Source organism: Serinus canaria, chromosome 2, assembly GCF_022539315.1.
Source record: "Serinus canaria isolate serCan28SL12 chromosome 2, serCan2020, whole genome shotgun sequence".
In the NCBI taxonomy this organism is placed as follows: domain Eukaryota; kingdom Metazoa; phylum Chordata; class Aves; order Passeriformes; family Fringillidae; genus Serinus; species Serinus canaria.
Window position 1 is genome coordinate 126,646,043 of NC_066315.1, and position 144,179 is coordinate 126,790,221.

Here is a 144,179-nt window from a genome sequence, read left to right on the forward strand (position 1 = left end):
GTGGAAAAGCAAATGGCAAGTGCAGAGCTCTTCCTCCCCCAGCCACCACCTGTGCCAGGCAAAGCAGAGCAAGGCAAAAAGGAAGCCTTTCAGGCAGGCAAACCATCTGCCATGTGCTGCTGCAGCATAAGACATCAAAAGGGCAGCAATAAATGTCCCACTTTTGACGAGATCTAGCCATTACTTCTGGTTTGCACCTCTCTAGCTCAAATTAAAAAAGCAGGTCCTGGGGGCAGAGGTGTGTGTCCAGGAGCTCTCCAGAATCTGAGAAACACTCTTTGAGTGTTTACTCCAGCTTCTTCTGAGGCATTATCCCCCATAACTGTAAAAGACACCTGAAACAGTCATAAAAAGTCAAGTTTAAAGCTTCATACTGTTGCCATTTCAGTGTTATTTACTTCCAGTAGTACCACCCCCACCCCTCTCCACCCCCAAAAGTCCAACCAAAATCAACCCTCTATCATCTGGGTACTTCATAATCTATTCAAGCAAATTCCTACTCCCTCACAAAAATCAGAGAATTCATTAGTCTATTCCCCTCACCACCTACCATTTCTCACATTAAATGCAGAATATTTGTGATCTTAAGCAATCAAGTTTCTAAAGCACAGGGAAAATTTGTTATTAGAACAGTTCATCACCGCAGGCCTTTCCGTCCTTCCTCCCACCCACCCACAGACTTTAAGGGGAACAGTTGCAGCTTACAGGGAACAGAGGGAAACACCTCACATTCAGCAAAGGAAGCTCACACACACGCAGGAACAGCACTCAGTACACAGATTTGTATCCCAGGTGATCTTACCCTGTTATTAGGACAAACTAAACCTTTCTAATTTACAGAAAAGTCAGCAGAAGATTATTTCAGAAGTTAAGAGGTCTAAAAGTCAAAGCATGCTAGAATTCTTTAGAAAAGAAAATGCTGACCTGCCCCTAGGCAAGGCTACCCAGCTGCCCTGTCCTGGTAAGATGCAGAAGTTGCCAAAGGATGTGGCAATTACAAAATCAAGGCACTTAGGTGTATTCAAAGATCTGACATTATGGTTAATTTAACTCTTCAAACTGTGTCCACTGTGCCCAGATAATTATTTCCTCCCCTTCAGCTTGAACAACTTGCGACTCTCTAAATTTCTCCTCCTGCAAAGGAGGGATGGGAAGCAATGCACTACACTCACCAATGCCAAACTGTGCTGGGCTGAAGATTGTATCATGTAAAAGGACTTGTCACACTGACTGAATATCCAAGTTTTACAGTCCTTAATGACCTCGACTGACATAAGCTTATGTGGGCTACATCTTGGAACCACTGTCTTCCAAAAAGGATGGCACCTAATATTCAAGTCTTAGGACCAGGCAGAACAAACCCTTCTGCTACCTAGCTAATGACTTTTGTTCTAAAGCAAAGCAGAACCCCCAGTACATTAAGCCTGTTCTGTTAATTTCTTTAGCAATGCATCTGAAGCTCTAAATAATTAGAAGGAAAGTTAGAGGACTTTTCACCCTCACAACAGCAAATCTGGCCCAGCTAATTTCCCAAATGAATTGAGAATCCAGAGCCAACCAACTACATATTAGTCACTTGGCTAGCAAGGAGGACTTAACTTACACTAATGAACTTAGGACTTCATTAAAATGTAATTTTAAGTTTAGCAGTACACCAGGATAATATATTGTAGTAGGAAAGGGACAGGATTGACACCGCAGACTCGGCTTCTTGCTACTTATCACTAATAAATTAATATAAATTAAAAATCAATACAGCAGGGTAGTGCAAGACAAATGCTAATGTCCATGAAGAAAGAATTTGTTAGACTTATTGCCCCTGTGCTGCCAGGAACATCACTAATTCTCCAGGACTGGAGAGGACAGAGACAAGCTGCTTTGCACAGCACAGCCAAAATTTGCATCAGCTCCCCTTCCACAATCAATTCGTGTCCCCTCATGCCCAAACCATCATCTCACACAGACAGGACTGGTGTCAGCTTTGAATTATTGTGAGAAAGTCTGTCACAGAGCTGCCCAAGCTCTTTACTTCTGCCATTAAAAACGACCACAGTGTGAACGGGAACACTTTTATATTTCAGCTTAAGCATTGTATCCTAGATTATTTGCAAGACAACTGATGACTCCAGTTATCTCAGTCAGTCAAAATTCAAATTGAATTTTGACTGAGGTGGAAAGCTGAAAATTAACTCAAAGGATCTGGTATGGGACAAAAGCCACACACAATCTAAGAGCAGTTTCCATTCTTCAAACTTGGCCTCAGCAAGCAACACTTGCCCAAGTCATTGTGCAAAAATTAGTATGAAAATAATATATAAAGCTCTGGGACTAAAAAAAAGGATTTTCTCACAGATTCTTAGTCTAAAGTTAAATTCTGACAAATTTTCTGCAGAATTGCACTTACCACAAGGCAGAAGAAAAACTGGTGCCATGCAGCTGAGAGTCCTTTTTTCTGACCTGCCCTTTAGGTATCTTTCATATACAAAAAGCAGAAATGTCCCCATCATGACAACGCAGAAAATATTCTTGAAGGACTTGCCACGTACTGTTTAAACTAAATTCACAGCTTTGTGAGTATTAACTAGACTAGGTAGGGAGCCTATCTTAAAAAAATAATAATTACATCACTTTTGCTACTGTTATGTTCAGAAATACCAATCCTCTTGCAGTTTTGTAGTATGTTTCTCCTAAGTACATGTATGCTTATTCTATCAAAAAGGCAGCTGCAAATACCAAACCTTTAAAGCACCTAATATAATTAAGCATATATTTATTTAAATGAAAGTAAAAATTGAGTCTATTTCCCTTGTCACTAACTCCCCACCCAAGGAATTCAACCTTAAAGTTTCTCCTTTGATGCAGACAATTATCTTTGTATGGCTGCATAAAGATGAGACTCCACTGCACCTTCTTTCCAACAATGTCATAGCAACTTAAACAGTTAAAACATATTCCTTTAAAGAAATTTGAGTGAATTTATTGTATAAAATTATGATTGGCATGGTACAGAAAAGTTCCTTTTAATGCACATTTCCCATTAACTTGTACACAAATATTACAAGTATCAAGCAAAATGCAAAAGTCTTAAGAACTAATTCCATACTACAAAAGTGTTCACATAGTGAAGTTACTCTGGTTACAAAATGTCATGGAAATAAAAGCACTTCAAAATACATATTTGGGAAATGTTTCAAATAATCAATGCAGCCTTAAGTTAGTTAAAAAATGCAAAGAAAGAGCTACCCTCTTCAAAACACTATTGTTCATTTGGCAAGATAGAGCAAAGTTCAGATCAGTTCACTGAAGGACTGTTCTTTACAAGAAAAAACCAAAAAAAAAAAACCCTTTAGTTAAGAAAGGACTCAATTATACTATGATGACAAATAACGCCATCAAAAAGTTATCTGGCTCTCTTGTTTTCACACAGGAGCTGTCAGAGGCAGAGATGTGTAAATGAACACTTCCAGGTAGATACAGATTGCCTTTTCAAAAACCAACCAACCAATCAAAACTAAACCCGAAACCAAGTGAAACCAAAGCAAAGATCAAAAAAAAAAAACCCCAAAAACCTAAAACAACCCCCCAGAACAAAAAAACAAAACAAAACAAAACCCAACCAAAAGAGAAACCAAAACCAAGCCCCTAAACAACAGAAAGGAGACAATCTGAACTTTGTTGCTTTCATTGAACTAGTTGAGTTCTTTAGGTCGCAGGACCCAAGAACAGCAATCTGCGAAGGATACGGATTTGAGGAACAAAATGGAACTCCCACTAGGAAGGAACGCGCAGATGTTGAGTTATGCGAGTGCTGCACGTCCTCTCAGTAAGGCTGTTAGAGGCTCTCACATCTCTGCTTCCCAATGGCCTTGAAGACCCATTGTTCTCAAGACAAAAATGTTGGGACCCTACAACCAACCTTACAAAAAGGAGGCACAGTTGTACTGTTAGAAAATAACCCAAAATTTTGAAGACTGAAAGCATCCTTAAAAACTCACACAAAACAACTACAAAAGAAGCCATACTTTACATTATTTTTGTATCAGATGACTTGTGTGTGTTTGAGCCACTGAACATTGGCATGTATATCTACATGAAACTCACACATACAGAACATTGTGTTCAGGCATTATTGTTGTTTTTCTTTTAGACACACATACAAGTTACCGCCAAGTTATCCAGTCTATTTAATGCAGTGAAAAACAGTCCACGGCAGGCGTAAAAGGAGCAGTATCCAATATAGTGTTGTCCTGCAAAAATGGAGTCAGAATTCCTGAGTCTCAGAGACATTGCTGTCCTCTCCATTACTGGATTATTTCTTTTTCCAAGGAGAACCTCTAGTTTTCGTTTCTTCACACTAATGAAATTTGTAATAGATTGCATCGTTTAAAAAATGTAAAACTAGTACAAAAGATGTGCCAACCAAAGTGAATTTTTAAAGCTTTTTAAAGGGAGAGGGGATTCACTTACAAAATAAAGGCCACCTTCTTGTAAAATTAGTACTGCTAATATCCCATCCTTCTGTTTAGAGCAGAGATTAAGATCCCTGTTCTAGAAGCCTTACAACATGCAGTCATGTGAGCTGAAAAACTTCATCCTTTTAACAATTAAAAATATCATATATAGGACTAATGTGGAACAGCCCTTTGTTACAATCACCAAGGTGGCAAAACCAATTAAGTGTCATTCAAATAGTCATTGCAATCTAACTTCTGCATTTTCCCTTGTACTTTGCATATTACACAGTGTAACTTAAAATGTAATTTAAGAGCACTTCAGTCCCACAATGTAGGATTTAAGCTTGTGTGAATACATTTGCATGGCTCTGCAACATTTGTAATGACTTAGAAAAATACATTCAACCAAAACTTTATATAGGGTTCTATTTTTTTAAACAAAAAAATGAAGAAAAAGCCAAATGGTCCCATCATTAGCTAAATAATACACTCCAAGTTCTGGAAGCAATTCCTAAGCAAAAGCACATTCAAGAATAACATACATTGAATTGTATACTTTCTCATTCACTTTTATCAGTAATAAAATTCTACTGTATATAATTATTTAGCCTTATAAATAATGCTAAGCAGAAAAATATTTACCTCTGTGCTACTTTTTTTGTTTATAGAAGCATTTCTCAGTTTATAGGAGCAAAGGAAAAAAAACCTACTTAAAGTGCAGATTACAGGCCATGACAGGCATAATAAATGACCAAAGGTGCAGCCAAATTTGCATTTACATCTTAAGTTACTTTGCCATCTTCCTTGTCTTGCTAGAAGTCACCCTATGTGCAATTAAAGAGCTGGTCCGTTGGTTTGTGCCACAGTACAACCTGTAATCACTTGTAATTTTTTTTAAAATCCATTTCAATTGTCCATAGATATTTCTAGGCAAGGTTCAATATATTTCTAGCTCAGGTTCACAAAACCTTACTTAGTCATTAATACTTGAAATCACACAATATTGACACCCCCTCCAGAGAATGCTACCGTCCTCTTGTTGCAGTATGTGGTTGAGCCATTGATGCTTGGCTGAGTGTCTTTAACCAGCGATGTCTTCATTTCCATTTCGCACGCTACGATCGCTGCATTGAGCTCCACTTGAGCCCGGTGAACGACATAAAACGAGAGTCCTATGCTTATGACAATCTGCAAATAAAACAAGAGTGTTATAGGCTCCACAGGCTGTGGGAATGAATACAAAGCAACTGATCTGAATGAAACAAAAAGCTTTCAATGTAAAGATTCATGAAAGCATCTGTTGACTCAAAGCTTCACAGGCAAGACACTGGAAGGGAGATGCACTTAGCCCCTGAGTAGCTCCAAATCTACATATGCTAACAAGGTAACCAGCATATCAGAACATGGGTATCACACAGAACTTAAAATATTTATATACATTGAAAATATTAGTTTCTTTCTTTCTGTTGAACTCCGTATACTTGTTATAAAGCAATCCTTTCACCTTCTCTCTTCAATAAAACACCAGTGAAGTTTTTAGCTGAGATCCTCCTTAGGAAAAAAAAAAAAAAAAAAAAAAAAGATAAAAATCTTCAAAATAAAAATAAAGGTGTCTAATAGTGAGAGTCCCTTTGAAAGAAGCGAGTTCCTCTGCCTTTTTAAAAGAATGTTAAATAGCTGGAATCGGCAGCTTCTATTCAAAAAGGCAAAGAAGTTATATTACTTACAACAGAATCTAGAGTTCTGAGTCTAAAACCTGAACTTCATTACTAACTGTAAGGCTACTTTTTTTAACATTCAGAACTATTGCTTAAAACACCTGTCAGCATGGCAGACAGTGCTGGAATATCATTAAGACAACTGACAAGTATGACAACTGCAGCTGGAAGGCACCCTGGCAGTCTCAAGCCCAAACAGCTGCTGCAGGGCTGGCTGTAAGATCTGAACAGAACTTTTGTCCAGTCAGGTCTTGAAAACTGTAAAACGGTAAGAGATTTCACCACTTCTTTGGACACTCTGCTCCAGTGCTTGACTACCCTTGGGCTGAAAATGACATTCCTCATCAATTTATGTTACACATTTCAAAAGCTGGCTAATGTAAGATTCACAATGATATTAGAGACACTAATTTTTTAATAGATAAGAAAATTTCTATTCTAGAAGCTTACCCAGATATTAAAATTTGCTTTGGTTTAGAAATATAGCTACCAGTAACCTAGTTCCCTAGATAAATAATGAAAAAAAATATACATAGACAATCATGAAATGTTAAGTATTTTCAAAGCTATTTACTAAATCCAAGTCCCATCAAGGTTCATCCAGGCAAAGCACTCAGCAGATGCCTGAGAGACAGCGGGAAAATGCAAATAATTTCTCCACTAAAGGCCTCCCCTTCAGTTATTCAGTCACATCCCAAGGACTTGTCTCAAGGAGATTAGTACTCCTTTTAAAACATTCAGGCTATGCAGCTACCACTTTCCGGAGCAACAGTTATGTTACAACATCTAATCTGCAAAGGAGAGTCACTGTCAATTAAAAAAATAATAAATATATAAATGGGAGAAAAAAAGGAAAAGACCACTAAAAACTACTACCCTGGAAATAACATTTCATGACTAAAATAACAGTTGATCAAGAAACCATTTATTTTCTCTTTGCTCTATCAAGACTATCTATGCCACACTTACAAAGGCATTTTAACCACGTTTCATGAAAGCTATAAATTATATAGCTTCTATTTCTATTCAGTAGAAATAGCTCTATTTGAGAATGCACAAATTTCAGGGCAAAGGAGGAAAGTACGTTTAAAATGGTCCTAGACTTAGTCTTCTATGTTAGCATTGTTAAACATCAGCTTTATGACTGTAAAAACTGAGAAACAAAAATTACTGCAGTACCTACTGAAAGTCTGCAAACCATGGTAATTGTTAGTCAAACACAGCTTAAAGTAATGTCACCGTCAGAGGAGGTTTTAATATATAATATAATTCAGAAATACCCATAACCTCTATGCTCATAATGGTGTCACACCTAAGGCTTACACCCAAAATTTACTGATAAATTATTTCAAGAGCTAAGGTCATGTAAAGGTACTTGATGTACTTCTCATTAATTTACTCACTTGTAAAATTAAGATATTCTGATTTAGGCACTAGTGAAATAGCATTTTTAATGCTATTTCTCTACAGCATTTTTAATATCCTGAATATCTATGCAAAGTGGGTGTGCTGAGTGCTAACAGTGAAAAGTGCACAGGTCCTGGGTCTACACACACACAATCTTTTGTGTCAGGATGGTTTGACAAGTCTAAAATTCAGCAGATTACCCAAGAAGGCAAGTGTTTTTCTGGATTTTCAGTCCAGAGCAGGGCCAATCAGTTCCAAGAAAAAGAAAAGCCATAATCTGCGGAACTTCTCTGCCTCAGCTAGCTAAAAAAAAACTACCTAAAAGCAAAGGAGAGCTCTTTCCCGCTGTCCGTGCTGCAGACAACACAATCCATTGGAGACAATTGCGGGGAGCAAGTGCAGTTCCTAAAAACAAACTGCGCACTTCTTTCCCCTCCTCTGCTCTCAGAATCAGTCTTAAATGTGCAGAACTTAATATCCAGCATCAATGGAACAGATGACTGGGGATACAAGCATCACAAAGTCACCCTAGGACAACAAATGAAGAAAACTTACCGAAAACCATATCAGAAAAAGAGAACTCTGATTTGTGTTATGGTGAGGTGTGACAGAATTACATTTTTCTCAGAGCATAAAATAAAATCTAAAGAAATCAGTACACTGGGAATCCATTTTTCTGGGTATCTAGCAACCAACAGAAATCACAGAGAGACAGACAGCACCATTACCAAGGGGTATGAAAGCAGTTATTTAAACTGACCTGTAAACCGAATACAAAATAGCCACTAACACTTTGTTCTGCAATCACGTCCTCCATCGTGCGCAAGGTAGTGCCCAAGTACGAGTTCAGGAGCTGAGTAGGAAGCAGCCCAAGTGAAGAAGCCATCAGGTAGTTGGGTAGTGATAAATCTGTAATCTGAGTAAAAAGAAAGAGTAAGAAATCAAAAGCAGCTCCAACACAATCTATGTGTACAAGCAACCAGACCACCACTTCCCATAACCATCCCTGCAAAATCATGAAAGAATATCCTATATTCCTCCACTGAAACTTTGATTCATGCACAGGGGAAGATAATAGAATGATACAACATTTATCTAGTTTTCATCTGGCCTTTTTAAAGTTACTAGGTTTGATTTCTTTTCACCTTACATTATGCAACACCTCTGTGCAACAGTCAGTAACTAGGGGTGCAATTACCCTCTTCACTGAAGATATTTATTTTTAACTGGTGAACAGAGTCCTTGGATTTATGAGAAGAAATTATTTTATCAAATGTGAAAGTCTAACACAAAAATCTGTTTTGCATTTTATGTATGTGGCAAATAATACAAGAGGTAAAATTGTTCAAAATGTCACTGTTTTAAACAGGATCCACGTAAACAGAATGGCAGATACAATTTCTTTAGACAGGGCAAGGTATGAGCTTATTAAGATACACATGTCTTTCAGTGATTCCCTAGGAGCAATATCCATCTAAATCCATACTGATCTATATGAGTATCATTATATATGAGTATCATTAAAATATATATATATGAGTATTTTGCATCTCCCTTCAATTAGTAAACAAAATAGTGCACATAGTTATAGGTTTTATTAATTTCTCTGGAGAAAACACTAAGAATACTTTGGTATTTTCTTCTCTTTGCTGTGAAGTTTCTGTTCTGGGTCAAGAGGTGGACCTACAAGCTTACATGGGAATAAAGTACACAGTACCAGCTAAATTAGTATCAGAAGCCATTAGGAAATATTAAAGGCAAGTGTCATGAGATATTTACACAAGAAAAAAGAAAACAAGAAGAAACTAAATTAAAAATGAGTATGAAAACTATGACTTTGAAAACAAGTAGTCCAACACAGTTTCCAGATAATTCAGTTGATAATAACAGAGATCTAATTAAGAACAGCTCTAACACTGAGAGCCTACATGGAAATTATTGACCTTGCCAGTTTTGTACAATGTTGAAGACCAAAGAATAGCAGCAACGTTACTCATTTCATCATGCTTTTCTTAAAATAAACTTTAGTTACTGTGAAAGTCACAGTGCTGAATTCTCAGAGCTCTAACCACCATCAGTGGAAAGTTTTTGGGAGGAAGGGCAATGGAGGAGCAGAATGCAATGAAGCATAAAGATTAAAAATAATTCACTGGAACAAGATCCAATAAGCCATTTCTAAACTTCACGCTGCATATTATACTTCCCACAGACTGAAATATATACCAGCACCACAAATATTATATTTCCTTCTCTAGACGAGATTAATTTAGATTTATAATGAAAAAAGATTACATAATTATGCCAGAACTTGACATTTGACCAATACTTTCAAAAGACTTTTTTAAGTATTGTTGTAATCTGGGCCATGTAATAAGAATGCATAGTCCAAAGCTCCCATATTGCCAAGGGAATGAAGGAGCTGCTATTAAAAGTTTCTGAAATACTAAGGCAGAGGCAAGATTTGCTAAGTGGGACACTAGCATTACATCTAATGGAACTGGGAAACTTCCCAAAGATTGCTGTAACACTCCTGGCACCTCTCTCATTTCTGTAGATGTATTAAGGACATTTCAGTTGCAAAACAACATGTCTGCACACCTGGATGAGCCCTGAAACAACTGGACCTCCTAAGTCATGAGAGAGATTGTTTTCAAATGAAGGGGAGACTGCCCCAGTGGATACACTTAATTGCAGCTTGTGCTTCCCACTGTAATGAAAGCTAAAGAGAGGGTGAAAAAATTTTTGAGATGGCCTTTTAACTGTAGGTTTAGAGCTACAGTGGCATCCTTTTCCCCAGAATGCACAGGAAGTGGGCAGTATCCCTTCCTAAGAAACTTGAGAAATCATCAATAAAACTTACAGCTTTCCATACTTTTCTTTCTAGGAACTTTATCTGTTCTATGAACCTGCCTAACTGCTATCTGCATGGCCAGGCTGCCTAACAGAGCCTACCATGGCTCTTCTTCTGGTGAAGCTCAAGCCAGCAAAAATTACCCCTGAAATCCCAAACGAAGGATGGAATTTTATGGACGATGACAGAAACGCATTTAAATTGTATTCTAATACAATTAAGAACTACCTAATTGAACTGATAACAATTGCCAGAACCCCCCCACACACCCCCACTAAGCCTTGGGTGGGCTTTGTCCCATGGAAGTCTTGTGCATTCTTTGCAGCTGACACCTTTGGTTCAGCACTGTCAAGGAATAAATGCTTCTGTCAAGACTTAGCTGGGGGCTCCCACACCTTTAGGGATTGCAGGGAATTTCTCCTCCCTCAGTTTAAAAATTCCTTTGTTTCAGATCAAGTAGGCTTAGTGACCAAGGGCAAAGGATAACTCTGGTACTTTTTCCTCAAAAAAAAAAAGCCCAAAACAAAAATCCCCAGAAACACCTCTTCCTGCCCCGCCCCGCCCCCCCCCCCAAAAAATAGCCAACACCACCCCCTAAAAAAAATCCCAGTAATACAAAAAACCGAACCAGCTGCCAACTTCCTAACAAGTAGAGGAAGCAGTGTGCATGTTCTTGCAAAGCAGGTATCATTCCTTCAACTCTGACTTCATTGTATGCATTTCTGAACCCAGAGGTGCACAGTTGAACACTCAGATTTTTTTAATCAGATTATTTCTTTCATGTAATATTCCCCTTTAAGAGGGGAGGGGAAGTATGAAATCTCATCTAACCTACATCTGGCACTACAAACAACCAGGATGCACAAATCTCACTCTGAGAACATACTCGTGGGAAGGAGATGATAACCTGCATACCAGACCTCCTTACAGACCTGCCTTCAAAACACTCCAGAGCTGGCAAGGTGAGAGCTGTGCATGGGCAAACACATCAATAAGAGCTATCAACCCACCCCAGCAGCCCAGGCCACTCTGGCATCAGGAGTGACAATTACCCAAAACTTAAAAAGAGAAATACAAACATACTTTCAGCTAGCAAGTGCTATATTCCAGAAAGGCAAGCAAATGCATTACCTCACCCCTCTACTACCAGCAGAACGACCTTTCAAGAAGCAAGATCTTCACGTCTGGCTGGTGAGACGCTAAGGAATTTGTGTTAATTTTCTTCTTGTGCTGTTTCAATTGATATGATTCCCTCACTAATCAAAACCTAAGAAGCTCTTCCATCTTTCTCTACACCCCCTACAAGTCAACCTCCTGAAAGCCCTCAGCAGATGGTACATGCTACCGAACAAGTGCTTGTAGAAATCATTTAATCCCAGCCCTGCAGATGACCCTGCTCACATCAAGGTTATGCCTTTCCCTGAGCCTGATGTGTCACTTCCTTCCTTCTCTCTCATTTAAGTATTCTCAGTATCTCCAGTTTGCTTTAAAATATCCACATAGAAAACACACATAGACCAGACCACTGGAAGTTAAAGATGTGTACTTTTTCTTAAGTTCACTGTTGTTTAAAAATTAATCCTTTTAAAATTCATTGCTGAAGTTGCTAGCATGGGGAAATGCATTTTAAACTTAAAACAAGTGTTAAGTTTTCAAATAAGTGAGATTTCAAGGAAATGACAGATTGGTCTGTGTAGGCAGAAAACAGTATTTTTTATGTAACTTAAATTTGACTCAAGATGAGGAAATCTCTTGAATTCCTAGATTTGAATGCATCACTTTTTTGGTGATCCAGTAGCTCATATTAAGTGTTCTCGGTGAAAAATTGAGTATACACTGTGCCATTATTTGACTATGCTATAAAGTAGTAAATCAGGAGTAATAAACATAAGCAAACTAAAACTAGCAAAAAAATCCAAGTTACTTGGCATAACTCAAGCATCTGGTTTCATCTCATTTCCTATCTATTATTTTAACACTGAAACCATCCACTTGGAAAGAAAATTATTTAGCCTGCAGAATATGGAGAATACAAACCACAATGATTTACAGCATAATTTTAATATTGAACTGGCCCAAATACTCTGCTGAATTGTGTTTCCAACAGAAAGGTTATGCCAGGAAGGAAAAAATTTTAACTTGGTAATTCTCTGGTCTGTTGTTCAGATCCAATACTACTCTATATCATCTGCTGACTACTGCAGGTGGCTTTCCAAAGCTGTGAACAACCAGAGCACAACAGCTCTCCCCACTTTAGGAGGGTCACAGCACAGCAGAAGCTTCATCTGCAACACTGGACCTTGGGCTCCAGGAGGGCCTCAGCTCTTCCAGCTGGACAGGTCTAAACCTCTTCAGTAATATAGGTAATACAAGCCTGCAGTAATATAGGTTAACAAATATAACAGCAACGGTTCAGCTGTTCAGTTTCTCATTCTTAACAAAAAAATGGTTAAAGGATTTCTTAAAAAGAAATTACAAGTTGCTACAGTTCTTATGGATGGAGATTACAGCTCTGGAAATGAATGCTCCAGTACACACAGTTTTATATATAGCAATTTAAAATATTCGGTGGGGATGTTACACTCCAAAACTGCATGGATTAAATTTTACTTAAAAAACAAATTTGGCATTCGGTGGCCTACTAATTGCAGCCAGATGATTCTGTCAAAATTAAGCAAATGCTTCAGAAGGGTACAGGATCAGGACTGCAGGCAGGGTGGGCTACAAGAAAGTGGCAGGCCAAAACATGTGTTTAGATATAGTCACTTGTGTTAAAGAATATACAAGTTACTGAAAACATTTAATGTATTTCACAATCCAGTTTGTTTTGACTTCACCAAGTTAGTAGCTACAACTGAGGCACAACACAGCCAAAACCAAATCCTTCAGACAAAGTACTCAGGAAGAAAGGAGGGTCTGAAATTGCCATCAGCAACACAATACTAAAACAAACTCCATATTCTTTACTTTTTTCCTTTACGATGATCAGAGACCAAATGAATATACCAATCTTCACCTGAAAGTCGAAAGAAAAGCAAGACTGACCCTTTTCCAGACTCAAGTTTAAACTAACTTTCAGTGCCACTCCAGAGTACAATCCCTTTTCAGGTCTGAGGCTACATGCTGCACTGCCCAAAACCTGCAACCTGTCTTGCATGCATGGACTTCACATCCTGTATAGATTTGCCAGATGCATGGTACAAACACCGTCCACACTGAAAACAGAACTTTAATCTACTTCTTTTTTTCCAATATGATTACGTAAGATAAGTAGTTTAGGAAGACCTGGCAAGAGTTTTCTTCAACTCTTGCCATGTTTTAAAGTGGATCACTTTAAAAGCAGAGACACATCATAACTGTTGGGTTATCCACAGATTTTGCTATGCGGCACCTCGGTGATTCTAACACTAGAATATAGTTTTGAAGGACAAGAGAGCAACTCTAACACAACGCCAGTGAGCAAGGCATCTCAAAAATCTGCCCGTGTCCCTCTGCATGCACAAAGAGCAGGCAGAGAGGGCTGTTTTTACTGTTGTTAAAAGAGAGAGAAACCACGGCTTGTTCCCAGGAAAGGAAGCAACCTCTACCAAAAACAGCAGCCACTATGCCGAAAGACATCCTTCCAACACTTGTCTTCCTTGGCCGCATAGCCCAGGCAGGGACTCACCGCGAAGACGGCGTTCTGCAGCCCGAAGGGGATCAGCGTCAGCCGCGACAGAAACACCACCTTGAGGCCGCTGCCCCCCTCCACGACACGGACGATGGCACTGAGCGTCCCGCTGCCCTGGATCCTGGCCCGTGCCCAGCGGGCCAACAGCCGCTTGCAGGCCACGTGGGCGACAAAGGTGCCGACGAGGACGCCGAACACCATCAGCCCCATGCCCAGCACGAAGCCGTAGAGGTAGCCGGCGGCCACGTTGAGCAGGATGTAGCCCCAGCCGCACGGGAAGGACACGACGATGAAGCCCACGGTGAAGAGCAGCACGCCGGCCAGGCTGTCCAGGCTCTCGGCCCAGAGCAGCAGGTCCCGCAGGTACTGGCGTACCAGGGCCAGCGAGGCGAAGCAGACAGCGGCCAGGACGCACAGGCTGAGGCAGCTCTTGCACCAGCAAGTGCCCAGCAGGCAGCAAGAGCAGCGCAAGCCCCGGGCCTCGGCCAGCCCATGCCCGCCGCCGCCCGGCTCGGGCAGCTGGCAGAGCAGCAGCTCCGCGGGCGGCAGCCCGTCCTGGTCCGCGCAGGGTCCCAGCAGCAGCCCGCCGGCCCCCGCCGCCTCCGCCGGGACGAAGCCGATGGTGTCTCCGCTGCCGCCGCCTCCCGCCGCCGTCCCGGCGGCTCGGGACAGCCAGCGGCCCAGGTCTTGCCGGGCGCTCTGCGCCGCCGCCTGCTTCACGGCCCGGGAGAGGAGCTGCAGCGCCGCGGCCCCTGCGCCCAGCATCCCCCCGCCCCGCAGCCCGGCTCCAGCGCCGCCGAGCCGCGCAGCCCCTTCGCTCCCCGCCTCCCCACGCAGCCTGCGGGCAGGGGCGGCCGTTCCCTCATCGCCCCGCCATGGCCCGGCTGCCGAGCCCGGCCAAGGGCCGGGCGGGGGCGGGGAAGCGGCGGCGGGGAGGGCGGGGAGGAGGGGGCCGCGCTTCGCCGCCGCCCGGCAGGCAGAGGGGCCGGGGCGGCCTCCGCGCCGCCTCCCGCCTCGGCCGCGCCGCCGGGGCTGCGGCGTTAGACGGCGGCGGGGCCGCTCTCTCCGTCCTGGCAGTGGCAGCAGCGGCCCTGGCGGAGCGCGAGTCCCGGAGGGCGGCGGCGGCGGCGGCAGCACCGGGGCTCCATCTCCCCGCGCTGGGCTCCCTCCCGCTCCGCGAAGCGCCCTCTCGGAACGGCGGTGCCGATGTGGCAAGCCCGCGAGGGAGGAGGCCAGGCAAAGCTCCGGCGGCAGCAGCGCCCGGCCCCGCTGCGGGGCTCGGCGGCGGCGCCAAGGCTCCGCCTCCCGCCCCGCCCCGGGTGTGCCCCAGCGGGGCCCCGACGCGCGCCTCGCCCGAGCCGCCCCGGGCCGCACGCCCCCATCGGCCCCGGTGCCAGCAGCCCGCATTCCCGGCAGAGCCGTGACCCGCAGGGCTTGGAGGGAGCCGTGCTGGAAAGTGGGTTTTTTTCCGTCAGGGAAGCGCGGGGTTCAAGCATCGCTCACTGTACTGGAACTCTTGTGCTCCTTTGACTCGTCTCCCTCTCTTCGGTGAGGGCATTGTACCGTAAACACCCCGGCTTGCCCGTGTCTATCACTGAAACGAGCCTTCCCCTGCCAGCGACCGGGCTTTGAGCCGAGGGGCGACAGCCGATGCGCCCGGGCTCCGCAGCACCTCCCCGCCAGGTCAGCGTGGCTCACATGCCTGAAGGCTCGGACACACTTCGGGACGGTTTGAGGCTGAGTTTTGAGGCATTGCCAGAAAGAAACAGCCTGGACATGGAGTGAGGGCTGCGTTTAGAGGAGTGTTTTCTCCGGAGCCTCGCTGAGGCTCGATAGCTTCGTAGGTCGCTTTTGCTCTGGTGTTACTAATGGCAAAGTGCAGAAAGGGTTTGATTTCTTTACAACGCTTGTGCATACAACGTGCTTCAGTGGAATTATACTCCCCTGCTGGGAAATTTGCAAGCATGTATTAAACGAGAATACGTGTAGATTGTAGAGGTTAAAGGGTGATTGGAAACAAACAAACAGATATCAAAATTAAGAACATATCTTCAAGTACTGCAGTTATGCACTTGCAAAATACAATGGTAGAAACAGTGTAATCTGGGCAATCCAGCAAATCAGTTTAAGAAAATTACAGATATCTTTGAGAGCCAACAGCAGAATAAAAACTCTGCACAGCAGGGAAATTGCAGATAAACGTCTCCAGCATAACCTGCTTTCTTGCTGTTACCTGTATCTGAGTGAGAGCATTTGATTTTGTCATCACTCTTTGCTTGCAAACACAGACAGGGCGTACATCCAAAATTGTAATAATAATAGTAATAATAATAATAATATAATAATAATGTCAACAAAACTCTGCAGTGGAGCTTGTAAAGGATGATGGGCATGCTTGTACATTCAGTAAGGCATTTCAGCAAATGGGACAGCTGGAAGCTCAATAGAACAAGAAGACAAAATATTAATTTCTGGTTTTGTAATAAGAGTTCATATGTCTTTAATGTGGATTCAGCTTGTGCATATTTTTGTTCAATGCAGTTACTTTCATAAAACAGGAAAAAGTCTGGCTGAAAATGTCTAACAGAGTTGAAGCTTTACACTGCTCCTCCGTTGCTGTATTTAAAGTGCACAACCTTGTACTCTGAGCTGGAATGAATTTCTGGCTGTCACTCTAAAAGCCACAGGGTACTGTATTTATAATCACAGAAAATGTACTTGAAAAATGACCACAAGAGAGTATGAAGAACATAAAGGTTACCTAAGTGAGGGTTTTGATAGTACACTCTAACCCATAAAAAAAAAAAAAAAAAAAAAAAAAAAAAAAAAAAAATTGGTTAGTGGACATGCTTTTCCAGTCCCTAGGAATACAGAGGCTGAATCTCCTTGACCTTATTCATCACCTGGACTCCCCAAAATAGCTAATCCTGGCATTCTTCTGTCCCCTGGAGCAATAGCTCAGGAAGGAAAGGCAACAAATAGTCAGATTTTGAGTGACACAGACCATGGTCATGGAGCATCTTGGATAAACATCCAAGTGAGGCCACAGGAATTCAGCAAGACTTGGGCAGAGCTGGTAGCTGCTCCCTCATGCACAGCAGATACAGCTACAGAGATGAGAGGCAGTGTCAGCTGGCTCCTCCGAGCCTTCCCAGCATGCTCTTACCATCTGAAGGGAAAAGAAACAACCTCACACACCCTTGAAGATGTGCCAAATTGGCACATTGCTAGACAAAATGCCGGACAAAATGGTCTGCCTTGCAGTCAGTGAATCATAGGATATTCCTGTACCATGGATGATGCAGTTGCAGTGATAAAAGTAAAGCAAAATCTGTAGGGAAAAGCAGTTATCTTTCCAATCACTACACTTAAAAAAGTAGGCAAGCTCTTGAGCACACAGTTCCTGGACAAACACTTTGTTCTCCAAAAAAGATAGTGCTTTTTGTTTGTTTTTCCTTTTTCCCCAGGTAGATAGTTGATTTAGTAAATAATTTGCAGCAAATGCTGTCTAACCTGTTCTTTTAAAAAGCAGAGCTGTTACTTTTGTTACTTTTGGAAATTATTTGAAGTAATGGGAATAAGAATTGTAGGTTTAGTTCATATGGGTTTAAATGATTGCATTACGTCACTTAATACTGCTCCTATACTTCCTTAGATGGATCTAATTACTTAGATTTTCATTATCTCCTCTATCACTTGAGCTGTTTTCTTACCTATCTTAATATTTAATTTTGGTCTTTCTCAATGAATACATGTAAAACCTGAGAGGCACAGGGTAACAGCTGGAGTAGTGTTCTGCTTTAAGAAAAGGTGTTTCTGTAGAAAGATGCTCTCACAATTATATAGATGGTAGTGGATATTGAAGAATTTCTGCCAGAGAGGTATTTTTTTCCAGGCCTGCAATGTAGGCTGAGGGTATTTCCTTATGCTGGCACAAGCAAATGAGAAATGCTATTTTGTGTTTTGCAAGTATGATTCTTCTCTCTAATTTTTTATTTGAAGGGCTATTATCATGCAAACACACCCAACTAAACATGTGAGTCATCTTATTGAAATGAAAGGCATGACTCATTTAGGTCCACGCAACTGGTCCAGGGAATAGGGACCCTGAAGATGGGAAGTAGGATACATTAAGCCACAAATCAGGACCTAAAGTAATTTTGAAGCTCCTGAAAACTTGCCATAGTTTTTCCTGAATTGCTCTTTGGGAGGGAGAAGCAGTACTTTTTTGAGAAAATGATATTAAGAACCGTAACACCAGGGTACTTCTAAATGTCTGTTAGTTCTGCAGCATTACTGTGAAGATCCTTGGGTGGGAAGTGCAGCCTTGACTAATCTATGTGAAGAGCATTGATTCTTAGGCCACAGCAGGCTCTCTGAAAGTGCCTCCATCTGGCCTGCAGTCCTCCTTGCTATAGATTCATTTACATCCATTTGAAGGAAGAGGGATGTAAACTCATGCAAAGAATACACGTTTTACTGTTAAACAAAGTATGAGTTGCAAAGATGTGGGGGACAGTATTAGCAAGGAGCAAGTCATGACCAGAGAAATTATTCTGGTAGACCAAGTTAGGTCTGCCATAGCTTGGGCCCCACTGATTTGGGTTGTTGTATTTCAAACACATGTGCATTCACAGTTTTGTCAAAGTGAATGACAGTTGTGCTGAAGGAAAACAAGGTATCACGTAGCATTTTATGACATTGCTTGAATTCCCCATGAAAGGTGATAGCTCTGAAGTTACTGCATCAGGAACAGGAGGTGTAAGAGGAGAAAGAGCACTATTTGCAACTTTGGATCATCTAATATTTTTATTTTTTGGAGCAATTTCTCTCAAGGTGTAACAAATTTTCTGTTGCTTTCATCAGGAGCTACTTAGTTCAGAAACAATCTTTATATAAAATATACAAACATAAAAAGTTAAATACGCATAAACCTTATTTAATGTATCCCTGAAGGAGATTTTAGGTCCTGGGGTGAGAATCCAGATTGTGTTATTTTGCATCTTGATTTATTAGGTGTCTACAGAAACTTTACTACTTGATATATAAACCCAATTTCCCAGATAAGTTTCATATAATCATGTTAAAAACACTGAAGAATTTGTTATACTATCATAAACTCATATAATTCAGAAAATTAATCTGTTTATTTTCATACATGCTTCTACTTAAGAAATATGGTTTATACAACGATTTTACAAGAAACATTTCTAACCAATTTGATTACAACTCTATGTAAGGCATGAATAAAAATTAAATACAGTAAGCAATGTGCTGAAATATTTACATTGAAGAGAAAATTCTGAGACTTCACTCTAGTATCACTTACTATGTAAATAGTGACACATCAAAAACAAGTCCATTTCAGTAGAAGTGAGGATTTTTGGTATTCATTAGAGTGTTATAGACCAGAAAGAGGAAATGAGAAACGTTTCCATTTACGTAAGGCAAAAATACAGCCGCATGCTTGATTTATCTATAGCTGCCTTCACCTGTTGCAGCAGTGGAAAACTTAAGCTAATTAATCTGAAAGACTCACAAGGAATTCTTCCTTGGAAAAGGATATCCTTTGGTTGGCAGAAAAAACTTCTGCCAGTTTTTTGTTCCCTGAAATGACTTCTTTGTTGCCCAAAAAATGCTTTAGTCAGGGGCTATTGGTGTAATGCAGAATAGCCTGAAGTTTGGAAGTTGCAAAATTCCTCTTGAGGACTAGACTAACATTGGTTGCCCTAGGAAATGGCAAGCTATGGGAAAAGTCCAAGTATTAAATTAATTGTCTCCTCCTTAATTGCATAGTGCAATCATTAGATGCACCTCAAAATGTTAGCCAAGTAATTACTTACTTCTACCAGGACCACAAACTAGGAATCTACATTTTCATGCAAGAGAATGCTTGAGGCAATTCTTGGGAGCACAAAGATCTAGAAAGTGTATTTTCAAAAGGAATTTTTGGTATCATGAAACAAAATACAGTGAGAAAAGCATATCTGAGGAACAGGAAATTCTTTTGGTGAAGTCGTTTATTGAGGCTGTTTATACCCAGATTCTCCTCCACTTTGAAGTGACTGAAAGAGGAACTGTGGCTAAATATATCCCATGCTCAGGGTACTTTTAATGGGAGGGGTGTCAGTAAATGGAAATGCTAGCATATCCTTAATGTCATGTTTTCATCAGTTCCCACACATCTGTGTCTTTTAGCAATATACTTTGATATAGACAAGTTATCACATTCCCTTTGATACATCTGCAATCCCATGTGTAAAAGGTATATCTCTCTCTTTCATATATTTGCTTTTAAAGTATATTTCATTAAATTATGAAGCAGAAAAAAGAAGCCTGCATTTTCACTTTTACCACAGCAAGGGTTATGGATTGGAGGTCAGTTTCACCTAATATTTTTGGTTCTGCGATTTTGTAAAAGTATATAGCATGAAAGGATAACCCAAGATCCAGAGACTGTTTTAATAGCACAGTAACATTGGACTGAGTTTTACTATTAAGCTTTATTAGGCAGCTTTAAGGTTAGCTTCAAGTCAGCTCTGAAGCAGACAATCAAGTTTGTGGCTTGGATAAACAAACATTATTTGAGTTTGAGGGTATAAATCAGGCCATCAGTTACAGCAGTCTTAGATCAGAAAAGAAAACAGCTTATGGATTAATTTCTTTGTGTTTTCTTGGTTTATAATTGGTTTTTACTGATCAAAGTTTCAGCAGTCCTTCTTCCTCTTTGTTGTTATTTCTTTATTTAAGAAACCACAATATGGTAACTGCTGGCAAGCATTGAAATAGCAGGGGTTTATGCCTCTGTAGAAGCATGAGTATTAAAAAAAAATCTCTGTTTCCAAAATCAAAGGCAGAGCTCATCTGAGTGTTTCCCTGTATCAGGCGCTGTTTATATCAGTTTGCATGTTTATAATCCTTGTTGTAACATAGCTACTAAATTATTTATTATTCATAGTTTCAAACTAGACTAACTGATGATTTACAAGCATCCACTGAGACATCATTCACATTTTTTATTAAACACTGGTGAAAACATGATTTTAAGCCTAATTTGCCTCCCATTCTGACTCTTATGACCCTAGCCCCAGGCAAAAGAACATTTTAACTAGAAGCCCCAAAAATCAGAGTTCAGTAGACAGCCTGGCTCTTCTTTACTGTGTAGTTTAAAGGAGATGTAGATTATGACTGGGCTTGGAAAAGTCTCTTCTTAATGGTCTCACCTCTGATGTGCCAAGACTGGGAAGTGGAAACTCGACTTCTTGTCTGTTTTTTCTAGGCTCTGGTGTCTGCACCCCTATTCCTATTGTGTTCCTATTGGGGACACAATGTAGTTGCAATAACAGCCATGCATTAAATTTGCAACAAAGATTTTGCCAAAGGCTTGGAGTGTCCTGTCTTTCTTTTGAAGCATTCAGTAGTCCTCAGCAGGCTTGGTGGGCACTCAGGAACTTGTAAGAGGTGCTCAGCATCCAGCATCTTGGGAGAGAGACGTAGAATACAAATAAATGAATGATCAGATGAGATGGAGAGGGCTGACAGGACTTTAAGAACATTAGTGTTGATAGGGAATCACATGAAGAAGGGCTGTGTGTTCTTTTTGATCCTGTTCCTCTCTCCTCCAGAGATGATGTAAATATAAAAATGCCTTATAGTTCTACTTTAGTGGAATTATACAGAAGGAATGAGAAACAGGGTAGAGGGACTAGGTCTGTGCATGGAGCCTGCTCCCTCTGACCCCAAACCCATTCCATTCATGGCAACCTCCGTGCACCCTTTCCTGCACTTGAGGGCAGCTTTTCCATAACAGGAAGAAGGAACCTGTGATGCTGGAAGAGTCAACCTTGCACACAGTAATTAAGATTAGGGTGTTTGCTAAATACAAAGCCTGTGTAGAGAGCAGATCTCTGTAATAGGGCACACAGCTTAGGCAAGTAGGAGTCCAGGTGCATGCTGTTTTGGACTTCTGAAAGCAAAGATTTCCCAATGGTACCTCTTAGCACGTTCAACAGAGACAAAATAGCTGTGTTGAAAAATATTTAGACATGTTGAAACTATTTATTGACTTTGAGACTGACTTAAAATGCTCGTATATTGATACCCAAAAGCATGTGTTTAAACTGAAGTTATTTAGTAAACCTGGTTCAAATTATATCATTAGATAACATCAGAAAGAGGTTTCCAAACTTGATCTTTCAAAGACTTAGCAGCACACAGGTGTTACTCATATAAGTAGACATATTGGTCTGCCCTATTTGACTGTACTGTGGTCAAAATTGTTACTCTACAGCCAATAAACCCCAAAAGAATGTTGGAAATAGTTCCATACAACATTATTAAACACACAGAAAAGGTAGACATGTCACTGATAGACATTTTCAGGCAAAGACATTCACAAAACCTGAAGGCATACAGAAATTTCCATAGATATGCTCTATAGCTCATCCCTTCTTCAGTTCTTTACCTGGATTTAGAGTTTGTTTCTGAATGTGTTTGTTTGGAGGTTTGAGCCATCTATAGCTTCTTAATCTTTATTGTAACAATTTCAATTTTACCAGTTTTCACTGGGCACAATTTTTTTTTCAACTATCTGTCTCTTGTGTACTTTCCATTCTCAAAACACTGTATAAGCATTTTGTGTTGGATATATCGCCTCCAGCTGTCCCTTGAAGCACTTAAAATTGCCTTCATAAAATATGTGTACTGTAAATCAAGCATATAGTTCCTTTGAATGAATATTCTCCAAGTCATCAGGCAAAACAGGCAGTTTGCAAATCCAGGTGTTGCTTTAGAAAATAAACACATCAGCAGCATATCAAAGCCCAGGAAGAAGTTCTCAGCCTCAAAATGCAGTCTTTTCCCCATTATTGCTCCCACAATAACAGAAATGATGATGTGAACCATTGTGTTGTGCTGCTCATTCCCTGATGTGCAGTGCCAATTCAGACACCAAGTTGAGGTATTTCAATTTTTTATTCTGGTTTGCACAAAGTAGGGACATAACCCACAAAAGGCTGGCTCCCTATCATCAAGACTATGCATTTTAACAAACAAAGGCATCAGCGCTCACTGGTTACAGATTATATATTTATTTTATTAATTAGTACTCAAATTCCTATAAGTTTATCTCTTGCTCCTCATGCTAATTAGTCTGCATGAGCAGTTCTTCCCTTCAGTTGAGTCTGGGGTCTGCTTTAAGTAGGTGGTCAATGAGTCAATGGTCACAATCTGTCACTGCCAGAATTGCCTTTCCCCCAGTTACCACTGAGTTCTGCTGACTTCACTCCTGGTGGCTCTCATCCAGACAGCCCATTCATCTTGGGATTGTCTTCTTTTTTTCTTAAAACAAAAGATTAGCCAAGCATACAACATTCACAATGCAATTGCTTAATCATAACTGTCCAGCTAGAGCTACTGGGAAACAACTAAAAAACAAATTGCAAAGTTTGATTCAAATCTTAGGCCACTCACATCCTGGAGGGCTTGATATCATTTGTAGAAGTCCTTACTTGACCAGAGAATTTCTTCTTCATTGAAAGAGCTCCTTAAAAGCTTTCTAGAGCATTGAACTAGCTATCTTTGTAAAGCCTCTGAACAATGTTTGCTTTCTTCACACTTCTTGTGATCACAAATAAAACAAAAGGGTTAAATAGTAAATATAGGGAGCTAGTATCAAAACTGGAATAAAAACTGGATTTTTTCCCTATTATACATACTTCTATTTTTGTGGGTACTTTTTTTTTTAATCTTAAAAGATATAAAAAGGATTTTTTAAGGTAAGTTTGTGCAGCAGAAAGAGTTCCCAAAATTTTCTTCCTATTTTTCACAATTTTATTAGCATATTCTGAAGTCACTCTTTCAGTGTTGTGTTCCTTCATGAAACATTTTTAAATACCTAAATGCCTTATACTGCTCCATGTTTAGAAAACTTAGCTTTGTCATTCTGCATGGTTCCAATGGTAACACTTATGATCCTTTATTCTGTTTCCAGTCACTAACAGTGGGAAGTTCATCCCATTTCCCTTCCTCCTCTGCCTTCTTCCTGGCATTCTGCCTGCAGCCATGAAGTAGCAGGTGTGTATTATCAAGCAGTTACACCAGTTGCTTCAGGCATGCAGATCTCTTCAAATTACCTTCTTCATGCCCCTCATCAGCTGTTGCTGCTTTATCAATTTACTGTCAGATGGGCAGCAGGCACTAATTCTAATCCAGGACCAGCTGAGATGCCATTCTGTTCTTACAGCAGCACCACCATAATATTCCTTACCGGAAACTGGATAACCGAATAAGATTAAAAAAAAAATAGTTTAATTCTTTATGTGTGTTGTTGATATCTGTCAAATAATACAGGAATCATTTAAGAGCAAAGGAAATATTGAAGAGCTATTATGCACAATTTTTAATGTGTTTTGAATGAAACTCCACATCACTCCAGCAAAAATTTGCCTTAATATGAAGTATTAAGTATTCCTAATTTTCTTCTTTAGGCATCAAGATCTTCCAGATTAGTCTCACATCTAGCAAGACATACAAAAATATTGAAAAGTTTTGCTATAAAATGCATTTTCAAAATTTTTTTTTTCAAAAAAAAAATTTTTTTGCATTTTCAAGTGTAAATTCTACCTCACCCCCTATACAATGCAGAAAAATTTCCACAAAATAATTATTTGATAAGAAAAAAAAAGACAAAATTTATCATTTGGAGTTGACTGTGTGTGATACTTTATAACTTGAGCAAATAGTTACAGTGTCTGATGCTAATGTTACCCTCCAGTACAAAGACCAACAAAGTGCACCCAATATATGTACTTTGATGATAGTCTCTGACACACTATATACTCTGTAGGAATTAATATGGCTGGAGTAAGACTCTGGCATGACCATGGTACCTCTGTATGAGCCTTTCCATTCCACAGTGACTAATTGCAATTGTAAAAAAAGGATATGGTGCCTTTTTCCTTGACCTGTGAAGCTACAGACTTTTTCTGTATCACATACCTTGACCTAAGGTGTCAAAAGAGAGCTGCTGGATTCCTAGAGAAGCCTTTATGTCGCCACAAAATCAGATGTTAGGAATTTTCTTCTAGATCTCCTTGAAGGATAGACATGCACACCAGTAATGACAGAGACATAAATTACCTCTAGTCTGAATCCATGGACAAACTTCACCTGCTGTCACTAAGGACCTGTACTGCACTGAGGAGCACTGGCATCCAGTGTGCAGAGATCCCAGACTGTGAGGACTTGGTTCAATATAGGTAACTGTCCTGGTTTTAGCTGGGATAGAATTAATTTATTTTCAGAAGCTGTTACAGTGCTGTGTTTTGGATTTGATATGAGAGTGGTGTTGATAACACACTGATGTTTTGGTTCTTGCTAAATTGTGTTTATCTAAGTCAAGGACTTTGATTTTGTTAATGGGCTTTTGGTTTGGGGTTTGGTGGGTTTTTTTGCTTGTTTGTTTGGTGAGTGTTTTTTGGGGGGAAGCAGTTAGGGTTGGTTTGTGGGTTTTGGTTTTTTTTTTTTTTGGTTGGTTGGGTTGGGATTTTTGGGTTTTTGGGGTTTTTTGTCTAATGCCCTGCCAGAGAGGAGGTATGCAAAAGAAAATGGGAAGGAGCATAGCCAGGTGATCTGAACTGGCCAAAGGGATATTCCACACCACAGAGCATCATGTCCGGTATAGGAACTGGGGGGGTTACACAGAAGGGGGGACCAGTCAGGGTTCAGCAAGGGGGATCTGGCAAGGGAGCAATTGTATTGTGCATCATTTGTACATCCCTTTTTACTGTCATTATTACTGTAATTTACCATTATTACTGTGTTTTACTTTGGTTTTGATTATTAAACTGTTCTTATTGCAACCTGCAAGTTTTACTTTGATTCTCCTCCCCATTCTACTGGGCTGGGAGGAGAGAAAGGGCTTACTATGAGCACTGTAATTTAATTGGCTAATTCCATGGAAAATTGTGTTACAAATACAAGCTACTTTTCTCACTAATGCATGGTTATTATGCTAACAGAGGTTGACAAGTGTAAAAATGGATGACATCTTTCTTATTTGAATGCATAGCATTAAAAAGTTTTTTTGGGTTTTCATGTTTTTGTGGTTGATTTGTTTTGCAGTAGCTAATGTTCTTTCTTTCTTTCTGAAATATTTCATGAACTGTCTAATGAAGCAGTTCTTTAAAGAAATCAGAAAACTGGCAAGAAAACTGCATGTGAGGTGTTAAGTTTATGTTGAGAGCAAAAATTTTGTGTATCTTGGGTGACTGTAACACCTTTAGTCTTTATGATTTCACCCTATTGTTTCCTAGTTGCCCCTCTCTTTAAAAGTTGTCATGCTCTTTAAACTTTCAGCCCTTCAGATGCCTCATGTTACTTCACTGGTAACACTACTTCACTACTTCTCCACTCCATTTGCTGGGCAGAAGGCAGATTACATTTCTTAGGCAATACCTCTGAAGATTGCTTCAGAATTAAGACAACTGATGATAAACTTAGTTTGTAGTGATAAAGTCAGTCCCAGTAGGGACTGATCTTAACCCAGGACACTTCCCAAGAGATATAAGGAAGCTTTTTGCAAACTTACCCTTTAGAGACACACCAAATTGAGGAACAACTCATTGCACTGACATTTGGAATCCACAAAGCATTTATTTTTTATTGTCTTGATTTTTTAATACCATTTTACTTATTTAAGTTTAAGCAGCCCTTTCCCATCTTTGTTGTTATTCCTTTATTTCAGAAATTACAAATTGAGTCTATTCAAGATAATGGAGTTTCTCAGGCAGGATTTTCCTTTGGGAAGTCCATGGTGACTACTCCCATATATGTTCATGTTCTCAGAAGACTTTATTTGTGATGTGTATCTTTCAGATAACATAAAGAAAATATTTATTCAGAATATATTTTTACTTTGAATAAATTTCTTCCTCATTTCTCTGCTACACATTTCTCACAATATATTTTCTGGTTCAGTACATATACCATGATCACAGAATGTCACTAGTGGACAGCAAACACAAACAGGGCTGGATCCAACCCTTATCTAGATCTGGGGACTGTGTTGTGTGTGGGGCTTCACACCCTGTGTCTGTACCCATGTGCATGCTGGAAGAGGCTAAAGAAGGATGGACCAGGAGAAGGTTAAGGGTCATGTTGCCTTTCTCCCCTCCCTGCCTCTTCCTTCAGGGTATTGTCTCATCATTAGGAGTTATTTCTCTAAACAGATAACTAATTGGAGGAGGGAAATTAATAAAATTCTATACAACAAGTAGTTACATAGCTGAAAAATTGATCTGATTCAATAGGGCATTACAGTAGCTATAGGAGAAATTCTCCTCCTTGGTATCAGATTTTGCATGTGCAGAATAGGAGACACAGAAGCAGTCAGGCTTACTTAGCCTTCAGTGTAACAGAAGGCTGCTTCAACAACAGGGCTGATAAAGTAGTTGTAACTCTGCTGCATCCAATTACAAGGTTTCTAATTATCCAGAATTATTTAGGATTTCCCCAAGGAGTTAATTTTAGAGAGTACCAGAGATTGTCTTTAAAGACCTCTTCTAACCTGTCGCACTTAAAAGCATTCCAGCTTCTCAGATGTGCTGCTCAAGGGAGCTCTTTCTACTTTATTGGTATCCACTAGAGAAAAATAAGCAACAGCCAAGTCATAAAAAGGTTGGGGTTTATTACTTAACATTACAGCAATTTGCTGTTTCTAACCTCGTTGGGAAATTGCAGGGAGGTGAAGATGAGTGGATGAGCTGATTCACTGGGGAGTATGATTGATTGATGGTGGGAAATACTGACAAGTACCAAAGAAGCACACAGGAGAAACTTCAGCAAAAGAGAGAGCTTTTATTTTTCCTTTTTTTTTTTTTTTTTTTTTTAACAAAAGCACCCAATATCTTTATGCTATCCTTTGATGTGCACAATTTTGATGAGGTTATTTTCAGAGCACAGGAAGCTCTCCTTTCTTTGGGAATGTGAAAAGGCTGTGCTTGCCACCCCTGGAAGCAGCTGTGGGATTCACAATTCACCCAGAACTGCTAAGAAAGTAGATTCACATATGTAGCCTTTATTTCTTTCTGTTAACATAAACCCAGCTGTTTTGAAGTAGTTTGTTAAGACGACTTAGACTAGGTCACCTGTGGCTGGTGGTGGATGTATAGCACACCTGAGTGGATGCCAGCATTTAGTTCAGAGCACAGTACACAAATAAAGCCCCAGAATATTTCCCCATGTTTCCTGCCCTCCCACAGACTGTAACTGTCTCTGTGGTTTGGAAGCAGAGTTGAAGAGGGAAGCTGTGATTTCAAAGCAACACAACAGGAGGGAAATGATCAGAGTGGTGACAGGGTCTGCCGTGCCTGCTGTCCTAGGGGAGAGTGATGGAATTGCTCTGCCCTTGGCAAATACTTGCAAATGCAGCACATGGATCTGCAACAGATCTCCACTGTGTCTGCCACAGCAACTCTGCTTTACCATGAGGGTAAGAGAAGGAAAAATTGGTCAACTAGAGGGACAAACTACGGAGACAAGAGACTTTTTCTTTCTCAGAGCTCAAGCAAGAGGAAACCATAGCAAGGGAGTAAGAGGGAGAGGAGAACCTCACTGAGGGAAGTCAAGCAGCCTGCCTCTAACAGACCTTTGCTTTTAGGGGAACTCAGGACATGGGTAAATTTTTTGGCTCTTCCTCATTGTTGACATATATGGGCAGTTAAAATCTCCTTTAACATACAGATTATCACATAAACATGATCCTCCTTTTTCATATTGTTTGGAATTAAATTTAAACATACACTGTACTAGCACAGCTAATGTTGCTACCACAGTGGTTATTTTTTATTTCCTTTATTTCTGCAGCAACACAATTTGAAATTAAAAGAATTAACATGACTTTAAGACAGAAGAACCTTCTGTAAAGGAAATAATCTCATCAGGCTTCTGAACTGAACTAAACAGTCCTGTTTAAGTGCAGAGGAGACCAAAATTAGTATGTGCAAGAGAGCCTGCACTGCTAATCCAGCTTCAGGAAAGGGGAGCATTTATTCCTGGTGTTTACTTCAGACATCACTTTTCAGCCTAGGTAACCAAAAAAATTATTAAAAAAAAAAGAAAATAAGGACTGTATCATCATTAAGATTTTAATTAAAGAATGAGAAGGGTTAAAAATAAAACAGAAAATTCTTCTTCTTTTTTTACTTCCTGAGCATTTATTAGGCAGCCAACACAGGCCAGCTTCTGGAAAAACACTTGTTTAACAACTGGATAAAAATCAAAAGATATATTTGAAGGACATTTCTTTGGAAGTTCTCTTCAGCATGCAGTAAGGCTCCTGTAAAAATGTTACAAGCCAGTCAATCTAAAGATGCCACGTGTCTTTTAGGAGAGACTCAAAGTGAAACTAATCTGCTTAGGGCCATCATGACCCCACAATAATGTATATTGTCTGTCCTCATCTCATGTTCAGAATACCACAGTCAGATTTTCCTAGAGAGCATGTTATTAATCTTTGCCCTTTATAATAAACTGTTGGTTTTATCTGTAGTGTATACAATATGAGCCCAGGATCCTGTCAAATACTCATCTTTTATGGAATTCCCACAGCCCAGCAACATGGAGTGGGAGTTTCTTCTGAGACTGAAAAGATGTCCATTGTGATTTCCCTTTGCTCAGGAGAAGGAAAATGCAAATAACTCCAGAGAAAGAAGTTCAAATTGCACAGACCACAGTACTCTGCATGTGACCAGCTGTGTGCTGGTTTCAGGCAGGCAGTTGGATGGATGCACACACTGCAGCAGGTGAGACTCCCTCCCACGTGGCTCTGCAGGTGGAGCTCTGTCAGTTCCTGAATTAGGCCAGGTTTCCTCTTGGGAAACCTCAGGAATTAGCAGCTCTAATTGCATTACTCAGAGAAATTTTGGCCATGGTGAGCAGACATAGCCACAAATGAGACCTTGATGAAAACCTATCTGTCTTTTGCCCATCTCCAGATACTTCTTAGCAAGTTTACCCCCTCTAAGGAGATATAATTTAGCAAAATTATAGCTTTTTATAGCCTGTATAGCTTTATACAGCCAGCTTGAGGACCAGGCACTCAAGGAAAAGGCAATAGGAATACTTAGAACTGGAGAGCCTAAGAGAAAGAGCAGTGCAAATACCGCCAAAAGAAGGGCTTGTGTTTTATCTAGATTCTCTTGCCATTTATACTTAAAATAATCTGATTAGTTCAGGTTATTCAGCACCTGGAATGTTTCCTTTGCTGCTCTCCAAAAATAAATTATTAAGCTTTATTCTTTCTGCTAGAGGGCATTGGAAAGGGAAGCTGTGGAGAAAAAGAGAAGAGAGTAGGCTTTTCTCTATTGAGCAATACTCAGAATACTCAACATGTATTTATAATGTGTTTATAATTTCTAAGTACACCTACAAGCCTACAAGAGATCAGAATTTTGGGCCCACAAACATGAGAGAATTCAGGAGCTGTTCAGTCAGAAATGATGGGAAGAACATGTCTCACAAGAGTGCCAAAAGGTGAGGATTGCTGCACCCTGGTCATATCCTTAGCAAAGGAGAAAATGAATATTTCTATCATTTTGCCCCTGATTAAGTATTAAGTCTTAAGGGAAACAGAGTGCCTTAATGCTGTTTTCCTGCTCACAGAAGATATTTCTATGCATAGTTCTGTTCATATTCACTGCTATGCCAACAAAAGTGCATAAAATTCCTTTCCACTGATGTTTTTTTTTCAGAACCTCTGCCAAACCATGGGGTTTTCTTTTCAGTGTCAATGTACAGTTTGAGAGACTATAAACTGTAGTTCCTGCAAGATACACACAAAAGCAAAGTGAAGAGAGGAATAAAAATCTCTTGGCAGCTTTGATGGCAAAATTGTCTGTACAACAAGGAAGTATAAATTCTTTTGTTCTTTTCTTTTAAGTTTCTACAGCTGCCAAACTCATCCTCTGCTAAATTTCAGTATTTCAAAAATGCAGTGACTTAACTCCAAGGGGTTTTGCTGATGAACTGAAATTCCATCCCTCTAGTTTTGAAGCTGACTTTTCCAAACCAGCTTATGCAGCCATTTTTGTACCTGGCTGCAGAGGTTCTCCCAGTTCCAGCCTCAGACACTGTCTTCTGTATGCAGTCTTTCTTCATATTCACTTCCTTATCCAATCAAGAGCCACTTTCATCCTTCAAACTAAAGATGGAGGTGTTAATTAGTACTAGTTAGGTTAATCCTTTTCTAGTATCTTCTAGGTAGACAAAGGACTTGTCAGTGGAACCTGGGAAAAGGAAGGGGGAAGGAAGAAGAGGAAAAGAGAAGAAAGAGTTATTTGGGGAAGCCACTTCATAAGTACCAAGGGTACCTCTGATTCCTATTTCTGAAGTACCAAAGCACAAACTTGCATTTACACCTATAAGTCTGATTGAAACCAGTACAGCTGCCAAATCATTTGGCTGGCTTGGGGAAATTTCATAGGCAGTACTCTCCATTATACTCTTGTTTCCTCATGTGATTTACATTCTCAGTAAAGTGAGCAGAAGGAAAGGATCACTGAGTTAAAGAAAGAGAAAATCTCCAATAAGAAGGAGAACTCAGTTCCCACTAATAGTGTTAATTGATATATAGTGAAAATGAATTAACAGTTACCATCTTGATAATTAAAAGGTAATTGTCTAAACCTGTGGCTGTAGTGTAACTGGAGATGTGCTAACACAACTGAAATTTGTGCAAATCTCATCAGCAACTAATCACACCCTTCTTCTCTATAGGTTTGCTTGAATTTGCTTATTTTGGAAACAAAGCAAAGCTTTAACCTCATTTGTTAAAACTGTATAGGCAGCAGAACTAGCCAGTGTTTTACTCTGTCCCATGACCTACTGGTAAAGTTTCCAGAATCAGCAGATTTCCAGGTGCAGAAGTTTTGACTGGTGGCAATATACATGATGGAAGTGACTCATAGGTTGTAAGATTAATAATGAACTACCTAGCTCTGATGTGTGTCCCAGTAATGTATTCCAGTGGTACATATTTAGCATTTTACACCAGCACATCTCAGTGAGGTGGCCGGAAGGTCACCAGCATTAAACATGTGGCAACACAGTCAGGTTCAGTCAGCATTTACAATAATCTAGATCTAGACTGACATCAGTATTAAGACATCAGCAAGAGTGAGAGGGAGATCAAGAGCACTTGGCTTTTCTTCTGGAAAGACGCAGAACAAAAAACATGGCACTACCTTTCCCACAAAATTTTACGTGTGCAGAAGTGATGGAAGCATGTAGGTACTAATTCATAATCCTTAGAATTAATTTCTAAATTTTCATATTGTATCCACTGAGACTCTCAAATTATTTTTGTTATAACATCACTCCAATTATAATATGTAGGGAAGTTCTGACTCCTTGAAAATTGTGCTCATTCTGAATGAGAACAAAATCAACTTTTTATAGATTCTTGAAAGACAGTTTCGAGAGGAGATGCTGCTTCAGGAAATTTGAAATACATTACCCTAAGATAATTAACTAGTAAAAAGGTTTGAGTTTCAATCATGAAACAATTTATTCTGAAAAGAATCCAAATTAATCTCACTGATATTATTAAAATGCGTTTCAATTCTTTTATCATAGAATTTCATGAAAAGCAGTGCATTTTTCAGATAGTTTAGTTTTTAATGAAGCTTCATTTCCCAAAGGAGAAATTAAAATAAATTTCTTACCTTTTTAACTTTATCCTTTGTTTTCTTTCTTTTCATCTGACACAATTACAAAAATGCTGGACAGACTCTTGCACCACTACCACCTCCACTACCACTACCACAGTTTCTAGGCATGAGTCTCTTACTCCACCTGTCAGTACAAAAGTGTATTACAAGACAGACATTACAGCTCTATGTATTTTACAGATGGAAGGTTGTCTAAGGTTAAATATTGATACCAAACTATAGTGGTAACTGCTATAAACCTACAGCACAGCCCAGCTTTAATCTAGTTTTTCATATTGGAAATGAGTGCTGGCTAAATGAGGCCCTTCTGCTTTTAAAGAGGTGATCAGAGTGAAATGGGTAGATTAGGAAAAGAAGCTTATCTAAAAAAATTAGGAGGGAGGAGTAAGGCCTGAAGTTGAAAAACACATAGACAGTATCTCAATTAACAAGAAAAAGCTTTCCAAAGAATGGATGTACTTGAAGCATGGTAAAAAAAAATTAATTGGTTCTCTTGAGGTTAATAGGGAATTAGAGGGAGGATGGAGTCGCACTGCAGACCTGTTGTGTAATTTCTCTGCCTGCTTTTACAATTGAAGTGGTTGGAGATTTGCTTTAGCTGGAAGCCCATTTTCACAAACACAAAGAAAAGAACTAAGAAATAATGCTCAGCTTGCAAGACAGGCAGGACACAGCAGGGCCAAAGGGAGTTGAAGCAAAAGATCTGTGGGTGGGAAACTGTCAGAGGTAACTAGTGACAAATATTTGTCAGGCTGGTTTTGGTTGATTCTAAAAGCAACAAAGGATCTGAAGGACAGGGGAAAAATGTAAAACAAATACCAATATGAGAATCAAGGCTTATTTGCCAGAGATTAGCAGACTTTTATTACTGAGCACACATATGAAAATCTGACCTTTGGCAAGGAGATGTAGTTAGACAGTGCCTGCACACTGCAGGCAGCGTGGCTTTCCCCCAGAGGACAGCACGAGAAGCAGCAGGGGCTGAGGTGCTCTGGGGTTATAATGAGGAGACCAGAACATTCTGGGCAGATGTCACCTGTGTAGCAAATATTCCCTTTTGGGAGGAGAAGAAGGTGCACACACTCTGTGCAGCTCAGGAACCTCACCAGGTCAGTGAGACAAGTAAGATCTGGCTCCAGCCTCTCTAAGTCCACGGTCTTCTGCATATGTACCTTTGCCCCTACTCCAGATAGCCCAGAGTTGGCAGAGGAGTTATTCCCAGGCTGCATGGGGCTGTGGTAATGTTCCTTTACTAAGGGCTGCTTTAGTGTCTTTGGCATGTCTTACACATAACTTGCTTCCTTTTCAAGTGGGATCCACCTGATAAATACTTCTGAATACTGTTTAACTGCCTTGTGTTCCTCATTGTTGGCAACACAAAACAAGTAAGGCTGGTAAATCTTAGCTATTAATTAAGGCTATGCTGAGAGTCAAGGACTGTCATAAATACCCACTTTATTGCCACGTGCAAAAAGCTAGGAGAGTAGTGCAGACTATTTGAGGTACAAATCATGAAGGGAGAATTTATATAACTCATCCACCAGCTATCCTTAAATTCAGCATTGATTTTCCTCTAGTGCATGCCACCTCCCAGGCAGACTCCTGTTTGCTGAGCAGGTAGGCAGGATAGCCAGGGCCAGGATGGACCATCCTGTGCTTTGCTAAGTGCAAAGCAAGAAGGTTTTTAGGAAGGAGGCTGGCATGGGAATAACAGGACTGCAGAGGCAACTGAAGGGAAAGACGACTCTGGACCAAGACCCTGGGGCTACGAGGATCTCATCTCTTAGAGATAAAAGAGATCTCAGCTGGGTTCCTGTGAATATTTACAGAAGTAATAATAGAAGGGGAAAATTACATCTGCTACACATCTCCATAAACGTTCTTCTCTCTGCAAAGGTTTCAGACTTTAAATCGTTGCTCAGTCAAGAAACTGGAATTGCCTAAGAATAATCATATTGACAAATCAAAGACAAATGGGGAAATTATTAAATCTGTCATATTTTTAATTTTTATGCATTATAGCCACCACAGGATTTCATATTATATTCATCAAAATTAAACCTCCCTCCTTGTAATCTCTTCTGAAAATAAATCCCTTTCTACCTTAAGAGACAGAATCAGGAGCTAACAGCTTTGAGTTATTAAAGATGCTGCAGTTAAACACAGAGTGCTCTTCAGCAGACAGGAGTGTTCAACAGACCGTGCCAGCTTCTGCAAACACTGCCCATCTCTCTCTCTCTCTGTAAGCACTTTCCCTGCTTTAATTTGTGGCTTGCAGGAATTGATAGCCCATTAGTAGGTATCTTTGGTCATCATCCTGTTAATAGCTTCCATGGTTTAATCAAATGCACGACAAATGCTACTAACCCTTGTTAATTCCAAATTCTTATCCATGAGAAAGGCTTAGTGTGGGCAATGCTGTTTGTGCAGATGGAGTCTGTACATGTATGCATTTTATTTCTGCTGCTCTCATTTAACCTGTTCACACCCTCTGAATTTTAGGAATTGAAATACAAAATGGAGGGAAAGAAGACAAGATGGGGACCAGATGTGACTGGTAAACCTCTTTCCATGCACTGCAGCTTTCTTAAGATTAAACAAAATTGCTGAATCTCGTGCAGAGGGAAATAGGAGACTAGCTTTGCACAGCTCTTGTTTTAATGACTTGTTAGGCAGGATTCAGAATTTCTGAAGTGTTCCATGTCAGAAATTCACTGGCAACAAAGATGCAAATAAAACAAAGAATGTTATTCAAACCACCTTCATGCTGTTTCATCATATGACAAATTGATTTTTATCTAAATGTGCTAAGTTCAAAATGAGTTTAAATTAATACAGGCATCGTGTTTATTCTCCAAAATATAAATAATATAAACTGTTTTCTAAAAAAAGTAACATATATTTTGTGTCCATTTTACATGTTAAGGTGGAATATTTGTCAATGTCATTTTTATGTTTTAAAACTTCTGTCAAATCATTTTTCACAAACACCTTTGATGTTTATTATTTTAGTTCTGAGCAAATACTTTAATGTGGAAAGTTGGAAAGATTATTCAAATATTATTATTCTATTCAACTAATTCTGGTTTAGAGAGATCAGAAGGCATGTTTGCTGAAAATATACTGCTCTAACACTTCAATTCGGACAGACTGAAGAAAATTACCTAAAGCTTTTGGTTACACAGTATAAGGCTGTAGTGTAAAAAATAAAATGTAAAATGAAGGGGGAGTGTTTGTCTCCTGGCAGATTTGTGTTCAAAGGGGAAAACAGAGCGTGCCTGCAGCCTGGGTCATTTTGCTAAAAGGTGAAAACCTTTAGGATTTTGTATGCTTTTTACAGCAAAATTGCACCAGATGAAAAGAGAAAAATAGCAGATCCATGAAAGTTAAGACAAGATCAGGTACTGAAAATAAAAATCTTAGAGCCACATGCTGTTCTGACTCCATAGAAGGGCCCACGGTGTGCAGAGCACTTGCCCCTGTGGCCAGAGGACAGCCAGGGGCTGTGCCCAAGCCACCCAGCTGGGCAGGGGAGAGCCCTAGTTCTGAACCCTTTGCATGAGCTATTCCTGTCCTGATTTCTCCAGAGAAGCAGCATTTCTGAAGGCTGTAGCTTGTGCTGCACCTGATCTGTAGATTAATGGAGTTCAGCAATCTCAGCTGTTAATCTCCCGCTTTTCAGGAACATAATATGTATACTTATTTACACTTGCATTGCTACTCATGAATGTATAAGCAACTGTGAAGGGAACAAAAATAAAAATAAAAAATGAGACTCATGGGAACTCTGATTTCTGATTAGAAACACTGCACATCTCTTATAATTTTGGCTCACAGAAGTTAATAGAAAATGACATCAAAGGCAGCTTGTGTTTACCAATGGTAGATCACGCCAGACCAAGCTTCTTTGATGTGCTGAGAGATCTGAATAGGAAATGCAGATCTCATCTATCTGAACTCCAGGAAAACGTTTAATGTGTTGTCACTTGGGACCATATCTGCCAGATAAATGATAAAGGAACTCACAAGAAAAATGGAGAAATGCATGAAGTTTGGAACAAGACAGATGACAAACTGATTCTGTTGAAAAGAAAATTCCTATGCCGGAAGGAGATTAGTAGTAGAGATTCTTGGAGGTTTGGGGTGTGTTAGCCATTTTCTGTAACAGCACTTACACTGTTACTCCCCCCTCAACTTGATATGTTCCCGAGGGATTTCCCTACCAGGTGCTCCAGGGCTGCTCAGCCTGTGAATGCAGTGCTGCTCTGGACCCTGAGCTTTGTTACTCAGCCAGTGTTACAAGGCAGTTCCCTTCCTTCCTCCAGGGCAAATCCTCTGCTGGGCTGCAAGTGGATATGCTCCAGGGAGGGCTTCAGTACCCAGAGGCCTCCCACTTCCCTTCAGCATGGACACTTTCAGGAGAGTTTTCAGGGCTGCACAAACACCACAAAATCTTCTAGACTCAAGTCCAGTTGACAGCACTGCCTGGTCACCTGCAAGCTCATTAAGAAAGTAAGTTCCTGTGCTGAGCAGAAAGAACCAATAAACACAGAAAGAGAGTTTTCATCCCTACTTTGTTACTTTTAATTGATATTGGCATGAGGTGACCAAGCAGAAGGCTGCAATATCATTCAGGAGGATCTAGGGAACTTTAGGGCATGGAGTCAAAATAGTGCGATGATCTTTCATCACATATGTTGTAAGATCCTGCCCCTCGGACCTGCAATTAAATTTGTGTTGCAGACTGCAAGTGAACCATTTGAGGAGATGATGAACAGGGATTTATTTTCAAAGAAACAAAAGTATTGTCTCAGCTCCTGGAGCATGTCCAGCAGAGGATGAAGATGATGAGGGGATGGAGCACCTCACTTACGAGGAAAGGCTGAGAGAGTTGGGCTTGTTCAGCCTTGAGAAGAGACAACTGAGAGGGGACCTCATCAATGTCTATCAGCATGTGAAGGGAGGGTGTCAAGAGGATGGAGCCAGGCTCTGCTCAGTGGTGCCAAGCAAGGGCACAAGAAGCAACAGGCAGAAAATGTTGCACACGAAGTTCCTGTGTATGAAGAAGAAATTCTATACTGTGCAGGTGACCTTTCTGGAACAGATTGCCCAGAGAGGTGATGGAGTCTCCCTCACTGGAGATACCCAAGAACCATCTGGACACAATCCTGTGCCATGTGCTCTGGGATGGCCCTGCTTGAGCAGGGAGGTTGGACCAGGTGACCCACTGTGGTCCCATCCAAACTGACCCATTCTGTGATTCTGCACTTATTTTGGCAAAGAGGTCAGGACAGATTGATGACATTTTCCAGGTGAGCCCTTTCTGGAAGGTGGCATAAAACCCTTGTCCCTTACTTTGAAAAAGAGAAGCAAATGAGTACCAGTGCACAGAAGCAGACATGATGCAGGAGCTCACAGCTTCTTTAAATGAGAGAACCATTAAAAAGTTTAACTTAATTAGCTCAGCAGAATCAAAGCTGGCAGAAGAAACAATTATTCTCTGTAAAGCTATCAAGACCAAACCTCAGGGAAGGAAAAGGGCTTTTAGCTGACACAGCAAGACATGGAAATAACCTGGCCATGAATGTGTTTAGTCTGGAAAATAGCAGGGAGGATAACTACCAGGAAGCAGGGTTGTCTCTCAGTAAAGGGAAAAAGAAGCATATGCAATTTTAGGACAGCAGTTATTAAAAATATGGAAGGGCCACCTGGAGCACTACCATCCTGCAGCAAGAAAAAAAAACATGAGTAGTCAAAAGGCAGTTCTTGTTTGCAGCTGGACATACAGAAGCCAAAGGGATACCAAATTGCATGGCAGTTAAGTATGAAGTGCATGGCACTTCACTTCCAAATGGGAGAGACTGCTCTCAAAGCAGTATGCTAGTGCTGGGATTAAAAGGCCAGTCCTACAACAGAGCAAGCAATTCCTTGCTTATGACCCCTCCTCAGGCTTATAAGTGAAACTGGAATAATACCTATCTGGCCCTTTTTGGACCCACCTCCTCCTGCTCCTAAAAGCAAAGAATGAAAAGACTGGCAAGAAGAGCAGCAAGCCCACAATAAGGAACTTCAGCCAACATTCAAATCCAAAGCTGAAGCTGAATTGCAATGACAGAGGGTTGGTTATAAATCCTCTGTGTTGGAAAAAAAATGCAGGATCCTATAGAAAATCTTACATACTTTTGCTATGAGTTATTGAAACTCTAGGTGGGAAATGAACGCAATTTGAAGATTAAAAGACCTCTGGACATTACCACAAGGACATCCTGACATGCCTTGCCCTCTGTTCCTGCCAACCAGTAGCCTGCAGACCTGAAACATTGTTTTGGGCATGTGTTTGTCTGTGAAGCATCCTCTCCTTAGAGGAGAAGAGCAATTGGGCCACTGCTTAAGGGGGTGTCATTTGAGCCATCCCCCCTTGGCTGTGACTGAAGACAAGCTGTTGCACTTCTGATTAATTCCCAAAGTGAAACTCATTACAAGCTTTATGCAGACCACAAGATGGCACAGATGCAGTAGCTACATAGAACTGCATGAGGCAGCCCAGCATGAACAGTTTAGATATAAAAATTAAGATAGAGTATAATATCAATTTGGAGTTGGAGTGGAGCAAAAAAATGTCCTATTTTGATTAAAAAACTCTAATTTATACATGAAGGACAGTGTTCTCTGAGCCTTTAAACAACAACAGTGCTGAAATCTTTTATTTACCGTAAACAACTGCCTAGATATTTAGAATTAAATAACTGAAAGCAGAAATTACTTTTGAACAGGGTAATCAGTTTTGTTTGAGATCTAACAGGATCTTGAGATTTTAGATTCTTTTCAGTCAAATGGTACAATCATTATAGAATGGCTTTTGATTATCTATTTTCTTAAGCTTAATTTTCTTAAAATTCTTTAACACCAACAAAGCCTGTCTATCCTACAGACAATTCAATTTACAACCATTTTCAATTTTTGAATATCAAAAGAGTTTGAGAACAATCCCTAATTAGATGTCACATACTGATGACCTTTTGAAAATAGCCTTTTGACACAACCACAAGGCAATGAATGCACTCCATGATACAATAAAGTTAGTGATATGGATTTATAGGTTTCACATTCACTGCTCTGAAAGCATGTCCCAAGGGACTGGACAGTATAGGAGTACTGTCTCCAGGATATTTGCTTTTTTTATCCTTTAACTACTGAGGACATTGTTTGAGGTGAAGAGAAGCAGACTTATATCAAAAACTACTCAGGAAGGAGGAATTTCATTACAACTCTGTTACTGATCTTTTAAGCAAAAAAAAATTGTGGTTGATGTTATTCACCAGTGAATTTTGTCATTTGTCTTGCAGCTGTTAAGCATCCAGCATAACAGACTGATATTCCATGATTAAGATTTCTAGGAACATCTGCAATAAAAATATTTACTTTCTATCTATGTGCTGCCATGTTTGTCAATAATTTTCACAAATTTCAGAGGTTTTAGGAGGTCCCTTTATGGCAGAATAATTGAAAAGTAAACATAAAGTCATCTAAATACTGGTATGTACCTAGATATAGATATAGCATATATATATATGCACCAGAAATATCTAGATCTAGTAATCTAATCTATATCCAAAGAGAAGAAAAGTAATAACTTTATTATTTAGTTCTGTAGTAAATCAGAATTCCTGATTAGCATTCAAATGCAAAACTGGCATTTCAAATTTGCTACATTAAACTGTTCTCTGACTTGGACAGTGAGGAGACTCACAGAAGCCTGTGGGGGTTTTTTTAGTATGATCTGACACTTTAATTAAGTTTTGGTATTTGGGTTGACAGCCTTCCTCATGTAAGTAACTGGGAAATGCCTATGACTGTTTTTGCTGTGCCTGGGGTAATACTTATAAGGAATATCCTAGTGAGTGATTTGTACAATCAGTCTCTGAAAGTTTAAAAGTGAAACACATACAATATCCCTGTCATTTATTGTACCCTTTGATGATTGTGTTTTGGCTTTTGTAGAGAATACACATCCTAAAATCTTGTTTTCAGTTCCCTGTTTGTGTTGCAGGGAGTGACCATGTTCTGAAATCATACACATATCTGCAGAGTTTTGTTTTCCTGCCCCTGTCTTTATAGGTAAATGCACTGAGGAGCCTTGTCTTCTCCAGGCTGAACAGTCACAGCTCTTTTTGTCTCCCCAGGCCAGCTGGAGGCCAGTCACTAAGGTGGGGCAGCACAGGGACCAGTACTGGGACCAGTACCACAGAACATCTTCATTAATGGCAAGGATGATGGGACAGGGTGCACTCTCTGTTTGCAGATAATTTGTGGATCCAGGGGCTCCTAGGTGTACCAGTGCTACTAAATTCTTTGTCTAGGACCCTACAGAATATGGCCAGGAATTAACCTAATTGTCTTTGGGTTGGGATAACACTGGGGCATTGAGCCAGGCTCACAAGTCTGGCACCAGAATAATGGGATTAGTGGGATATGTCTGTCCAAATCACTTACTGTTACACTCCATCTCAAATCCCATCTGTAAGGAGAAATCCTCTGGGAGTATTTTAGGTAGAATTTCTCCAAATAAGCACAATGTTGAGAAGCAAGCCAAAACTTCAACATTCGTACCCAGAAATTATTTCAGTTTCTCATACAGTGTTGCATTTGGATAGAAATTTCTCCAAAGCTATGCTCTGTTTGGATTAAGGCTTTTGATTCTGTAAAACAGCAGAAGTGATTCTTCATTTCAAGAAGACATCTATTAATTCTGATATTAAATATTTAACTATTAATTGTATTAATTATTGTTAAAATCAAGAACAGATAAAATCACATCTCTCCCTCCTGTTTTTACATTTATTTGCATTATTCTCCTTAGCCTAGGACTGGCCACGACAACAGCTGGAGAGCAAACAGTACTTGGCACTGAATTCTCTGGCAATATAAAATTGCTAGAGACTTTTTTTTAATAGATGGTGATGTGTTTGCTTTTTCTGCAAGAATTCAGTTCCCCCCAAAGATACACTGAAAGCAAAACAGAGTCTCATCTACAGTTGCAGCAATATGATCAAAACATAGTCAAAAAGGCCTTGAAGAAAACTTTGCTGTCCTTGAGGTAAGAAGCAGCAAGAGATGTTCCACTAGGCTGTGAGTGCTGCCTGGCTGGGGAGAGGGGTTTGCCTGCTTATTCTGAGCTGTCAGCAAGACTGCAAGAGATGAAATCACTGAGTTGGGGTAAGCCAGGAGGTCATTTCAGACAGCAGAATTTCAACAACTGACAGGGATTTTCAAACTGAAAAGCAAAGAAAAGAGCTGGAATCATCACATGAGGTGCTGTTTCATGGGAGATATCTATCTGAGGATCAGCCTGGGAAAGGTAAGGAGAAAATTCTTTGGTTCAAAAAACCATTGGAAGAATACAGTTTTTCTTTAAAAAAACTCTCAAACCTAGCTACAGCAATGAGTTTGGGATAATCTTATCAGATCCATGATCTTTTTATTGGATTCATGTAATTAAATCCTGGTTGAACAGGAAGGACAGTGGCCTACACATGGTAAAATATTTGGGCACCTAAAGCAGAGCTCAGGCACGGAGGTTTTGCCAAAGTCAAAACCATGACTCGGTGTCACAGGTCTCAGACACTCTCCCAGATTGCTGTACTGTCTATTATAAGTGTATATGTGCTCATTTCTAGCCTGGGGGTGAGGCACAAGGCCTTTGGCATTTTTCTCAGTGACAGCCACAGTAACAAAATATGTTACACAGAGGTTGCCATTTGGCAGGAGGGCACGTACACAGGGTAGAAACTGTAGTTATTTACATACTCCAAGTAGCCTCAAGAGCTCAGACTCCTAAAAGTATTCCGTAGTCAATTGCTCCTTCTGAGCTCTCAAAGTCAAGGACCATTAAGACTGGAATTAGCTCTTTGTGGGAACCTCATTCCCCATCTTCAGCTGTGTGGGAAACTGTTCTTCCAGGCTTGATAAACAATGAGTGACTAAAGTTTTGCAATACAAATAACCTTATGATTCCCCCACTTAGGGGGAACAGAGCAGGAATGGATGGACTGCTCAGGACCATTGCTTATACCTGAGCCTTACAGGTACTGTGAACTGAGCTTCCTTGGGTTTGGTTTAATATCTGTCATGGTTTAGAAACAGTACTTCCAATTCACTGTCCCCTCCAAGACTTTCCAAAGCCACACACCCACTCCCCTTTGCCCTTCCTCCCTTCCCCTTCCCAATTTACTGGGATGGCATTGAGAATTGGAGGCACTAAAGGCAAAGATCATGGGCTAAGGTAAGAGCAATTTACTGGAAAAATAAATGAGATAAGAAAATGAGCAGTAACAGCGACAATACTGATGACAGAGGTTATAAGAAAAGAAACAACTCACATAGGGTAAAAAACCCAGTAATAGAAAACACTATGTTTTCTCAATATGAAGGAATCCCTTCTCCCTGAAAAGGTGTCACTGTCCCCTGCCCCCAGCAATGACATGAGGTGGTTCAGAATAACCTCAGTGCCTTAGCCATGTCTCCTCCCAGCTACTGCAAAAATTTAACCCTGTCCTGGACAGAACAAGGACATTATGAAATCATTTTATCTGCAGACTAACAATAGCAGTTTTCTTCTACCTTTTTTTTTTTTTTTTTTTGTGGGAATGTTGCAAATGCAAAGAATAAAAGTACAATTTTTTTACTGAGCTTTCACATTGTTTTGCTTCTGACCCTTATGCTTTGATCCTCTCTTTAATTCTTTTTCTTAGATCTGATGAGTAAATATCTGCCTTATCCATCCAGTCTCACAGCAGGCTTTTTCCCAACATGAGCCATAGCTGCAGCTGGGTTCCCCTTTACCCTCCCTCCTCCCCCTTGGCCAGGGGTGCAAACCCTGCCTCAGTAAGGCACCCTGCTGCCTCCACAAATAGCCAATTGTTTTGAGGCATTAACCTCTAATATATCAGTTTTTCACAGTGGCTTTGCATTGTATTTAGGCTCCTGGTGGTTTAGGAAAGAGCTCCAGTCCATGCAGACTGCATTCAGGCTCACCTGCTGGTGTTCATCCCTGTTGTCTGCACTGGCTTGATACTGAACTGCCCTGTGGCTTCAGTACTGCCTTTGTCTGGCTTTCCTTTGCACCACCAGGTGGACATGGGACCAGAGGGAAAGGAGGAAAGCCATGGGAGCAGACCCAGGCCTTGTCCTGGGAGGGATCCCGATGAGGGTCGAGTGAACTGCCAGAGCCGGGAACCTGGAGGTGATTTTCATCTGATTAACTATTCCTAGCCACACACTCCTGCATAGGTGCCTGACCTGTACATCCACCCTTGCTGTCACTGGCACAGTTACCATATATTATTGAGGAGGACTTACTTTTCCATCATGAGAGTCCAATTCCTAGGAACACCGAGCTGCAAAGATACTGGGTCCTGCCCTGGGCCAGATTAGTCCCTGTGTGAGACACAAAGGGAAGGAAAAGAAAGGTGGCCTCTTGCTTCCTCTGTTTCTGCCCCGTGGCAACAAACATACTAAATCTGAATTTTCTCTGTTTTTACTTTATGACCAAAAAAAGTTATGAGGGAGCAACTAGAGGGGCAGCATTTGAGTACCCAAACCAGAGGCTGGTTGGGAGTTGGCCTTCAGAGTACCAGACCAGATGGTCAAACCATGACAAAACAACAGGTTCTGAAAGCTGAAGGGGGACTCTGTATAACACTGACTCAGCCCTTTGGATACATACCAGTCAGCTCCTGCAGGGAAGAAAAAAGACCATAAAGCAGATCCATTCCCTTAGCCAAGTGCAAATAGTACTGTTCTTCTGCTGGAAAGGTTATATTTTGGCATAAACATTACACAGTGTTTTTCCTGTCAGTTTGAGGCCACACACATAGAGTATGGAATAATGGAGTGGTTTAGTAACTTGATTAGACACTTGGGCAGCTTGCATTTCCTCAGTAAAAAGGAAGTTTTGCTGTTTATCTATCTCAGCACCGATGCCTGTTGCACATCACAGTCCACTGCACAGTAAGTGGAAGGTAGCTCTTGCTGCCACCTTGAATTTGTTTGTTTTTCCCAGATTAAAGGGCAAAATCATTACACACTGGCTGACCAATTCATTTCACATGAGCAAAGATGCTAGTAAGGTACCTGGTTTCTAAATAAAAGTTTAATGATTTGACACACAGCAAGAAAAAAAAAATACAGGCTCTTTTAGGTTTTATCCTCAGACACACACGGAGCAATTTTTATTTTTTGTAAGAGGAGGTGAGCAGCATAGGTCTGTGGCTGCAGAGGGGAGCATGTCACTGAGTGCTGACCTTTGCTAACCTCACCTGGGCAGGTCACAAAGCCATCATCCTCCCAGTGAGGCAGTGCCTGTACTCCCACATCACAGGGCACCAACAGCAGCATCCCCCTCTCCTCACGTCTTCTTGCTCAGGGGGAAATCATTGAATGGATATGAAACTGAGTAAAATTCAGAGCTCTGCTTCTGCTCGTGGCATTAAAATTGAGATATTGCTTCAGGTAATTTTAAAGCAATAAAAAAATTATCATCAGTAAGTTTCATATATACTCTACTCACAACTTTCTTATGTAATGAAAGTCCTATGAGACATTTTTGATTCTTATGTTTTAATTTTTACCATAAAAATATCAAGATGGAACAATATTTTTTCTTACAATCTTGAAGGAAGATTTCTCTAGACAAACAAAATATTCTTGGTGAATGTTAAGGCTAGTCAAAAAGGAAAGATACTGGGTCTTCATCAGAGGTCTTTTCATACCAAGACAGAAATTAGTCAAAAAGGTAAATATGTAAATTATTAATGTTGTTGCTATAAAAGTTAACAAAACCAAGCCTCTCTACAGTCTAAAGAAACTTGTTCTTATTTCTATTTACCCCCCTGACTCTTGAGACTACCTTTGGAATTTCTTCTTTCCTTTCTCTGGAAAAAAATATATTCCCATATTTCCATCATAAAAATCAGATTAAATAAAAGCCTTTCAGTATTATTAAAACGCAAAAATAGCCTGAGATGATCTTTCCATCTCTTTTTTAAAGCCATCTTTATGAATTGAGATAAAATTTGCTCACCCTGTGAAATGCCTTGTCTTTCTTTGCCTCTATTCCATCTCTCAGGTTTTCCTCTGAAATGTGGAAAGGGAGGTGGGAGAAGCAGAAACTTTCAAGTCACACCACGGCCGAGGCTCTTCATCCATGAAGGTGTTTTAAAACAAAAGTTTCCCTCTAGTATTTGTTAAGAAGCATAGTATTGATACAGTAATCACTAACTGCAGAGGGATATAGTCTATCCCACTCTTGTAACACACGCGGTAAAATTGCAATGCCGTCTGCTCGTGCTCTGTGGTGGGATCACAGAGTCACACCCCCGTTACACGATGGCCATGCGAGAACTTCTTGGCTCGGGAGTGGAATGGCTCGGAGGGAGCTCCCTTCAGAGCTGCTTTCCTCTGACCCCGCCGAGCCCGCTCCTGCCCCATCCCACTGCTCCCCGCTTGCTTCCTCGCAGGAGCACCAGCGCCCCGCGTCCCTGCAGCCCCTGGTTTTCGGCCGGGCCACTTTGAGGGGTATATTCTATTCAAGCATCATCTAATTATCAAGCCCCAGCGCTTTTGCGGAGCGCAGCTGTTGGCGGTGCCCGCAGCGCGGTGTGGAACGCAGAGCCGCCCGTCCTCCCCTGCACTGCCGGGACTTCATCTTCGGAATGGGCTCTCCTGGCTTTCCTGGGAAAGATCTCCCTGAAGCGACTGTGCTGAAGGGGGAGGCAGCCAAAACGACCGTGCAGACGGGGACTGACAGACCGCAAGAGCCAAGTTTCCTTCATGGAGCCAACGCAAGTGTGGCCAGAGCCCTCCCTAGGGATGCAACAGGGCGTGTGCCCCGCACGGCTCCGGCCCTCGCTGGGCCGGGTTCCCGGGGCCGGGCGGGTTCCCGGGGCCGGGCGGGTTCCCGGGGCCGGGCGGGGCGGGTGGGCGGCTCGGCCCCGCGGGGACCCGGGCCCGGCCCCGGGCGGGCTCTGCGGGGGCTGCGGCGGATGAGGCGGGAGGATGGCGGCGGAGCGGGGAGCGGGGCTGCGCATCTTCCGCGATGTGAGTACGGGCATGGGAGGCATCCTTCGCTCGGGGCACCTGCGAGTGTTTGGGGAGGGGACACCTGGTTTGCTATGTTTTGCCTTTTTCTCTTGACTTTTTTTTTTTTTTCTCTTTTTTTTTCTCCCCACCTGCCCCCTTGTATTTATTTTATTTTATTTTTATTTTTTTTTCTTGTTCTGTTACCTCCTCCCTCGGTGGAAGCAGGTGAAGCTCAGTGAGACTGTGAATCTTCCCCCTCTACCTTCCCTTTCCCTTTCCCTTTCCCCTTCCCATTCCCTTTCCCATTCCCCTTCCCCTTTTGCATCTAATGGCTGCATGTGTGAGGAGAGCAGGTTAGTGTTTGGGGGTGGCTAGAAGAGGTTCTGTCACCATTCTAAATAAGTTAAAATAGTCTAAACAGTCACCTTTCTAAATTAGTTGCTTCATATTTTATTGTTTTTATTGGGATGGGGGGGGGGAAGGGGGCGCCTTTCACTAGTTTCTCACCCTATAAAAGTCTCTGGGTTTTTTTTCACTAACCATGCAGGTTGTTCCCATCCCTTTAGACTCTGATGAATTTGAGGTGCCCAAGGTCAATGTGCAGAGAATCCTGAGCCCCTCAGCCCTTTGAGGGTGAGCCCAGAGAGATGCCCTGATGACATCTGTCCACGCCACTCCTGAGAGGTGCTTTGCTAGGCTGCCACCAAAGGCTCAGCATCTCTCAAGGTGCAGCTGTGAAGTTTTTTTTGTCTAAATTTGTGCAGCACAGAGCATTTCTTTGTTCCAAGGCAAACCCTGGTAAAAGGCAAACTCCCACCCAGAGATCTTCAAAGTATCCCCAGACCCTGGTGAGACCTGCAAATCTTGAGACCAACTCTACCACCAAGTCTGATCTGCTTCAGACCAGCTCTTGTATTGGTGTTATTCCACAATATCAACTGAAAATGGCATAGCCTGTATTAAAGGACTCTTTATCCAGATGTTTTCACTCAAATGCCCACTTCAACTTCCCCAGCCTTTCCCCAAATTATCTCTAGCAAACCTCATCTGCTCATGTCCTGATTTCTCTAGCCTCCACAGAAAATTGTTTAAATAAGACTTCTTATTGACTTTTCAATTCAATTCAATTTTCATTTCAATGCAAGTGTATATTGAAAATGCAGAGGGGTTTCTTTTGTTGTTTTGGTTTTGGGTTTTTTTGTTTGTTTTTTTTTTTTTTTTTTTGTCTCAGAGACACCACTTGTAAAAGAAATGGGAGAATTACAGTCATACATCATAAATACAGAAGAGAAATCTAAGTTGCCAGGAAATAGTTAAAAAACATTAAATGCAGACAACTCCCCAATTTAACTCAGCACACTGGGTTAGGAAATTGCACATGGTCAGTTTATCTGAAAAACTGAAAATTTTTGGTTTCACTAAAGTAGAAAAGATAATTCAAAATAAAATTATTTGTTTCATTTTCAGCGTTTTCTTAAACCAGTGTCAGGTTCATATTTATAGGCAAGCAGATACCTTTCACAACCCACAAATAGGAGGAGGCTGTTTCTGTGATTTTCTTCTTATATCTGGAGGAAAACCTTAAATTCAATCCATGCCTGCTTCAAAACAGGGACTGGACCCTGGGGGCCCTTCCTGCTGTGGGAGTACATTCATGTCACAGATATTTTAGATATTGGGGGTGTGTAGGTGTGTGATTACTCCTCAGTGAAGTACCCCACCTATATAACACATTTAAATTAGACCAGGCAGCAAGAGGTTTGCTGTCAGGCTGCACAGAAAGGGCAGGCACTGAGGTCCTGATCCCCCTGGGGAATAGAATTATAGAATCATAAAATGGGTTAGAAAGGATCTTAAAAATCATCCCTTTCTAAACCCCTGCCATGGCAGGGACACCTTCCACTAGACCAGGTTGCTCAGAGCTTCATCCAGCCTGGCCTTGAACTCTGCCATCCACAACCTCCCTGGGCCACCTGTACCAGTGTCTCAGCACTCATACAGTAATGATTTTTTTCCTAACATCTAATCTAAACCTATTCTTTTTCAGTTTGAAATCATTCCACATTGTTCTGTCACTAAATGTTCTTATAAATAATCTCTCTCCAGAGAGAGACCTCATGACAGTGATATATGATTGCTAAAACAACCTCTTCTGTGGTCTTCTGTAAAACTCTCTCTCAAGTGTCTAAAGGATTTTAATACTTCCTTAAGGTTGGGGGCAGGGGGGTTAATAATTACAACAAATTAATAGAAACTTTTGATAATAAAATAATAAATACATAAAATAATTGATTTAAAATCAATTTTTAAAATTACTTATGCAGAAACTTTTGCCAGTCTTGACCCATGGTTATAGGACATTTCTACCTTTCTATTTGATTGAAACTCTACTGCTACATCCTTTCAAAAGTCCAATCCTTATACTGAAAATTGAGTGTATCATTTATTTAGATAAATAGGGAGGGAAAATGTCATCTTACTAAGTATATTTCATATTTTACGTGCTGTAAATTTGATTTAGTGCAAAGTTCACCATCTGTGAAGTCCTGGATGTGGGTCACAACTCTGTTGGTTTCCCTGCCAACCCCACCCCACACAAAACAGTCATGAAGGTGCTCCAAGGGAGCTTGGATCCATCTTGTCTGGTTTCACTTCTAGGCACAGAGCAGTCGTGGCATGTGCTGGAGAAACTGTTTAGATGCTACTAACATTTTAATACACCAAAGTATGTTTCCATTGCTGTCAGCTCTCAAAAATATATGTGCCCATTTTGAAACACTTCCCTGATATTTGCTGCAGCAATGGAAACTACATTTGGAAGATTTGCTTTCTTGCCTTGCCTTCACTTGTGGCAGCATTTCCTGGATGATTCCCCATTGCAGTGACACCAGGTCTGATCCCTTTGTGCCACCCAGCTCCTCTCCTGACTTACCCCTTTGCTTCCTCCCATAAACCCACACAAACCATGAGTCTTTCTCACCATCTCAGATGCTCAGCACATCCTCCCAGCCATCATTCTTGCTCTGCTTCTTTAAGCCACTTCTCTCAAACCTGAATCCAGTATCATGGTAGCCATATGGTACCAGGCTTTGTGCCTGAACATCATCCTTGTAATCCATAAACAAACTAGAAAGTAAAGCTGGTTCTTGTTATGGTCTTGGTTTTCAGTGCAAGGGAGCAAGGGAGGAGTTACAAAAAGCAGTACTCTCAGGGAAGGATGAAGACACATTAAGAACTTTAAGATTTTATGCAGCTTTGTGAAAATGTGATGTAGACTATAAATATGTAAGAAGATACATTGTTATTAACCTAAGAGCCTAACAATGTTGTAAGAAGAACATTGTTATTAAGCCATACAAAAGAAAAAATTGACTCTGTTCTTTCTGTCTCTCTTTTTGTTTAGATATTAAGAAGAGCAGACAAGAATGGTAAGATTTCTTGCATGTTTTGCCTCTTTCTTTTGGAAAAAAGAATCCATCATTAATTCAGCATTTTAAGTCATGTTTTAAACATCCTAACAGAAAAAGCAGACATCTGTCATGTCATTTTATGTTTCCTGCAGATTCAGTGACATGTATTATGTTGTGATCTGATCTTCCCTTCTTTAAGGACGTATCTTATACTTTCACAATTTGACATTTGTGTTTGATTTGCACTTTGGGTACATGCGGGTGTTTTCTAGTGACACTGACTCTAGAAGGTTTGAAATACTTGCTAGAAGCTCCATCTTATCTTTTAAAAACCACCATAGGCTACATCCAGAAATCAACTTGATTTTGTATTTGTTCAGTGTGGCAGTAGGAAGAATAAACACTTGAATACAAATCACATATTTATAGCACAGAAGTCATAAGATTTTTATTAAGAAGAGAAGCAATGAAAAGTGTCAAGCCCACAGATCAGACAGGTTTAACCCTGACAAGTAATTCCCAGTCCAGTCAGTCCCCAGAAAACAGATACTGGGTGCATTCAATAAGGAGAAGGCAAATGGATACCATTGATAAAATCAGTGATAACTTACAAGGAAGAACTCTTGGACAGCAAGTGACTACTCTACAGTGTGGTGGTATAACTGAGAATATTGAATAACTATTTACTCTTGCTGAGACAGAAATCTCACCTCCACAGCCCACTTCTGTTTGCTATTCCTGCCCCAGCTCATGTGCAGCAACTGGCACTTCCCACAAGACCCTGGTAGGCTCCTTCAGAGAGCTCAGGAGCCACAGATTCTATCTCTGTGAGAGTTTTTTGGTAGTGTTTTCTTTGTTATCTCCATCAGTCAGCCTGCCAGTGGTTTGCATGGGCAGTGATGGTGCAAGGTGAATTCCAAGGTGAGGGCTGGCATGGGGAAGAGGAGGACTCTGTGACCTGCAGTGGTGCATTTCTAGCTTCATTACCTGCCCACCACAGCAAAGCTCTGCTGGCATCCTCCTCAGACCTGCTCGTGGTGTTTGGAATAATGAGTGTGCATCTGCCCTTGATGAGGGTCAGAGCACATGGTACAGAGCAGAACTCATCAACCCCCTGGAGTCTAAAAGAGACCCTAGAGCTTTGTGTCCCTGCCCTGGACTTTGGGCTCGTGCTTTGGGTCCCAGCCCTGGTGGATCCTCAGAACTTTGGTGGCTAGGAGCACTTCAGTCCTCATTTGGGTTTCCCCACAGCTCATTACCATACATTGCTTTAAAAACAGGGGAACAGCTACCAATATTGGGGACAAACCTCCTTGTTCTAGAACAATGCAAAACCACATCAGCCCCAGAGATTTTGGTCACTTCCTACCTGTATAGGTTTCTTTACAACATGTTATTGGCAAAAAAAGTGGCTAAGTTCAGTCATTTCATTTCTATTAATTTAACTCCATGAACTTGAAATTATTTCAGCTTTTAGGCCTTAATTGTGTTTGCTCATTGCCCATGGGACATCCAGTTTGCTAATCTAGCAATGCACAGGCTTGTTCCACACTGATAGGGAGATTTGTTTCATTATTAGTTTTGGTTAATGACCAGTCTACTTACACTTTCAGTGTCACCTTTCTGTGCTACAGGAAATCAGCTATTGGCTTTCAGTAACAAATACTACATTACTGTCCATGACACAGCCCTGTTAAATTCTCCCATATACTTTTAATAGAACCTTCTCTGCTGTATTTGTTCTCTTTGTGAGATTAAAATACCTTCAGAGAAAATATAATCAAAATCTTTACTAGATTCTTGCTAGACAGCAAGGAAAAATTATATTAAAATACATTCTAAAATATATTAAAAAAATGGATGGCGCTGATAAATAAGAGTATTGTATAAGCATTTTTACTATGAATTTTTGGACTGTGGGACTTCAGGTAAGCCTTCCACAGCAAGGAAAGACAAATATTCTAGCAAAGGCAGTATAAAATGAGAGATCAAAAGAGCCAAGAAATTCCACTGAACTGCCAGTACTCAAAAATGCTACAATAATTTAAGGCATCTGTGTTCAGTTAAGAAAGTCCTTTAGCAAACAGCCATGTGAATGAAGTCATACACATGGCTTCTTTCTTTGCCAGCCCAGGTACATATATCATTCTGTTACTGTCCTATTTCTGGCAATATCAGCTATGCAGATATTCCATGAGAGGATCAGCTTCATAAACTCTATCTGTAGTTCTTGTTTCATGGCTGTGCAGCTCTGCTTTTTGTGGAGCCAATCCATACATCTCCCATAAATGAAAAGGTCATATGATTTTTTTAAAGGGAGAACAAGGCACAGGGAAGGATTTTAAAAGAACTATATGGTTCATAATATTGACAGAAGCAATAGAAAATCCTGAGGGGGAGAAAAAGCAATTTCATAAAGGTGAGATGCTGCGCATTGACCTTTTTGGAAAGGAGACGTTTCAGGTCTGTATGTCAAAATGAAATTTTGGTCAGGTTTCCTTTAGAGAACTCCATGTGCTCAAAGGAAAGCGTGTGGATTTCACACAGAACTAATTTGGAAAAATATCCCAGTGTTTGTTTAATTTCTTTTGCTATTTAAAACAAAATCAAATTCATTACATTCCTCCCGAAAAGTAAAATCTTGTCCCTAGCCTGGGAGGGAATCAAGAAAAAACAGGAAACTGGAGCTAACAAATGCAATCTTTTCTAACCCAAAAAAACCTTTGCTCCCTTCATCTCACAGGAGACAGTGGTTGTGTCACACACGTGTGAATGCAGCACCTGCATGTGCTTGTCTGCATGAGGTGTCTCTTTCATCCCCTGATGTGCCAGGAGGGATGTGGGACACCCCATTAGCCTTGCAGTGACCTGCAGTCAAGTGAAATGCTGCCAGTTGTTGGTGAATGTCACCCAGGGGCCTCTTCTGGCCATGCAGCTGTGACATGTGCCCAACTAGAATTGCCTCCTGCCAGAATTCCCTCCTCTTAGTATGGGAATGGAATTTCAAATACAGACTACATTGCAGAAGTCCAATCACAAACAGTCTGACTGTCAAAATAGATGAGGAAAAAAAAATTATTATTACTGAGAATGCAACCCTTGATCTTGCAAGAGTAACAAGGGGAAGGTGCCTTGACACTGATGGTTCAACACAGACCAAAGGCAAGGAGCACCACAAAATAACTAGAAAAAAGTGCCCTGCCTTTGCTGGCATTGTGGTGGGGGTCATTTCTCTTCCCACCCTCCAGGGAAGAGGACCACTGCCTTTGCCTTTTACCAGAGTTTATCTGTCATCTCCAGCTCTGGATCTCCTCTGCTGCTCTGGAAACATGGCATGCTCTGGTGCTTGAGACTCCCCTTAGCACTTTTCAGTGTCCATCCTGTCAAACCTGGAGGGAATGATTCCTCGCCCTGTCCCCCAGGAGGAGTAACTCTCAGCTGTCTCTCTCCTCAACAAAATTCAAATTGGTATTTGGTATGGCCTCAACAAAGACCATAACTTAACAGCTCCTTCCCCTAAGCTCTTGGATGCCTCTAAGGATGGCAACTCTAATATGACAAGTTTGGAAAAGATGATTTGTATATAGATGCTTTCATTGATTTGCAGATACAAGACAGCTGTTAAGAAAAAGCACTGAGTAAAACTGTACCTCAAACATTCTTAAAGTTCCTAAGAGGAAGATATTTGAAAACATCATTGGTAATACCTGCTACAGAAGCAGATATTTTCCTAAAAACACAAAAAGCCTGAACCATAAGGAACACGGTAAACAGAATGCTTTAGGCAGTCAGAAATGACTGCAAACAAATGAGGGGAAAATTTAAAAACTGACTAAACAAAGGAGGACTAAAGCTCCATAGATTGACAAACCTGAATATCAATCAACCAGCAGACTTGCAACAGAATCTTATTAATGTCAGAATCAATGCATTTATGTCTGGTTTAATTTTTTTTTTCTGACATATCAAAACAAGCACTCACTGAAAGCTTCCCCCCCCACAAAAAATATATATTTTAAATGTATTTGAACTAGGATCTATAAAATGAAAAATAGAGGAGACTATTTTTTGAATTCTGTCATATTCAGTAACCGTTATTTTCATGATACAGAGGAGGCACACAAGGCTTTTAAATGTAGAATTGTAAAACTGTATAAAATACTGTGATTATATATGCAGCATATTGATTACACTAATCTGAGGATTTCAGCCCAGCTCTAAAACCTTGCCAACGTAGGCTTAACAAAAACTGTGAGTCATAAATAAAGGATTCCTTAAAATAAGGCAAGTGCAGCAGTAGCCCCCTGTCCCTTTCACTGAAGTCAGTGACCAAAGGGATTGAGTCACAGATCATAGGCTTTTGAATGACCAACAAGATTTCCAGAAAATGACCAAATTTCCAATTACAAGATTTCCAGAAAATGACCAAAACGCCTCTGAAGTGCACCTGTATGATCATCAGGAGGAAATCTTCAATGCCCACTCCAGAATCAGTTTTGCAGAGATCAGGATAGGTGTTTTCTTATTCATTATTTATTGACAGTGCCACTTCAGAATAAACACTCACTTTGCAGGTGAGTCTTCTACCGTCTGTGTCAGCTCATGTGTCTGTAGGTGAAAGCTCATGTGTCTGGCAAGGGGAAAGCTGCCTCACTGCAGCAGTTCTCAGACTGTGACTTCTCAGTGGCTCTAGCTTGTTTACCAGAGTGCTAGTTTATTCCGTGCCTGAGGATTAAGGGAATATGCCTCTGAGGGGCAGAGAAAACACCTTGGGAAAGGGATCTCTGGAATCTTCCTTACAGTGAACTGTCAGAATTGTCCTGCAGGCTCTCAAGATTGCCACTTAGTGGGTTAAAATTTTTTCCAAGAAAAGTTTTGGAGTTATACCAAAGCGAAGAATGCCAAGTCCTTGATTTCAGCATTTTTTATCCAGGCCAGTATCTCCTAACCTGTGGCTATAACATTCTCTCATCTCATGAGGTCTTCAGCTAGCCCAGAGACTGCCCCAGAAGCTCTGCTCGTGGCAGCTGCATCAGTGCACAGGCTCCATATGGTCTGGCCAGAGAGGTCACAGCATGACAGGGTGACCCATCTCTTGTGTGACCTCCCTGGAGAGAAACAGCAATGTGCAGGAGTGCCTTGGGGAAGCTCGATGCACCATGATACCCAGAAGAGCCAGGTCTGAGTGGTCCAAAGAGGCCATGTTTGAGCTACAGATTTACTGAATGACTTTGCAGAGCACATTTTCCAAACAGAAGCCAGAGGACAGAAATTCTCTGAACTGTAGCATCCCTGATTTAAGCTCCCAAGTTACTCAGTGAATGGATTACTAAGGCAAAACCCTTGCAGTACATCCCATGAACTCTCACCACGTTGCTGTTTGCTTCCTGACCATCTGGATCCACTACAGACATCACCCTGCATCCTATTCCAGAGCCCAGGCTCAGCTTGGGGTGGGATTCCCCTCCACCGCCCTGGGTCCTTCAAGTGCTGCATGACTGGACTCTGGGATCCCAAAAAACATTTCTGTAGAAATAACCTAAACCCTCGCCCTGTTAGCCTTGGAATCACTTGGTTACTTGTGTGTAGCTTTTCCAGCATAACAGATGGAATAATGGCTCGAAATCCTTATTTCTCATTTTATCAACATACAATACAGATCAGAGTCAATAAAAACTCAGTGCATTTGCCCAGACTCTTTAAATCTTCATCTATGTCTGTGCTTTTTCTGATCCAGCCCCTTATGACTGGGACCTAGTGGATATTATTAGAATGTATTATTAGAATGATGCTCGCCTTGGCACACTGAAATTTGTTATTTGGCAGATCTTTCTTGGTCTGATTCCAGCCTGTGTGCTGTATGCCAATAAACCACGTGGGTTTCATCTTTTTGCATCTGGTTCAGTCCCTCTATGTCTGTTCTGGTGTGCCACCTCACACTGCCTTGTTTTCTCTGTGCATAGGGCAATATCTTACAGCACTCAAGTAATCTGTTCCAAACCTTTTACAGCAAGTGTGGACTGGCAGTGCTTCCAAAGGACAGGTCCCCAGGAGCAGGTGAGCTGGGAGGAGGACCCTTGTTCGCACTGCCTTCCCAGTGTGTTTGCTTCAGCCACGCAGGCGGCTGTGGCTCACGTGAAACACTTGAAGGCTTTAGGTTCTAAAAAGGCAGATGGATTCAAAAATCCATAAAGGACTGTCACAACACCCACAAGAGAAACTGAGCTCCCATTGAGAATTGTGAGGGCCTGCATGGGTCTGTGTTTTGGCCCTTGGCTTTCCCATGGCAGAAGTGACTTCGCGCACTTTGAGTAATTTCTTAGTGCCTGTTGTACCTTCTTGGTGAATAAATACTTTCTGCCACAGGGAGTTTTTCCATTTATTAATATCATTTGTTGTTATCTCTTCTTCCTTTGTACTTGTTGGCCTTCAGGGGCAGAGATCTATTCTTATTGATCTGTGCTTACAAACAACCTCACTGTCCTGGTAGTGGGCATGCTGCCAGCCTGGAAGCAGGTTTGGTGTGGCTCTCTTCACAGAGAGCAGCAGGCACAATTTCCTTCTGCTCTCTTCACAGAGAGCAGCAGGCACAATTTCTTCTGCTCTCTTCACAGAGAGCAGCAGGCACAATTTCCCAAGGATTTTTCCTGGGAAGGCAGTGAGAAGCACAGAGAGAAGAAGAGGAAACAATTCTTATGTTTACTCACTGCTCCTGTTGTTTTGCACATGTGGAATGTGTTATGGAAATTGTTTACCCAAAGTGATTTGGTTATTGGACACAGGTGAAGGTTGTTTTGATTCCTTGGCCAATTGGATCAAAGCTGTGTCCTGGCTGTCTCAGACAGTCATGAGGTTTTTTTTATAGTATAGTATAGTATAGTATAGTATAGTATAGTATAGTATAGTATAGTATAGTATAGTATAGTATAGTATAGTATCCCTTTAATATAGTTTTAATATAGTATTAGTGTAATATAGTATAGTTTTAATAAAGCAATTGTTCAGCATTCTGAATTATGGAGTCAGAGCACATTATTCCCAGCGTCAGGGGCTCCCTAACAATAGGTTTGGCATTGTCTGATTGGGCCAAGACAGCTCTGAGGGCTCAGCTATCCAAATCACATCCTCCTAACGTGAACCCCAGGATGAGCTTTAGCCAAGAGTGGTTTTTACCTCTGATTGCCAGTGTGGCTCTTCCAAGTGTCATAAACCCTAGGGCTGCTGTTCAGCCATATGAGCTCCATCTGATGTGGATCCTGCTACGAAAAGACTGATTTTTAAACTGCTTAGGAAGGCTCACAATCCTAACAGGATGCCCAGTATAGGGGACAGTGGAAGTGTTTTAGTTGTCCCCTAGCATTTGCTGGCATCTCTGTGAGACATCCTACTTCTCTACATCACTGAACTTCCTTCACCCACTGTAGTCTCACCATCTTTGTGCACACGGGCTCCAAATAAGTCTGTGCCCTTGTCCATTACTCTTTCAATACCTTTTAGCTCACTGAAATCACCTTTCAGCTCAAAGACTGTGTGTGATTTTCCTCTGTCAGATATGCTGTTCTCTTCTGAAGGCATCAGCTTTCTAAAGAATATCCTGAATATAATATTAGCATTTCTTCAGCAAACTGGCTGGAGGATATCCCTTGAGCATATTTTACACAGAAAAACATCTACTCAATAGACAGGTGAATTTTACTGAATTCAATGTGAGAATGCAATTGTAACCTGGAGGAAGGCTCCTGTAAACCAATTTGTGAATCTGTTTCTAAATTTGCAAGTGCAACGTGGGGAAATTCATTTTATTGTTTATATTTTCATTTTATTTACTTGTCTGCCATTTGGGAAACGAAGGAGAGCAGGTGACTGTGCCTGTTTATGAACAAGCCCTTGTTTTGAAAGATGTTAGAGAAGACAGACAAAAGCAAGCAGATCTTGCAAAACAGCTTCTTAAATAACATTGCCAAGGCAAATACAGCTGAAGGTTGATTTCCCTGATGGATGCAGAGCTTCAGAGAAGTTTATTTCATTACTCATCCTTCCCTGTCACTTTGCCAGTGGCAAGGATTGAAGAATCTCTAATAGAGGTTTCTACTCTCAACACTTAAACCAGATAGCATTAATCTGGGCACTCCAAGGGCACTGAGGTGTGCCCAGGGCAGTGGTGCTGAGGACACATGACACAGCCTTTAAAATAAAAGCTGTTCTTGACACTTGGAGGGGAAAAAAAACCCCAAACTGTCTAGGCAAATGCACCTTCAGTTTAACAGCACAGGGAGCACTTGTTCAGCATTGGGTCTGAGCTTCACCTGAGCACTGAGGAAGCACAAGGATGCCCACTGGCAGTGAAGCCTCCCCAGCTGCTCTGGCAAAACAGTTACACAAAATCAGAGAAATGCCCTGGATAATCAGAGATTTTTTCAGTAAAAGTAACTCTATGAAGTCTGTAAGTACCAAACAGGTTTACAAGTCCTTGTGTTTTGCCAGAAACAATTTCAGTGATTTGTCACTCAATGTCAATAACATTCAGAATGTTATTAAGAATAGACAGCAATGAACCAAAAGGCAATGCCTGCTCTTGGATGACAAAAAAATTAAAGAAAATAGCTAAAGTACCCATTCTGTTGGTGGATCAGTGATTTTCTGGATTGAGATAAAGCCAATGATCCCGAAGGACTGAAACAGACTTGTTTAGTATCTTGTGTCAAACCCCAGGCTGTTCTGTGGGTAAACTCATATGTTTATCTCAGTAAAGTTGCCAGAAGTCACTGGGTATTCTCAGTCACAAGTATTCTTGAGTATGTGTATAACTTACATGCAAATCAGCCTTCCCAGCAAAGGATAAAGCTGCAGAGGTAGTTTGATTAGGCAATTGATTGTATCTGTAAGTGCCAAAGGAAGCATATCTGTGAGAACACTCAGCTCAACACACTCAATATTTGATATTCCTTCTCTGTAACCAGAGCCAAATGGCAAATGTATTTAGATTCTCAGCTAGGTAATCATTGCAGTTTTGTGCCATCTTGGTTTCTGGCTCTTGAAGCTCTTGACATTTTATTTTGATTATCTAATGATGTTCATCTCCAGCTACACTCTGTCTTTTCATACTAAACATTTCAAAATAGTTTTGTTGAAGCAGACATTTAATTTGTACAATTTTGAAACCTCTTCACAATATCTGAAGCCCTATATTCCAGACAAATTATGAAATATTAGGAAGTAAAAGAAGAAAGAAACTTCTCAGCTCTACTATACAAATCTGCCTGCTGTAGTACAGCATTAGTCACAGGAATTAGATACCGTCTTTATAATAGATTCTTCACCACTATTTAATTAAATCACAATGCACTGTAGATTATTCTGATGCTTAGAACATCTTAGTCTTATCTTCTACAGTTCGTTTGGTTTTGGATTTTTTTTGTGCCCTATGAGGGATTCAGTATGTTACTGAGGGAGAAAGAAACATGTGAACTTACATTTTGTGCTACCCAAAAAAAGTTGTGAAGTGTTAGGCTATAAAACATTCTTTATGCTTCATGCAAAGGCTCAATCAATTTAGATAAATTATTACTTAAGTACAATTTAATCTTTCAGGTTTCTTCCAAATAACAGGAAAAGGTGAATCTTTTTTTGACTTTGTTTGCTGATTATCACCCTTGCATTTAAATTGTAAAGTTTCTACATTTAAGCTAAAGGCCTAGAGGCTTTTAATACTTTCCTCTTCTACTGCATGAAGTAAACAAGAAAAAACATGAATAAAATTAAGTCAATTTCCTTTTCTTCATTGTTTCAGATGATGGAAAACTGTCCTTTGATGAATTCAAAGCTTATTTTGCTGATGGAGTTCTGAGTGGAGAAGAGCTGCATGAGCTTTTTCGCACCATTGACACACACAATACTGAGTAAGTGCCCCCTTCTTACAATTCCAGTGCCACTTTCTGTACCTGCAAATAAAAAACAGACCTCAGGCTGATTTTAGGAAACAAGTTCATGTAGAAAGCTGCTTGAGGGAAGCCAGGCTGTGTCATATGGCTATAAGTGAAGAGTTTTGAAAACTTGTTGAAATATTTGCATATTTCAATAGATGTGATTTGGGTACTGAGAACACAGGGTGGAAACTGGATGCTTTCTGCATTCCCCGACCATGGAAAGAAAAGGAGATGGGGCCTCCTTCAGGCTTAGTTGTGAATTTCTCAATTCTCAATTCCAGTGAGTCATACTGAGATGAATACCTGGAGCAGATGTTGAGAAGGAAATAAAATAAATGAAGCAATTATATATAGTAAAGAGTTGAAAAAGCCATCTTGTCTGGTGGCATGGTACTTGTGCTGGTGTGGTCCCTTGGGATATTCCCATTATGGTTGGGTTTAACAAGGCTCCAGGGAAATAAGATGACAGGAACTTCATGAAGTTCAGCAAAGAGAAGTGCAAAGTCCAAAAAAGTGCAAAGAAGCAAGCCCCAACTTTTGTGGGAAATGGAATCAAATTGAATGTAGTAGAATTCACAGGATTTAAGAGTTTGTGCAAAAATAATGTCTTGAAGTAAGCAGAAGAAATGGTACTTGATCTGTTGGACTTGGGGGGATAAAATATACTGCAGGACTTATAAGGTGATTAAGGGATGGGGTGATGGACACAGGGAGGGGGAGTCACCACCCTGGAGGAATTTGGGGGATTTGGCAGTGCTGGGTTAACAGTTGGACTCGATGGTTTTAGAGGTCTGTTCTAACCCAAACAACTCCATGATTCCATGGTTCTATGCACCAATGTATGCTGGGGCCCACTCAGCTGCAAAACAGCTTGGCAGAAAAGGATGTTGGGTGGACACCAAGTTGAACATGAGCTAACAGTGGGCCCTTATGGTCAAGAAGGTCAATGAATGGCATGAATGACCCAGAGTCAAAAACTCATTTCAGAGCCAGACTCATTCACACAGCTTTGAATTTCCTCATATGTACCACATCCCTGTGTAAGTGGTTTTATTTTACCATAATTCCATTTGTCTGCAAGCATTCTGATAAGGGCAGAAATTCTTGATACCAAGCGAGATTTCTAAGAAAAAATACAGATGTTCTACATCTATTTTCCCTTCCTTTTTCTTTGTAAATCTTTTTTAATTAATGAATTATTATTATTATTATTACTACTATTATTATTATTATTGCTACTACTATTATTATTACTATTATTATACTATTTTATCCTTTACAGAAAATAGATAAATCTGAAAAATATGTATAAAAGTGAGGAAAAAATTATGTTTTTCCTCCTGGTAGATAGGAAACCTGAAGAATTGGTGCAATTGTTGAATGCTGCTGCTATTAACTGAAAATAGGTAATTAAACTGTCATAGCAACCATCTGAGAAAGAGATCATTCTCACTGTCCAGAAAAAGCCTGGCAAAAATCTGGGCACAAAATTTTCAGAGTACATGCTGTGAAGAGTTCTGTTTTCATGTATTTCAGGGAATGGAGCAGGTGGAATATCAAGACAAGCTACTAAATTACCTTTCTGAACCAGAAAAAGGGTGCTCTGTATTGATGGATTAGCATTGTTACAGGATGAGGAGGAGAACCTAGATATGTGCAAGAAAATGTACTTGAAACTTTGATTTAAAACAGCAACAAGAAGATTATGAATGTTTTTTTTCATGGAGTCTTTAACTGATAAAAGGCTTTAGGGTGATTTTGCAGCTGAAAAGTATTATATCAGGCTTGATATATAACAGGGGCAAATATATTTTAAAAGCTCTCCCCAGCCCCTTTGTAAGGTTTTGAGAAACCTGTCAGCAAGATGTCACAGGCCAAATATCAGATGGAGACAGCAAAGAGAGACAGCTTGGCCAGTATAATATAATTTCCATGTTAACATAGCTTTCAAAAAAAAAAATCACATAGAGCAGATATAATGAAGCAAAAACTTTACTCACTGGCATTTCCTGAAAAGGGCAAGTTATGGTAAAATGTCTCAAATTAACGAGCTGGCTAAGAAAAGTAGCAAAATGTTCATTGAACCTTGGGAAGTGTTTTAATGTAAGCATTAGGAGAATCATGTACATATCAAACAATCCCCAAACCACCCATTTTAAGATATTTTCACTTCCAAACTATCCAAGGGAATGAAATTAAAGTTATGCAACTCAGAAGTATTTTATGGCTGGTTTTCAGGAGGGGAGGGCAAAGAGTTCTGCTCAATTTTGTAGCTAGTGGGAGGAGATTTGCACAGATTATTTTGTCTCTCTTACCCAGTTAAAATGAAGACACTGTCAGACTCTGGGCAAATCTTTTATCTTCTCTGTGGTTCACTTCAGTATTTACAGATTGCAGACTGTAGCTCCCTATCCCAGGAATATTTCCTAAGTGTGGTGATTTTGCAGTGATATACACTACACGTAAATGCCTAGGACAGATGTCTGGGGCAGCATGTCATCATCCCTTTGTTCATTTCTTGGAGTATCTCAAGATTTTGTAACCATCTTGTCACAAGAGCAGACTTTGGGTTGTTTCCAGCTACGTTAAATCCTTTAGCTCCACCAGCATTCAAAACCTCACTGTCTGTGTGCACAAGTCTTTGTACTTTAAAGCCTGAAGATGAAATAGGAGATGTGGCCTTGGGGTGGTAGCTTTGGACCACAAACTCAGGTAATTTGAATTCCCTTCTCAGCTCTGCTGCAGCAATTTGCCAATGAAAGATTCAAAGCATGAATGACTTACACTGGCTGAACACTTCTAAGGGAACTAAATTAAGCAGGTATTAAACCCCACTATTACACAGGCCCTAATGTTGGTCTGGTTGAAGTGAGATTTAGATTATTAACTTTTAAAAAGATCAATCCAAGCTGACACAACACGCTTGTCACAGAGCAGATAGGCTGTGGAAGACTGCTGAAATGAGTAATTACCATTTCCAATGTGATAGCAGGGAAAATAACAGAGAATTTAACTTCCCAGTAATTCAGGTTGTGTCTGCCTGACTGACTAGGATCTCTGCACCTTGGTATTTGAAGCAGTCAGGTGCTCTCTTTTTACAGAGTAAAAGAAGAGTCAATTAGTGCCTAATCAGCAGGAAAAAAACAGAGATGAGCAAGAATTAGTTACTGCCACACCAAGTTTCCAAGACATGGGCTGAATAGCAATTTATTATGACAGGATCAATTTAAATGTACCTTTTTTTTTCTAGACCCTAAAGTACAGGTTATTCATTCAGGGCAGATCATTGCTTTTACTGAAAATTTGCATTAGCTGAGGGTATTTCCTCAGAACCTAATTTGGACAAATATTCTGCAGTTTATGAAGGTATTTCCATGGATGCTAATTTTCTTTCTATTTAAAAATATCTACCTGGCCTTTTTATAACATTTGAAATATTAAATAAATACCATTAAAGACACAGTGAACAAATTGATTGCCTAAATTTTTTAGCTTCTTTTTTCCTTTGGACACAGCCAGAAACAAATGCATAAGACAAGCAAATTAGCTGAAGTAGCCTATCCATGCAAAAACGAAAATTTTTTTCCATCTTTTAGTACTGTTATGATATTTTACCTTTCAGGAAGGTAATTGGTAATTAGTGATTTACTTTTCTTGAAGATGATTAGGCCACACAATGAGCATTCCTGACATGTAATTACAAGGTGACTGTTTTAGGGGCGTAGCAGTTAAGCATTCTTCTGTAAGTGCAATTTCCAGTATTGTCATTACTTCAGAGTGAAGCTGAAAGCCAATTAGACATTTGACTGCCACTGAGAGTCACTTCTATTTGTGCTCTCCAGGATCTCAGGAAACCTTTGGGCAATCACCTACCATTAAATGGTATAAGTCAGCACCTGTGGAGGGTCCACACTCAGATGCCCTCAGAGTGCCAGTGGAAGGAAAGGCTTTGCATTGATGCAGAAGGGAGCAGGCTGGGGCTGTTACAGCCACATCTCCAGGTTCTTGTTTCCTAGAATGCATTTCCTTCTGCTGCAGTGTCTTGTATTTAAAAACCCATAAAAAAACCCCAACCAATCAAATACAGACAGGAAATCAAGAGCTCTGGCTTAAGCTTCAGCCTGGAGTTTGTACAGTGATTCTCCTCCCCTTTCTCATAATTGTTTTGCAGGTAGCCCCAATACAAACACACTCTAAGCATCTGGGCAGCATCTTAGGCTCTTAAGTTATCAGGAAGCCAAGGTAGATCCCCACAGTTTCTTGAGTAGGAGCCAGGCCCTCAGGGTAGAGTGCATATCTGTGAGCAGGGAAGGGACAAGAGGAAGAGTTTATCTTTCTGTCCTGATTTGACATATATTTGACCTGTTACACATCTCTGATGTCAGTTTGGACCTTGGTCGGTGCTTGTCCTAACACTCCAAATAATCTCAATGCACTCTATTTGAAATCTGAGTTAACCTTTCTGGAGGTTTGTGAGGGTGAAGGAAACCCAGTGTGCTTCCTCACCCCTCTCTCCTCCCCCAGTCTGAGCCCCAAGCTCCACAGAGCTCAGTGAGGCTCTGCAGGGCTGATGGGGGCAGTGGGAAGGCTGTTGGAGCAAATGTGAGTGCTGCAAAGGCACCAGAAGAGTTTCTTTGTGCTGACAAGGAGGGTCATGGAGGACATGGTCTGCAGGTTGTAGTAATTTTGGAGCTGAAGTAATTTTAGAGCTGAAGACCCACATACTCTGCTGTCTCAGAGCATAACCGAACGCAGAACATCCTTTATGTAAAACAGTGTTGAAGCACAGTCGAGGAAGCTCTGCAGAAATACAGCTGGTTTGTTTATATGTGGTATTGCATGAATAATTGTACTGAAAGTAAAGTGTCAGAAGCACAGGTCTTTTTATACATGGAGAGAGAAACATATAGGAAAAGTTTGAAATTAGAGGTTTAAGGAGTGAAGGCTGTTACAACTCATTTCTTTGGTAAATCATCTTCTAATTAATTTTAATGTCAACCCTGACAAGCTTGTGTTTCAGCAGAGCAAGAATCCTTGACATGGTTAATAGTTTGGAGAATAAGTCTTTGCAAAAATCATTGCAAATGTAACCTTCCTTTTACCCTAATCCTTTACTCTCCCCCCACTCATGACTTCCATGGAAATTGTTTTAGCATAAGGGCATCCTCTGGGAAAAGGTGTCAGAAGATAATGAGAATATTTGGCACAGTTACAGACTAGGAGATATACAGAAGGTCTCAAGGGGATTTAGTCTGCAGCACTGCCAGAGAGATAGTGCAATAAATGCTTCACTGATTACTGACTCACAGGAGTCTGTGGGGAATCAGACTTATTTTTCTCCCTTTACTCATTGGTAAAATGGAGTCCTTAGTCAGCACCCTAGTTACAAGGTAGGAGGGATGCTAGAGCTACCGAGGGCCTGGGGCACAGGCAGCCTCCCAAAGGTAGGGAGGCACCATTAAACCTTTGTGTGTGGTGTAAGTTAAACTGTGCACAAGCCACAGATGAGTTTGGTGAGGATCTGAGAGCCTTGGCCACCTGCAGCACTGAGCTTATGCTGGGCATCTGGGGAGTGTGTCATGCTGCATGCACAGCAGATAGAGGGATGGGACAGGGCACTATGGAGGCATCTGCACTTGCATGCCTGTGTGTTAGCAGGGTGTCTGAGGCTCTCTCATGCTCAGGGAAGTCACTGGCACCTAAGATGTGGTACTGCTCACATGGGCTTCTGTCACCGACATGTTTTATGAAAAATCCTTTCCTTAGGATTTCTCCCCTCCTGAGAAACTGAGAGGCCTCAGGAACAAACTGTAAACAATTCTTATCTGCTACTGTGGAATGCAACGGGGGGAATCTGTGATTGGCCTCATCAGGCTGTTTGCAATTAAGAGCCAATCACAGTTCACCTGTCCAGCCAGTCTCGCTCTGGGAGAAGACCTTTGTTTTCACATTCCTTTTTCTATTCTTAGCTTAGCCTTGTAGTGAAATCCTTTCCTCTATTCTTTTAGTATAGTTTTAATATATTATCTATCATATAATAATAAATCAAGCCTTCTGATACATGGAGTCAACTTTCTAGTCTCTTCCCTCATCCTGGGACCCCTGTGAACGAGACAACAGGCTTCAGCTCAGTTGCCCAGGCATTAGGCATTTGAGATGTTCACCCTTGAAAATCAGCCCAAGGTGGAAAGTGTAACACAGCAAAAGTAGTTGGGACTTGATGGTGGGAGAAATGCTAGAGCATTTGAAGCAACACTAGATGCCTGTGTTATATCAAATTGCTTCTGAGTCTCCTCCTAGCTGGTCTGTTAAACCCACTCACTCCACTGAATTCACTGGGGCTCCTTTGCCTGGCAGGGCAAGTTGGACAGCCAGCACCCATACGGACATCTACATCTGGGACTCATCCCCAGAGTGAATAAACCCTCCTCCCACCTGCCCAGGTCTCCATTAACAGAGCTCTGGTTCCTCCCTTGGGTCAAAAGAGAAGTGCTGAGATCATCTGCCCCAGCAGCAAACTCCACAAGGTGACAGCTGGATGTTGAGAGACTGGCTAGCAATCCTTGCAGCCATGGGAACCCGTGAGCCTGGAGCCCAGGACTGTGCACTGGAACTGAAATAAAGGACATGTCTATATGGACCAGAATGCTTCCTTCAAGGTTCTGCTTGTAAAGTCAATAATGGCAAGTCCTCAGCAGTGTAAGGGTACTCTAAGTGTACTAATTATCTCTGCCTTGGATGGTTTCCTTTTGTTTTAGTTGGAAGGCATATTTCAGTCTCGTGCTGTTGCTGATCTTTCACAGTTCAATACAGGAAAAAAATAATTACCTTCTAAGTAAAACAAGGAAAATAAAAAAAATTATTAAGAACAATGTGACATACAGACAGGATCTTTAATTAAGGGAATTGCAGGTGAATAATTTTTTTAAAGGAATTTTTCAATGCAAATTTGCAAGAGGAAAATAATACATTACGGTTTGACCATATTTTAAAAACTGGTTCTTTTAGATTTAATTAGAATTTCAGGCACATGGTGCAGCATTGGCATCAGAAAGGTGTGTTTGTTAATATTTAAGACATGTAGTTGCAGCAATTGGCTTTAACACAGATTTCTCATGACCATAGCTATAGAAATCAGTTTGGAAGTGAAGCACATAGACAAAGGCAAGATACTGGTCAGAGTGAGCTGATTATATGTTTTAGTATTTCACAACTGACCAAACAAGTTCACCAAGAATGATTTAGAAAATCCTGATGCTAACAGATATTCTGGTTGGACAGACAAGCTGCAAATAGAATTTTGCTTGGAAATTTTCCATGTGAGTGGTTATTTTTAATGGGAAATTCAGCTTTCTGCAGAAACAACTGGCAATCCCTCTCAGTGAAAAAACCAAACAGTAATGACTATTTTCAGTTGCCTTTCACTAAATGGAGCTGACTCAAAGTGCTTCATTTCAGTGCTGGAGGAGATAACATTGGCTTCCCTGCAGTAAGCTGGCTACTTAATGGTAGGTGTAGTTTGGAAGCCTGGTCCCTTCCATAATCTGGGCTTCCCAGAGAACCACAAGATTTTTAATACCACTCAAAAATCACCAAGAGAGGTTTTGCAATGACATCAGATAGCTCTGAGGATTCTTATATGAGTCCCACCAGGCCCCAATGATTTGTAGGGATCCAGCTGAAGCAGCAGATCCCACACAATTTCAGGGTCTACTGGGAGTAAACATTTTCACAGGCATGGTCCTCCAGCTTAGGGCACTGAGACCCCCCCTTTGTCCTTCACCTGTGTTGAAGACAGAGACAAAGAATGCATTAAACACCTCTGCCTTGTCCATGTCCCTGTTTGTGAGGTGCCCATCCACATCCTTTAACAGCCTGATGTTATTTCTATGCTGCCTTTTGCCAGTAGGTCATCGTTTGAGCTTGGAGCAATGCCAGTGCCTCCATGAGAATACTTCTTTCTTTGGTATCTACTGTAGGATGTGATCAGAGATAGAGCAGAGCAGGCTCTAACTTGAGGTTGAAAGGGAAAAAAAACTTCATTACTCTAAAACTACAAAGAAAAACACACAGAACACATAGAACACAAGATGAAAACCTTCTAAATTTCTTCCTCCTCCCCCCACCAAATTTCCAATTCTATTACCACCCTTTAGATAATTAATTCTCAGTTCTTTGAGAAGAGAGGAGTCCCTCTTGCACCACAGACTTCCCCAGGAACCAGTCGAAACTTCTCGTGTTTCCGTGTCACGTGTGGCACCGCCTCGGAGAACATTTGCATTTGCCATCGTGACATCTTCCTTCCGTGTCCAGTGCTCTCACCACTGCACATGGACCAGAGCTGCTTCTAGGGTTTTTCCCTTTAAGGATACTTTGTCCACTTCTAAAAAGAGCACAGTCCCTCTCCTGTTGGGACACCTGTACCCCCCAAATTTCACCCCCTGGGGCTGAGGGGTCTCATGAACAGAGATTGTCTGAGGGGTCTCTTGAACAGAGATTATCTTCTTCTTCTTCTTCTTCTTCAAAGACGGAGGGCACCACCCCCACCCTCCTCACGCGTCGTCTCTGTTCACACACTCTCACATCACCGCACTCTCCTGGCTCTGAGCCATCGCCTCCCCCTAGAATGCAGTCTCTGTGTCACAGGAACACAAGGGGTTCTGCTGTGGCTATACAAGAAAAGTCCAGCCAAAGGCCACTCCATCATCTCCTCCCACCTAAGATTCTTCTCAACATCTTTTCAATCTCATCAACTTCAGGAGGAATCAGCATTTGCAAGGTTTCCATCCTCCCCAGAAGGGTTAAAAGTCCCAGGCTCTGCCGGTTTGCTTCATGAACTCCCACGCCTGGCTGCCCTGCTGGGCACCCCCCTTCTCCTTCACGCTGGGCCACTATCACAGGCACCGGCTCTGTCTCTCTCCCTCTCTCCAGGGAGGGGAATGGAGGATGGCTGCCCGAAGCCCTTGCAATGTTCTCCTCCACCCTTGGGCCCAGGCCTGGCCTACCTCCCTCCGGCCGCATGGCTCCCCTCCCCCCCTGCCCAGCTCGGAGCCCGGCAGAAAAAGTCTGCTCAGTCCCAAACCAGAACTCAAAAGAGAAATTCCCCTGGGAGATCACAGCTTTTAACCCCCTGTGTTCTCAGAGGCGTATCCATGCTCTCAGTGGACAAACCAAGTGCCAATATTAAAATCTGAACACCGATTGGCTTGACCACACCATCACAAAAACTTCATTTCCTCTCAAACCACGACAGTAATATACTCAAAATAACTTTTTATTTTCTCACACATTTCTGGGCAGCTTCGACTCCAGTTTAGCTCTGGCTGTGTGAATTTTCTCCCTGCACTGGCAAGCTGTGTCTCTGTATTCTTCCCATGTCACCTGACCTTGCTTCCCCTGGGCACACACCTTCCTTTTCCAAAAGAGGATGCCTGTTCAGCAAAGCTGACCTTCTGCCTTACTTGCTTGATTTCTGACATTTTGGAATTGCCTGCTCCTGTGCATTTCCAAGGAGTGTAAGAAACCAAAGTAAACATTTTATTTTGTCTAAGAATAAATAACTTAGTTTCAGGTTTTTGGGGGGTTTTTTGTCTTTTTTTTTTTTTTTTTTTTGGTTTTTTGGGTTTTTTTTTTAGAATCATTTTGTGACAAAAGCAGAAATTGAAACATTGTCCTCTCCTATAGGGTGAAAACTCTGATATTTGCTCTCTGTGGCAAAAGAGCCACTGTGATGCTGCATCTCATTTCCTCATTTAGGTTTGTGTCATTCAGACTCTGCAAAAAAAATCATAGCTCTGCAGCCCTTGCACAGTCTTCTACAAATTTTAGCATACACCACAAGTTTTAATATCTTTATTAAGCCTCTTTTAGCAACACAAAGGCTGTTATAGCTGGGATGATTAAGGTGACTTGTCAGCTATGTAGTCATCTCATCCCTGTGAGTCACTGCTGAATGCAAAGGACTAGAGGGGGTTTTTTTCAGATGAGTTCTTAGTCAGGGGAAAAAAAAAAAACCTTTATTCTGTCCTTCGGTCCTGCCACAGGCAGAGCAGTAAGTGATGATTCTGAAGTTATCCCTTAGCCTGGAGCTAAGCAAACCAGGCAGTAATTTAGTGAAGCAAAATGTGGGATAGTAAAAGAGCTGACCCCACTGCCCATGTCAGAGCCCAGAGAGCCAAGCTGGCTGCTGCCTTTGGGAGCCCAGAGGCTGCACAGTCCAGGTGGATCTGGGAAGCAGGAAGTTTGTCTCCCCAGGGACAGAAGCTTCAGAAGCTTTGTCCCACTTCTGCCCCCTCTTCCCCCTCCCTTTTCTGGGACTGGAGGCCCACGCCTGAGCTGCTTACAGCACTGCATCCTACTGGAAGCAGTTCTGCCTCCACTGGTAAGAAACCTTGAACAAACCTGAGCTAAAGGTGTTGTTTGCTGTTGCAACGGAGCTGTGAGGCAGAAAATCCTTAAAATGGAAGACTCCTTTGCAAAACACCCTCAGTAGTGTTGGAGCAGTTAACCTCATTTGCTGACTTAAAGTGAGATGGTACACAGGCTTTCTTGTTGCAAAGAACTGACAGCTTTTTGGCTGAGGTTGTCCATGGATTCCTGTCCAGTTACCCTTGCAGTTAATTCCTTTCACTCACAAATTATATGCTTCTACTCAACAATAGTCAATACTAGCTTCAAACTTTCAACCCTAAAACCAAATTTAGCAAAAAGACATGCAAATGGGACTGAAAAGATAGTTCAAGCTTTTGAGACAAATCCTTCTTGTATCTGAGAATGAAGAGAGATCTGAAGAAGAAAGTGTTATCCTTCTCCAGCTGCAATTCATGGCAATGATTTTCCTAAATTAAGTTAGTTCATAAAGTCTTTCATATAGTATTGGATTCTTCAACAAAATTACTTCTTTATATTTCAGACTCTATGCTCTGTAAGATATTGCCTTTTCTTGTGGTGCAGGGAAAATACCTAGATCTTCTGCTGGTTCCCCTGCCTAGAGGTGCCTTTTGTCCCATAGAACAGTGTGTGTCAGGTCAGTGGATCCATGGACCCACAGCAGTGGATGAGTGGAATAGCTTTAACCTCCTCTCCCCGCTGGCTGCCCCCAGTCCATGGCTAACTGTAGTGGGCAGAACAAAAGCACAGCTGCTTTGCAATTCTGCTTTTTGGACCACTTCCAGAGGTACCACAAATAAGCCCTTTTGCCATGGTTCATTCAAGTGAATTTGCTTACTTTTCCTGTCACTGACCAAAAGCTATGATCAACTTTTCAGTGATCAGGACTGCTCAGTGTATTAGTCCTTTAGAAGTAGCTCATATTTTTTAGGTAGAGAACATTTTAGACACGGACAGGTAGAAGGACTGCATCTAATAGTCAGAAAGAAAATTGAGAATTATCATTCTGATGTGATGTGAATACATTTGCCTCACTCTATGCTTTGGTTGCTTATCATGAGTGGAGGGCTGGTGCCTGGATGTGAGTCATCCAGAAAATATTGTTAATAGCATGTTCAGCATGGCCAGATTGTGGGTCTAAGCAGAAGCATCCTTGCCATCTGTACCCACTGAAATGAGGAACATGTGCTGCTGCAAACCCGAGTACTGAGTTACAGAAACAGCCCTCTGGTGTGCACCTCACTCCTCAACTGTTAAATACTTGCCAAACTTCTTTAATTATTTCTGTAACATCTTGCAGGGAGCTTAAAATTGTTTGTCTGCAGCAAAACAATTCCGAGATTCATTCACAATTTGGTTTTGAAGCGTCATGTCATTATTTCAGAGAGAATGAAATAATCACTGACACAAAATTATAGCTTCCCTGCCTAGAACAGCATTCCCTTCAAACAGGATGCTGAGAACAATGAAGTCTCCAAGGGTGTTTATAACAGAAGGAAATTCTGAGTATGCTAGACAGAAATCTATGTTGTTTATGTCTTTTCTGTGCTTTTTCACAGGCTTGCTGCACAAAATGCTTCAGATAATATTTTCTGGTTATTCTTATGCCCAGTTCTAACTGAAAATGAATTCAGCACCTGAACACTTTTCCATTTTCACTGGTAGTCCATTTGCAGCTGTGCCACTCCTGTCAACAGGACAAACAGCATGTTGGAAACAGGGATGCTGAAAGCCTTTGAGCCACTCCCTATGTCACTAACAGGGGGCTGAGGATGTTGCAAGAGAACAGGCACCAGAAGGGATTTAAATATAAAATTTGAAAAGAGAGCATGAGTTTGACTGGTTAGAAATGTGAAAGGCTGTTTTAAACACAGCTGTCAAGCTGTGCATTAAGAAATGCAGAAGTGTCTTTTGCATTAAGTCGTTAGGCAGATGATGTGAAGGAGCAGAAAATGCAGGGACAATGAAAAAAGAGTAGGCATTATAACAGCAAACTCCTGTCCTTTGACCTCATCATATCCTGTCAAGGCTCTTTGACTCAGGCAATTTTCCAGCTTTTAGGGTTTGAGTTTGCATTTAAGAGGTGAACATCTGGACTATTCCAAAATCAACTGCTGAACTGCAGAAGTGATGGCCAGACACATTTGATCATACATACTGTAGTGATCTGTGCTAAACAGCCTTAAGGAGTTGCAGACACCTTTCCCCATCACATGGTTTGTTTACCTGAGGGTTGAGCTTCACAGCTTCAGCACCAGTTCTGACAGACTGAATTCCTTTATACCTGCCACCAAGGTCATTGGAGAAATCAGGTGCAAGTCTCATTTGCAGCCATCTCACTTGGCCTGTTTGAATGCAGATAAGAATCACCTTCAATTAATAAATGCTGTGTGCAAATCTCATTTACATTATCAATTAAAAGCGTTCAGAAGCTTTTATAGCCCTGAGTATGCAAGTCTGTGATAATCCAGGATCCTGCAATTTCTATCAGCTTCTCTCCCTTGTGAAATAAAAGCCAGATGTATGGAAGTTAGCAGTGGAGAAAGTGATTTTAAGATAGTACTGTGTCATCATTTTATTAAAAGGTCAATTAAAAATTCCATTAAAAAGATAAGTGAAAAAATACTAAGTGCAATCAGCCGTTCAGTATTCACCCCTCAGCAAGATTCAAAGAGGACATTCATGCTTTTAAGTTTTTTTAATAATCTGTTTATTTTCCTCCTTGGAAGAAAAGCAATATGCTAACTTTCAGTAATGAGCTGTAGGTCAAATGTGTTTTTCTTTTAACTATTAAGGCCTTGCTTATGAGAGAAAATATCACTTCAAAGTTGATCAAGATGAAATCTGCTTCAAGCAAACAGCTTTGAATTTAATAGAACACTTCCCTGCCTTTATGTATTTATATAATAATGACATGGGAGTATGGCAGTACATCTATATTCTTCACAATATTAATTTTGCCAAAGCTAGTAGTGGTGAAATGGTCTGGCATGGCCAGAAAGTCTTAGGAATTATGTGTGCTCATGGGCTATGTCTGGTTTTATCCTTCTCCTGCAAGGCTCTCCCATAGAACATTATTGTGCAGCAAGGATTGCAAGCTGGAGGAAGTTTTTGGGTTTTTTCTTCTTTAGCACAGAAGGCCAAGGTCTCTGAGCTTTGCTGTCCAGCCACAGAAGGGTAGTACAGGCAGAAAGGTGGAGAAAAAAACCCCAAGCCAAAAATGTCTGGTGTTTAGAAGGATTTCTGCCAGAACTGGGGCCAAATGTGTAAGGGCTGAGGAGCAGCCACTGCACTGTGATGCACAAAGGCTGAACTTGAGAGTGAGTTTGCAGTGAGTAGGAAGGTGCCAGTGGGAATGGGATCAGGAATGGAGGCTGAACCTGCAGCCAGCTTCAGAAAGGCTGCAGCCTTCTGCCCTAGCAAAAAAAAAAAAAAAAAAAACATTACTAGCCTCACTAACCTTCTATACTCTTATCTTTCCAGCAATCTTGACAAGAAGAGCTCTGTGGTAAGTTCTTGTTTGGGAAAGAACATAATCTATGCCTGCAGCAGCCCTGTGCAAATAAACATGCCATGTGATTATTTTTTTTCTGTTTAATCTTTGTAGCTCAAACAGAAAATAATTTCCACTCAGAGAACTCCTGGGAAAATGCAGATGGCTTATAATCTTTTCAGACTCTGTCATCCCCTACGTACAGAATTTACTTTGAAAATATTTTTCCTAATCAGTATTTCATGCTCTCTGAGACTTGGGATCTTTATGTCTTTCAGACATAAAGACAGATAGATAGATAAATAGATAGATAGACAGATGATAGACAGATAGATAGATAGATAGATAGATAGATAGATAGATAGATAGATAGATAGATAGATAGATAGATAGACAGATAGATAGATAGATAGATAGATAGATAGATGGATAGATAGATGACTTGTATTTTATTTCCCCTCAGTGTGAGATATCTTTTCGAGTTAGTTTCTCACTTTAACACTTGTCATATACCCCCACTAAAAGAAAATTCATTACTTTCCTCCTACTTGAGCCAGGGAGAATAGCAAGCTTGACAAGTTCTATCATCCTTTGTCACAATAAAACTCCTGCAAGGCCTAGATTTTGGCCCAATTACCCATTTCTGTACCTCATTCTGAGCTGTGAGTCATTTTCCCAGCACCCTGTTTGCTCTCCAGCTTATCTAACGGCACCTGATTTAGGAGTGCTTCTTGCAGCAGAAAACTATTTACAAATGTTTTTGCAGGTTTCCCACAAAATGTCAGAAAAAAAAAAAAATCGTACTTGTCAACCAGACAATTTCTGAGGGAGTCATGGCAGCCTGATAAGTTTTCCAATGGTCAGCAATGCTGAAGACCTTTAAAAGATGAACATATTGTCAAGTTGAATACCAGTTTGTTTACTCACCTACAGGGTGACATGGCCAAGAACCCCCTAAAAACCACCTCACCCTGTGGCTTATAAATACATGACGAGAGGCTTCTCTGAAGTGAACTGGGCTGTGACAGCTTCTGCTGGTTGAGCATCTGGCCAAAATTGTATAAACCTGGCTGAGGAAGAGAGGTGGTTTTGTTCCACATGGATTTAGGGCAGCTGATGTTGCACAGGCTTGCTGGCCTGGGGGTGTCAGTCCAGCACTGACTCTGTTTATTGTCTGCTTTGATTAAATACAGGCTGCTTCAAATGCCTTCTAAATCCTTCCAATGTTGCCACTAGGGTGTTTCTCATCTGTGAATCTGGTACTGAATTTACTCAGTCCATATTTAAGCTTGTGATTATAAAGCTCTTTCTGAGCTATATGAGTTCATCTCAGAAATGAAGCTAAAAACCATCCAGGGTACTGATTAATAATGCATTTTAATTCTAAATAATTTCATTCAAACTCTCAGCAATACCAGGCACATTACAGTGCTCCTGGTAACTTATGTTTTCATGATTCCCCTGAGAAGCTCATGCTGACCTCTTAAAATCCCTGAAGGGCTGCTATTTATTATTTCAAAAAGCTCCTATCTAATCTTGTTCTTCCTGTCTGCCACTTAGATGTTGATATTTGTGCCCTTCCTGGTGATCTGATGTCTAAATGCCTTGTCTAACACAGTCTCTAAGCTCTAACATAATTTTGTTTTTTTATTTTTCACGCTACTTCTTTCCTGTGCTTCCCTCTATTGTATTTCACCACATCAACCAAATGGGAACTCGGGTCATCATTTCCCAGGTTTGCTTCCTCCTCTTGCTGTTATCCCTCTGATTTTACACCAGCTCTTTCTGTTAAGAAGTCCTTTGCTTTGAGAAGATACACAGGGGCATCCTGCAACTTGTTATTTCCACGATTTTCATTAAAATTATTTTGCATACATCATATTTGTTTGAAAATATCACAGCACCTGGGACTAGAAGCTGATCTGGCCAACTCATGGTCTCTTCATTTCTCAGAGAAACAGCTGCTCTCAACCAGCCCTGCCTCACAACAGCCCCCACTTGATATTATCTCCTCTAAGGGCTCTACCAGAATTACTCATTTTCCTATCAATGTAATCAAATTCACCACATATATATGAAAACTTCACTTGCTGCTAGTAATTGTAGACTATTAGACTGAAATTTCAATTTAGAAAGAAGATGTAGGTATTTTGAAAATAAGTTTGTTTCATCTGTCAAAATGATATTTACCTCTTTTTTTTTTTTTTAATTTGACTGCTCATTTATTGAAAGAAAATTATTTAGAAAGTATGGATTTTGGTATTTTAAGTATGCCAGGAATGATTTTACAGAGAAATAATACAAAATTTAAAAAGAAAATTATCCTTTTCATTGTATCTCCTTTTCATTTTGCATTTAGGTATTTCATAATGCTGTAACTTAATTCAGACTTGATAAAGCTAATATTTAATGAGACACTGATTTTTGAGGACATTTGTAGGTGATGTGGGGTTTTTTCTTCTTTTAGATTATTTTTCAAAGCACTTAGGAGAGTATGAAAATGTCGTATGTGTCCTGGAAGACTTGAACATAACCATTCTGAAGGCAATGGACAAAACAAAGAAAGTAAGTAAAATTTGTGAAATTTTCCTTACATTGTCTATTTTGCTTATTTGGAGTATTTCCGGTAGTTTTCTTATTTGAATTTACTAATTCATATTTAAGTTCTTCCAAATATACATGTTTGTAGCAAAATCCAGTAGGAAAAGTCTTGTCAAAATGGTTGTATACAAAATCTTTCAAGTCCTGTCTGCAAACTATTACAGTCTGGATACAGCCAAAATCTTTGTGAATGGTCTGAAGAATGTTCTTTGCATTTTTGTATGAAGAGAGTTCTGTGTCTCCTGCCAAATGTGAGTAAGTATCAACAACAACATTTGGAAATAGACCAAATTTGAAAAAAAATAGCTTGGTGGGTTGAGGGAAACCTCCTGGCCAAGAACAAGGTTTCATTTCCATTTGAGGCCTTTTAAACAGAAGCAGAGGTCACAGAGCCTGCCAAGAGGAGGTGTTAGGGCTGCTGCCCACCAGCACAGCGAGGGCACCTTTACCCTGGTGGGAGGAGGTGTTTCTCAGGGGAGGAAGGTTGGTTTATCCACCTGCACATCTGACCAGGGATGTGGCAGGGCTGCAGGACATGCCAGGCAGCCAACCCACCTGGCAATTCACTGTGGTTGCACCTGCTCCTGTGTTCAAACCACATCCCAGCTGAGCAAAAGTGCCTCAATACATGGGGTGATTCCCTCCTCTTCCCTGGCTGAGCAGTTCAATGTCCTGTGCAAGGTGGAACAGCTTCAAAAGATGAGGGAAGCGAACCCAGATCCTCCAAACCCAGATCCACACCAGGCTAGTCATCAAAACCAGAAATTTCAGCTAAAATTATTCAGTGAGATCCCCTGGAGTCAAAAAACCCCGTTTGGTTTTTTTCCCAGTTAATCAGTGGAGAGATCAATGTGGAGAAAGCTGTGCACTTTTAGTGAAGCTGTTATCTTTGGTATTTGGGTGTTTGCAGGAGTGGAGTACTCATACATTTTACATAACCTGCCAAAATAAAAACCCAAAAGTGTAGCTTATTTAGAGCTGGAGCCAGGAAGCTGAATGTCTGTTCATTCATGCTGTGCATCTTCCACTCATAATGAACGGGCACTGACTCACTGAGTTGTTGAGTTGGATATTAAAAAGCAAAGGATCGGTTCATTTTAGCTATGCATAATTTTTAAAAAATAGCCATGTGTATAAAATACTGCTGCTGAAGGGCAGGATGTCATCTCATAGCAACTGGAAGTAAATAAAAGACAGCATTTAAGAGTTACTTCAGAAGTTAATTACAAGGAGAAGTCCCAGCAGAGTAATGAGATTATAAAATACATGTACTGGCCTGACTAGAAATATGGATAAGAAAATCTGGAATAATAATAAGCATTTCATTTGTCTACTTGAAGAACCCATCTAAAATATAACCAAACCACAATTTCTTTGAATTTTATTTTCTTAACTGAGGATTCAAGTCTAATGGGTTTTCTGTCTTTCGGGATACTTCAGCTGACTCTTTGTTAGAGGTGGCAGAAATAGAGCAAGGGTAAAACTGGAAAGCACTTTTAATTCCATTTAGTAGAAACTCTGTATGAACACAGTCAAACCAAAAAGGTGTCCTCAAATACTCTAAAATAGAACTTTCTGCTAAGGATATGCTCAGGCACTACATCTTTGTATGGAAATTAAATTTTCAATTGAAAGTTTGAATTTTCAGTTCAAAGTTTGGAACTCAGTTCTCAGGAAACAGATAGGTTATGTGACCTCATTACCTGATAAATCATTGGAGTGCAAATATTAAAATTTCTGTCTATTGAACTTTTTAGTTCAAGTTTTACTTAAGTTTGTGGTCTAAATCTGGACTTTGGACATCTAAAAACAGAGCTGGATGTGCAGCAAAAGTTAGTTAGCTCATTGAGATAGAGAATAAATGATGTTCATCACCAGTGACACACAAGATGTGAGGCAGCTCATAGCTCGAGCTACACTCTGCTCAAACAAACAGGTGTTCAGAAATGGTTGGTGTGGATTTAAATGGCCATTGACATGCATCCCAGGCACGACTTGGGATTCCTCTCACAGTGCAGCATAAAACTTTGTCACCAGTCTGCCACTGCAGCCACTGAGTCCCTTGAACAGTCACTGAGTAGTAGCAGCATTTATTACCATCTTCTGAGTGATGTGCTAGTTGGAAAATTCATATATAGAAAAGAATTCTGAGATTGGATACCTGCACTGTGGGACCCACCAGCACACAGTGTATCTGCAGTGGCTGAGTCAGTTTCCAGTGACCCAGACCAGCATGATTCCTGTGTACTTTATTGCCCTCTGTGGTCTGAAAGAGCTGTCAGCACAGCTTTTTTGAACTGAGTTTTCTCCAGCCTTCCAGTCCTCTGCTCTCTGAAAGTGAAACATCATCATCTGTGGCAGAAAACACTCCAGGGTGTCAGCAGGTTCAAGAAGCTTTGACTTCCTTTCACTGTTCTGGGGCCAGATTCCTCCTGCCAAACCAACCTAAACTGCACCTTGGAAGCTCTCAGGAGTGTAGGGACCGTTCGTGCCTGATGGGAGGTGCCAAGGTAAAAATGCAGGGAGTGAGATTTCTCCAGGAACACCTTTCAGCAGGGAAAAGACTGAACTGCATTTGGAAGCAAGAGACTTCAATCCCATCTAAACAGAAGATGACTTTCTGTTCACTACTGTTTGCTTGTGCTATATCCTTACAGCAGGAAGGGAAGTGATGACCTCTGGGTGCACACTACTCCTGTAAATACTGAGGTACAGCTCTTCTCTTGGAGACAAAAGCACAGCAGGCTGGCATGGGAAGGAATGGCAGACAACACAGGAAAGAAGGGATGAAACATTGCAAATTTTCCCTGTTTCAGACTCTGCAAAAGTCTGATTCTTTACTTTGGAGGACTTTCTTCTATCCTTTGCAGCTCTTTTATGAAAGACACCTAACAATCTGTGATAGCAAGGCACCAGACTAGGTGAACTAGCAAAATGCATTTGAGCAGTAGTGATCAAAACTGATTTATTTAAGGCTGGTTTTAATGCAGTATTTACATACACAAAACATAAACAATAATTTTAGGATGAAAACAAGACAGTTCTTTAGTGGAGCTACAAAGTTCTTGAATAGCCTTCCAAGTTTTTTGGGGGAAAACACCCTAACTGCTTTTTGCATGTTGCTTGTAAAAACATAGTGGGGGGGGGTGTGTGGTGTGCAACAGCAAGGATTCAATGACAAACACAGCATGTCTAATTATCTGCTTCTATGAAATCATTAATTTTTCTGCTTTGCTCAAAAAAACCCAAAGCTAAGCAAAGTCAGTGCAGCCTTATCATTATTTGAAAATTTCTTGATTAGTCTAAAAATAGGAGCCAGTAAAGTAAAAGAGAAGATTATAGGAGCTGAGAGAGTAACACAGGGCTTGAAATTTAGTTACTGATAGTGCATTTATGGCAATTATGTAAATCACTGCAATCTTGAGGGTTGATACCATTATAAACCAGAATGCCTAGATTTTTTTACTTGCATGTTTGACTAATAGTAACAGTAGCATTTATGTAAATTTTATCTCAAAACAAATTATCTGGGAAGAAAGATAAGCCTTTGTTGACAATGGTGTTCCACAACTAACATTATATTTCAGCAAAAATAAAGCTTTAAATTGCTTTTTTGTTTTCACAGAAACTGTGTTAAATTGTCTGGCACCTATTTTTCCATGAGGTTAGAATTTATTAACATTTTTCACAGGATATAGTCTTGTTCTCTTTGAAATTACACTTTTTACAAATGCACCTTTCATAAAATTAGTGCAATGAATAGCTGCTGCACAAGAAAAACAGGTATTGCTCTGTTTATCCTGAGTATTAACTTTCATGCACTAACTTGGAAAACAGTTCATTTGTTCCTTTAGATTTATTGCTAATTTTTTATGTCAATCAAAAATCATGGCATCATTAAGGTTTAGAATCATTCAAGTTGGAAAAAATCCTTAAATTCATCAAGTCAAACCATTAACCTCTTGACACTGCCAAATCCACCACTCAACCATGTCCCCAAGTGCCACATCTACACATCTTCTAAATACCTCCAAGGATGATGACTCCACCACTTCCTGAGAAGCCTGTTCCAGCCAGTAAGTGAACTGTCTGTCTCTCAACTGAAGAGAGGAATGCTGGTGATAATGCTAAATATGTCACCAGTTCCACCCTGCTACCAGGCAGAGAGGGCCCTACAGATAAATGCTATTTTTGTCTGGGATCATTATTAAATTAAGGTTTGGACTTTTTATTTTGTTTATTTTTAAGATTGTGACTATTAGTGCAAGTCGAATCAAACCAAGATAAATGCAAAATGCAAGCAATTAATTCTGAGGAGTCATGCAAGGATAGTCAAGACATTCATGCCTTTCCTTTTCTCTTCTAGCTCCTTGAAAACTCTTGGGAACTTCTTTGATCTTTTTTTGTGGCCTACTGGGTCAAAAAGATACAATGCTCAAATTTTTGCCAGCAGCAGAGAAGATGTGTTTAGTCAAAAATAAAGATAAAACAAAACAAAAAGCACTTAATTTAACATTCATGCCTTTAAATAGAAATTATTTCACAGCAGAAAAATAAACATTTAACTAGTCATTCCCCTCCTGACACCTATCAAAACCACCAGAGACTTTGATGTTTTATGTGTAGCGGTGCAACCTTCTCCCTGCAGCAAGGGTGTTGCACATTTCCCTGCTAATATCAAACACAGCCAAAACAGTTTCTTGTCTCTAAGCTATCTGGTGCACCTAATAGCACTTAAATAGGGGTTACTTTTTATCCATGCATGGATTCTGTGCACCCTATTATTGCAACAACAGTGCATTACTGCTTCAGTAATCCCAGCCCAGGGAGTGACAGACTGTTCTGAGAGATGCTGTTACAAATATGTGACAATCTCCTTTCCAATCAGCCATGGCTGCCTATTTTATTTCATTGCTGCTATGTCAGCACTGCAGATGGTTAGTAGAAATTGTCACTGTGCCAATTCTCTAGGTAGAATTCAAACACATCATCTATGCTAAATATAGTACTTGGATAAACTTGTAAAACTTGTGCCATATTCAAAGTTGAATCTAATAATTGGGCACATCCTGCCTTTGATCACTTTTACAGTGAGGGTGCTGTAAAAGTTACATTTGTGTGACATCAGTACATTGAGCATCACTCAATATGGCTTCTAGTGAAATGAGGATTTTATTCTGATGCTGTTTAGATTTCTTCCTACAGTCTGAAGAATTACATCTTAGTGATTTCATTTTAGTGAAGTTATTCTGACTAATTTTATATCCTCAATTTAAAAATGTAATCCAGGGCATTGTCCCTCTAATTTGGCATCTTAACATACCAGGGCAGGAGACATTCCATGATAAAGGGAAAGTTAAATAGATTATTTCTTACTGAGTTCTACTCAGTGATAACTGCCTTTCAGTTGACTTGAGGGTATTTTCTGTAAAGATAAGCATAAATATTTTTGTGAAATTATGTTTAATATGACATATAGATAGGAGACAGAAAATTGCTAAGTAATATATCAGTAAGAAGTGTCCCTCTCCATCTCAAGGAGCTGCTCATCTGGTAAATGGAGCAGCAGGGTCAAGGAGAGAGGGCTGAGGCTGGTGCCAAAGACTGAGAAGATCAAGAGCTGCTGAACCTTGGTAACCCTGAGATGGGGACTGCACTAGGAGATTCCTAAACCCTGCCTCCTCTGCCTTTGTAAAAGGAGAACCTCTTCTGCACTTTCCAAAATAGCCTTTAGACACTTTTAAAGACCACAGTCACCTTTTCCACAGTGAAATCATTAATTATGTGCATTTTCATTTTCATTAAACAAATCTTTGCTGCTCACAAAGGTCACAGTTGCCTCTTGATGAGGAAAATGTGGAAAATTGCCCTGATTCATTCACACTCAGTAAAACTAACAAGCAGAACAATATGTTAACACAGACTTATTTCATCTGGACTGCCCAGACCTTGGTGCAGTGTAATGTGTATGCTAATGAACAGTAACTAACAGCTAATCAATTTCAAGAAGTGGGCCATTTTTCTGGTTTATGTTCAGACACCATCCATGGGTCCCATTACTGATTGGTGGCACAATGCACTGGCAGTACAAATCCTGGGCATGCCAGTTGAGATGATTCTACCAGAAGAAAAACTTAATAAATTGATACAAAAATGTTGTACCAGTGTGCCTCTAGTAAAACACAAAATAAGGTAATTTTCAAAGGAAATAGAGTGGTGAAGTGATACTAAAGCATAGCTACTAATTTCTCAGTGCTGAGAGCTGGGCTTGAGGTTTAAATTGAATTGTAATGGACAATCTTTTTCCCTCCATGACTTAAATTACAATTATTCAGATCATTTAAATATCCTGAATACCTTCTTCTGTGATCTTTGAAGAGCTTTAAAAAGACAGGTAGTAGTTATTTTTCACAGGGCTGGAGCTGAAGCTGCCCAACATTGCTGGAGCTCAGAATTTCTTGACTCATAAACTCTTTGAAGAAAACAAAAATTGTAAATAATTTGTAATTATTTGCTCAACTATTTGCATTAAGAAAGTTAAGTAATTCCACATAGAACAGTTGTAAGCACTAATATTTGGGTAACATATACATAAGGAAAGGGTAATAATTCTAGACTGCTGAAGATGATGATAGCATCCTTCCTATCTTTCCCATCTTCAAAATTAGCTCTTTAAATCTGATAAGGTAACTCTAAGACATATCTAAAGACCACAAGGACCTTTTTCATAGGGAAGCCTTTAAATATAGAGGTTATGAGACAGAAATATAAAGAAAAGAATACTAAATCCCAGTGCAATGCACAAACTTGGAGTAGTTCTGATGAAAAAATCCTATTAACTTTAAACACAGGAAAGCTTTTCTAGATAATTTTTTTTCTCAAGGAGTTAGAAAGCAGAAGCCTCAGACAGCAGGAAGTATTACACAGCTAATGTTTATATGATCCCCATATCTATGAGAGCCCACCTGAACAGTTTGCTAATTGAAACAATACATTTAGTTTGTAATTCAGCATGCCTGTATCAGACTTACCATGAGTATCATCAGAAAGCAATATCAAGATATTTGCAACATTTACTTTCTGGATGCCCAAAATTTTAAAACACAATTCAAAAACTTACAAGAAATGGTCAGTTCTGGGACAATTTCTTCACTTATTTCCAAGAACGATGGCAAAAGCTGAAAAACAAATGAAAGTATACCTTGGATTTCCACTGAAAGGTTTCAGTTATCTGTCCATGCTGCACAGATTCACACATGTTGTTCTAACATGCCAGAAAATCAAAGTTTTTGGAAATTAAATGATCTCTCAGGTTCCCTGAAGTTTTAAATCAATTACAATGGAGACAGTTTAGAAGAAAAATAAAATAACAGCTTTCCTATTGCACAAAAAGATTAAGTAATCAAAGAAAGGTTGCCATAAACATTATTATAAACCAGTGTGAGTCCTTCAGGTAGACAGACAATCTCTCATGAGCATCTATTCTAAAATTGTGTCAATGAAAAATTATTTGTTGGAAAGTGACTCACAGCTGATTAGTCTGAAGACAGAATAAGTAAATGTAGAAGACCTCGAAGCTTTTGGCTACATAAGTAACTTCTGATGATTTGTGGGGGGTTTAACAACTGAGATTTCTGTAGCAGAAGTCTTCCAACAAGAAATAACAGATATTGTGAAAACATGGCTCTCATTTGAGAGCAGAATGCTCTTAAAGCTATTATCTGACAATTTTACATTCAAATTTCTAAACATCTTCTATTTGTGTTCTGACTGCAAACACATACACGGAAAAATTCTAAGTCTAAAAATCAGAAAGGCATTTCAGGTGTTATTCACATTGGAAAGAACATGGAATACCTCAAGAATACCAAAAATACTCAAATGGGTTCTCAGATAGTGTAGGAGGCAATACCCTTGAAGTGACAGGTCTTCTTTAAAGCTTGGAGTGGGGGACCAGCATCTCTCTTCAGATGTGGTGACTAAAGAAATCTCTCGTTGCAGGGACCTCATGTTTTATTAAACTGTTTTAGATGGAATTGTGCCCAAAGGTTTTTCAAGATCAGTTGAGTGAGGAGCCAACAAATTCATTCAGACCTTAAGAGATGTAAATCTCTTTTCTATCTCTGTTCCTCATGTGACCTCAGCACAGTAAGCAGAGACTCCTGGGGTTCTATCCTCTCTGTTACATTTATTATTGAGAAAAAAGAAAGAGGGTTTTTATATTATTGTAAAGGTGCCCCCCCTCACAAAGCATTACTTACATATTACTGCAGAACTGCCAAATCACAGAATCACATAATGGGCATGGTTGGAAGGGAGCACAGTGGGGTTTTGCAGATTTAGGCTTGTGAGAAGCATCAAATTTGACCCCAGCCATGGAAATAAGATTTATTGGGCCAGGGAGACAACAGGCATAAAATTGATTTCTGAAATTATCTGCACAATAAAAAAGCATAAATATTTTTTGATGCATACAAGAAATTGGAAATGCCATTATTCAAAGAACTACTACAAATTGCTAAGTATAGGTGCAAACTTTCATAATAACCAAACTCTAGTTTAAATTGCATTTAGATGCATTTAATTAAATTGTGAAATATACAGATATATGGTTTCAAAAGTAATTAAACAAATTAAAGGAACAAAAATCAGTCAAAGAGTGTTAAATTCAGAAGGCAACCTCTCCCACACAGTCCTTCAGCCAGCTGCTGGTGGGATTTTTCGGGGGAATATCTTAAGCATGTGCTCTGCTCAAAGACTACTCCCATAATCAATGTTTGAGACAGGCCAGAGGGCTTGAGAAACATCCTTTCACAAGAGTGGATCTGAATTAAAACTTTAAATTCAGTTCTGCAGCTGTCAGTCTTAGTTTGGCTTTTCCACACTTCAGAAGTAATGTGGTGCTGCCATCAGCTGGAGTTGTGGATGTAAAGAAAAGGATCTTTTTGAGTAAAATCTGTGTTGTGTCATTGTCTACTTGAGCCTCTCAGTTTGAGTGGGAGCTGTGCCTACATCTGGAAATTCAGGGGGCTTTTTGTCCATCAACAAAGGTTGTTAGCATGGTTTACATGTATAAACATGGAAACATCCAACCTGCTTCCTTCCTGAATGGAATCTGAACCTTCCCTCGGGTATTTCTAACTTGGTAAGCAAAGCTTGACCTTTTGGGGTTTTTTCATGTAATCCTTAGGACTATCAGGATGCTTCCAGTTTGGAGCAGTTTGTGACTCGCTTTCTTTTGAAGGAGACACTGAGCCAGCTGCAGTCCCTCCAGAGCTCCCTGGAGTGTGCCATGGAGAGCACGGAGGAGCAGAGCCGTCAGGAGAGGTGAGCAAAGCCCTCTTCAGCTGCAGGGAAGGGGGGCAGGAGTGAGGTCATGGTGAACCTCCACAACTGCTTTACATTGCACCCAGAAATCTGATGTAGGGAATAACAGGAGAAATAGGGATACACTTCTACGAACCCAATGGAGTTTTCCTAAAATGGAATGCATCTGATCCTATGGTGGGCTGCCTGTAGGACAATCATTTTGGTACCTGCTAGGTTCTCCTGACTTCTTTTTAAATCCCTGGACAGTTTATATCAGATGTAGAAACCAAACCACCGCAATATAAAGAGCTCTGGAATTACTAAGATGACTGACTGTTTTGTTTGTTTTTTCCAGCTTTATAATTTATCTTTTTTTCACACACAGTGAAAAATGTTGAAAGAAGAAATAGCCAGGCTTTTGCTTGTCACAGCTTCTTCCTAGAATATATGGCCATATTCTTGGTTAACTTCTAGCTCTACAAATTCTCAATCACCTGGGTAGCCTTCATCCATCCAAGGGTTTTAGCTTGATCTTCGTGATGAAGGTTTGTAGAATCAAGGATCAAAATATTTTTGAAAAGTTACTTGGTTGTATGGAATTTTTTCCTCAGTATGCTATTGTTAAAAAAATAGGGAAAGCAAAATACACACTGTTGTATTTTGTAGACAAAGAAGATCTTGAGACCTTTCTGTTAGAAATGTAATTTTTTTTTTCTGTTAGAAATGTAATTTTCTTGTTTGTTTTGCTGTTAGGTTTGAGATCCCCTGAAGTACAGGAGTAATATCTGGTTTTTGCCAGCATCTTGACTGTAGGAATCAATCAGGTTTTTAAAGTCTGAGGGTGCACCAAGCATGCACAGTGTCTGTGCACCTCTATTCATGCCAGTTCCTCTGCATTCATGCTACAAAACTGTGAATGAAAAAACTGTGAATGATTACTTAGGTCAGGTCAGAACCACAGCATGCACAGATACTGACCTTGAGATTTGTCTCTCTCAAAGATTTTGGCTTCTGCCAGCTTAACCCTCTTCTTTTTTTTTTTTTTTTTTCTTTTAACTTCTTTAATGACCTAATCAAAATTAATGAGTTACAGTGAAAATCCAGAAAATAATTCGGTGCTCTTAACAGGTATTTCTTTTTATTTAATTCAAAAGGGAACATAAAAGCCTATTTTTTGAGAACAGAGAGAGAAGAGCTCCCCCACATATTTTTTCTTAAGAAGTCTCCTGTGTTTCTGTGCAGAAAAGATCCAACAAAACCAGAAGTGCTCTCAGTTCAGTGGCCAGGAAAACGCTTAGCTCGAAGGCTTCAGAGGAACAACAGCCTGTCATCAAATAACCCTTCTTCTAGCACAGGTATGGTATTTCACATTTTAAACATATAGACATGTAAGAATATACACATACCTTCCTCTGAATATTTTAATTTAGATATGTAACTAAGATACTTTAATGAAAGAAGACAATTTCAATTTAATATAGAAGATATTACCTGAAAGCTGAGGAAAATTAATGTATATCCATAGATCTGAAATGAGAAAAGATAAAAACTTAATTGTGGGCCAAACTGTGTGTTTTGGATTGATTCAGCATTTTTTAGGCAATCTGTATTGCCTGCAAATATGAACGAAAAGGTGAAGGCTATAACATATACAACCAAGTTCTCTGCCATGACTCACATCTCAGCTGAGGGGAATAAATAATAAATAGAAAGGGAAAATACAAAACCTGAAAGAAAATAATATTTCATTTAAGATAATGCAAAAAAAAAAAAGGTCTGCAGCAGCATTTCTGCTTTGGAAGATGATGGAGTACTTTGGTAAATGGGATTCTTTGGAAGCAGTAACATTAAGCATGAGGCTGCAGTGAAGATATCTCTGTGCTTAGTTACATCTCTCAGAATCAAGGCATGAGGATGACTGAAACAACAAAATATGCAGTGGGTCTAGCTCACTTCTTGACCATGTGCTGACCTGTTCCTTTTGAGCCCTCTGCTGAGGACCTTTCTGTCACTCACATTCATGACTCCCTCCCTGCCACTCACCAATTGATGCTGTTCTTTGAGAGCAGTGACACAGGATGATGTTTGGTCTCTTGTGAATTCATGTTCCTAACAAGGAGGGTCACAGAGCCTTGTAGCTGCACTCCTAATTCAGAAGGAGCCCAAACAAATGCAAGCTCTACCAAACCCACTTACTGTATTGGTGTAATCTTAAAGAGCTGACATTTTCCTCCACAGCTCTACAAACAGCTGAGAGCTGCCTACTTTCCTACACAAGGTTTGTGTTTGTCTTGGCACTTGGTTTTCCTGCCTACTGCCAGCTGCCCACATGCACAGTAACACTGTGGGGTGTCTATGCACCCAAGGCTCAGGCCAGAGTTTCTTCAGCTTCTGTACCTGTTCAGGTAAAGCCACACCCTGCCTCCACTCCAGACCACAGCTGTGGTTTGTTCTCAGATTAGGATTTCTTTCTTTGGTCAAAATATCTGCAAGTGACACAAGAAATGAGAAGGTTGATAAATGTGGATAACAAGAGCATTTATTGAAAAATCTTCAATTTCTGATAAATAACCTTCCTCTCTCCTTAAAGCAATCACTGATGTACACATTTACATGGTGGGTGATGTCAGAAACTTCTTTAATAATGCAAATATTTGTTTCCTTGAGTATTGTCCTTTTCATTTGGCAGACAGTTTTCATGAGACTTTAGCAAAGCAAAACTTTGCAGAGACATTAGAGAGGGACTCACAGAATCAGAGAATATCCTGAGTTGGAAGGGAATCATAAGGATCCTCAAAGTCCAGCTCCAAGCCCTGTATACTGCCATGCCCAAGAATCACATCACGTGCCTAGAGCATTGTTCAAATGCTTCTTGAACTCTTGGTGCTGTGACCACTTCCCTGGAGAGCCTGTTCCAGTGCCCAGACACCCTTTGGGTGAAGAACCTTTTCCTGATATCCAGCTTAATTCTCCCCTGACACAGCTGGATGCCATTCCCTTGGGTCCTGTCACTTGTCACTGTCACCAAAGAGAAGAGATGGGTACCCATCTCTCCTCTTCCCCTCACAAGGAAGCTGCAGACTGCCATGAGGTCTCCCCTCAGTCTCCTCTTCTCCAAACTGAACGAGCTGAGTGACCTCAGCTGCTCCTTGTGTGGTTTTCCCTCAGGCTCCTTCACCTCCTTCGTAGTCCAGAAGCTTGTGCCTGTCTAGAACAGTGTTGTCTAGCTCCAGCCTTGCTATATGACATCAGATTGGCTTGGATGGGGCACTGAGCAACCTGATCTAGTAGAAGGTTCCCTGCCCGTGGCAGGGGAGTTGAAATTTGACAATCTTTGTAGTCCCTTCCAACACAAACCACTCTATGATCAAGTCACTACACAGAGAGGAATATACCTGCAGTGGAGATGGAGAACTCTCTTCTGTTACCAGCATGATTTCAAAAGCACTGGCATTAATCTATAATGTACTTTTCATTCTGTCTTGGATTTCTATTGTATCTTACACAGAAAGAAAATAATTTATCAAGAATCAAATCATGCTTTCCTTTAGCTTCACCTAAATGAACATTGAACTAGTTGCAGCCCAATCTTTGAAAAGCCAAAAAATTTGCAGGGTATTTTTGTTTTTTTATAAAATACAGAAATACACTGTATCTACCAGCAACTTATCAACATTTTATAAATGTTTATCTTTTATCTTTTTCAAAGGTTGGTTTGAGGAAGACAGCCAATGGGTGATCCAGATAAACAGACTCCAGAAGCTAATTGATAGACTGGAAAAGAAGGTGTGCAGGCTTCTTCACCTGTTTCTTCTTTCATTTTCAGTAAATGAATCCTTAAACCACAAATGTTTTCAATGCCCCAGTTGCAACATTACCTAAGAGAGCTAACACTCATTAGATGCCTACATTTTTCTTCCACCTTCCTCTTTTCTATTCATGGCATTATTTTTCTATGCTCTCCTTTCTCCCTCCCATCACCACAGATTGAACTTTTCATGTGAAAAATGTGAAAAATTGTATTTTTCTATGACTGGAGGATGTTAATGTATTCAATAGGGCTTGTTTGGGGGATCATGCTATAACCTTTCCCTTTTAGGATCTGATATTTTCTTCTTCCTCTCTAGACTTTTCCACTAAAGCTTGACAGAAAGTTTTGTTTCCTCCTTTCCCATCACAGAATACTGATTTATAAAGATTAAACCACTTTCCTTATCAGTATAGTTCAACCAAACTGTACTGATGAAAATTTTCTGATGAAAAATTTTTGGGAGCTGGCTGCAGCAGCCCCCAGAGCCCAGAAACCACCTGTGGTTCCCACACCAAAGCAGAGCCCTCCAGGAGTCTGACAAATCACCCATCTGATCAACAATGCCAGGGCTTCCCAGTGCTTCTAAAATCCTGGGCCACATCTGTCAGTACAGAAAATATTTATTCTTCATTATTACTCAGACTTGATTGCTACTCTGCTGTTCAAAAATTGTCTTATAATCTGTGTGTGATGATATCATTTTTTTTATTTTATTTTTTTGGATAAGAGAGAACAGCAGAGGAAAAAGTAAGGTTATAAATTCCTGAGTGGCTCTCTGTATTAATTTCCCTATTGAAGGACAGACAATTTCAGATACACACTAGGGGAGTGGCTGAATTAATTGGATTTTGAGACCCAGGGTGTTTCTTCCCCTGTGTTCACTGGAGGTGAGGTTTTGAGTTGTGCTCTCAGACCCAGGAGTAGCTCCAGTCCCAGTGCAGCTGATGCTGTTCCTCCCCACAGGTCAGTGCTCACCAGCAGTGAGACTGTGCCTGCACTCCAAAGACATTGGCATGGGTTTCTTCTCCAGCCCACACACAGGCAGCACTCACAGGGACATGAAACAGCCTGATCCTCTTCTTTCTTTCTAGCTGATTGGGATATTCCCCTGTGAATATTGTCATCTAGTATTTGTGGCTGGACCCATACCCCTTACCCAGGCCCTGGCTCAGACCTTGGGTCAAGGCAGAAAAATGTCTCCTGTTACTCAACCACTAATCCAACTTGAGTTCAGTAGCAAGTTATATTCAGATAACAGTTAAGTAAGGGATTTAACAAAAAACCCCAATAAATGGTGGTGATTTGGCACAGGTATTAGCAAGAGAAGCATACTGACCTTTCTTTGCCATTCCTCCCCCCCCCCCGCCCCCCCCCCCCCAAATAAATTAGGGGTATGCCCCTAATTACCTTTCCCCTTTGGTCCCAGTTTGGTATTTCTGTTATCTCAGCCTAATTATTGATTAGCTGCATGTGCCCCACCCAGCACTGCTGGCCTTGCTCCAAAAGGAGCCCAGTATTCCCTTTGGTTATCCCTGCAGTCTGACAGTCTCTCCCATCACTTCTCCTTAACCAGCTGTGAAATGTGGCTGTTCCTTGTGGCACTGTCCATGACTTCTGTCAGCTTCTCCCTCTGCTCCTTGCCATGCTCTGCAGCTCCTCGTGGTGTGCTCAGTGCAGGAAGCTCTGGCCAGGGAATATCTGTGAGCCTCTGTCCAACCACTTCCTCTCAGGGTCATTTCTGCATCCTACAAAGGCAATTACACAGCAGTTGCCACATTAATGGCATTTTAGTAGCAACTTGATCTTTTTCTGAATAGATATAAATTGGATTTTGAAATGTCAAAGTCCACCATGAAAGGTAAGTTTGGCTTTACTCCCCACTCAGCTTTGGAAACAGCAGCTCGCTGCCCTGCCACAATTGCCGCCTGACATGGACTGATGCCAAAAAAAAAAAAAAAAATTTAAAAAGAATATTACTTTTAAAAGAAATAAACCTGGCATTCAGCAGTAATGCAGTGCAAATGTTACAGAAAGCAGCCGAACATTTTGTGGTAAATAAACTTATAACAAGGACTTTATAAAATGATCAAATTTCCTACAGACAAATGACAGAGAACCTGAGTCTGAAAAGGAGCTCTGTGCCAAGGGGAAGCAGTGACAGGGCATAGACCTCCCATAATTACCTCCTTGTCAATGTAAAACTTGATTAATAAAACATAGTAATTACATAAGTCTAATTTTTCCAGTAGACAACCTATCTATTATATTCACCTTTGCTTAACTATGCATCTACTTGAATTTGTATCTCACAGTCATGTCTGACTGTGAGAGGCATTAAATACCAGCTGCATGTCAGACTAAAACCCCTCTTTTTGACTTTGCCCTGAAAAAAGATAAGAAAGGATTGCACAATCATGCTAAAAGGCGATTTCAGAAGCCACCACTTCTCAGCTGAGGTGAGGTAGGATTGCAAAGGCATTTTAAAGCCTCTGAGCTGCATCTGTTTTTATTTCCAGGCTTTATTTACATATCCTGGCAAAGAAAACAATTATTTTCTTGCTACATTTAGATAAACTTTATGGTACTTCCTTGAGTCATTCCTTTCCTCTCTTTTTCCATATGTTTTCTGACAAATAATGGCAGTGAAAGTGATCTTTCACATCAGGAAAATGCATTTTTCCTTCAGTTTTTTTAATCCAAAGATTCTGCTCTGACAATAAAGCTGGCTGTCTTTCCCTTCCCACACACATTTCAAGACTTCAACTTCATAGCAGCTTCTGAATACTTCACTCCTGCCTTGCTCTGCCACCTGCTGCTGGTGGAGGTCCTCTGCTCATTTGAATTCTACCTGCACATCTCTTGCTGGCTTCTCAGTGAGTACAGCATCTGTGCTGCAGAGCAGCTGCTACCTGAGCTTAATCAATCCTCACCCAGGCTGGGAGTGGAAGAAGATTTTTCTCTTTGTTGTGTAAGAACTGTGCTCAGTGAGACGTGAAGCACCACTAACAGAGTGTGTTTTGCTCCAGCTGCTTATTGCAAATCAATCTGCTTTTTTTTCCTCAGGCACGTGGATATTTTTCAGAACATTGTAATGGCACTGGGTTAGGAGGTACTGCATGTGCCTGGCAAGTAAAGAATGACTTTTCTGTGTGCTGCTGTTTGGTGTTTGTGTGAATCACTGATTCCTGAAGTGCACATCCAGTTTGGGTACCAGGTGTACTCACAGACTCATCTCTTTGCTGCTGCCCAGCCCATTCTCACAGCAAGGGCTGAAGACAGGTTCAGAGACCTGACCTGGACCATCAAGCACATCTCTTTCAATGCTAGAAAACAGCCCCTTGCAACCACAGATTCCCTGCAGGGAAGTTTACTCTGTGTAAATTCTTATAGTTGCACAACAGTAGCTGATAGTTCATTTCAAATTGTATTCTTGCTCATCTCCACAGTCCATGTGACAATTTGAGAGGATGTCTGTCTTTCTGTCTTTTCTCAGTTAAGTCCAAGATACATTTGGGAACAAGCAGATTTGTTAAAATGAAAAGTCACTTGCCAAGCACTATAAATAAAACAAGACAGCCTGGGCTGGAATCAACCACTGAGGCATGCAAGATCTCGTAAAACTTGTGTTTGACTTAGAACTAATAAAGAAGGGATTTAACTTCTTGAGGTAGAACAGAATCTAGTTATTGGAATAGTTTGTAAAAAATGTAATTATTGACTCTTCTTACAATTTCTATTTTCTTTTCAATTGCCTCAAAGGACCTAAAGCTTGAGCCACTTGAAGAGGAAGTTTTGGAAGAAAATGCAAAATCTGTAAGTACTGTTCATGATAATGATTCTGACATTTTATTTTAAATACCAGGAATTGAGACCACACCTGGTCTCTTTCATTAAAAAATAATTTTAAAAAATCTTTATCCTCACTTTTTCCAGGAATAAGAATCCATTTTAGTTAGCAGAATGCACTCTGTAAAAGGCAACAGAACAAAATTTAGAATATGGGGGCAAACCTTTTATATTAACTTTTTACATTGTGTTTAAAGAATAGAGTGAGCCAAAACCTTAACACACATAAGGAGAGAAATTAATAAGATTTATCAAATTTGGCGGCAATACTTATGGAGTGGAAGCTTCTCTGCTCCAAATGCTGCATGCATGCTTTAGCCATTGTTGTACAGCCTGCCTCCCTCCCTCCCAAAGCTGCTATAGGAAATCTTATGAGGTGAAATGGAAGAGTATCTCATGCTCATTACAATCTACAAAACCAAAATTGTGACCAGAAATAAACTTACTGTTAAACAAGTTTATGTCCCAAGATTGATATACTAGAATTCCTAAATTCATAAACCTAACATTCATCCATGTGAACCTAAGAAAATGCTAATCAAATATACATTAAAAAATTATTTAATCACAGGAGTTGCATTAGATTTATATAAAATGAGATTATGCATTATTGCTACACAGACGGCTTATAATCCATCATAGTACAGTATTCATAATCAAGGCAGAAACAAGTCAAAAACCTGCATGAGAAATTAAGTTGTACTCATTAAGAAGCACATACTGTTGCTTTAAATGTTCTATTGGTAAAGGTGACAAGCTTCAATAAATTAATCAATGAATAAACAACTTGAAAGAGCTAAATGATAATTATTTTAATTCAGGATGGATAGGTCTTCTGCACTGCTGACTGTTTCCATAGTCCTGTTTATAAAGACTGTTCATTTTCCTGCAGAGGAAAATGAATTCATTTCCCTCTATTCATCACTTAATGTGGGCTGTCTTAGGCATCTCAGTCAGGTGAGGGGCAGGGCTCTAAAAGGTAAAAACAATGGAAGCACCTTAACAAAACAACAATGCATCCAGTGCAGGTTGTGGGGATTTTCTCTTATCCCAAACCTCACACCTGCTGGCATACAGATTCATTTCAAGGAAACACATTGACTTTATTACTGAACATCTCAAAGACCAGCCTTTGCTTTGCCCTCTTCTGAAAAGACTCTCTCCTCCAGAGTCAAGACAATGGTCTGAAGTGGGCACTCATGCCCAAACATAAAAGCCATGCTTGAGCATTTCTACTTCTCCACTCCAGATCACTAAAACAGGGACTGCAAACTTCAAGGGAACTTTTGTGGGTTTTCTTCTATGGTTGTGGTTTTATTGTTTTATGATAGACTTTTTCTGAGTTTAAACTACAAGAAATTCAGAGGAAGCTGTGGCAGTAATATTGTCATGGTTTTGTACCAGCACATAATGATCGTTCAGCACCAAATGTCTGTGAAAGAAGAGAAAGTGGAGAAATTCCGTCTTGCTCTGAAGCAGTACCTGGAATCTGCTTCTGCTCAAGGTGGCTGCTTGCAGTAAGTACAGGGTTATTGTCCTGGGCCTGAAGGAAGAAATGTAGTCTTTTTTCTTTAATAGCTCGAATTATTTCTGAATAGAGAACCTAGGACACCTTTCTGAGTGGGTTATGGTGTGTATGTAAGACAGCTTTTAAAGACATCTAGAACTAGACAGAGATGTCAGAATGTGCAGATTTTAGGTACTATCACAAAATGACTGTACATCCCAAAGATGCTAAACAATCTTTTCAGGCTTGTTAGCTCTGCAGGTCATCAATTCATGACTTCTGGAAGCTCCTAGGCTGACATTCTTTATTGGAAAAATCATTTGCCATCCTTCATTTATGCTCACCTGGAAATGGAGCAACTTATCAACTTGTTCACCAGTTCTCTGCTTGGAAGAATTCAGAATCTTCCCTTTAGGCTGTCACTGTAAAATTTTAATTCATAATAAAAAATTGCAAAAATTAAAAAGCAAAACTTTCAATGAAACTGTGTTTCTGCTTTGCTCCTTTTAGAAATAATAAAACATTAGAGCTGGGTTAAGAATAAATTTTAGTGGCTTGCCACTCTACTTAATTTCTGAATTTAACATAGTGGAGGGATCTACTAGCATACATACTATAGACCATTATGAAAAAGATATTTTTGTGATGTGTACACAACACAGAATATTCCCATCTAGTCAAGGGCTTCAAAGACTGCCTCTCACATTCCTGATGTATGAGTCTTGTTGCTATGAGATTATCACAATTAGGATTTTATCAGTAGTGTTCGCAGAGACCAGGAAAGAGTGATCTTTCTGCAGTGGTTCACTTGTAAAGGCAGACTGATGAGGAAAATAAAATTATCTTGTTGGCTAAGAGATGGAGAAATACCCCAATAAGAAGTCCTGCCAGTCTCCTCCCAGAAATAAACATCCAGCAAAACACTGCAGTGACTGCAGATTTGTAGGGGAAGAGAGATGACATGACTTCAGAATGCTAGTTAGCAAATGGTGGCAGAAAGTTCCTTTCTTTCCCAAGTTTACAGACATTTGGTAAGTCTGTAATGCCACCTAATGGATGGGTTTTGCTGGAGCTATAATTGACAGGGACTTGTTTTTTCAACCAGCTTTTGATATTTTGGCCATTTTACCATGCACTTTCACATACAGCAGGAGAAAACCAATAAATCATAAAACATTGCTGACTACATTATGAAGCATAAGCTGAGACCAGTTTTCAGCCACATCATTAATGAGGCCAGCAATCTCACACTTGGGCACATGGAAAAATCTGTATATATATTTTCTCTGCTATTTATCTAAACACCAATTTGAGTACCCAAGTGAATAAGTACCCCAAACACTATAAAGTTTTTATGCTCAGGACAGTAAGCAGGATGATTCTGTGTAGAGGATGAACAGATATTCTGTGGCTCATTTTTCACTGCTGAGAAACTGTTACTTGAATAACTTAAGAACAAGTAGCTAGGATGCAAAATATTATTTTAAAAGTGTATCTGCAGCAGATGTCAGCCTTTATGGCTTTTTGCTCCACAATATGTACATTATTTCATTTACTCCATTTGCTTTCAAAGCACCTAAATTCTATGACACTTGGATGCATCTCTCATATAAAAGGAAAACTTCTACTTATTAGATGATCTTCCCTGAACAGCTGTTTGATTAATTTTCTATTTAATATTTGTTTAGATAAATTACACTATTGGAGCAATATGAAAAATGATTTTCATAAAATATTACCTAATAAAAATAAATATACAAAGTTTTTTATTTTTAAAAGCTCAGATAGTATGTGATCACTATGATCACTCATTTGTTAAGTTTATTAATTGGGTTGGTATTGGGTTTTATTTTCTTGTTTTGTTCTGTGGGGTATTTTTCAAAAATCACTGCATTTGTTCCTAATGGTAAGCAGTTAGGAATAAAATGTTTATGTCAAATAATTTTGGTTTGTTTCATTAAATTAATTCTATTCTATTGTGAAATTTTTAGTGTTTCCATACAGAAGCTTTCAAGTAATTTCCACTTCATTGTTTATGAGTTCTGGGAAAACAGCAATGCCTGGAATAGGTAAGTTTCTGGACTTTTTGATGGCTTTCTTTTTTTTCTTTTTTTTTTTTTTTTTTTTTTTTGGTAATACATAAGTTTTGAAGGTTAGAAATCAATTGTGTGGAAAGGCTGAGTATAAATTACTTTAAATACTGCTAATTGATCTTGAATATACTGAAACATAAATAAAAATGCCAGAAAGACAATGGTGATTATTCAAAGCAGAAAGAGTCTGAAAGTTAGTACATAAAAGATATAGCATTAGGGAGATGTTAGTTCATCAGAGACAGAAAACCAGGAAGACAGCAGTAGCACCAGGTTCAGAATAAGGAAGGAGAAATAAAAAGATGTAATTATTGAAAGAGAAGATGTGCAAGCCCACAGCACACATCAGTAATTTGGGAAGCTCTCCCAAAACTTCCACATCACAGGAACCCATCCAACAGTCTCCTAGAGTGTCTCTTTTGGGCCCAAAATAGAAGTTATTAAATATCTTACCAGCTAAATTCTAGCCTCTGGCAGGCAGCTGACTAAGGAACTGAGCAGAGACACGAGGATTGTCCTTACCTACATTTAGTTACAGCACTCAAATACACCAACCCTATGATCCTAAATCTGTTGAAAGACCCTGTTCTTAGGGAGATGGAGCAGTCTCTGGCAGCTTTGTTGCTTTCCTTTCAAACAAAACCCCAGTTTTCCTGGGTTTCCTATCACAGACTCAGGAACACTGGTAACATGTCAGCACTGTACTGGGTCACAGCCAAGAGATGAGCATCAGACTGACAGCGAGCTGCACAGAAGAGAACCTGGGTTTATATATCGTGCAGGCACTTCATAGCTTATCTGGTCTCCTCTCCCACTGTCACTTCAGTTTTTAAGCACAGAATCTCTGTACAGCATTAATTGTGAAATTTCTTATGCTCATTAAAAAAAAATTGAGCCCCTTTAAAAAACCTGTTGCATTTTTACTTTTTACAATTATTTAGCCACCTTCAAATGAATTACAGCAAGGCATTCCAGAGAAGTAATGTGGATTTCTTGGAAACTCCAGAGCTCATCACAACAATGCTAGTGCCTGGTAAATACCAACTTTTCACTTTTTTTTTTTTTTTTGTTGTATGTGAATGATTCTATTAGTGTGTTCCATATGCAAGACCACTCCATAATATCACCCTTATTCAGATCTTCTTTGGTAATGTATAGAGGAGAAAAGGACCCCAAATGTTTCTATTTGAACCACAGAAATATAACATGCATCAGCAAGGAGATGACCCATAGTTCTTTATTTTGCATAGTGTGAAGGTACACCAACATACAGTATTTAAAAAAATATCTGGAATAAATAATGCTATTTGTGAATGGTAAAATAGACCCCATTAAAGATTTTCAAGGAAAAAAAATGCTTTCTTATTAAGACTTCAATTTATTCCTTCTAGCATTGACTAAAGGGAGGTTTAATTACCAATAATTGATATTTACTAACCAATTTGTTAAGCCAGGTGGTGAAGATTCCAAATTATTATTCTTAATACAAACCAATCAGCATGTAACATCTTTCTCCTAGAAATAGGAGTTAAAAGACACAGTGTAGGTGCAGGATGAAGCAAAGAAAGCATCAATCCCATATTCACAGAGAGAGAATAGTAATTTTTTTTTTTATTTTAGGGAACACAAATCTATTACAATGAAGCCCTAATTTCCTATGTGTCTTAGTACAGACTAAATTGAAAATAATAAAACTCCACTTAGTAGAAAAATAAATGTAGTCCTGTACCTGGGGATTGTCCTTAAACCAGCCAAGACCTCATGAGCCTGATGTGGACACAAAATTATATGCCAGGGATTCCTGGAGAATCAGGAAATTGAAATTAATGAACCAAGTATCTCTGTAAATCTTGTATCTTACTGAGATATTGCTGAATTTAAGACAAACTTGATTGTAGGAAATAATGAAGCCTTTTTCCAAAATCCTTTGTGTCCAAGAGACCACACAAGAGCTGGCAGTGTTCCAGGGTTGTTTATTCACAGGTAAAGTACAATTAACACAAAATAAAATGTAAACATAATGTTTAAGTGCCTAAATATGGAAGTGTCTGAAATTGGATTCCAAGTACCCATTAAAGCATTTACTCTGCCTGCTAAGAAGGATTGCAGTCTGCAGCACTCTGTTCTGGCAGACAGTTACCATAGAAACAGCATTTCTCACTGTGCACTCCTTGCTGGGGTTGGGGGGGGGCAATGGGAATTAGTGCATTCACAGTTCTTTGTACAATATTATACATTACCTGTAATTTAGAAATCTGTGCAATTATTTGAACTCTGTTTCATGGAAAGAGCTTCCCACAACTGATCTATACATATCATATTTCTGTTTGAAAGACAGAAAATGATCTTGAAGTCAAAAATGATGGCTGCAATCCCACCAGTACACTTTACAAAAGAATTTTAGACACCATAAAGTGATATCACTGTAAAATTAGAAGGAAAAAAACCCTAAACCTGTCTGCAGTTAGAACACAGGCTCTGTTCTAAAAACAAATTTACCCTAGCTGAGAAACTTCCAAACTTTTTTTTACACATTTGGGTAGATAAGAACTGAATCAATGCAAATTGTAACCTGAATCTGATTCATTCAAAGTTTACTCCCTGTAAGTCTTTACAAATTAACTAACATTAGTTAATTATATGCACTTATATGGCCAAGAATGATTCAGGAAGAAAGTTTTCAATACTGTTTGATCCAGTATTATCCCCCAAAAAATTAATTTACTATCAGTTAAGAGGAACCACAAGCTACTCATACACCTGTTAACTCACCCAGTTGCTTCAGCCAATCTACCAGGGTGGCATGAATAATTCAGTTCACATTCAGTGAATGTCTCATTTTTACACAAAATCTGGACTTGAGGACCCTAGAGAACCTTTGGGCAAAGAAAACAAGATAAGGTGAAAACATTGAACACTTATAACACTATAACCCATGAAATAAATAGCTAAATTGGCATTTTTGGGGCTGAAACATCCACTGATGATTCAAAGACTACTAGGTTTATAGTCTCAATTTAGGTAGGACTTGAGTATTTTCTCTTCATGTTTCTACATAAATAATATTTTTCATTAAAATTGCATTAATAGAAGCATTTATGGATACATATATAAGAAATAAGTTCTGCTAATGAATTTGTGTAGTGTGACACCTACGTAGCCTAGCCCTTTACTAAGGGCACTTGGCATCTCAGATACGGTCCCAATTTCTTTCCTTCCTTCCCATCTCTCTCCATAAATCTTGTGGTTCTTCTCTGCATAAGGTTCCATTTCAAAAGGCCAAAGACTAGAGATTGTGGGGAAGAAATACAAATTGGTTTCACCCCAGCACTGGCTATAATCTGATGATTACAGAGCTTTTTATGGGAATGACATTTTGCAAGTCCATCAATTCTCTTACTTTTGAGGACAAAAAGTTATTAATTCCTAGAGTTGTATAAAAAACCCATCAGATTTGAATAATGTCACCAGGAAAGCAAGTCATTAAAGCTAACACAACCACCCAGGGAACACAGTGCTTGGGTTAAAAACTGACACACACAGCAGCACAGGACTGAGGATTTATTTGGTTTGCTCTCAGGGCGCTTCATTCTATGCAGCTGCACCTAAGACACATTAATGTTTCTTTGGATGTTATCAAAAAGGGATATAATTATTGTGATAAAGCCACCTTCCCACCACTTACACTCAGATCTCCCAGTATTCTGAGTATTTTTTCTCACCAGTATCAGCTGCATATATAAACATATAATTATATATGTTATAGGTATTTTATTTAGAATTTTTACCAGAGGTTGAAAAAGAAATGAAATTTATACTAAAAAATAAATAAACTCTGCTCTCTTTCAGCATCGTGGTGGGTCCTCAATAACAACTAGAAGCTGTGGTTCCAAGTAATGTTAATGTTGTATTGTCTTTCATTACACTAACATTCATATTGCAGTGTACAGGTGAAATCATGACACCATTTGTTATTATGGATGGGGTCTTTTCCACTTTATCCCTTCTAAAATCTGTAAAACTGTGCATTTATTACCTTTTCTTCTTGTGACTAGTTCAGTGAAATGATGCATTTTAAAAACTGAAATAAGACAACTATGATAGACTATTTTCTGTGACAGTCCAAACTGTAACAGAAAAGTATGTCTTGAATGCATGACTACATATTTGTGAAAAGTTTTATTACTGCATTAGTAAACAGCCATTACTTTCTGCTGCTGTGGTCTCCTTTAAAAAAAAAAAAAAAAAGACCTGAAGTATGAACCTGAACACACATTTTCATACATGTCTGCAGAGAAGCTGTAAGTCATTAGTGAAAAGAATAAACATAGGGAAAACTCTTTGTGCTAATACAGAATTTCCCCCAGGATATTTTCTGCTCACCACAAGACAAGTCAGCACTATCTTCTCTTAACAGATTCTTAGCCCTTACCCTCCCAAGAGGAAACATATCTGCCTATCTCTTGTCACTATCGATCCCCAGACTGAACACTGCACAACCTCGACATCCTGACCACTCAGAAAATATTTTCTTTAGATCTTTGACAGGTCACTGCAAAATCATTAGAGAAACTGCACTTACAACATAAATAATAAACCTTGAGCTTGTTTGGCGGTTGCTTCTAGCAGGGGGCAGGGCTACTGTATACCCCTGACCAATGAACAGCACCATCTCCATGGGGAAGATCACCCTCTTCAGCCAGGGTGCAGCTTTGGTAGGGATGAACATGGAGCATTGAGGAGGAAGTGGACAATCACCAGGCCAGCCGGGTCAGCTCAATCAACCTGGTCATCAGTGGGTGACAGGGGTTGCAGCCAGACTGCCCTCACATCTCCCCTCCCAGGGGTCTGGGGGTCCTGGTTGATTGAATAGGAGCCAGCAGTGCCCTGGCAGCCAGGAGAGCCAACCCTGTTCTGGGGGGCATCAGGCACAGCATCACCAGCTGGGCAAGAGGGGATTGTCCCACTTTGCTCTGCACTGGGGCAGCCTCACCTTGAGCGCTGGGGGCAGTTTTGGGCATAATAATATAAAAGAGGCATAAAGCTAATTAATAGTATCCAAAGGAGGGCCATGAGGATCATGAAGGGCCTATAGGCCTGGCCATACAAGGAGTGGCTGGGGTCACTTGGTTGGTTTAGCCTGGAGGAGACTGAGGGGAGACCTCATTGCAGTCTGCACCTTCTTCATGAGGAGAAGAGGGGAAGCAGGCACTGATCCCTTCTCTGGTGACCTGTGACAGGACACAAGGAAATGGCATCAAGTTGTATGAGGGGAGACTGAGGTTAGGCATTAAGAAAAGGTTCTTTACCCAGAGGGTGGAGGAACACTGGAACAGAGCAGTGGTCACAGCACCAAGCCTGACAGAGTTCAAGCAGCATTTGGACAATGCTTACAGGCACACAGTATGAGTGGCAGGGCCAGGAGCTGGACCTCAATGATCCTTGCAGGTCCCTTCTAGCTGAAGATATTCTGTGATGCTGTAAGACCTGGAAGTAGAATACATGATTCCCTGGCAAGTCATGGTGTTGTCACCTGCATCTGAGGTGTGCCCTTTCAGCCCAAGAATGGGCAAACAACCACTGTAAGCTCACAGCTCCACAGCAGGTTGACAAGCTCTGCATGCTACATGACCACTCTCTCCATCCATTTAGCAGTCTAAAGCTACAAACAGTACCCAAAAAGAAATTGAAAAGCCATGTTCAATAAAATACTGTCTTGTTTTATTTCTTCCCAACAAAAAAAGTTACCATATGTAATTGAAAAGGGGGAATTCCAACCACAAACAAGCAGTCTTCATTGCAGTAAGGGCCTGTATTCCAGAAATCACAACAAGGTCTGAGCTCAAGATTAAGAAAGGGATCACAATGAGGTCTCTGCATGCGACCAAGGCAATTCGGTTATTTTATCTGTAGTTTTGAGGCAAGTTATTTGCCTAAACAAAGGCATCTAGTGCATGTGAGTTACTGTAGAGGATACCAACTGGTCTCCAGCTCCCAGCTGAAGATGACACGTGTTACCTGTAGTTTGTCTGTCATTCATGCCAGGCTCATGCAGCATGGGGGCTTGAATTCCAGGTGAGTCTCAGATGCCTACCTTTAAGCAACTGAATCAAGCCCTTTGCCAATAAAGTTCATGAGGCCTGGGTTCTCCACACAAATGTGGATGTCAGAGAGGGATACCTACACATCTGAATTTACGTGCCCACATTACCGACAAATTTCACCTTTATCTCTCTCACTCACTAGCTCAGTGAAAGTGAATGCTTTAACACCGAAGTCCAAGCCTTTCCTCTATTGACATGATCCAGCTACCAATCTGTCCATTTGTAAAAGGGCACTGAAATTACCCTCACAAATTACATACATTACGTATAGGTTTAAAGGTTTCTTGTCTTAATCAAAGTAAATCTACTCATACTGCTGAACAATTGGCTGCTGTTTTTCCTACGCCAAGATGTTAGGCTAGTGTATAGCATGGGGTTTTTTGTCACTACTGACCTACCAACAAAGGAAATAGTGACATGTGACACAGAATCAGGGAAAATCCTTAAGTAAAAAATGACATACTACACTAAAGTTGGTAAAAGTTTTCATTTTCACTGGAAAAAAAGTATTAAAATCATTCTTACAATAACCTGCTTTAGAATTTCATGTCAATTAGGTGCTGGAAGGGTGAAAAAAGTTGTAGGAGGTCATATGTCCTTATAACTATAGTAACTCATCTTTGTATATATACTAATATGATGAATCATACACAAGAAAAAGTTTGAGAAGTTTCACTTAGGAGTTTTGAGAGGTAAACACAGAAACTGTCTCTAACACATATTGGGAAAAAAAGATCCATATGACTCACTCTAAGAAAATCCCGGTGATTAAAAACTAACCAACAAAAAGATTTGCATCACTCAGGAAAAGAAATCTAGCACTGATCCAATGCAACTTGAAAAGTTTTTGCATTACTGCAATTGCCATTTAATACATCCTCATTTAGCTTTCGTTATCATTTGTGACAGAGGGTAAAAAATTGCCTGCAGTACCCAAATGATGTTAATTATAGGTCTAAATACACATTCAGAAGTTAACTTTATTCATACAAGATATTTATGATTGCTGCCTATCAACTGATGGATGCTTTTGGGAAGTACTTGAACTACTGCTTTCCACTTCAGTATTTGATACCACAGTCATTTAAGAGAAATAGAGAGAATTAAGTCTGCATTGGCACACCCATTTACCCATGTAAGACACAGAATTAAAATCTATCTTGTTCCTCAGTTTTTCCTATTACTTTCTGTCACTCGTGTGCCGGGGTCAGGGCAGGAACAGACAAGAGGCAGGATCGTAGCAAAGGCGAAGAAGTGCTTTATTCAAAAGAACCGTGCGGTTTTTATAGAGTGGTACGATGGATTCTGTTCTATTGGCTAACGAACAGAAACATCTTTCTCACACACTGTCCTTGAGAGGAACGGAAAAATAAAGCAGAAAAACAGCACCTGCAAATTGCTTATACTCAACAGGTTATCACATCTTTCCAGCTCCCTAAAATCTCACAAGCTACTGTGAGAAATGCTTGCCGTTTCTCTCTCCCTGTCCCATGGCATCCACAACCTTCCACTTTTCAAAGTCAAGAACACTGGAAAATTATTTACAAAGAACTTTAAGGAATGCAATGCATAGGCAGGTCTCCTGTTCTTATGCAGAATGTGAGAAAATTCCTCTTGTTAGTGAAATTATTACTAATAAGAGACTTCATACCTGGAAAGAAGGTATGTGTATCAACAAGATATTAAAGAATATCTTGTGTCAGGATGAAGATTTCAAATTAAGAAGAAGCAAGTTAAGTTTTGTCAGAAAAAAACCTCCAAAAAACCCTCTCTACTACTAGAGGAGTAGATACGGTATCTAAGACATCTGAGATTTGACACAGCCAGTACTTGTTGTTCCACCTTTACTTCTGGAAGGGAGTTGGGAGCAATCAAGAAGTCCAAGTCAAGTATTTATTTAGAATTTATGGTCAGGCAAAATATCTGGCTACATAACACAAACAATTCAATGACAAAATTCTGCCACACCAATATGTAAAATTATTTATTTTCACTTTAATCATATTGCCATTTCAGGCATTACAAATTAAAGGTTTGTCTCTTAAAGCATTCAGGCAATTACAGGAAGAAACAGGCATTTTCATAGGTTTCACAGGGTCGTACTTCCATCTGCAGGCACCCAAGTACCTTCAAAAATCTTGAAGACCTACATCAAATGTAGGTCCCTTAGTGACAGACCTTGGATCTTCCAAACAACATGTCACTTCTTGCAGATGTCAATGAAAGGTTTGTTCTTCACCTGTAAGACAAACCAACCCTCAAATTACTTCTATTATAACAGATCACTTAAAGTTTTCATTTCAGTCTGCTTGTAATTCTTTTCTACTCCACGTACATTTCACAATTTGGAATTTTTTTATTATAGCAAACAGTTCTATTTTCATTAATCATAGCAACTTAATCTAAAATTTTTCTACTGTGTGTCAACACAGTAATAACATCTGTTCAAATGCTGAGCTATGTATTGGCAGCCCTGATCCCCACATCTGAAAAAAAACCCCAGTGTCCTTTGGGACAAATGCAGTCCACAGTCCACCAACTGTAACAACTTCATCTCCCTTCTACAAGTCATTCTAGGAAGTTTTCTTCATCTGACAATACAACTTCTACTCATTAATGGGCACATACTTCAGCAATGGCTTCAAAAATTCAGAACTAGGGAAGTCTTAGATAGGCATGAACTGTCTGAATACTCAGTTCAGCAGCAAACTGTTGAAAAGCACCTGCTCCAAAATACAAGCTCACTGACACTGTAGGATTGTCTGCTTGTCATTAGAAATTTATTTGCAGGCCACCTTCTGCCACTTTTAAGCATCATTCATTTGATTTACACATGCATCTCGTCAATCCCTCTGGTTTCTGTGCAGAAAAACAGATAACAGGATCAATCAATAGGGTGGAATTTTGGCTGAACTAGGTGATCTCACTGATTTCTGGGTAGGGGCCCCCCTTTTTCCTAGGAATGTAAACATCTGAAAGCATACAGATTATCAAAATTTGCCACTCTTAGAAACCCAGGTGGTGGGAGAGGGGGGAAAGCTAGGAAATTAAGGAGCTGAGACTTCCAAATCTGAAAGCAGGTTTTCAAACAAACAAAGCTTTCATCTTGAGGGAAAATAAAAAGATATAAAAAGTAAAATCAGGGAAAGGTGATTATGGTCACATATTAGTTAATTTTTGTTTTCCAAAGGACAGAAATTTTTAAAGTTTAAAAATGCCTCCAAATGTGGCCAACAAAGTAACCATGTAGATATACTTTTCCATAATAGGAATCCTATTTCTAGCAGAACTACATCCCAATGGTCTCAAAAGCAACCTAGTATGTAGCCTAATTTGATATGATGTTTACACAGAATATTTTCCCACAACTGGGGTCTAGAATGTGATCTGGTAGATGTTTTCTCCTAGCATATGAAGTTTTTGAGGATTATTTCATCACAAACATTAAGACAGCACACATGGATATCCTTCACATTCATTTCTACTAATTTCTCCCCAAAACCAAAGACCAAAGATAATGATAGTACAAACTGCATTGAGCTCATGAATGGTTTTGCAGTGGACACTGATGCATAAACAACTCAAACAGTGGATTAACGTTTTTTCCAAGCTGTAAATTTATCAAGATTGTTCTCCTCTATTTTGAAAACATGGAAACATATCTGATCTTTTTCCTGAAAACAAATAAAAAACCCTTTCCCTTTATATGGTAATACCCAGGGTAAGATGTCAAGTATCAACTGAAAGAGTTACATACAAAAATTGTGTTGAATTGCTTAATCTGTCCTATGAAGGTTTTACCAATTTGACAGGCCATTTTGAAGGAAAATCCTTCCAGTCAAATGGTTTATCAAAACTTCCATGAATGATTTTAAAACTTCATTTACCACAAAAGAACACACTTACTGGCTTTTCAAGTACAATTGGGTGATCAGGAAGAAACTCTGGTTTCTTCTGAGAGAGAGAAACATTTGAAAGCTTCAGAAGGAAATCTCTGCTGTATTGGATCCTTTCTGTGAATATACAAAATCACTAAGTTCAACATTCTTGTTTAAGGAATTAAGATTGGAAATTGAGAAAAATTATTTGGTAACCTACAGAATAGTAGAAATGCTACGTGTGGAATATAAAAATCAGTTTTAAAAACAGAAGTAATTTAGGTCATATCTTGCATCAGGAAATTCTGAAGTAAATTACAGAGCATTTCACTTTAACTGTATCAAACTGACACAATAAAACAACTCAAAAGAAGAAAGAAGGTGAATCCAACCTTACAACAGACAGACTCCCTGTATCTTGCTCTAATTAGCAGAAACAGCACAAACTGGTCTTCAAAGCCACAAGAAAATCTGTTTATACCTCACTCCAAAGTGGCACCTATTTCTAAGGGACAAATAACAAAAATGGGATGTCTCTTTTCTTGGAGCTAATAGGTTAAATGTCTTTCAACACCTAAAAGTAACGACAAGATCTGTTGCACATAAAATGGCAAACAGATTAATAGCAGTGAAATACTTTTGAGGGATTATGTTGGATCAACAAGTGTCAGAGCCTTTGCTCAGAACATGTAGGCTTCTCATTTGAGTTTACATCACTATGGCATAGCTTTGGATACACTGTATGTCTATATTTAAGCTGATATTCTCAAACAAGAGCAGAAATAAGAGAAAAGGAATTAGGCAAATAAGGAACAAACCTTATCTCTGGTCCTTGATGACAAAGAACCATATTGCTTTAGAAATGATGGGCTTCCTGCAAGATTGTTACACTGTCACCTGATGGACAACAGTTTTTGTTTCTCAGACAGTAGGATGTTGAAAAGAGAAGCTGCTATCAATGATGACACAAATTTTTTCTGTCTTTGAACACAAATGATGCAGTAACTGGTGAACCTAAGGGAGGGCATGTGACTTTGAAAAAAAAAACAGTTTAAAGAATACGAGCATACTTGAAAACTTATGTCTTGCTTTTACCTCCCTTTGATTAAAAACCTATGAAGATGATGACTTCTGTAAGGCCTTTAACACATCTCCCACAACATCCTTCTCTCTAAATCGGAGAGATGTGGATTATATTGGGGGACTGTTCAATGTATGAGGAATTGGCTGGACAGTTGCATCTGATCTCACGTTGGAACAAGTGCAGAGGAGAGTCCCTAGGCTAATCACAGGGTTGGAACACCTCTCCTATGAAGACAGGCTTAGATAGTTGGAGAAGAGCCTGGAGAAGTCTCTTGGGATACTTTGGGGCAGCCTTCCAGTACCTAATGGGGGCCAACAAGAAGGCTACAGAGGGACTTTTCAGAGGCATGTAGTGATAGGAAAATTTTGTTCTCCTATCTAACCTAAACCTGCTGTCCTTCACCTTAAGCTGAAGGACAGCAGGTTTAGGTTAGATAGGAGAACAAAATTCTTTACTGTGAGGATGGTGAGGCACTGGAAAAGGCTGCACAGAGAAGTTATGGATACCTCATCCCTGGGAGTGTTCATCATCATGCCGAATGGGGCTTTGAGTAACATGGTCTCCTGGCAGGTGCCCCCAATCACAGCAGGGAAAGAACTTGATGACTTTATAGTCCCCTACAACCCAAACCATCCTATGATCCAAAGAGTAGTGGTCATGTTTGGATGTAGATCAGTGAGTGATGAATGGAATCCCTCAGGGATTCAGACTTGGACCAATACTATTGAGTATCTTCATCAATAGCAGCCAGTGAGATCAATGGCACCCTCAGCAAATTTGCAGGTAACACCAAGCTGAGTGGTGCAGTTGACACACCTGAGGGACGGGATACCATCCAGAGAGACCTGGAAAAGATCATGAAGTGGGCCCATGGAAACCCCATGCTGCACTTAAGAATTGCTGAGACAGATAACTGAAAGCACAGTACCGCTGAAGAGATACCAAATGGAAATTATTATCTGGAACCTAAAGTACAGCTGAACATCAACATAGTTCTAGAAGAAATTTCACTGGGCAAGGAAAAATAAGAAGAAAACAAAAGACTTATTTGTAAGCAGTAGCTGAATAGTAGGACCTCTAAAGTTGCATAACTCGGAAGGAAAAGATTACAACTATCAGCAAACAAACAAAAGCCCTTTGAAAACAAGTGTGAGAAAAAGTCTGACAGTGTGGAGAATTGTGGAGTAGACTCAGGGAGGCGTCACAGGCAATTAACCACTGAAAATGATCCAAAGTGTTGGATTATACAAGAAACCAGGATCTGATGAGAAGCTGTTTAAGATCTTGTAGAACAAAACAATCTCTACCCACCACAAGCAGAATCGATGACAAAGGATCAGAAAGAAATCACTAAACAGACAGAACTTGACAAGTATGTCATCTAACTAGATCCAAAAACCAGAACTCTCTTCTATTTATGAAGATCAAAAATAGAAGAAATGAACCTGGCTTTAAAGAAGATACATGGAAGACTTACTTTCAAGTCCCTTTCAAGTAAAACACAACAGAACCAAACTAATGCTCAAGAACCTGAGAGATGGTAACCTCACACTGACAAAAATACGAAAGCCTCATTAAAACCTAATAGAATTCTTTCAAATTTTGAGTACAAATAGCAAAAGAACAAACTACATCTTCAGCAATTACTTAAGGATTGGAAATTACAGATGGATGCCTGATTACAGGCAGACACAGACAAATGAAATTGTCTCAATAAACTGGGGACCTAACCTGGGTCACTGATGCAGTTTCTGTGACGTGTTTAAGAATGAAGAATTATATAGGAAGCAGGGCAGGAAGTACTGAGAGAATGCATTTGAAATCTGAGATTATCCCTTAATGAAAAAAAAAAAGAGCAAAAATGGGCAAACTACCATTTCTCTATGAGTACAGTGGCAGGCAGTACAGAGAGAAAAGCGTAAGGAGCAAACCTTAAGGACAGTACTGACACAGAAACAAATAGTCTAGAATTAATCATTAAAAAAATTAATACATATCTAACCACCCAAATGCTATTATTTCAGAACCAGGCAAGGAAGCCAAAATGCTGAGTTCTTACTTTGATTACATTCAACAGTCTGTATGTCTCAACTGAGCCCTGCAACAGGCTAAAGGATGCAACTCAAATCTGTACTTCTACACACAAGAAATCTATACAAAGTCAGGATTTAGTGTGAAGAATTTTTTTTTTTATGTTTGGGGTCTGTGTTTTTAGGGGGTTGGCTGTGCTTTTTTGCTTGTTTTGTTGGGTTTCTTTGGGTTTTATTAAGAGTTATATCCCTATATGCAAGCAGCTGTACAGCTTCCACTGGTAGGAGTGGAAGTTTTCTACCTCAGTTATGGTGAATTTTTACACCTTCTCTGAAGTGTTATATGAAAAGCAGAAAAGTTTCATACTGCTCTCCAAACAATGCACTGGCTGATCAAAAAGAAGTGCAGCCCACATCACTTCAAAGTTCAGCTGTCCACCATCCAGAAAATACAGTCCTGACACAGCTCCACATGCAGTATTTTACCTTTTTTTTCTCCTGATTCATGTTGTTTTGGTTGACAGAGCATCATAGTTTGAGTCAAGATCTTCACTTCAGTCATTTCAGATGACTAAGATAGGAAAGAAAGTTATGAAGTTTATTTCCTTTAAGCATATTAAAACAAGGATACATGTTTCTTAGTTTAAAGTAACATCTGTAGGACAGTTTAATTTGAACCTGTAGAATGTTACTCTTGATTACATACAATAAAGGAATAAGACAATACAGATGAACATATTTGAGAGACAGATATTTTTTACATAGAATTTTACAGTGCTATTGCTAGTCTTTAAAAAGAAGACAATTATCCCTTCCTTTTCTATTATCCCACCTAGAAAGCACCACAAGCTGCTACATTTGGGAACAGTAAAAGCAGGAAGGCTTTTCCTTAAGACCAAAGGATGGACTTGGATTCTTTCATTTAGCAAAAAGGAGATGGTTAAAAGTATTATTCAAAAGTCTTATCCATATGCTACATTAAAGAAAAAGTAAAGAAAATTATAAAAATTACAGCTATACCTATATTAAGCAAAGGCAAAATGCAGCTACATGTAGATAAATACTGATGAAACTGAATATTACAGCACTGATGACCAGAGGCTTATTTAGAAGGGAGTAGTTTGTTCTCTTCAATAATTACTGCTCAAGAGACAACTCTAAGTGTTAATTTCCCTATGTTGGATCAAAGATGGGCTCCCAAGACCTTGACTTTTTTTTAAAATTTTTTAAAGTCAAAGGCAGCTTGCAGAAGACTAATACAATAAAGAAGGCCTATTGGATTACTAAAACTCTTCTAAAACAATAAAAAAATAAAGTAAAAATTAAGGGACAGGTATTTGTTCTAACAAAAATCCCCATCTATCAACACTCTGAAAAAAAGTTCAAATCAGAATCAAGAGACAGTTAAATTCAAGCTATGAAACATGAAGCATTCCATTTGGAAGACTTCAAACTTCATTTTCCAGCAAACAGCTACAACCAATTTCAAATCTGCAAATCATATTCGTACCATGTCCAAAGTCAAGCACTTTTGGCAATAAAGCATAAAGTTTTATGATGTTTGCTGTCTCAAAGAATTTGTGCATGTGCTAACAATAAAAAAAAATTCTAATTTTATTATTTACACATATTAAGTGAAGACAAAATACATGTACTCTAAGTTTAAGAGAGCTGACTCAGATTCAATGAAGACTAAAGAAATGCCACACAGATTTTTGTAAGAATCTTAAATTCCTAAGCTGCATTTTTCAGCTATTAGTGCATGCAAATACCAGGGAAAGGCATTCCTGAAACTCATACTTCTTTTCAACAGTTCTGACACTGCTGGTTTAAAACATTCAGAGTCGAGGACACTCCAAGCTGGAAATAGTTTTCATTTGGTTACATAACAGATCAGCTGACCTCCAATTTATAAATAATTATATATTTCCTCAATACTCACCCAGTTAACCTTACTCTGCAAACATACTTCAGTGCTGCTGGGTAATTCAGTCCGAATGTTTAATGCAATGGGTGATGCTGGTGAGCATAAAACATTAAAAAAAAAATAATTTCAACAGCCACCACAATATTATTTTGTGATACTTGCTCCAAGAACATTCCTTACTGCTTATACAGTATTATATAGGCATTTATTCACAATTTAGAAGCTCCACATCAGCACAGGAGCCCTTTTCCATTTCTTTCATTAATTTCATAAAAAGTAAAAATTTATGATGTCACTTAGCTTCAGTCCACATCAGCACAGCTGATGACTTTCTGGCCACCAAAAATTTCTAACTTAACAATAACAACTGTAGTACTGCAATAGCTAGGCTTTAATCTATAGAAATCTAAAAAAAAAAAAAAAAATTTAAACCAAAAAAAATTTAAACCAAAATCTTCACACCTGACATAAATACTGCATGGTTGTTTTTCCTGAAGTTTTTTGGGCTTTTTGTTTTGAATTTGTGTGAAAGCTAGATAAGAACAATGCAGTGCAGTGTACTCTAAGTGAGGCATCAGTACTTGCAATAAAACCCAAATAATCTGTTAATTTGTGTGTATTTTATGTTTTCAAAAGCAGGATCAGTCACCCCAAGAAATCCAAATTTAACAGAGAAGCCTGATCCAGCTTTCTGAAGCTGTATTTCAGATGCCAAGCTAGAAGAGCAGTACCAAAGAGCTCTGCATAAATCTAATACTGTTTAAATTCAGATTTTATCACAGAAATTATGTGCTAAGATCAACACACAGCAAGGTATTTACTCACTGTAGTTCAACCCAGTAATTTAAAAACAAAACAAAACAAGACACTTTACACATCCTTGCTATTTCCCAAAACAGAACCCAAACTTTGGTAAAGTGAATTGCACCTTAGCCATGCCACTTACCTTGTTTAGAAGACAGTTGATGCACAGGTCGTGCTGGCTGAAGGGATTTACCAATAAACTTTTTTGCTTCTGTAACATTTTGAAACATCGCACTTCAAAAAAGCAGCTGAAATCATTAGCATGCAGTTTCACGAATGGATGTTAAACAAGAAGAGCAATCTACCTACTCCTTGTTAGTTGCATTTGACAAGTCAATATTATATCTGGGCAGGAAAAAGCAGAAAGGTCTGATGCATCCATTTTTTTAGATGATTGAACATGCTGGATAAAATTTGCATGAAGACAGAATCAGACACTTCTCTCATTTTTCCTCCTAATTGAGCTACCCTGGCTTCTTGAGATTCTTTCCCTGTATGTCTATGTAGGCAATAGGAGAAAGGAGATGGGGACATGATGGAAAAAAAGGAGTTTCTAACATTTTAATTCAATGGGTTTTTAATTAATTAACATCAGCATTCCGCTTATCAATCTGTTGTCTGCACAGGAGTTCCTTACATATCTCATAAACTTACAGGACTGGTTTTTAATAGCTACTTTAGTTAAATTAATATGGTTTTGTATCTTCCCACTCAGTTTAGCTACTATAAAAGCATAAAAAACTGCTAAGGTGGTGCTGGGCTGAAAAATCTCACACTTTAAGTAAGCAATCAAAATGTTCATTTGTAGTATCTGTATCTTAATGGATCTCCCTCTCATTCTCATCTCTTTTGTCAACTGGGAAATTTTATTATTTGAAGGAATTTCAGCTTTTTTTAGAGAAAAAGAATACCAGAAAGAGCAACTGCCACAATATAAATGATACTGAATTTTTTCCTTCTAAGAAAGTTTACAAGACAAGGGAATAACTGTTATAACAAAAAAATTCAAGCAATAATCACAACTGCAAGGGTTACAACTACATTGTCCCTTTTCAATACAAAACAGGAAAAGAGAAGCTAGGCTATTGGTCTTTGTGTTATAAGAAGACAACTAAAAATCATCTGAGAATTTACTACATTATAATTTTTTGAACCTTCTAACATAATCAAATAACAATTTTCCAACATATGAAGTTGGAGCCCATTAGAAACCAACTGTTTCATGGTTACTGTCTGAATTAGAGCAACTAAACTAAAGCTAGGAAAAAAAATCTGGTTTGATTCTCTGATTTTCCTACCCGCTCATCTTAAAAAGAGGAAGACTTCAAAGATGTAGTCAAAAGCAGCAATAAAAATTGTTGCAGCTCAGTTAATTAAGACTACACCTATGGATGACATATTTCATTTTACCCAAATTATGAATGCTTGTAAAAATCACATTTATCCTTGACAGTGAATTTCCACATAAAACAACACTATAATAATACACATTTGCATCAGAATAGTAAAAAAAACCCCAACAAACAGGCAAGTTTTCCTTCATGCCCTGATGACAAATTATATGCACGCTTTTTAATAACAGGAAAACCTGTTGAAGAGGCTGCCTAGCTTCTAGAATTCAGCAGACTTCTATTTTTTATAGTGTTCTGACAATAAAAACAAGTTGTGTGGTGACAGCAAAACACATTTTGCTGCTCTTCCCTCACCCTCCCCCAGGAAGACTCGAGAGAAGATCTCAACAAGTTATCTAGCCCAACCTCCTCAATTAATAGAATGCTCTTTCCCACCAGTGTCAAGAAAAGTGGAGAAGGAGTCATTTAAATAGCTGAGAAATAAACTCATGAGAGTCTCTCCATGAGAGACTACTGCAGTAGGGGTGGCATCCCAAGCACTGCCCCTTCCAACCTTCCAAGGCCACACTGCAGCGCCGAGGTCATTCCCATGGGAGACCTGCCCAGCAAAGGGAAGCCTTGTGGCACCAGCAATCAGGCCTAGAAGCAGTTCTGTAGAGCCCAGGATTTTTTTTTTTAATATCCTAATAAGCTGGACATTGACAACAGGCATCTTCCACAAGCCCATCTCAAGTGTTCAGAAGGCTCTTTCCTGAATGCGTGAAGGGGATTTGACGCTATTTTCGTGAAAAATCCCCACGAGTGACCAGAAACTGACCGTCCCCCCTCGCCCGAAATGGCACCGCACTGGGAGCCCCACAAAGAAACAAAACCTCCCTCCGCCGCCCGGCCCCTCGCCCCCTGCCCAGCCCCCGTGCCCTCCCGTGGGCCGGGGGATACCCAGCCCACCTCCAGCCGCCGGCAGCGCCCCTGCCCCGCGATGCCGCTGGCCGTGGTCCCGCTGAGCCCGGTCCGTCCCTCAGCGCGGCCGGGCGGGGCGGCCTTCGCGCGGCGGCTCGGCCGCGGCCGCGTGCCGGGCGGGGCCGTTCAACGTCGCGCCGCGGGCCGGGCACGGCCGGGGCTCCGCGGGGCTGCGGCGCCGCTTCCCGCCGCTTCCCGCACCCCCCTGGGATTCAGGGCAGCGGGGCACACCTGAGAGCTGCCCTACGAGGCCCTGCCAAGGAGCAGGAGAGGCGAGCTGAGGTGCTGCTGCCCAGCTCTGTTTGGGGTTAGACCTTAGAGGGACTGGAGATGGATAACGGTGTCTCCTCCTCTGTCCCACAAACGGAGTCATGTCCCATCAGGGCCTTACAGTGAAAATTGGGAGAAATAAGGGACTTTTGAACGCAACTGTGAGGCCTCTCCAGCTAACCTCATCGAGAAAGAAAAGGGCAATTTGCAGGCCTTGGAAAGCTGCCCTCATGGCATGGGGCCGGAGGGACGAGAGAACGGGCTCTCGTTTCTCAGAGAAGTGATGGCATCCTGTATGGTTTGGAAATTCAGAGGTTTTCTCATTTTGTGCTCACAACATGTAATCAACAGTAGCAACGAACACACCCTACTAACTCTATGAGAAGCACATTAAAGTTCCCTTATGTTAGTTTGCTGGACTTCACCTTACTTAGGTTTCCGATATTAGTTAAAAGTCCTTAAGTTTTTGCTGATTTTATTTAACATATGTATTTCATATCACCTATTAAGAACTCCAGAAGTTCAGAATAGAAGGTAGCACCAAGTACATAATAACATAAATAACAAGTAATTAATTATTAATATCCAATGTTTAGGTTTATAGTCCTGTCAAGTGTATTAAGACTTATTATGTTGTTTCCATCAAGCATATTGGCTCTGCTCTGCTGCAGTCTCTGAATTTTATTAACTTCAGTATTCAGAGATTAAACTGTCCCTGAAATAGTGGCTATTATATACAAATGTCATGCTCCTACAGTCTTCTCTCTTCTCTCCTAACACATCATCTTCCAGTTGGTTTCCTGAGCTGTTCATGCATGATGTGCTATCAGCCTTCTCCTTGCAGACACTGGTGCAGCAATCTACATACTCACTAGCCCATTTGCTGCTGTTTAAGGTCTGATTAAAAGTAATTTCTGCCAAGTGAATTAGTTTATACTCAGTCCTGTTTCTTCTGACCCACCATCCATTCTCACAAGATGTAAAACAGTTGCTCTCCTATTCTTATCAACCATTCCCTTAGCCACATAAGAACTAATTATAAATTATTAATATGTAAGTGCCCATAAATATTAAATGTCTCTGGCTGTTACTCCAGAACTGTTACTGATGGGAAAGTCAGTGGGGCAACTAAAACAAAGGTATGGTTTTTCATAGGGTTGTTGTGCTTTTTGAAAGAAACTGTCAGGTGCTGCAAACCAGACTTACACAAGAGCAACGTTACCCTTCTTGACATATTGAAATGGTATCACCTACACATGTAGCAATAGGAATTCTTCCCGTGGTTTTGCATATTTCAATATGCTAAGGATGAACTAAACAGTAAAAACCCTCCCACGTGTTTTTCATAGGGGCTGTAAACTGGGTTGCTGCTGGGTTGTAAGGCAAGGAGAAGGGGCAGGAACAAAAATACAGGGGGGAAAAAAAGGAGCGTGCCAGGTATTTTGAAAGTGCCGGGAAGATGGGAATATTCGCGCTGGCAATGGCTGTGTTGCGAGGCGCTGCCCGTGCCAGCAGGAGCAGTTATCACCCCGCACGCTGCAATGCGAGCTGGCAGTGCCCGCATGGCAGCGGGGCCGCTGGGCTGCAGCCATCGCCCGCTCCCAGCAACCTGCCCTGCTCAGCAGCTTCGCCCGTGCCCAGAGAATCGTGCCTCCGACTGCGGGAAGTGGAGAATACATTAGCTTATCAGTTGTCTCCCCGTTTGTCTGGTGCTGGCAATTACACTACTGAAAATTTCTATTTCCTTTGGTTGGTATTGTTTATGTTCTTAAATGACGATAATCTAGTGTCCTCTCAAATACCTGATATATACAGTAATGAAATTGAAGGGCCGATGACAGGTCTAGCCAAGAGAGACTTACTGTATGTTGCAAAATATATATATTAAAGGATTTTGTAGCTGTGTGAATAAAATGCTTATATGTTGGAAAAAAAAAAACAACAAAACAACATCCCAAAACCAACTGGTTTTTCTATTTGATGAACTAATCAGGGAAATTGGTTTTTTTAACATACTAATTGTGCTCCTAAGGGCTGTAGATTGTGGAAAGTGACACAGTCACTCTTGTTCCCTGTACTAGATATTATTCGGGAAAGCAGAAAACATTTATTAAAGACAGTATCAATATTGCACGTGTAAAAATGAGCAATTGCACATCTAAATGAGCGTGTAATTGTAATTGCATGAGACCCTAGGTTTGTAATGGATGGCACTTAACAGCAAAGTAATGGCTTTGTGCTGAAATGAAAGGACTCTTGGGTCAGCCTGAGGGCACACTTATAGTTGCAAGTTTAAAAAGCCTTTTTCAGTGTAATTCGATACTCAGTCCTGCAGCCAAATATAATCATATTTGCATATGTAATTGTAATTTATTTAGCAGTTCTTTTTTGGGAGATTTTTTTTATTTCAAAGCCACTTTCAAAATAATTGCATCACAAAGCAAAAAAACCAACCAACCAAACAAACAAAAAAACCCAAAAAACAAAAAAAAACCCAAAAAAACCCAAACAAACAAACAAAAAAAACCCCAAAAAACCCCCAACCCTCTCCCCAAACCACTATTTCCAACACTGTATGCTTTATTAAGTCAGTCAACAGAACACAGCAAGAGACAAGAATTTGCATGTAAATATATATATATGCACACACAGAATATTATGGTTGTACTTTTTGTGAAGTGGCTATTTCCAGCTAAACTAGTGATTTGCCCTGTGGGGGTAGCCCAGGGAAAGAACACAAAAACTCTTCTACCCCCTGACTCTTCCTGAAATACTTAATATATCAAGGTTCATCTTTCAATAGAGTTGAGAATTCAGAATATTAATCACAAGTATTAATCTTGTTCTTTTTGACTGCAGAAAGTGTTGAATTAAAAGTGGGACGCTATTGCTGCATTTAGTGCTTACTATGTGTGACTAGAGGAATGTTTATGATCTGCATATTGTACTATATAAAATATCAAATATATTTTCTTCATATACAAAAATTCTCTCAAGTCTGTCAACTGTCACACTTCTCAAATTAGGATTCTGTATCTTCCTTTAAAATTAATTTTCTGGTAGCATTAATTGTAACAGATTCTCAATATTTTTCTTTAAATTTCTGATTTCTTTAAATGTGGAGAAAAAAATCTCAACAACGTGGGTCAAAAGCATTGTGTAAGTACCAAAGAACCCCTACATGACAGATAAAATTATTTTATAAATAAAATATATATCAAAACTAAACACTCATTATTTGGGGGGAGGTCTGCCTTGTTTGTCTCTATTGCTGAGGATGAATAGCAGAGGAAAATTCCTGCACCTCAACTGAAGGTGCATTCAGGATGCACTGAATATTCGCAGTAACTGCGGACATCAAACTCAACATCAGCATTTCAACTGACCTTATTTTGTAGGCTCTGAAACACCAGCTGCATGTCCTGCTTCTTGAAAGGGATCCCAGAAGCCACAGGCAGGAGGATTGAAGGGCAGAAAGGCCCATGAAACATGTAGGCTCTGCTGGGTCACAGAGGAGCTGGGCAGCAGCATGTGTGCTTACTGCCTAGGCCAGTGCTGGCACTTCACCTTTATCAGAGATGCCCTCTTGTTTTGATACACGGAACGGTGTCTCTGTTGAAGAATTAGCCTGTGCAAAACTCAGCTGCAGAGCTTGAGTTTGCTATGTGATTGCACTGGATAGTGGAAAAAGATGCCAAGGGACACTTGATGCCTAGAGAAGGAAAACTGATAGACTGCAGCTAATAGCTTGACAAACTTACTCTGTATGTAAAGAAGGGTATTAGCAAGTATCAAGGTAATTGCTGTTCACTTTTTTTTTTTGGCATTAACAAAAGAATAAGGTAAATAAGTTAGGAAAGATTTGTGGTTCTGCTTAGAACCAATCAATAAAAATTAATCTATCATCTATATCTATTAATCTATTATTCATTACAAAGTCTTCTAATCTATGCCTAGAAGTCTATAATCTACTCCATATGCTTAGTAGTAGATAGATGAAACAAATAAAAGACAAAAAAAATCCCTACACATACAGTTCTCTTGTGTGGTTTTAGATATTCACAGGGAAGAGACTCACACATTTAATGACTAATCATATTCCTATCAGAGTTCATTTTACTTTGGGAGAACTGAAATTCTGAAATCACAGCTTAATATATTTAGTGAAAGTTTTGCACTTTTTTCACGGGCCAGAATTTCACCTGTTATTTGTATAGATTCCTTTACTCTGAATTCTTACATCTGATGCATCTATCATAGCTGAATTACAAGACCTTTATATATGTTGGAGTTAGTCTCTGAATCTGAAAAAAAATCTTCAAGAGAAATCAGCTCATGCATCAATGCAATGAAGAATTCTGCTTTCCAGTATTTCAGTCATGGGAGTTGGGTTTAGTTTTTAGGGTGATTGAGATTGTCGTCATAGCTTTTAATACCATGAGTATATATAGAGTCTTGTTACTAAGACATTGCTACCTCTAGATTCAGACTCAATCAGCATGATTCAGCAAATGGCACCAAAACCTGTGCTGATAAATAAAGATGGAGTAGAATGCGGACAGAATAGTCAGGCCAAGAGCATAACAGGAAGAAAAAAAGAGACCAAAGTTTGGAATGTGACATAAGGAAATGTATTAACTGTGCAAAAGAGTAGTGATTAGAAAAAATACACACATTAAAACTATGCATTCATGCTTCTTTGGATTGAGATAATTGTTTGTGTCATAGCTGTGACATGGTCATCAAAACTGTTGACAATTTTAGTTTACGTCCAAATAGGAAATATAATTTCAAGTTAATACAACTGCTGTATGTGTATTCAGATGTATGTATATACATAAGATTAAGAATGACCTAACTGAAAATAATCCTTTGTAAATTAATCCACTTTTATACACCCTGAGAAATAAGATTTGCTTTTCCACCTTGAAATATAGTGTAAAATGGCTAAATGCATATTGCTGACTATTGGAATGGAATAATTGTGACCTCATTTAGCTTTTGCTAGATGTGAGGTATGGCTGATTTACAAGGAATCAGAATAAAGTTCCTTAGTTATATTGCAATTTAAATTATTTATTTACATGAGAAAGATTAATATTTCTATAGCTTTTAAGTTAGTACCTACATCAGGTCACTGTTCTTCTATGCAGTGAATATCTAGTAGCCTGCAAAGATGAACTAATAAGACAGCAGCCAGTGTAACTTCAGTGTGTATTTGATCTTTCTGCATTATGAAATACATTGTCTTCATTATCAGAAGAGGCAGGGGATGAGCATTATCTTGTCCTAAACAGAGTTTGGAGCATACACCTACCCCCTCCACAGAGATATTCTGGCTGCTGTGTGTGCTGTCAAAGACAGTGAGATGTAAGAAAGAACAAAATGTTGGGCTTCACTTCACTGTGTGGAACTGTGATCTCTTGCCATGTGGACTAGCATGAGAGAACCAAGACAGTGCTTAGAAGCAATCTGAGAACTAGCAGTTCAGAGGAGAGCTTGCAGAACAAAGTCTAGCAAGTTTTGTCTGTCTGCTTAGCAGCTGCTTTTTCTCTGCCAGAAATAGCAGTTTGATAGACTCAGGGAAGTAACTCCTGACTCTGCAGGGACTCCTTGTGATACAAACTAATTGCCAGAAGCAGGAGAGCTCTGGCAAGAGGACACTTGCACTGGGGTGCACTAAGGGAAAATGCATTGTGTGCCTTGGCTTGGCATTGCCTGCTGCAGATCATCCTGCTAAAAGAAGCCAGAAACTGCACAGTTTATGCTCCAATGCACCCATCCTTCACTTACTCTCAGCTATCTAAGCTTGCCACTTCATTACGGCAGTGGACCCATCAAATTTTGGCTGTTTGGTATCTCAGGACAGCAGGGTGTTCTGGCCAAGAAGGAACTTTTTCTTGTCCAAATGCTCTTTATTGTTTCCTGTGTGTCTCTTAAACATAAAGGCAGGGACAAAGCAAAGGTTATCAAAAAGCAAATGAGAAGAAGGAACAACATCAGGTCAGAAACACAAGAACTGTTGCTGTCATTAACCAAATATAGAAATAATTAGAAAAACCCAAGCACACAAACAAAAACACAGACAAAAAACCAAAATTACCACCTAAAAATTATAGTTTGGAACTGAAGCCCTGTAACTACCCCAGGAATTAAAATTAATTTGATTTTCTGAATATGCAGAAGTTTCTTTTTCTGTGTAAGAACTGAAAAAAGTAATTCATTGCTTGTAAAATTAACAGTTGAAGTCAGATGTTTGTGAGAATAAGCACTCATCATAGCCTTCTAACTGGCAAAAATGAAAGGATTTTAACTTCATCTTATTGAAAATAAAAAAGAAATGTAAAAAAAATCAGATCAAGTTCTCATTTTTGTGTAAGAAATACTGTTTATGGATTAGTCTTTGAGCACAAGCTTGCAGAGACATTTGGCCCCTAAGGCAGTTACAGTGTTCCTTTGTTTTAATTAATAGGTTGTACTTTCTAGGGCTTTAGAAGTAATTACATTAATATGTCTTGGTCTGGAACAAATTCATACCAGTACATCATACCTATCTATTTTTTATTATTCTACCACAGCTTATACTATAACTTTTTTAAAATATATTTTTATGGAGCTTTAATGTGGATTTGGTGTTTATCATATGAGTGTAGTGAAAGAAATGTGCAAAAAAATTGTCTGCTTATATAAACTGTGTCAATAAAAATACATTTTCTCTCCAAGTTTGTAAATACAAAAAACTATTTTTAAACAAGTATTTCAATTTTCATGCTTTTAACTGCCACTACCAATCAAAAACAGCCTTTATGAAAAAACTGAATATTTCTGGAGTAATCTTTCAAATAACATTTTATTTGCAATTGAATCAACAAATTTAACCCATTTTGAGATTTATTTAGTTCTTAATCCAAAAGTTTTAATTAAGCACAAGAGCATGTAGGAAGTTGAGATTTTGAAGGAGTCTTCTCAGCCATTCTTCAGAGAAGTCTATCACTAGGATATCAGTTTCCAGGAGAAATCATCATGTAAGCTGCTGTGACCCTCTCCACCTGTCCCACCTTCTCCACCCAGGAAAGTTAAACAGGGCTGTCAGAATCCCACTGAACATTAGGCCTGTGTTGCCCTGGATCAGGAATTTGTTCAGTCTTACCTCACCCTGAAAGTGACTTCAGGGACTCCAGTGTGTATCAGTCTCTCTATCAGCAATACCATATTTTGCAGGAAAAGTAATCCAAACCTGATGTCCTGAACCCAAGCAGTCAGCATTGTTGAAACTACATTCTACAGTTGTACTAAACAGAAAATGTTCTATCACTCTAGTCAGTGTCAGAAAAAGAAATGGTTATATTCAGTGTAGCATATTTTCCTCATCAATTCAGAAAATATTGTAGACTTAAAGAATGACAGAGATTCCATAAATAATAATGGAATAGGAAACATAGGGTTCAGTCAGCTCACATAAATATCTCATTAAATCAACTCATGCCAAGGCTTTCCTTCAAGTCAAGATTAGGATCTGTTGTTGAAATGAAAATTCCATTCAAGTTTTCCAGCTCAGCCAGCCTGTGTGCTTACAAGTGTGAGACCAAAAGCAGCTAATCCTAGTAGAGAAGTTAAATGAAGGTTGGTCTCTTTCACCAGCAGCAACTGACAGAACCAGAGGACACAGTTTCAAGCTACATCAAGGGAAAAATAGGTTGGATATTAGGAAAAAGTTTTTTACAGAAAGGGTGATGAAGTTCTGGAATGGCCGGCCCAGGGAGGTGCTGGAGTCACCATCCCTAGATGTGCTTAAGAAAAGATGGGATGTTGCGCTCAGTGCCATGGTTTAGTTGAGGTGTTGGGGCATGGGTTGGACTCAATGATCTTTAAGGTCTCTTCCAACCTAGTCATTCTGTGAATTCTGTGGAATTTCACAAATACAAACATTAGAATTGCAAAAAAAAATTATCATTATCTTCTTTCTCTGCCTACTGTCAGGAATCAGATCAGTATTAGCAACACTTAATGCTGTTTTAAAATACATGAGCTGCTGTGGGCATAAAAAGATTCTGCCCTGTGATGGAAGCACTGTCCTGCTCCTGTCACTGCAGCAAGGGCTGGCTGCTGTGACAGCCAGGCTGCTTCTCTGCAGTAGAGAAGGGCAGGGTCCCATCCCAGCTGTGCCTCACTGCCTGTGTATGACAAAAATTGCTGTCCCCACACGCAGCCATGCATCAGAGTGAGCTCTCTGCCCTCCTGACCTGCTCTGTTTTCTTATGCTCAAGCATGGGAAAAGTCAAGAGTTTTCAAGCTTTCACTTTGGAGTTCTAAAAACAAACAAACAGGTTTTTTTCCCAATCCAATGGCACTGATTTTTTTAGTTTTAAACTCAATTGAAACAGAAGGGGTACAGAGTAGTGTTGTTCTGTATTAATGACAGAAGCTTAAAATCACTATATTTAAAAGATTTTGTTTTCTGCTTTCTACTTTAAAACAAAGATGAAGAAAAAAGGCTTATTCTCACACACAGGAGAAATTTTTCCTGAGTCTTACACCTAGCCATATTTCAGATCACTTTGCAGGAGAGTTAAAATCACCAACTGATCCTACCAAACTGCTCCAAAGCAGGGTGCAGGGGTAACTGGAATTGTATAACTATGTGGTTTTATTTAAGCATTAACAGCTTTTCCCTGTTCTCATTCCTGGCAAAGCAGTACTATTTGAACTGAAACTGCATAGAAAATATATATGAAACTTTTGGAATGGAAAATTTTTGATCTAGATTAATATTTGACATTATAAACATCAAAGCAAAATAAGAGACACCTATAGCTCAGGTTTTAAAGCACGCTTCCTAGTTCATTGACCTGTCCATCAAAATAACAATAGTATATATTTATGCTAAAAGGAATGTAAAGTATTGTTTTCTTACTTCTAAATAAGAAAGGTGCAGAAACTCCAAATAACACTATAGTCTTTTTTAGCTCTCTTCCACACTGATTAGAGTGAGCTCACTAATTTTTGATGGCAGAAAAAAAAAAACCCAAAACCGGAGAATGTTGGTTTGTCAGACTCAGATTTCTGAAGGTCAGACTCCTTGGGTGCCTGCATTTTCAATGAAATACAGCCAGAGAACGCCTGTGAAAATTTCTTCTGTCTACTGGTTTACCTGGTTGGTGGCTGTTTGGGGTTCCTTGCCATACAGCCTGCTGAGGGTATAGGGCTCCAAGCTTGCAGACCTTCTTGGAAGTTGTGTTAGACTTTCAAATTACTGTTGAACAGAAATTCTGTATTATCACATCTTCAGGGTACTCTATGTTTTTATCTCTCTGACATAGTTGGAAATTATGTTCAGTATGTTGTTAAAGCATTCCTTAAACAGGTAAGAATTTGGTATACTTCAAAAGTTTAACTTGAGAAACTGGCAGATACAGAGTAGTATCAGTTACAGATAGAAAACTTTATAATATACAAAGAAAAATACCATAATCCCACTTACAAAATTAAAGAAGGCCCAATATACTCCAATAACACTACACAGACAAATAATATAAAATTCTCTACTATTCCTATTCCTTCCCTATTTCCTATCTAGGCAACTTTGCTAATTTTCTTAACAAATTGAAAGCATGGCAAGAAAGATATTATGCATGGGTAAGAGACTTCATTAATAGACAATGAAAATTTAAAAATTGCTTTGGAAATACTAAAAATTGACTCTTGATCCTTCTGTGAGCACAATATGCTGTACGCCATTTGGCCTGTCAGCAAATTCTTTCTCCCACAATTTAACTCAAATCAGTCCTGAAATTCCATCAGCTAAATAGTTTTTCCTGGGAAATATTGAACAAAACAAAACAGGAAAAAAAAAGTAGCATGCCCTGAGAGATGTTTTCTAACCTCAGTCTCTTATTCCCTTCTCCAATTGTTTGGGGGTGGTTTTAGACATTATACAATGCATGTAAATCTAAGGAAGCTGGAACTATAACCATGTCATTACGAATTTTATAAATTCATGCAGAAGAGCTCCTGTTAAATTTACTTTGAAATAAATGGTGGTTTCTCCATTGCACAACATGCTGTTACTGGATAAAATGCTAATATGCAATAGTCTTTATGCATCTCATCCAGCTTTGTCTTTTAGCCACTGCTTATAAGTGTTCCCTGACCCACTTGGTAATTATTTTACTAAGTCATTGCAATGGCACACAGCTTGTCATCTGGATTAATTTCCAATCCATAGTCATATCTGTTGCTTTTGCTCACAAGATGTAGCTGAACACACTTATTTCAAATGAACTGTTAAAAAGAACCATAAAATCCACTACACAGGTCCAGATCCAAAGTCTGTTACTGTCATGTCCTTTTTCTTTTTTTCCCCAAAAGCAGCCAACATGAATGCCTACAAATAAATACTAAAGCAGAGGAGGTGATACAGGGATACCTCCCTGGCAGACTCCCCCAGATTCCACTGAAGTGTAACATTACAAGTTGCTAGCTAATCAAACTAACAAGCAGCTTTATTGTTCTAAAATAAAACCCCTTTTGTGGCTAAAGCTGTAGGAAACTGAGCCTAGATATTCTTTTCTTGTTGGCTCAAATATCCATAACAAAAATCTTGCAAATAACTTTAATCAGATTAAGTTCCTCTTTCCCCTCTCCTTCAAGACCTCCATCCAGCTTTTTGCTCCTTCACCTTCATGCAATGTGCTGCAGGTCGACAGCCCCAGTGAAATAACAGAAAGAAATCTGCATTAAGGAGGCACTTTCAGAGTTACTTTCAGGCAGGATATTGTCCTTCAGCAATGTGTGTACAGTGCAGTTGCTCATACTCCTCCAGTACAACTCTGCTGCTAAATCCTGGCATTGGGATAGGCACAGTTGGAATGAGGAATGTGGACAATTTAATCTGGCTACTGAGACAAACACTGTAACTCCCCCATAAAGAGATTAAGTTTATGTATGAAGGGGAATTTAATACAATGAGAGTCCAGCTTTCAAATAATATATATTCTATGAAATATTGTGGTTAGAATTTTTTATTTCATGTAATTTAGTGATACTCATTTCTCCAACACTGATCTATTTTTCCGCAACAGATTTTTTTGAAAGGGAAAGTTCAGTCCCTGGCACTGTTAATCCAAATCACACAGGGAATTAAGTAGGAAAACAGGATGAATTAATATAATTCAGTCATTCAACTTGCTCTCAGTTTCTAACAGCTGGAATTATAAGAGATAAACAGCATACAAACTTGACAAAGCATTAAGTATTTCCAAAAAGCTGGTATGCATGGCTTGCCACATCTTCGCAGGGTGATAATCACTATATTTGAATAATTTTACTGATGGGTTTCTCAAGCTTGCTTAGAAGAACATTTCCAAGATATTTTTAGAGTGCATACTTCATTCAGTGTGGATTTTTTTGCTGTTGGAAAGGGCAGTGAGATAGATCTAACATGACAAATCATCTTGCTTCTACTCACCTATTTATTATTCAAGGCGTTAAAGTTAATTAACTTTACAAAGATTTTCTAGAACTTCATATGGAGCTGCTGCCCTGGCATTCCCTCTGTTTATAAAGGCATAAACTGAAAGACAACATCCATTTCTCAGCAATAACCACTAACAACTCCACAGCTGCTCCAGCATCTTCTCCAAGCACTTCATGCTGAATTTCTTATCAGACAGGTCTGAAAGATTTACCTTCTTTCAACATGCTACTTGTGACAAAGTTCTCCTAATAACCTGATTTTCAGAAACACTACCCTCCTGCCTCATAAGACAACATATTAGCATGTATGGTGGGTATAAATAAAATCAGTAAAACACTTATTAATCAATAGGTTTATAATTTTAAAAATTTAACAGTTAATCAGTTAATCTGAAGTGTTTCCTAGTCAAAAACACACAGTTTGTATAAAAGCTCTGGTGGAAAAGAGTGGAAGGAGAGGAGGAAAGGGGGGGAACTAAAACCTCAGAGTACAGAAGTCCTTAATCATGAATTTGAGTAAGTCCTTCCCATACCTAACACAAAAATAATACCTTGAGGAAAAGACTATTGAGAATGAACAAAACCAATGACTGATAATAAACCCTGAAAGTTGTTCTATTGGTCAGTATGCACAGGACAGGATTTTAATTAAGTCCAGAGAAGTTTACTGTATTGATATGTAGTTCATAACGGAACATCACAACTGTCTACAAACAAGTCTGCTTCACAAACAGCCACATCCATTGGAGTCCCTCAAAGTCCCATCAGATTCTACCATTACATTTCTTGGCTGGTGAGAATATCACAATTCTATGTACATTCTATGTACCAGCAGTGGTTGAAATGTAATGACATTTTATAGGAATAACTACTATGTTCTACTTTGCAAAAGGAAGTAGTAGTGAACATTGTGCTGATCCTAACAAAACTAAGCTGCTTTGTCCATCCCTTCTGCTGAAAAAGGTTGAGAAGAAAAAGAAGAAACACGAGACAAGGAAATAAAGTACAGCTTAACACAGGGGAGAAAAGTACAAATTCCTTTGATTCATTAAAATATCATAGCCAGCCCCCTCCCACTCCCACCCTCGCTAAAGTTACAAAAGCAGTGTACAGGATGATTTTCTGTACAGCCCTAACCTACTTAATTTCACAATGTGGAGTGCAGGCAGTATTTTGAAACACCAAGTACCAGGAAAGAATATTCATAGATTCAAAGGTAAGTGAATACAGCAAATCTCAACAGTGAAGGGATGTAAAAAGCACTAGGAAAAGAAGGGAGTATATCAGTCCATCAATAAGGCATTGACTCAAGAAAATAGATCCCAACTGTGGTTTCATCCCTTATTTACATCCTCACTCTTCCTAAAACATCAAGATCATTGCAATTTAGTATTGCTATCTTATGCTATCCTGAGGCTACCATTTGGCAAAAACTCAAAGCTCACCCTTGGTGTGCCATAACTTTGTGTTTCCTGTATCATATTAGCAAATTCATCCACTTACACATTTTTATATACATATAAATAACAAAATACATTTAAGTTTGAATAATAATCTTTATTTCTTTATTAGTTTATTTGTAAAAGGTACATTGTAATCCTGAGCTACTGCTTTTATACATTTAGCATCATACAAAGACAGATCATTTACAGTTCGATCATTTACATTTATTGTGCTCCAAAATCCTTATCCGAATATCATTTTGACTTAGCAGGAACATAGATAATTTAAATTACATGTATCCCTGAAACATCCATATTAATTTACCCATCTGACCCCATTAGCTAAATTACTAATTGTCTAAATCACTCAGGACATTCCTTCTGAATTTAGCAAAAACTTGTTTAAAATTATAAAGATGGGCAGTGCAAGAACTGGTCCCTCAATCCTTTGTGAATACATCATTAGAAAAAACTTTCTGTTTCCGTATTCTCTTGGCAAGTCAGTGCTAAATTGATTAGATGTACTTTGATGGAATGGTCCAAGTAATAGTTTACTAATTTCCTTATTACAGCAGTTAATGAGAATTTACAGTGTCTCCCTTTGCAGTGACCAGTGTCATAACTCTCCCAAGCAGGGAAAATCTGATGCGATCAGAGGAAAGCAAGAGGCAACCCATCACCGTTTTATTGTCATCTACATGACACTGAAGTATTACAAACAAACCAAGTCATATGAAATGCTTCCCTTAGACCCTGTAAAGGAACTTGTACGAATAACCAGAGTTAAGTTCCATAATCCGAGCATGGCTTTTAGGATTTGCCAGTCAAAAAAAAACAAAAAACAAAACAAAACAAAAAAACCAACCCAAACAAAAAAAAAAAAAAAACAGAACAAACCAAAACCAAAACCTCAGTCCCAGGATCCTTGAGGAAAAAGCATTTATCCTAACTGAAATCCAACCCTGGATAAATGGAAATTTAATTGGACTACCAAAACAGCATCTCTCTACCTGAAAAATCTCCAAGCATACAGTGTTTACAAATGTCTCTCTAGCAACAGTGTCAGTCTTTTAAACATTCACAACTTTCATTTCCTGAATAAGGTCACTATGATCTTAGGCAAAAGATGCAGTAAAGCAGTTCAAGCAAAATGCTTATTGCTTAGGTTTTAAAGCAAGCCACTTGAATATAATTTTAGTTAAAATGTTAAGTACAAATGTGAAGCTACTGTAGAAACACTTATAAACACTCTTGCTTTTGAATTCTTACTGATAATCTAGAAAAATGGCAGACGGATTTTAACATAACAAAGGAAATGTAAAACTTAATACTGTCTGTTGAAATAAAATTCAACGCCTATAAAGACAGTTATGAACATGTAAACACAGCTTTAGTATTCAGAGCTAGGGAATCTAGCAGCAAAACAAACTATTTGCATATTATGTAGTGCAATGAACATTTGTTCTTAGAGACCCCCAGTCTTTAAACTACTTTGAAGAGAATGGAATCCTTACAGGAAAGGTTTTAAAAGTGTCCAAGATGTAATATCCAGAACTACTAGATGCTCATCTATAACCTAACAATTTCTCTATGCAAAACTGTGCTCTGGATAGCTGACTTTAATGGCCCCCCAGTAGCAGGCTCGAATGAGGCAGATTAAACCTAAGAGATAAGCAACAGCCCAAGAAACATATGTTGCGTGAAATCGCCTGGCGAAATCTTGTGTACCAACCTAAAAAGAGAAAACAGTAGTGTCAAACATACAGCACTATGTGTTCTTCAGGGAACAGCAAGTTATATTAAGGAGAAGCATTTCAGCACCTTTTCAACTCTGGTAAGGGTAGATTAGGTGTTAGCTTGATTTTACATAACCATGGGATAATTCAGCTTGAAAGGGAGATCAGGAGACATCTAGTGCCAACTCCCCAGTCAATGTAGGGTCAGACCAAGTTGTTCATGGTTCTAACTCAGCTAGGTCCCAAATAATTCCAAGAATAGAGGCTACACAAGCCTCTAGACAAACTTCATAGAAAAATGAAGTTAGAATAGAAAAAATCCTATCCTTTCACATAATTTTCCAATTCAGTAATGTCATAAAAAATTAAAAGAAATTTGTCTCTCACTGTTTTTATTTCTGGCTTTGTTTCTATTAGGGAACCTGGAAAATCCTTCATAACTCATTTAAGATCACACATAAATAATTATTCAAGTTAAAACAGAAGTTAGAGGCATAATGAGAATTACACATATGAATTCAATGGAGGTATTTCCTAACAAGAACTTTTCTGGGATTCCCAGGTAGAAAGCTGGCTCAGTAACCTGTATGAGATAGTGGTAAGCCAGATACCCCTGATTCCACTTAAGAGAGTACAGCTTTTACAAATTATAAAGACTCATGCATATCTCTAGTGCTTGGAATCCCGTTCGCCTCTATTGCAGTGGAACTTATATTTTTGGCTATACAGTGACATGTATTTCTGGAAACATGGAAGTTTTGAGAGCTTTAGCAAGAGCAAGATGTTCCAGTATTTCTACAGTGAAGTGAACAATTTTTCATGAAACTGAAGTTTTTAGAGATGAAGAGTCAAACATCAGAAAAAAGAGATTATCAAAGTGCCAGAACACCTTTAAAAAAAAAATCTTTTTTTTTTGCCTACTCAGATGATTAGGTCCACAGTTTTAATAGAGATGACTAAAACCACACCAATTTAGGAAGTTTTACTCAAATGCTGGGAAAAGAAGAGCTGGTCAACTAAGAGAACTCTTTTGAACACACACATCCCTGAACACAGTTGCAAATTTATCATGGGACACCACTCACAGTTAATCCAACACCAATGAAGATGCATATCATTCCAATTGTGATATATGCACAGCAGCGCCTCCGTGGCAGTGCACTTCCAACAGAAGAACTGTTAGAAAATAAATAGTATTATAAATTAAAAGCAAACAAAAAATCCCAAACCCAACCAACCAAATAACAATCACTACAAAAACCACCCCTACCATCAACAGTAACTGTTCAGTCTCAATGGGGAATGGAAAGAGAATGGCAATACACCATCTTCAGTTCACAGAGCTGTAAGCAAAGTTTAAGGTTATACTACAAGTACAGGACAGAGTCCTCATTTGTGTTTTGAAGAACTGTTGGTGATTATCTAGTACCTAAAAATCCAGGTGCTTACAAGAAAGGGAATGGTGCCACACCCACAGTTTGAGTGTCTACCTTCTGCACCCACAGTGCATCCCAGTAATTGTCTTGGATAGCTTTTGGATGGCAAAACTCAAGTTTGCTTTTCAGCTTCCATGCTGGTTGCAAGACACCCTTCAGACTTTTAGTACATCAGCATATGGCTTCAATACTTCACTGCATCTAAGAAACTGAAAATAATTTCTACCACCGCTACATGTCATTAATAACAACCTTCACTATCCATTTCTTGGATACTCAATACCGTTCAGTGACTAAACTGCTCTGAAGATAAATACAAATCATTTTAGTCACAGACATGTCATTTTTTCATGTTCAACATCTCCAAATACTGAAATTCTTTAGGCTATTAAGTCAACTTGAAGAACATGACAAGTTCTTCTTACTTTGCAATTTCTTTCAGAGTTCTACCACAATTTAGACAAGCTGCACAAATAACTTCTGACAACCAAGGTAAATAGATCCCCTGGAAGTTCCATCACTCATCATCAAGACTATGAACTCCAGGACAGACAGCTCTGACTCCACCTGCTGCATCAAGACAGTGCTTCACTCTAACAGACTATAAATGCAAAAAAAACATAACAATTATCTACTACGGGTTAGAAAAATTATTCTAGAAGCTATTCTAGAAGCTCAGCATTGTTTATCAAATACATCTTGAGTCACATTTGCAATTACATACAGCTTACAAATGAGGAAAATAGGAATATGATTTAAACACACTGAAACACAGTTAAAAGGACCAGAGAGGCAGAAGTGCTTTTATAAAGCATGCATTAGAGGTGTTTTGAAGCATCCTGAAGCATGCTATCATTAGTTAAATACTTCATCCCATTCTGGGAGATCAACACACCTTTGGAAATAGTGTAATGCTTTTACTCATCTCACGATAGTTCAACTTATTCAAGATAAATGCATAAAAGAAAAAAGCACTGCTGAACAATTGAAGCAGTACATGTGTCATATGACTGACCAAATTTCTGGCTCCAGTTGATTAACCACATAGCAAGGCCTCATATGCTTAGCATGTGACTAAAATTTTTTAAGCATTTGTCTTAGAAAGCCTTCAAATAGATTGCTTTAAGCAGCTTTACTTCAACGTTATTTCTTTACAAGGAATTTCTGAAATGCTCCAAGAGGAAAAAACCAACCAAACAAACAAACACCACTGAAGTCCTTGAGCTGACACAATGAGCTTCAATGACTACTCACAAGCCATTTTCAGAGGAGCTGGAAAAGTCCCCAAACAGTACTGCTCATTAGCTTCCACGGGGAAATTACTTCCTTAGCAAAACCTCACAATACATAGTGAAATGGGACACTGGAGGGTGCCTGGGCAGGATTAGGGTAAGAGAATTCCCAGCTGAGCAAATAATGGTATCTTACCCTCTCACACACACACCTCCACACACTCCCCCAAAAGCCACTCTACAGCCACTCTAGAAAAGGAATATGTTGTTCAATTCCAAGTTACATGAGTTAAAAATAATGAAACCAAACTGTAGTTTTATAAAAGGGAACAAGGGAAGAGACTGAGTTTGCCAAACTGACCTTAGGTTCCCTCCTTTGAGTACATAGCCACAAAATCCTGCAGAGTTAATTCTATTACAGAGCTGGATACCATAGGATAAGCTGGTAAAAATGTCATGTGCAATACACCTAAAAATACATGATATTTATTGTACCGTGTATTGCACGCAGAGTCAAAGTTCATTCTGGGAAAGAGACTTTCACTTTCAGAGCTGACTTACAGTCTTATTTTTGTAATCATACTATTACAGGTGCTGTGTGTATTTTCCATCCATATTTCTCATGTGTCTCCTCCTATCCAGTAAGAAAGGCTGGGGGAGAAAATCAACTCAAATACCACAAAATGGAAACGTAAAGAATGCTTAAATTTGGCTGCTTTTCTCTCTCCACAGAAAGCAAGGATTAAATAAAGATATTACAGTTTTTACAATTATGTAACAGACCTAGGAGTCCAAATAAATCATTACTCATTTTTCACCTCCGAACAGTGATGTTAGCCACTGGCCTCCTCTAGATAGTGAGGCTTCCTCTACCCACCCCAAATTACCATAAAACCCCCAAATTAACTTAGAATAAAGAAAGCTGAAACTCTATCCCAAAAACCTACCAAGTGGGAAAACTCTGACAAGCAAAAAACCTGACATCTGGCAATATTAAAAGTGGGATCAAAAGAACTTTCTTCATATTACAAAAGCAACCAGTTAGTTCCATTGTGGGAATAGGAGGGAACTCTCTAGAAAGCAGCAGTTCCTTCTTTCTGAGCTGCTGCTGAGGAAGCAAAGGCACCTGCCAGAACTCTGGGCAGCAGCAGATATAAAAGATGCCAAATCCAGTAATGCATCAGGGACTAATTAGAAGAGGGGAAAACAGCTATGAAAGAAGTACCACTGGAAGGAATGCTGAGTCTCTTGTGCTCCAAGTAACAGGAATTATGACCAGGATTTCAAACATGCTTTTAAGAGGAAAATTAAAATGCCAGTATTTTGAGGTAAATAGCACACTGCTGAAATTAGCCTCCACAGCAGTAATGGGGTTCCAACATCTCTCTCTTTCCTAGAAGTCCTTTACAGGGCAAAGGTGTTATAAATTCATCAGGGTTCATCATTTTGGCAGACCTTAAAAAGTAAAAGAGATAGGTTCTACAGGAAAAAAAAAATAGATTTGACATTCTGTAATAATAACCTGTACCATTCAATTCCCTTTCTAGTAACTGAATTATTGAGCTGAATTTTCTAGATGATTTAATAGACTAATTGAGAAAGAGAACAGCAAACAAAAAACCAGTTCCTGCTGCTTCATCATTAAATGAGAAAAATACGAGAAGCCTTCCCTGAATCTCTCACTCTTGGAAAACAAGCTGATAAACATCTGGTATTTAAAAATACAGAAGAACACTAAATCAGCAAAAAGAAACCACTTCTCCCCCATTCCCAGGTGTCACTATAAAATACAACTGTATCATGACAATTTCCTCATTAGCTACATTTATTTTCCCTATGCAAGTAAGGGCCTATGTCAGGCAGAGCCACTATGCATCAGAAGGCTTCTGCAAACACCTAACCTTTACTAACATGACAGGTTCAAAGTCCACTTCCAAAGAGATTAGGTCATTTAACCCAATAAGATTTTATTCTCTACAGTACAGTCAATTTCTTACATTTCCCAAGTTATTTTGCAAGACAAAACAAGTGCATCACAAAACAAAGTTGTAACACAATGGTGGCAGATAGATGGGATTAAAAAGAGACAAGAAGATCCTGTCTGCTCCGACATTCAGATATGAGAGGTTCCTTTGTTTAGGTACTATGAGGCATGATGGCTTTATTTCTCCCTGAACACTGTTTCATTATTAACTTTTTCATGTAATAACTTCTGATCTCCCCTGCAGTTTTAAAAGCCATTCTTAACACAAAGATCTAATATCCATCAACCAAATGGAAGGTCACAAACAAACTACTTGCAGAGATTCACTGCACTTCTAAAAACATTTGAAACCAAATTATGAATCTAAAAGTGTCAGCAGACATCCCCTTGAAAAACTTACTGGTGCAGTGATTCAAGGTGCCTTTTACTTTTAGTCTACACTATCCTTTTCTCAGTGACAATTATCAATTTCATCAACAGAAGGAATGAACAGTTCTACATCTGACTACTCAGCTACTAATGAAAGAAGTTTTGCATTAATAAGATGAAACCCTACATTCCCTTCTAACTATTTAGCTATGCTGACCTCTGACAAAGACCTGATAGAAAGCAGGTCACCAAAGTTATTTGTTCCATCATCATGACTCAAAGCTGTGTCTCACCTATGCTGTGCCCTAAATCCATGTATCAGAAATGTTTATGCTGCTGGAAGCGCAGAACTCCCAACCATCGCATCCCAAATGCAGGAAAACACTGAGCAACTCATGCAAAGCTAAATTACAATATTCCACAGTTTGCATCCTCAACTCAAGGACAGATGTGCCCACTTGTTAAAATTTGTTTTGCATTTTGCAATACAGTTGCCATGCAAGCTGTAATTATCACAAATTGCACTGCAGAGAGGCTCCCACTTTCCTACATATGGATAGCATGCTTTGCGCTTTATGGAGGAGAATATTACACAAAACTTTGAGTTCAGCGGGAATTTAAAAGAGAAGTCAAATTAATCAACAGAGGACAGACCAAAAGATCACATGCTGTGACTTTTGACTGTTGCTTGGAGCATAGTTTATTTTGTTGCTGTTTTTGTTAGGGTTGAGTTTTTGTTTGGTTGGTTTTTGTCTGTAAGGTTAAAAAACAAATAACACTGAAGTCAAGAGAAAAGCCAAGGTCAGCTAAAAAGGGTGACATAAAATATAAAACATAATTGCAATTAGTTTTAAAACAAACCAAACAGCAAAACTCCAACCCCTCCTCAAGGACTGAACAGACTTAATGTGTCAGTACACACACCCCTGCAAAGCAGCATCTCTTCAAGACTGAGTTTATTCAACCTAAACAAATTAGAGCATATCCACAACTCCATACTGGGTTGGTTACACCCCTGAGGTTAAACACAGCACTAGACTGACTTCTCTAGCAAATACTCCAATAAAAAGACTTCAATCAGGGCTGAAGGCCAGGCCATATCCACACCTACAGTACATTTATCCTACGCTTTCTTCTTCCTAAGGGACCTGCTAGTTTTCCTACAACACGCAACACAGCTGAGATTCCCCATTCCCACTGGAAAACACATTTGTTCCTTTAACTGGAAGTCACACTTGCCTGTCAAAGGAAGACAAATATTTAAATAAATCAGCAGGACATGAAGGTCTCTGAAGTAATATTTATGTCTTTTTTCATACCATGTGGCTAAGATCCAATACAAATTGAAAGTATGTTACTAGTGCAACAGCTCAAATTAAGAATTCCTGAGCTCAGATAAGAAAGGCCAAACAAATACTCAAAAAGAGAGCCCCCCCCCAAAAAAAACCAACCAAAAAGCTTACAGCTCTTGTATTCTAATTTTTCTTGATCTTCTTTAAGTAGTAGCAAATGAGTACCCAAGTTATTCCACAGTCATTCATAAACATTAAACAAGATAACACATTAAGATGCTTAACACACGTTGGGTGTTGAGTTTATAGTATCAGCAAACCTTCTTCCAAATTAAGACAAGATTATTTCCTTTCCTCCCTTTACAATAAAGCAATTCAAGTTCTGCCTTTAAAGATGATATCTGATTACTACTATGAAGAGGTAATATTTCAAGGACATAAAATGTTAATTTTAGCAACCTATTCCTGTCTACTGTTAGCAGCTTATTTTTGCTTTTATCAATGTAATCAGAGCCTTTTCATAAATGCAGGTGGATAAGTCAAAGCTACTGATTTCTGCATAAAGAATGGAGAATTCACATACAGATAATATCTGCTTTAGCCTTGAAGTTCAGGTGAGCACAGCAAAATAATCAGCACAGCCAACACATTTTACTCCAAAGACTTACAGAAGAAACACTGGCTACTTCACAGCAATTTACATAACCTTGCTTTCAGAGAACTTACATTTTTTTGCAGTGTGGGCATTTTGCTAGTGTGTTAAACCTCAGTTCCATCCACTGTAAAAAGAAAAAAAAGAAAAAGGTTGAAAAGCAGACCTGAGAAAATGGTTGTTGCACTTAATGTTAAATGTCTTTAAGAAAACATTTTGCTTCTCAGACTCTTTGACTTGCTTTTTGTTTTCTTTTATAAATGGGATGCCCTTTTGTCAGTGGCAACATCGGATTAGGATTTCCAAGTGAACATTTCCCATGACTTGCCTTAGTATTACAAAATTTGCTTGACGTAATGTGGTTGCATCCACAGGCGTAGTATGGGCAGCATTATAATATTAATAGGTTTTCTTCTCTTACTGTAAGACTGTGAATATACACTGAATCAAATAAGTGTGTTTTCTTTGGCACAATTAGAGACAGAAGTATTTTCCAATCTTTGCCCAACCCTTGCATCACTTATGAAAACTGAGTTATGGGTATACAGAAAAATGTGGTAAAGAATATTTAAGAAAGTAGATATCAGGTTTTACATCAATGAAACAGAGAACACTATTGACTGCTTTACATGACTGCTAAAAAGATGATAGGTAAAACTGTACATGCTAAGGTCACCACCTTCCATGCTCAGACTGAAACCTGTGTGGGAAACAGCCTTAGTGAAAGCAATGCCTAGAACTAACTCAACCAGGGGACACACAGGTACATACTCAGTTAAAAACAGCAGGTTTTGGTCTATTTCATTCTGCGATAACAGTATTAAACAAGCATTTTAAACAAGTTTGCCTTGGTCCAGGGAATAAGGCTCTTTTTCTTCTCCCTGTAAGCAGTTATTTTGTAACTGCAGCTCTCTTCTTTTGCCTTTCTCAAGTGAAGGGTAGTTGGAAGTTTTCTGGGTGATGCAAAAAGTCACACTGCAAGTTAAAAACGGGAGAAGAAGCCATAGAGCAGATGCCCAGTGCCTCCATGAAGTGCTTCCTTATCTCCAGGAGAAATCTGAAGCTGTCCTACTGAAGTGAAAGTGTTGTAACTCCTACAGCCATAAATAGAAATCAGAGCTCATCCTCAAATGGAAAACACCACCAACCTACAGCAAACACCATTTAAATGCTGAGAAGAAACTTATAATTTTTATTAGCAAAGAAAGACATGTCTTCTCATGCCTTGTCAGTATAAAGAGATTTTGCTGTGAGCAAAATTTGAACTGGGGTATTTATTGAGCATTTTCCTACCTCTTGAATATCTCCCTCATTTTTTTTTACTTGGGGATAAATCTCCACTAAAAATAAATCCATCTTTTATTCTCTTGTTCTGAAGTATCCATTTACACATTTACAGGACAACTATGTAACCGGTATTATTTGTTTACAAAACTTGACCAATCTGATTTAGCAGAGTTTTATTTTACTCCTTAAAAAAACTTCTGTAATGCTCCCCACCCAAGCAAAGCTTTTTAAGAGCATTAATTCTACTTCCACATTCCTGGCAGAGGAGCAAGTTAAGTTTTTTTCTGCATCCCTTTCAAAAACCTACTCAATTTCCCTTAATTCTACACAGTGAAAGTAGGATAAAATGCAGTTGTCAGCATTGGGGAAGGAGAGAGGCCTCGCCAGAGCAGTTATTTCAGCTTTTTAAACTGCAGTTCCAGAAATAAAGGGAAGTCTAATTCCAGGATCTATATTTTACCTAATTGTAATTCAGCTTCACTTCTATAGTCCAGTTTCAATTCTGTATCACAGTGTAGGCAATGCCATTTCCTTAGTTACCCATTAATGATCTTTCCAGATTTTTAAGATTTCTAATTATTAGCCCAAATTATTAATGGCTACAAACTCAAATACATTTGGACTGCAAATACTGATGGAAAAAGGAGTCAGCAATAATCTGTTTTCATTGAGAGTTACCTGGAAATACCAGAAACAGTAGCTGCTATGATGCCTCTTAGAAAGACCAGAAGTATTTGTAGAAAAAGAGCAAAATTGTGACAAGACTTTCAAAGTACAAGAACTCAAATCATATGAGCACAGTGGGGAAAGGTTATGTTTGTGTAAATTCTAAATCATGCTTAAGCTGGCATTTTTTACCCATACTCCAGAGTGCTTTAAAGTACCTAATATTGATTCATGTTGTTAGGAAGTTACAGTTACATGAAATTTAGCTCTCTGCTGAGAATACAAGGATTTTTTTTTAACTGCAGCAATACAATATACAGCCCAAATCCCTGGTTAGATGTACTGGAACAGAGATGAAGAGATGAGGAATACAGAACTCATCAGTGTGTCAACTGTGGACAAAACCAGACATCCATCAAAGGAATTACTAGAAGAACAGTCAAACATTTTCCTTCTAAGCCTATAATAGTTCTCAGTGCATTCAACACAAGACAGTGAAAAAAAAAGGCCCAAAACAAAAAGACATAAGTACATAAATACATACACAGTCCTACATACAGCTGCTGCTGCAACAGAAGCTTTCTCTCCATTCCACTGTGGTCCTTTGGGAAAGCAAAATACTTTCACAAACTAAAACATATCTTATTTTTCTGAAAAGTTTAATGGGTTTTCTATTCAATTATTTCAGAAGTAATTTTCATATTTGATTACTTTAAGAAAACAAAATTGACAAAGCGCAGCTGTCAAAGCATAGTGCTCAGCCTGCAGCCTGTGGCTTCCATAGCTTGCTCCTGGCTTCTTGTCCCTGAGGTCCCTCCAAAAACAGGACAGTAGCAGGAAGATGGCAGAGAGGGAGAGGACACAGGGACAGCCCTCCCTTGTCCCCCATTTCCAAAGGCAACTCAGCCTCTGACAGCCACAGACCATTGCAGGCAGAGGTCCCTCAGAGAGGAGTAGCAGGGAATGATTTACTGCAGGCAGAAACAGTAACCGCACAGCCCAAATCCAAAAGCTCCCAAAACAGCCCAAACCAGATTAAACTGATATTTAGCAACACAGTTAAACCCTCATCTTGCCCTCCTTTTCTATTCTATCCCTTTTTCCACTTGTCAAGACCAAACCTGCCAGAAACAGTAGAAACCTTAACACAGAAAGAACTTCTATCAGATTACAACTGAAAAAAAAAATCTGGTTAACAAGATGTGAAGTATTGATAGTTTGGCTACAATTTCACTTCAGTACTAAGCCTTCTTCCAGCTAAGACACAGAAATTTTAAGGCACTCCATAGAAAGGAGTGTGGTTTTCTCATTTGTGAAAAACACCCCTCCATGTGCAGAGGCAAGCAAAACACAGTCATGTTTTCAAATGGAAAAAAAAAATCTTGGAAAGGTGGTGAACAAGCTGATACTCTTAAAAGAACACAGAACATGACAATTTGACTTTTCCATCCCAGGGATTCTAGCTTTGCTTGTCTATTTTATTTATTTATTTATTTAACTGCCAAGTAAAGTAAAAGGGATAGCCTAGTGAGTTGCTGAGAGATGCATCTAAGCACTACATATTTTCTTCACAACAGGGAGGTATCAAAAGCCAGAAATACTAACTCAGAAACTGGGCTTCCAGACTGGCTAAAACATTATTGTTGCTTCTCTGCTCATTCTCAAATCCAAACAATTTCCTGATTTTTCTTAACTAGAAAGTTTATTTTCAGAACCCAAAACTTAATTACAGAAAAAAGTGGAAGCAAAAGACTGATGGGAAAGCTGTGTAACATGAGGTAAATAAGGGTTTGTTTCTTGATAACTCAGCATAAAAAAATAGCAAGCTTTCAATTTCTATTGGTGCAGAGAGTTTCTTTTCAACATATCATGAAGTGACAAATTGGTCTTATCCTGGCAGACAAGACTATGAAGTTCAAAATGTTGCAGTTCCCTAAAGCAGCCAGAAGATATGAACTCACATGCACAGATCCCAAACTAGAAAACTTAGCCTTTTAAGGCATAATCCAGTAGCTATGGGAAATCCAGACTTTATGGATTTGGCTTTTTTCCCTTATGTTCACCTGAAGTAGTTCATAGTGTAAACTGCAAAGTTAATCTGGACTGCACATATGTATATAAAGTAAATAGGAGATCAAGACAGGTAGAACTCCCATGCCTGTGAAAGTCCCTAAATCTAGGCAAAAAAAAAAAAAAGGCAAACAGAAAACTCACTTCAGCTATCTTCAGTTTCAGACTACTGTTCATTAGCAAGGGTTATAAGAAATTATGTATTTTTTAATATATAGACATAATATTTTTAAAGCATCTCTCTAATTGCTTTCCAGTTAGCAGATTACTTGTCAACTCATCATATTTCTATTTTTTTTCAGAAAAAAAAAAAAAAGAAATATGCATAAGGGCCATCTCCAGCTCCCTGCACTCATCACTTACTACAGTAGTTAAGACATTACAGCACACCTGTCCTGGATTCAGCTGGGAATATTAATTTTCTTCTTAATAGCTGTTACAGTGCTCTCTTTTGGATTCAGTAACTGTTGGTAACAAGCTAAGGTTTTAGTTGTTGCTAAGTACTGTTTACTCTAAGTCAAGGACTTTTCAGTTTCCCATGCTCGGACTACAAAGAGGTGCACAAGAAGCTGAGAGAGAGCACTGCCAAGACAGCTGAGCTGAGCTGACCAGACCAAAGGGATATTCCATACCACAGAACATCATGTTTGGTGCATAAACTGGGGGAAGCTGGCTTGGAGATGCTGATCACTGCTGGGGCACTGGCTGGGTCAGCAGGTGGTGAGCAATTGTATTAAGCACCACATATTTCTCTTGAGTTTTATTCCTCTCTCTCTTTTCACTATTATTATTATTGTTATTATTATCACTAGCAGTATTCTTTTTCTGTTTCAATCATTAAATTCTTTTTATCTCAACCTGTCGCTAACAGACACGAAAGAACCAGACGCACACCGCTGCTCCAAGGTGAAGAACAAAAGAGAAAGTTTATTTCCTGACCCTAACATTTATAGTTTTCTAAAAGTGACAGTGGATTGGAGGGTGACAGTGCCACCTCTCCAATGCCACTGGACAAACTACCAGTCTATCAAGTCTCTCCTCCTCCATAAAGGAATGCAAAACAATGGGTTATCTCCAGACAGTGTGCGATAAAGTTCTCCACAAGGAAGTAAACATCAGAAGGTTTAGAAAATCCTAGAAAATCAGGGCGACATCAACCCACAAGTTTTACCTTTCTCCCAGTTCTCCTCCCCAGCAGGGCAGGGTGGTGTTTGTAGGGAGCAAGCAGCTGCATGGTACTTCAGCTACTGGCTGGGGTTAAGCCACAAAAGCACCTCACTGATTCATAAACCTGAAGTGAAGACTTGAAGGCACAAGCCATTATAGAGCCTACCACAAAAGCCAGTCCTTCTCTCTCTGCTGGTACAAGGCGACATGGAGTGGAATCCCCTAAGTTTCCTTTTTCCTTGCACAACATGCACTTGACTATTCTCTGATCTTTATGTATCTTACAATCCTTTGTTTCACAAATGTGCCACCTCTCTTGTGACTGTTTTCTTTAACTGTACTCCTTATCTAGTCATTTCCTACAACTCACAGACCTGAAAGAGATTCAATCACTGCTGGATGATGAAGCCAAAGCTAGCTTACTTGTGTACTGCATTCAAAATTCAAGTGTGGCAGCACCTTGTCCATTTAGAAAACTACAGCGAGTTCAACAGCAGAAGAGCATTTGTGCATCCTTCCACTTCAAAAATGGGATCAACTGGCACTCTCACATATAAACCAGAACCTCCAGTTCTCCAACAACCTACAGAAATGCCAATGGCAAGTGCTATAACAAACAGCTTTCCAGGGCTCATACAGCAATGACAACTGCTCCCTTGGCCACTGCAGAACACAGCCACCACTGCAAGCCTAAACAGAACCTGGAAAACCAATTTCCTCATCCAGCATTGCCCACTCTCACATCATGAAACAATAAGACATGGACTTGATCTATCCACGAGCCGAAAGACTATTAAAAGTTTTTTTTAAACACAAAAATAACCAAATACAGACCATACATTCATATTAATGAGTAAAGAAGTTTAACTTCCTCAATGATGCCAGAGAGTGAGGCAATACACTCTAAAAACTGCTTACAACAAACAGCTTTAGGGATAGCATGGTGAGGCAAGAAGGAGAATCTGATGCTTTACTTACAAGGAATGTATTTCCACAGTGCCCACACACCACTCTAGTTCCATCTGAGGGACCTGGCAAGGCAGGTTGAGCTGGCTGCTCCTCTGGAATCAGCATCACTGGACCAAGAGTAATGATGCGCCTACTGTGTTAAGAACATTAAATACACATGTAATTAAGCTAGCAAAAGAGAAGCTGTGTTCAAGCAATTAACTTAGTCACTACCAAATATTTTTACACATTTAAACTATAATCTACTTGTTAAACAGCTGATGCACCCAGTTTTGGTCACTCTCCAAAGTGTTTTCAGTTTTAAAAACATTCTCTCTCCCTGTAAGATCAGCGATACAAGCCTAAACCCTAAACCCAACCCCCAGACTTGCAAGCATATGATAGACGTGCTCCTCAGAAAAATGAAAACTTAATACTCAGGCTGAGCAAGTCTGAGAATTGAAATGTAATTACCTATGTGAAACATGTAGAAAGAGTAAGGATCTTCCATAACCTAGTTCTCCTTACCACACTACTGACAACCATGTCAATGTAAGAATATCCATATTTGCACAGTAAAAGTTCCATTCACATTGAACAAACTAAAAAGGAAAACCACCCTAGGTTGACTAAATGAAATCAATTTACTTTAAAATATTTACTTTTATGTTCAATGTGTTTCCAGTTTAGTTACACAATACTGTCAAAATGACAGTACCCAA

At 39.6% G+C, this 144,179-nt stretch overlaps 4 protein-coding genes and 1 long non-coding RNA gene across 6 annotated transcripts in view; 1 reads left to right on the plus strand and 4 right to left on the minus strand.

Annotated features, from left to right (window-relative positions):
* Positions 1–2,951: 2,951 nt before the first annotated feature.
* TMEM64 (transmembrane protein 64) lies at positions 2,952–15,658 on the minus strand. The gene is given in 6 exon segments (XM_050971034.1): positions 2,952–5,642; positions 8,340–8,495; positions 14,098–14,999; positions 15,002–15,057; positions 15,093–15,549; positions 15,604–15,658. Coding segments are annotated over 6 exon segments (1,821 nt in total). The 3' UTR covers positions 2,952–5,447.
* Positions 15,659–30,947: 15,289 nt separating this feature from the next.
* LOC127059337 (uncharacterized) lies at positions 30,948–32,952 on the minus strand. Its single transcript, XR_007777036.1, has 2 exons — positions 32,823–32,952; positions 30,948–31,385 (listed from the first exon to the last, which is right to left on the minus strand). It is a non-coding gene; the product is annotated as an uncharacterized LOC127059337 (long non-coding RNA).
* A 13,905-nt stretch (positions 32,953–46,857) lies between these two features.
* On the plus strand, positions 46,858–98,506 carry NECAB1 (N-terminal EF-hand calcium binding protein 1). Its single transcript, XM_050971860.1, has 13 exons — positions 46,858–46,925; positions 50,311–50,335; positions 60,108–60,216; positions 70,611–70,624; positions 74,129–74,140; positions 76,593–76,690; positions 85,917–86,053; positions 87,278–87,390; positions 89,745–89,821; positions 93,606–93,659; positions 95,097–95,209; positions 97,191–97,268; positions 98,234–98,506. The coding sequence occupies exons 1-13, from the start codon at positions 46,884–46,886 to the stop codon at positions 98,373–98,375; spliced, it is 1,014 nt and encodes a 337-aa protein (XP_050827817.1). The 5' UTR covers positions 46,858–46,883; the 3' UTR covers positions 98,376–98,506.
* Positions 98,507–105,426: 6,920 nt separating this feature from the next.
* On the minus strand, positions 105,427–114,041 carry C2H8orf88 (chromosome 2 C8orf88 homolog). The gene is made up of 5 exons (XM_018914787.3): positions 113,262–114,041; positions 112,331–112,407; positions 110,875–110,959; positions 107,303–107,409; positions 105,427–105,635 (listed from the first exon to the last, which is right to left on the minus strand). The coding sequence occupies exons 1-5, from the start codon at positions 113,347–113,349 to the stop codon at positions 105,597–105,599; spliced, it is 396 nt and encodes a 131-aa protein (XP_018770332.1). The 5' UTR covers positions 113,350–114,041; the 3' UTR covers positions 105,427–105,596.
* A 14,671-nt stretch (positions 114,042–128,712) lies between these two features.
* Positions 128,713–144,179, minus strand: part of PIP4P2 (phosphatidylinositol-4,5-bisphosphate 4-phosphatase 2) — a 24,243-nt gene continuing 8,776 nt past the window's right edge. For both annotated transcript variants that reach the window (XM_009086730.3, XM_018911869.3), the window contains exons 4-7: positions 143,488–143,611; positions 137,394–137,446; positions 131,440–131,530; positions 128,713–130,350 (exon numbers count right to left, since the gene is read on the minus strand). In XM_009086730.3, coding sequence (XP_009084978.1) covers positions 130,207–130,350; positions 131,440–131,530; positions 137,394–137,446; positions 143,488–143,611 — 412 coding nt within the window. In that variant the 3' untranslated portion in view covers positions 128,713–130,206. The remainder of the gene's footprint in view (positions 130,351–131,439; positions 131,531–137,393; positions 137,447–143,487; positions 143,612–144,179) is intronic.

Excerpts from the sequence above, each read along its gene's own strand:
- NECAB1 (XM_050971860.1), top strand. The coding sequence starts at position 46,884 with ATGGCGGCGGAGCGGGGAGCGGGGCTGCGCATCTTCCGCGAT. Across the intron at positions 46,926-50,310 it reads GGCTGCGCATCTTCCGCGAT|ATATTAAGAAGAGCAGACAA; the intron begins GTGAGTACGGGC and ends CTTTTTGTTTAG. Across the intron at positions 86,054-87,277 it reads GAGCAGAGCCGTCAGGAGAG|AAAAGATCCAACAAAACCAG; the intron begins GTGAGCAAAGCC and ends GTTTCTGTGCAG.
- C2H8orf88 (XM_018914787.3), bottom strand. The coding sequence starts at position 113,349 with ATGTTTCAAAATGTTACAGAAGCAAAAAAGTTTATTGGTAAATCCCTT. Across the intron at positions 112,408-113,261 it reads TCAACTGTCTTCTAAACAAG|CATCACCCATTGCATTAAAC; the intron begins GTAAGTGGCATG and ends TATGCTCACCAG. Across the intron at positions 110,960-112,330 it reads TGCAGAGTAAGGTTAACTGG|TCATCTGAAATGACTGAAGT; the intron begins GTGAGTATTGAG and ends TTCCTATCTTAG.